Below are 144,179 nucleotides of genomic sequence, written 5' to 3' on the forward strand. Positions count from 1 at the left end.
GAGTGTTCATATTCCTTCTTGACAACAGAGCACCCAAGAGTGTGAACAAAGATTTTCCTGAAAAGAAGCAGCTGAACTACCTTTGTTCAAGTACTTCTTCAGCAGCGTCATGCGACTTTTACACAGATTACTGTGTTTTGGTTATTGGGGCACAGTGTAACAGCAACTTTAGAAAGAATGGAAGCTGCATCAGAAGTTCAGTGAGGAAAAGGAAAAGATGCAAACCTGAGTCCCCAGTGACAACAGTTTCTGTTTTCATGACACACTGCTCCAGCATGGGCTTTCTTACAGAGTCATGATCTTCTTCAAGCGCAGCCACCTGCTCCAGCATGGGGTCCTCCATGGCTGCAGGTCTTCACAGACAGCTCCACCATTAATGACAGCACATGGGTTGCAGGGGGGCAGCCTGCTGCCTCACCAGTGGCTGCAGGGGATTCTCAGCTCTGGCACACCTCCTCCTGCTCCATCTTCACTGACCTTGGTGTCTGCAGAGTTATTTCCCTCATATCTCTCTCCTCTCTCCACTGGAGCCGTGTTGGGTTGACAAGCCCAATGAACTCTGGTGGCCCCAGTAGGACAAGCTCTGCCCAGCGGGCACCCCAGCAACAGGGAGCTTTGGAGTGCTCCAAGACACTCCAAGCTGCAGCCACCACACCTCCCCCCTCTCCCTGCAACCAGGTGAGGAGTGGAAGGGCCCAGTGCAGACATTTGCCGTTGCCTCCTCCCTCTCTCAGCTGTCTCAGGTTTCTTTGTCCCTTCTTAAATATGTTATTCACAGAGGCACTGATCAGCTCAGCCCTGGCCAGAGGCAGGTCCAACGTGGAGCTGGGGAAGCTTCTAGCAGCTTCTCACAGGAGCCATCCCTGTAGCCACTGTAGGCATCTAAGACTTCTGAAGCCTGGCCTGATCTGGTCAGCTCACCTAGTTCTGTTGACTTGCTTTTTTGTTAATCAGAACTGTATATAAAGTCTTATGAATTGCAATTAAAATTACTTTCAAATCTATTCGGAAATAGAGAGGAACATACAGGGTAGGACATCGTGAACAATATGTGGGATGTATGTCAGCTCAGAGAAGATTTTGTCTCTTTTGGCAAGCAGGACTGAGCCTGCTACCTTCATGCTTTACAGTCACTTCTGCATTGAGTGTAACAGTGATGGTAACAACCTTTACTGACAGTTTCAGCCTTGTGAAGAGTGAAAAATGAGCAGTTCCCTGTTCTGAAATTTCATGAGCCTGCTCAGGATTCTCAACACCAGGATTATGCAACTAGGTTGTAGGAAGTAGAGAAAGAGTCAGAAAATGTGAAAGTCAAAGAGGGGATAAAATAGGAAAAAGTCCTTGACCATAGATCGGAATAAAAGCCATGCAGGTGGAATGGTATTATGACAAATGTATAAGAGCCTTACTGTGCCAGCATGCAGTTCAATACCTGGCTTCTAACAATGGTTGCTCGTTTACTGGTTAATTACCGCAGAACAAAAGAAAGATGGAGGAGAGAGTTCTTATACCTGTAACAGTTGATATTTAATTGTGGTACCTAAGTCAGCAGCCTTATCGTCAGCTCTGCAATGTATGAAGACAGAGAGGTTCTTTCACAGTTATTGCTCTTCAGAGCTCTGAATTAGCCTCCTGAAGCCTTTCTCTCTGCTTTCTCTTAGGCTCCCAACCCAAGCACCTCAGCTGGGTGCCCAAGAATACAGAGCATGAATGCCCATCATGCTGAAGAGTGCACTGTGCCATTTAGTCTTTGTTATCTAGTTTAATCTTAGGGAGTGTTTCAATCTCTCATCTTTGTCTCATCTCTTCTCCACAACTTATTGTGCAACCTCATCTGGAGAAAAATGACTGTAAATCAAGTATGTTATAAACACCTTGAAATAAGTGGAGTAAGCAGCATGGCAAGAAAGTTGACCAGCCAGCCTTCCTCGTGAGATGCTTTTTATTATGTTCAGCTGCAAGTGTCATTTCTCTAATGCTGCCCATTCATCTTGTGCTGGGTTACAAGTCAACTCTGTATGCACTCGTGCTCTCTTGGGGGAGGAGGGATCCAGCGGTGGCCAGCTCATGGCAAATAAACTGTGTTGTAAAACTGCAAGGGTTCCCCCATATTTTTTTCTCCTGACTTTTTGTTTTGTTACTATGGAGTAGATGACTGTAACTAGACATTCCTCAAATGCATCGCCTTGGTGTGCCAGACAGTTACGAATCGTTTATTTGAGATGCCAGAGCAATAGCAGAGGGATTCAGGGTGGGGAATAAAAGCTATGGTATAGTCTAAGCAGTGGGCAGTAGTAATGTAGTTGGGGGTAGATACAGGAAAATGGAGTTTACCTACTGGTAAACTGAGCAGTGTAAATTTGCCAGTACTCCACTAGTGTGGTAAGATTCACCGAGGAGGGAAAAGGGTATATTTGTGTGTTTTGTGAGGGGAGAGGGAACAAAGAAATGAGAAAAAATCAACTACATTGCTGTAGAAGATAATAGTGGAAATGTCTATGAAAGCAGTTGCTCAGTTTCTGACCCTGAGTCAAACTGAGGAGAAAGGTCCATGAATGCAGTGATGGCTGCAGTGATGGCAGTTCAGTATCTATTTCAATATGCAAGGAAGCGACTTTGCCCTCTTCAATCTTTTGACATGAAGAAAGAGTGCCTTGATTTTTAGCACTTAATGAACCTAAACCATGCTCAGCTCTAGAAAGGTCACTAAACCTTTCTGGTTAATATATTTCAGAAAGCCCAATCAAATCATCTAGCTGATCTCAAATCCTAAAGTAGACACTTCTACAGCTCTACAATATTTATATCTTCTAATCTTGACACTATAGCAAGTAGAGACTTTTTGCTCTTTACTATAGAAGAAGCTTTCCTTCTCCTTGTTTTTCTGTTGAGTCATGAAAAATTCCTTGCTAGAAAAGATCCAAATACAACTTATGATCCTCTTTCCATACTCTAGTTCAATTATGGTTTTCATTACCCCAAGAGTTAGCTTAAATGCTCCCTGTTGTACAACAAGCAAGTGAGTGAATAAATAAGCAATTTAACTACAAGGGAAAGAAAAGTTTCATTCCAGCATTTACCACAAAGTACTTTAAGCAACTGTTTCCAAGCTGTATAATAGCTACATCGAGTTAAGATTCTTCTCTCTGAGCATTTCAGGAAGAAATGTCTTTCACCTCTTCTGTCTCTACCAAGAGAGGAGATTCTGTCTCTATCAAGACAGAGGACTAAGGTTTATTTAATTGACCTGCTGAGACATCAGAGACTGCCACTGTCTACCTTGGAGGAAAAAAGGGAGAAGATGCAATGAGCATATGAAACACACTGTCAGACTGAAGTTAAACTGGATGCTTATTTTGTCCCATCCCTCTCAGAGAGGGAGACTTTAGAGAAATCTGAAATTCCACAGGTACGAATCTGGTACAAGGAGATGGATTTTCATGTACTGCACATGTAGCTGCAGAGGTCACTGCTACAAGAGAGGTTTGTGATCAAGGACTCACCAGCACTTAAAAAGGACAGAATGTATGTGCTCATAAGAAGCATATGTAAGTATAACGTAACAAGCATATGTTCGTAATGCAAGATTGCAAGGTGCAAGCGGAGATGGCATGCTGGTCTTCTAACTCACCTGTGGCTGGATTTCAGGTTAGGACAATCTCTAAGCAGTCTGACTTACACAGATTATTTTTTTTAGAGGAAAACAAAAAAAAAAAGGTTTTTTAGGGAGGATTAGAAACTCACTGCAGAAGTCCTATGCTCCTACAGTCCTATGCTCCTATAGTCCAACACTGTTTGGCTAGCACAAGGTATATTGAGATCACTGCTGACCATGAACATCTGACCATCAGTGCTGACCATGAACATCTTTGTTACACCACTAGATCTCCCAAAGATGCTGTTTTCTTGGAAAAGCGTATCCCTCTTTGCACCCTTTTGTGCTCTAGGGACCTTAGCTTAGTCCTACTCTGAGAATGAGGCAGGAAGGCTTGGAGGGGATAATATATTGGCTTTTGTAGCTGAAGGTACTTACACTGACATAATTGCAATCATTAATAGTGTTGAAAGGATGTGCTCAATCTGTAATTTGAGGTAACGTTTGGCAACTTCAGCAATATGAATCATGAATCATTCATTAACTGAGTAATGCTTTTAATTAGTTAGAATTAATTTTAAGATGTCCTCTGTTATTTTATTTGGCAATTTAAGGTCATCAGCATGATTTTTTTTAATGTTATAATTACATTGAGGCTTATATGCAATTCCCACCAAATACAAATATATTATTTGCTTTAGTTCAAACTCTTCTTATACTTAGAGAAAAGACTTTGGGAATAGTGGAGAGTCTTAAAGATGAAGCCTCTGGTATCTCCCCAGTTATATATGAAGTGCCATTCTTGTGCACTTTCACCAGGTCTGAAAGCCATGATGCTGAGACATCAGAGGTTGTAAAGAGAAGTTAGTGCTACATCTGCCTGCTTGATGTTTCAGATCCTCCTTGACTGTAAGTAGGCAAGCTGCATTGAAGCTAGCAGAGTCCTACCAGCTGAAAAAAAAAATGACAACACAGCTTTGCACAGGGCTCCATTCCCCAGTCAGTAGGTTTCCCAGCTGCCTACCACTCAGCCAGACACCACTACATTCAAATTAGTTACAGTTCGTTTTAATCGCTCCATCAAAAAATCTCAAAGATTATGCGACCCTACGACATGGTTTCATTATGTTGTGTCAGCCCAAAATGGAGGGGCTTAGGCAGAGGAGCTCGTCTTTTCAGAGATCTAAGTAGGGCATCTTTTTACGGACTGACTTAAGTTCAATTTTTCTTCCAGCATACCTGAATAAACAACTGAGAAAATTCCCTCTCTTATACATAGTTCCATAGCTTACATTTTAGTGGTACACGCTCCCTGTCTCTGTTTCTGGAGGTAAGCATCCCCACACTCCATCATCAGAGGAATGAAGACAAAACTCCAGCTTCCTAAGAGAACACTAAGACATCTTTAACTGCATAATAATTGATGTTTTTATGGAGTTCCAGATCATTTACTGATATTGAACACTTCAGTGGCTTAATCCTTCCTCACACAATGTGTAGACAAATAATAGCCTGATAGACTTCATCATTCATGAAAGGCAGACAGAGCAGGCAAGCCAGCATGAAAATATTTTAATTATACTTTGTCAGAAGTATATCTCAGGAGATAAAAGAAGTCTTCTTTCACCACTGTCATTTGGGGAATTTATCCAAGCCTAAATTTATTTACTATTAAAAATTACACTTAGTTCCAAAGACTGGACTTCCAGAAGCTAAGAAGAAAGAGAAACAAGATAGAAACAAGTAGAAGAAGGAACAGTGGCAGAACACCACAGACCTTGAGGAGTTATTTCTTGTTTGAGGCTAGGCTTGGAAAAAAAACAGCTTCCTAGAAGAGTATGCATTCTGGGAAAGAAGATGGGACAAATATCATGTTTCGTTAATGCTTTTCTTTATGCAGATTCAATATGGGACAATACTACGCAGTACCACTGGACACATATCAGCGGGATTAGCTCACTGAAGCAAAACTTGCCATTGGTAGATGTTCTCCAGACTAGTATATGTTCTCCAGGCATTTCTCCTTATTTTCTCCAAACTATATTTATAAAACATTAGTCTCTAAAAATGCAAATGGGTGGCACCTGGGATTGACAAGGAAAAGAGAAAATTGGCTTTCTGATCAAATAAAATGGTTATATCACAAATTGAATTTATTCCTGGAGCTGAATTCAAGCTTACTAAAGTAAGAGGGATTTTCTCCACTGTGTTTCAATGGTTTTGGGACTGGGGCCTTGTGAGACTTTAAGAATACTGCGTTCAGCTCTGGAGTCCCCAACACAAGAAGGACATGGAGCTGCTGGAGCAGGTCCAGAGGAGGGCCACGAAGATGATCCGAGGGCTGGAACACCTCTGCTATGAAGACAGGCTGAGAGAGTTGGGGCTGTTCAGCCTGGAGAAGAGAAGGCTCCGGAGTGATCTTATAGCAGCCTTCCAGAACTTAAAGGGAGCCTACAGGAAAGCTGGAGAGGGACTTTTTACAAGGGCATGTAGTGACAGGACAAGGGACAATGGCTTTAAACTGAAAGAGGGCAGATTTAGATTAGATATAAGGAAGAAATTTTTTACATTGAGGGTGGTGAGGTACTGGAACAGGTTGCCCAGAGCAGTTGTGGATGCCCCATCCCTGGAAGTGTTCAAGGCCAGGTTGGATGAGACTTTGGGCAACCTGGTATAGTGGAGGGTTTCCCTGCCCATGGCAGGGGGGTTGGAACTAGATGATCTTTAAGGTCCCTTCCAACCCTAACCATTCTATGATTCTATGATTCTTTGATAATACAGGGTATATTGAAAAATAAGGTTGGTGATCATTATGCTGCTCAACTTCTGTTTCAGTGGATGTTATTTTTATATTGTATAAACCAACACTTGATAAGGGTTGTTAAAATTATTTTGTCTTCAGTGAAAAGCCAGTATTGCTTTTATGTGTGACTACAGATTTGTTACTGGTGTCTTATCTTCTAGCAGTATGTCATGGTAGGAGATGTGCCAGAGAATCAGCAATAACAAACCGAGGTAAACCATATAAACAGCTCTATTTTCTTTATTGTCAATTCGTGTTATAGACTGCAGAGTCCTCATACTGCTAAGGTGGATTGTATTGAAGGAATAAAGATGAGAAATAAAGTATTTAGCTGGCTTTTAGCACATGCTGGAAACAATCAATTGTTTGTCTGCCACCTTGGTTGCCATTGAATGTCTCAGAGCAAGAATTAAAGAAGGGATTTCCAAAAAGTGGCTAGAATTTGCTTTATTCTGTTACCATTTAAAGTCAATAACAAAGCACTCTTGGCATTTATAATAGTGAGGTGATAGCAGGACAGGGGCTTGAAATTCTTCCCATCCTAAAAGCTCCACACATACCTTACTGATAACGGGATCGATCCCCAGGTTTCCAGCCATGTACCTCGTTCAGCAATAATGTGTCTTAGGTAATAAAGCAATTTCCAATACACAGGAATGGATATTCCATGTAATTCATACAAAGATAACATTTTTTAAAATCTTGCCAAGCTTTTCATGTCAGTAAAATTTCCCTGCAGTGAGAAGTTCTAATTTAATTAAATGTTGCATGAAACTGTATTTCTTTTCCCATGTTGTACATTTGCTGCCTATGAATGCATCCTGTATTATTGAAGTCAGGGTAAACAGACATCTTTAGTTGACCTTCTCTATGCAATTCATTTGTTTTTATAACTCTATCATGATGGACATAACTCTCTTCCTTTCAGAGTAGACTCTCCTAACCTCTTCAATTCCTTCTTATACTGATGCATTCCTTCAGTGCCTTTAGACCTTCTCATATCTGTCTTTTCTTTCTTAAAGACAAGACAACTGAAACCAAAGACAGGAGGGCTGAAGCCACTGTAGATGAGACACTTCACATTCCATTTTATTAACGTCCTCCCTCTTCAGTGTTTTGTTTCTGATTAGCTAGAGGTCCTTAGTTGTTATTTTCTTTCCCTAGAAATGTTACTTTGATTTCAAAGCCTATCAACGTGCATGAACAGTCTCAGATGTGTCCATATTTACAATCTTGCTATGTAATGTAATTCTTTAGGAGTACTGGAACACTACCTGTCCTATCTTGGCTAACCTAACCACTGCCATCAACTAGTTTTAACAACCCAACATTTCCCTTTAGTCTATTGACTTCTTTAGGTTATTAGCAATTGTAACTAATTAAGAGCAACTAATCCAAATAGTAGTCCATTTATCTGTCCAATCTTATACTGAGGTTTTACATTATATTATTTCTGTTGGCTTGCTATCTCTTTGAGAAAGTTTTTTCCTTGAGAGTGCATACTTTGAGGAGAGCTGAAGGATTGAGGCGAGGAGTCTTTGCTTACACAGAACGTAACCCAAGTCTTAATAGGACATGAGGGTATTCAGGTACTTCGAAGCCTTCATGCTATAAAAATACACATTGATCTGAATAGCTTTTCAGTCAGACAAATGTGGAAAATGAAATTGTCTTCCTGTAGGAAATAGTAATAATTTATTTTCAGCACACACTGAATAAATTTTGACATCTCAACTATTTTCACATAAAAGAAAGTGGAAAACAATCTCAATTTGGAAATATTGGACTGCAAAATGTTTACTCTCTTGATCAAAGAGAATATTATTAACCTCGAAAGGCTGATATATTTGATATTCAAAAATTTCTACAATTCTTCTGACAACTGGAAACATCAGTGATACCTTTTTTTTTAGATTTAAAAAAAGAAACCTTTTGTTTGAAATGTCCTACTTGAAATATTCTGTAACTGCTGATATAAGAAAATCACCCTGTATTTTGTTTGTCGTTTGTTGTTTTTTGTTTGTTTGTTTGTTTGTTTGCTTTGTGGGTTTTTTGTGTCTTTTTTTTTTCTTTGTGTATCTTTGATATTCCAGATTTTTAAGGAAAATATTTAGTCAAAAGTTTTTTATATTTCTCTCTTCTCTCCTGCTTTCTATTTATTTTCTAGCAGAAAAAAAATAAAGGAGCATCTTTGAGAGGACTCTCACTCAGTTTGCTGAAGATGTAGAGAACATCCATGCAAGCACTTCCATGCAAGCACTTTTCCTGCAGTGTGCCAGGGAAGCGGCGTTTTGAAGGGATGTGCATTTTAGAAAGACACCACATCTTTCTGCATGAACTCAGAAATTCGCTTGTTCTCATTTAATAATCTTGGGCCAGGGATTATTGCTGACACTCTGGTTAACACATTTTCTTAGCTCTGTCTAGTTTTCATTTTCACTTTCATACTTTTAATAAATTATGATAGTGCTATCTTTATTTACAGTTGTTGTTAATTTAATACTAGGGTAAATAAAGGAGGATAAAATCTTGTTTCAGTGTGAAAATAGAGCTTAACACCCTGGTAATAGAAACCAAAATCTTGCTTTTCATTGCAAGTAAACATCCGTGGAACCAGAATATCTTTTTTAACAACAACCACATAAAAAAAGAAAGTTGATGAAATTAAACATCCCAGTTACTTTGGCTTATTTGAATTACCTTGGCTTAGTTGGATGAGCATGTTCTGTGGCAAAATACATGCCACCTTTTAGATTTCAAGGAGGTTTCATCTCATCTCTGCCACCGTAGGCTAAGTGGCTCATGGCGTGCTAACCCTCATTGCAAACTTGGCTACCACGGAACGTGCAGTAAGGGTAAACCGAACTAGTTACTGGTGTGAATTAAAGTGCATTAAAAATCCTGCAGGTGTTCTCTTTCGAGTGTTAAGAGGCTGTATGTCACTGCAGTTTAATCTTTCTCTGAGGAGGGCTTGTCCTCAGTGAAGTGTTAGCATAAGGTATAACTCTGGAATTGCTCCTGGCTGACCTCCTGTAATACAGAGCAGCCTCTAGCTTGAATTAAGCAATGATTTAGACACCTTTGCTGCGTTTTGTGTCTATGCTGGTGGATGAACTGAAGTGCCTGGTATCTTGCTTGTCTGGGTGTAGAGACTTGTTAACAACTGGCTCACAGTCTGCCATACTGCAAGTGAGCTGAATTCCCTGGTTTGTCACAGGCCCAGGCTGAAGGTTGAGTAATGCTTATTTTCAAAGCAGCAAGGGGGAATTCAGCCACTCACTGCTAATCCCTGCATGGAGAGTGTCACTAGCCAGCCTCTACCTGCAGCTTTGATGCTTGTGGCATGCCCATGCTTGCCCAAGGGAGGCCAGCTCCAGAGAGATCCAGCTGCCTCTACAACTACACACATATGACTGGAAGCAATTGAGTTAGTGAGGCTTAACAAGTTACCTCTAATCAGTTGATGAGCTGTAACTCAATAAGACTCCGAGATTTTATTGCTTTTAATTGCATATCTCCATCTTTAGTAACCTGAGTTAACCCTGCACTAGTGATGCTCCCAGAGAAACTACAATAATATGTGAGCAGAGAGACATGAATGGCAAGGCGAGGGATTCATCACTCCCACTTTCAGTCATATGAATTAGCCGACTTGTGTCTGCAGTCTTCTCTAGAGCCGAAGGAAAGAGGAGCCTCTATGAGGTGACTTTCAGCACATAAGCTAGGTCCTTCCTCAGAGTCTCTCTCTGGAGGAGCTCACCTCTCTGCATTGATGGCAAAAGTCATTAGGAAGACTAGCAAGTTAATTTAGACACAAATGCTTCTTTGGGGTATTGTGCCTAAATGAAATAGAAAGTGGGGTTTTGGAAGACATTGCCATATTTGTCTTCTCTGCCAACAAACAACAGATGTTTCCCCCATAAATTGATGTCTGATGCCAGCAGAGGCTACACATGTATATATTCACAGATTTTGGTTTAATTACACTGACCTTTTGCACATGACAAATTTAATATTTTAATGAAGCTTTTTTACCTCCTTTTTTTTTTTTTCTCTGTAAATTTGGAGTGTAGAAAACTTTGAAGTGTTTCATGCTAGCAGGCAACTTCACATTCATCCTGGAAGTGGCAGGTTTATGCTGATTGTTAATATTGGGAATGAAGGGCACCAGGTGAGGGACAAAGATGCCCCAGTGTTGCCCTCCAGCAGAGCCACCTGAGACAGTGAAAAGAGATTTTTCATTTTTTGGTGATGAAATATGATGATGTCAGATCAGGGAAACCAGATCAAATGTGACTGAAGAATTCGGCCACAGAGTAAACTATAATTAGGATTTCGTTTTTTCTTTCTTCCAGCTGCAGGCTGCAGCTACTGTACTTTCAGACATTACCAAACCGCACAGTGAAATAACATCAAGAAACCATTTCATCTTTTAAATTAGCATTGGCCTTTCATTCACCTTTCCATTCTCTTGAGTTACCCAACTCCATATTAGAAGTGCTTGTCTGCCTTGTTTCTATCCCCCTTCATTGTTTGTGTAATTGGAAAGAGTCAGTACAATTGCGCTTTTGTGGTTTGGTTTTAGTTGTTCTTACTGCCGACTGTGTAGAATATTGCTGTATATTACAGTTTAGAAAATCACTTGTATACAAAGACCTTTCACAAATATCAATTCTGAAAGCTCTTCTGTAACTGCATGGGGTAGATGGGTTTTTGCAGACAAGTTAAGGGAACTGGTGAAGGTTATGGTAATCCAGGATGGGTTAGAGGAATTTTAACAATAGCAGTGTAAGCAGTTCTCTGCAAAGTTCTACCCATGCAACATGCCTCCGACTTTATGTTTCACAACTTCCTTAAAGCTTGATTCCTACTCATCATCTCTCATATCCTGTTTTTGCAAATATGTTTTTCAAACAAACTGGACTTGCCAGTGAAAACTGGGTGAAATATAAGGTTCCATTTTGATTTTCTCAGGACATTTTCCTGTTGCATTCAAAATTAAAGTAATAGCAGATAGAAATGGAGAGGTTTGCCATAACTTGCAAGTGAAAAATTCACATACTCTCACTGTTCAAATCCTGCTGCCTCACTTTTTGCTGTCTCTGTGTAAAAAACAAACATATCTCTGAAAGCTTTGCCATTTTAGGAAGTGTCAGTTTTATCAGACACTTAAGAGATCAGTAATGCTTCTCCCTCCCAAATCAGAGTTGAATTCATAACAATTTTTTATTATGATTCAAACTCAAGCTGAATTCTCCTCTATGGGAACTGGCTTGAGGAAAAACATTACAAGCTGGCCATCTGTTGGATTAGACAACTGCTTCATTCCTAAATCCCAACCTCCCCCATGGTCTCCTTCTCCCCCGCCTCACTGCAGATCCATGCAGTACATTTCAAAGGCTAAAAAAGCAACACTGAAACTTCATTACCCCAGAAACTCAAGAGTTTGCCCTGAGGAGACAGCTTCTCCTTCGAGGGCAAGTCCCTTTAGTTCTAATTCCCATGCATGCTTGTTTTCCTTCTTTTCTCCCATACCAGGACTAGTTGCCCGTGTTCATTGTTTCTCTCCACAGGTTATGCTTGCTCCAATTTTAAAACCTCAAGTGCTCTTCAGCAGATGTGAGAGCCTCAGGCTCACTTGCCCTCTGAGCCACAGAGAAATCCTGATTATACAGAACCAGATACTATGTGTCAACAGCCGGCATTATAGGATGGAGGTGTATTTTGAACAATGAGCTGCTAAATCTGTAAAGACTTCTAATTGAATTGCTAAAATCCCGCAAGGGAGGGCTGGTCAATGCAACATAGCTCCCTCCAAAGCTATTTTTCCACCCCTAGTGTTTCTTTTTAAAACTTGTTTTCATTTTCCTGGCAGCAATTCAATTCTCTAACTTTATTACTGCAGTTTCTTTTCAGTGGTTATTCGGATTAATCAGTTTGATTAAAATTCTCTGCTGTTAAGCTCTGGAGTTTTCAGCTGTTTAAATGGTAGGGGATATTGAGAGAAGGAGAAACTTCTGCAGCCCCTAAGGAAGTGCTCCCTGCCTCAACTTGCTGATGCAGAGAGCAATGCAGATCCCTTTTTGTCACTAGGACACTTTCCACACCTGAACTGTCTTTTGTCAGAGACTGTACTGGAAACAAACATCTGCTGCTCCCATGGTCTACAGCCTATGACTACAGTATCACAGCATTGGGTACAGTGGCTACTACCTTCTAGCACTACCTGCTGCTCTGCTATGTGTTGTGAGTACCTGTCAGTGCCACGAGTGCTCTCATGGGAATCACGGTGCTGATATAAAGATATTCAGACTCCGGAAGTGAACGCTACTCTCACTGTGGTCTTCCCTTATATCTGCAACATGCAGTGTATAGAGGCTTTCTATATTAATCTAGTTTTATATTGGTATGCTTACATGAAAATAAATTATATTACAGTGACATAATACTGAAATAAAGCAGTGGTGAGCCAGACTTCATACCTCATAACTCAATTCACTCACACTTGCCCTTCAAGTATGTCTGTGTGTACATATATATGCATCTATACACTTATATATTGTGTATGTTTGTGTATTTGACTCTGCACATAAATATTTATGTTTTTTGGTTTGAATACTTTATCAGGAAAACATACTCTGAAGTTAAATTTAAGACAGTCTCATTACCAAATACAAAAATCTGTAACTCTTCCGTGTGTCCACTTGTTTGAGCTGGGCCCACAATCCTCTCCGTGTCTTTTCCTCTGGCTTAGGATGAGAAGTATTTTGCTCGTATATGACAGTTTCAAGGAACTCTTAAAATAAGAACTTAGTTGGAGCAGTAGAGACTGTCAGTTATAATAAAATCTATAGACATAAACTCCAGAAAATATTTAACAGCACAGCTCAGGTAGGTGTCATTCAAATTATCCTGTGGAAGTCACTGTTTCTCTGCAAATGCATTGCAATGATGGGTTCTTGAACACCTGCTGCTAACGTTTTAACTGCTGAAATCGTTCTGCTTATTTTTCTTTGCTTCAATTAGTCAATGTTGACAACTCTCTCACGGTGGAAAGATGCACAGTTGCAGTGGGTACTATCATACAAGGGAATTCAGACTATTTTGTATCAAAATAAGACATGAATGAGTACACCCATCCATGCATGCAGGAGCTCTGCATGAGAGTGGGGTAGGATACACTGTTCTGATTGATACTCTTGGAAAAGAGCACTTAGTATCCAAATTCTGTGCTCCATTTACGTATATCACGACAGTGAAGATTTTTATATTGCACTTGCCATTAACACCCGCTGCACAGTCTTTCATGTCTGCTTAGATCTAAGATACCTTTTGTCTACTGAGCTTTGGCTTTTGAGATCTATGGTAGAAGAACCAACCGAAGAGGTTAATCTGTGGCTCCTCTCACAGTGCAGGCATAACATATTTAGGCCTATACTGAGGGATTATATGAGTTCAAGTCTTCAGACATTCACTGCTTCGGTGCCTTGGACAATTCTACTGGTGAATATAGCTGAACTCAAACTGTATGAACACACAGTGAGCCTAAATGAGTAGTTGGATTTTGCCCATGCTTGAAAGAAAAACTTGATGTGCAACCAGGATGAGAGGTTTCTGGATACAGAAATCCTAGGGCTGTAGCATAATATTATTCAAACTTGATAAAAAATGAGGAGATAGAAGTGTGTTTTGCTATTTGTTAAAACCCATATACCCCTGCCACAGAGGCTTTGGTCTCTGAAGTTCTTCTGAATCACCAATAACTGTCAAATACCAGCAGAAGCTGGGGTGCCAGCGCACACACTCCTAGCATAGTTACACTACCTGGAAAGGCTATTGGGAGAAGGGTGGCACTAGAGGTTCTACTATCCTTCATGGGGTTTCATTCAAAGAAGAGATGTAACAAGTAGCTTCAGCAACTCTGACGCTGCTCCACAGTTCTGCTGTCCTGCAACCTCAACATTGAGTAGATACCTTGATGCTCCATAAGTGTTTTGACAACGAAAGTTTGAAGCTTTGCACAGAAAATTAGAAGCACATAAATGCACATACTAGCTTAAACTTCAAAATCATGAGACGCATTAATGCATCACCAGTGAACGTGTCAGATAATTGGATTGCGGTCTCTTTACGTTTCAGTGACGATATCTGAATAAAAAAGAAAAAATATTGTACTGTTTTTAAAGACCAGGGTGAGCTTAGGATACTAGCGTTAAAAAAACATAGAATCACAGAATGGTTGAGGTTGGAAGAGACCTCTGGAGGTCCTCTTGTCTACCCTCCCACTCAAGCAGGGTAACGTAGAACAGGTGACCTGTTTGAACATTTAATCGACTTTTTTTTTTAAAGTTTTGGGTTGAATTTGAAGTAGGTGACCCTCTGAGTGCTTAACTGAATTTAGATAAGCACCCAAGAGTTCAGAATTCTGCCTGAAGAGAAATTGACTTTCTCTGAACCTTGGTAAACAAATCCTACTGAAAATCTCATGAAAATCACTTATTTTGTCACAATGAATCAAAATGCGATAGAAACTCATTTACTGAATAGCTCTCTGTTTTCTTTACAAGAATTTGAAATGTTTCTGGCCTCATTCCTTTAAATTCTGATCTCTTTTTTCCTTAATAATTCCGACAGTTCCTGTTTCTTCTACTCTTTGAACTAAATTGATGAGAACCTTCTTTATTTTGCTCTGTTGGTATTTTCCTGTATGGACAAACAACAAAAGGACAAATGCATACATGAACCAAATCTTTTAATAATTGAAAATAGATTTAGTTTGAGCTTTAGGTTAATATTAAGGTCATTTCTCATTTTAGATAAACCGTTTATTTCCGCTAATCAAACACCAATCTTATCTTCAGTCAAAACCTAATCTGAATGTGAGCTTTTCCCTCAACAAAAATAACTTTTCTGGGAGCTTATGGATTGAAAAGGAGCTGCAGTTCATTAATGTTCTCCTGTATTCGCAACCACAACTTTCTCCAAGTTTCAATTTCTTTCAAGTAACACAGTTCACGGCCAAACAATGATTCTAATAGAGAGATTAATCTGAGTCTCCAATGCGTATAGACAGTACACTTGCTCCGAAAGTAAAACAGGGTAGGGGAAAGGCGTAGGAGCTGACACTGTCTAGTAACTGCATGATTGTCTTGATAGTGTTATTGACTTTTCAGAATCTAATAGAAAGCAACAAGGTGAGGAGGTGCAGGGTGACTGCAGAAGATGATATTAAACACATCAAAGGCCTGGAGAGTGTAGTTTTCAACATGCTGCTTGTCTGAACTCATGGCAATACTTCTTAAATCTGTTTCAGAGCAGAACAGATTTCTTCCTTACTTTGGGATCAGCAGGAACAGGATGTGTTCCTTTAAAATTTTAAAAGCAAAGCCATCGGCTCAGATAAATCAGCATAACTCCATTGTGGCTTCAATTCAATTATACAGTGCCTGAACATCTTGCCCTTGAATATTTGAAGAAGGAAACTCTTCTCTCTCAATGAGTTTATCAACTAGATAAATAGGATGGAAGAAACAAAATATTACTGTATGTAATAAAACTCACTTATTGCAGGCGAGTAATTAAAGTATAAAGTCATAGCTACATTTCTTCTTTGCCAGGAAATCTCTGCAGCAGAGTTGGGGAAGACATCAGGGATATGGTTGCAGCACACTAATTTACATGGTCAGTCACAGACAAGTAGTATCTTAGATCAGCTCTTATGCCTGGTGTCCCCTAAAACGGCTTTCCCTCACTGGAAGGCTGGTATAAAAGACTTTTGTCTGTCCTTCCTTCTTGAAGTGGGGGAGGAAGGTGACAGAGGCAAACTCCCGTTGCAGTTAATTTGCACTGAGGAATTCCCTTTGGGTATAAGCGGCAAGGACACCAATCTTTTTCACAGGTAGTGTGAATGAAAATAAAAATAACAAAACTTTGCTCTGAACTTTTGTTCCAAAGGAAAGTCTAGGAAGTCAATGATAGAGTATGGTTTGGAACCTAGTTTTGAAGATGTTTCTAATTCTCCTGTTCATTAAATTGTCCTTCATCCTTATTTGATTTCTTGTATCTTTGTTCCTGGTTATGGCAGTACCTTATCATTCTCCAAATTATTTTTGCGCGAAATAAAAAATGCATGAAAACATTTTGTTAATCAAATACAGATACAAAGGAATCAGTTGTTACAAGAATAATTCTATGACATATTTAGAGATTTCTTAGCCACTACTATATTTGTGTCCTGATATTCTTCAGTGCCACTTCCCTTCAGTTTAGATCACAGGAACATAGATTTTAATCTCTGCTACATACTTTTCCTATTAATCTTTTGGTTTGTTTTTGTCTGCTTATATTTAAAAGACTTTATCTCTTCTCTTTGTAAACTCTTTTAAATTTCCTCTTGACTTCTCCTTTTCCCTCTATTTCCAGTCATTGACTTTGTTATCAAGGTGGCTTTATGCACTGATAAATGCATTCTTTATAGCTATCTGAAATACTTCACTAAAACCAAGTTATATTTTGACTATTCCACTTGCTTATGCACTTGATCCTGTTATAGTATTATGTGCTTAAACATAAGGAAATCCACCCTAAAGGGGATGACACTTTCTGAATTTCGGTTCACTTATATCTGCTTATCATACACAAGGTCTGTGTCTGGCATGTTATTTCTCACTTGTCAGAAGGAAACCATCCTGTTTGAGGGCAGCTTTGATGGTCTTAATATCGGTTTTTATTCTGTGCTGAAACAGAACTAGAACTCTTCAAACCTTCATACAGAAGTAAAACTGTGCCAAAATAGCTGTTATCAGACCAGGATGCCTTTGGTTCAGAAAGACTGCTAAGTGTATTAACTATTTTCCCTTTATAATCCTAGCTGCTGACATTATGGGGCTATTATGTGACTCTGTGGAGTCACAGATAAAACATATAGTGGACCACAAGGTAATACTCATTTTCAAGGGTGGACAAGTATGAGAACCCTAATGCTATTTCACCGTCCTACCAGAACCCCTCAGTGCAGTTTGCATAGGAAATTATGGTAACAATACCCCTGACAGCACTCCTTCTTGCCCAAGAAAATAGTTTCTCTTCTTGCTATAAACAGGAGACAGTCTTTGCCTATCAGCAGATTTCAAAAGATTTTGGATCTGCTTATTGCAAAAATGAGACAGCAATTAAGGGGTGACCTCAAGTAAGGTGGTGATAGTTTGAGAGGGTCACAGCTGCATGAACACCCATGCTGTATAAGAAACCCACTTTTTAAATGACCACACCATTTAAAAGAGCAAAGGAGAGGAAGGAGAGGAGGAGAATGGGAAGGAAAGCCTCTTTCCTAGAGAAAAATAAGACCAGTTGAGCTCAAGGGTAAAAGCTACCAGGGTCCTGTCAGTGACCCACAGTTGCCAAGAGCTGGATCTGAGCTTAAATGGAGTGAGGCAAGTATAGTTCTGTGTTCTGCCTCATGGTGACAGTTCCCATTACAGGAAGGGGAAAGAATGAGCTCATCCAAATGTACAGGTATCTCATGTTAAAATTTGTAGCATTCTCTGCAACCTGTTGACAGGGATTTGGAAATTGCAAAAGCAAAGCCCAGTGTGGCAGCCATGGAAGGCTAATGGGCTGCATAAACTGGAGAATCCCTCTGTTGCTTTCTGCCAGCTGTTGAGCAGTGTTGCTGCTAGACTTTCTGGAGGCTGTATGGGTACACCAGAGGAACCATAGAATGGGGTACAAACCATGGACCTCTCTGTTTAACCTTCTGCTTCGTATTTGCAGGAAAGGGACTAGCTCTACCAGTCTTCCCAGGTGGCCTAGATTGGAAGATGAATTCTTCCTGAAAAGAACATGACACCAGACTGCAGTGGTTGCCATGAGAGAGAAAGCCTGTGGTCACTGAGGTAACTCATGGCCTCATTTAACCACCTACATCACTGGAAATGTCTGTTAAGCTGCCATTCCTTGGGGAGAAATGAATAACAAAGAAGGAAAATGGACAAGCTCAACAGCACAAATTACATAATTGCAGAATATGTTGAAGAGCTATTTAACATGTGGGCTGAAATGAAGTGGGCTGAATGATTTACCTGAAATCTGCTCAGTGAAAATTTTACACTCAGAGACATGAGACAATGCCAAGGTTAATCATCTGCGTGTCTTGTCCATAGCAAACACTCCCTGCATAGACATCTATCTGCTCTTTAAAAATAAAGAAACTGTAGAGTGTAATCAGGGAGAAAGAATGAAAGATCACACTCTCTACATCATATATTTAATAGAAAAAGTAATATTTTAAATTACCATATGGTACTAATGAAACCATGAAGCTAATAGGGTGTAAGGAGAACAGCACATCATCTCCTACATGAAGTTTGCATTCTAAAGCACCCTAGGGCATATCTTTACATGTAAGAGACATTACAAAACCTAACTACAAGGTGTTTTATTATAAGTCAAAAGTGTTTCTGTACTATTGCACTGATCATTAAAGATGCAAAAGACTGAGCTACTCTTCCAGACTATTGGATTTCTTGAAGCCAATTTGACATCACTGTTTATGGCTGGTTTTATGTTTGTCAGGGAGAATATGATCAATACTGGCAAAAGTTACTTGAATTATAAAAATCAGTACGATGTTAGACACTGTATCTGGTCAAAAAGGGCAAATATATTATTTGGATTGTTGACAGCATTAGAGAAACAGAAGTTTCACGCAGGCCATTTCACAAAGCCATCCATGTTAATTCCACTGTTTACAGCAATTGTCAAATTCAGTTCTCCTTTATGAAGGCTTAAGCATTTGAAATTAAGTGTCTGTAACTAGTTAAGTTGTATTTTGCAGGTTGTCTTCAGAAAAATGAATTTTATTATTCACATTTCTACATAATTGACATTCATATTAGAAAAACTGTTATCTTGCAGTAAATGGCTGTCTACAAAATATTGTTTGGACATGAAGAACCAAGGAACACAAAGACCTTGAATATTGCTATAACAGAATTATCTTAAACATTCAGAAAGTATTTCAAAGTCATTTTCAGTTAGAAGTTATTGAGGGGTTTATTTTAATGGTTTAGGTGTATATAAGAATTTATAGAATTAAAGTGTAAATTCCCTTTTTAAAGAGGGAAAAATACATTTTTGTTTTAAAAGATATTTGAGAAAAAGTTTGTGTGGACCATATGAAGTTTGACCATATGAAGTAAAACTTTGGAGGAAATACCTCACTGAATTTGATGTAAATTTAAATCCCTTCTGTTTCTACTACTTTTTAAATCTTCACAAAAATGCAGAATTTAGGATTTTGATAAAGCAAATGATGATGCTAATTTATTGTGTTAGATCTGAGTATTTGAAGTCCCTTTCCAGACAATAGATGGGTAACAAAGAACTGAGAGAATGTCACGTTCCCTGTGGAAAACAGTGTTCCCTGTGGAGGTTGTTTTTCCAATAGAAATAATTCTCAGCTCTCATGTCTTAAACACACGTGCAGTGGTCGATCAGGGAGAAGCTGCATACTGAAAGCAAGGAAGCACTTGGGAATGATTTGTTCCCAAGCCTTTTACTATAGAGAATGATAAAGAATGGATGAATCTGAGGGCATTTAACAATCAAGGATCCTTGACTATATAATATACAAATTGAGTCACATCTGAACCCCATTTAATATATTTCTAGCAGTGGAGGGCTTGTCTCACACACTTTACTTTTGTGCAATCCTCTCAGTTATGAGTTTATCCCTAAAATCTTGGAGGGTGACAGGGTTGGCATATTTCAAAGCAGGTTTCTGCTTGCAATTTCTAGCATAATTTTGACTTTTTCATTCCAGTCAAATTATGCAGAGGGGCTTCATCCAGAGTGTGAAACCTTCCTGCCTGCATGCTTGAGGCTGAAGGCCACTTTTGTGCAAAGCCCTGTGCTCTAGGCTTCCAGTGAGACAACAGTATTAGTACAACAGGGGTCATTCTTTATATAAAGCTAAGGAAATGGCCTTATAAAGATAAGGTTTAATTACAAACAAATAGTCAATTCCTTTGTCCCTTTATGTGTCCTCAAAGTTGCCAAAGAAAATGTGACTGTAACACCAGCTCTAAGGAAGGCAAAGAATTTTCAACAAGCAGCAATGCCTGGAAGAGGCAGCTCTTAGCCCTGCTCTAAGAGAGCGTGTGGTACTGCATCATGACTGAGCTTAGTGTTTCTGGTCACAGACCTCTTTCTCAGGAAAGCTGTGTGATTAAAGATCTAATTACATCGTTTTCCCTATACTTAGTCTATATGCCCTGACCTAACATTAGAAGTCTAATTTGTTTAAGCAAATGAAAGATGTCTGTCCTGGCTCATTTATATTTGGCAACACTGCTGTAGAAATTTTTCAAAGAAAACATTGCTTCTCTCTTCTTCCCAGAGGCAGGTAGATGTGATGTGAGTGACAATCTGATTGCTGATTCTCTGCACCACCAATGCCAACGTTTCAAGGCTACATGATATCCAAAGGAAAATATCACTAGGAATGTTTGATTATGGAATTTGAATGGCCCTTTTCTGAGAAATTGAATCTCATGAAAAAAAGTTTAGGTTTCTATCTGAGAGATTGTGAGTGATATTAAATCAGCTCTTATAGTGGCTATTTTTCTCCTCTCCTCTTCTCCAACAACAAATATAAGGAAATTATGTTAAATTCTGTTATGATGGAATTCCATTCCCTCTAGTTGTGGCAGCCTGACTTGCTGCCAAATCTCCTGTTGGCAAAATTCCACTATGCAACTGGAGAAATCCATTGGTTATATGAGCAGTAATCCCCAGTCATTGGTTATATGGCTTATAATCCCCAGTCATAAACAGATGTAATTGCAATTTCTGAGGTGTGCCCAAGATGAGGAGGGGTTGTCAAAGTGAAGCACTAGACGTAATGCTGCTATTTTAGATATGAGTTTTAATATCTTTTGTCTATTCAGACCTAGTAGGAATGGATAAATAAGCAAATATTTGAAAGTCAGGAGGAAGAAAGGGACAATCCTTTTAACTTTATGAAATTGCACAGGACAAAGAGATCTTTCTGGAGAGAGCGGGAGGAAAATGTTGACTATTGTTCATAGAACTGGCAATTACTCTTAAGAATAGAAATGTGGCATGTCTGAGAAAGAAGTTCTTCCAGAAGGTCCACACATGTTGAAGTAAAGAATTTGGTGTTAATTTAAGATTACTTCTGCTCCACCACAAGCAGATGTCTTGTCTAACTGTATGACTTTCTTCAATATTAGAATTCAACAAAGAATGTGCTGGGGATCTGTAAGTCTGAGGAGACAACTGAAAGCAAAATATTTTCCAAGTTCTTTTTCCCCTATTCTTTTGTTCCGTAGTGTTGTCTGAAAGGAGAGTAATGGGAAAGCATTGTGTTTTAGCTATGCTTGCAAAAGTGGAACCAAGTTTTGTCAGGGTGAAATTTCTATGCAAAGATACTTTGAAAGCTCTGGCAACAGGACTACGATAGGCCCCTCCTAGTGTCACTAAACGACACGGCATCTTGCACCAGCCCAGTGGCTCCTAATAAGAAGGTGCCTGAAATGACTATAGTTTTTTCATCTTCAGCTGAAGATTAGGTGAATCATATAAGCTGCAGGAAAAGAGAAAATACTAAAGCATGCCTTTCTGTTTCAGGAGGCTGCAAGTTTAATAGAGCAGGAGGGTGTCTGCAATTCTCATTGAGTTGCAAAGGACACATGAGTTCTTACATTTCTCCATCACGTATGGAATAGGCTTATTTGGAAATGTTATTCATGCTAGCGTTTAGCTATTTTCCTGCAGTTATTTTATTTAAACAATCGTGTTAGTCTAAAAACGTGTCTTTTCTCCTTTTTTCTTTTTACTGCCATTAAGTTTAAAGGTTTGACTGGTGTAAATAGCTTTATCACCATTCATCTTACAGGTTAGCATCCAAATATAAGTTTCAAAATGAAACAGTATTATGAAAGAAAGAAAAACAGCACAGAAGAAGAATGAAAGTAAAACAATTCTATAGGCCATCGGACTCTGATTTGTGCCTTTTATTTGCATCAGTAGTATGGTGTAGTAAAAAGCATGTAGTTTTGGAAAGGAGTACTACCAAAACTCAGAGATTGACCAGTGAGGGTAAATAAGAATTTAGAATTCCAGCACTTCAAAAAATTCCTTAATTTGGAATACGAGGAAGTTGCAAATGAGAAGGAAGAAGTAGAGGAAAGTTGGATGTCTGTTTTGTATAGTTTCTGTTTCCCTGTTGTTTGAACACTTCACAACCTCACTGTAAGATGAATTAGTTCATCTTACCACACTCCTGAAAATAGAATTATGAAAAACTGACAGTGGAAATGAAAAAGCTAGAAAAGAGAGCACAGTGAACGATTCACTGTCTTTTTTGGCTTTATGTAGATAAATGTTGAATTACAGCATATGCCCTAAATAAACAATTGGATGAGGAGGAACTATTTGGAGCAAAATTGGGTTTATTTAACCTTGATATTTTCTATTGGGCTATGTTCTACTGAATTCAGTCTTCTGAGGAAGAATCAATTAAGAATTTGTATCCTCTGCTTTCTAGATTTTTTTCCTAATTCTTCACGACTTGATAACATTCAGATTCCACATTTGGTCTCATCCTTTCTGGGGGCATGGCTGAAAAACCTTTCATCTTGTGAAGGCAATGTGCAGGCACCACTGCCTCTAAGGAAAGCATATGAGGACTGGATGCCCTGGCCTTTCCCCCTCAGACCCACAGGGCTGGGACCCTCCTCACATGCCAGGTTTATACCCTATCCTATCATATCTTGGTTGCATGACATGCACAACATCCAGGCAGGAGACAAGAGAGTCCCCTTCTAGTCAGATGATATGGGGAGAGAGTGCAGCAAAGAGGAGGCTCCCAGAAATAATTTGGCTATCGTCTCACACCTCACTCCACACCCATCTCTGAAATCTCCTATGACTAAATTGTAGGCTGGGTTATCTGTTCCAGCGGTCATGACCTGCCTCAGCTGAAATTTCCTCTGTGCAGTGTTTGAGATACTGAGAAACATTTTCTGGAGCAATTTCCCTCAGATTCTTTTGCTTTAGCATTTTACCAAAAAATTGCTATCATGTTTTTGTCTAAAAAACTCCAAACATATTTACTACCCATCTCCTGTATACAGTGTTCTCTTCCACACACAGAATCACACACACAGAATGTTAGGGATTGGAAGGGAACTCAAAGGATCATCTAGTCCAATCCCCCTGCCGGAGCAGGACCACCTAGATCAGATCACACAAGAATGCATCCAGGAGGGTTTTGAACATCTCCAGAGAAGGAGACTCCACAACCTCTCTGGGCAGCCTGTTCCAGTGTTCTGTTACCTTTACTGGGAAGAAGTTCTTCCTCAAGTTAAAGCAGAACCTCCTATGTTCCAGCTTATATTCATTTCCCCTTGTCCTATCATTGGATGCCAGTGAGAAGAGCCTGGCTCCATCCTCATGACAGTCACCCTTTACATATTTACAAACATTAATGAGGTCCCCCCTCAGTCTCCTCTTCTCCAAGCTAAAGAGACCCAGCTCTCTCAGCCTTTCCTCATAAGGGAGTTGCTTCCATCTTCACCTTTCCTTTCCCATCGACAGCATCAGGTCAATGTTTTCAAAAGGGCTCTCTTTCATCTGTCTAGCCTGAGACTCACCAAGCGTACCAAGTGTATCACTGAATCAGCTGTATAACTCTTGCACTAACTTCATCAGTGTTACTCTCTCAAACTTGAAAGGATGTTTCTTGTCTAGACAAGCAAATCAATTAAAAACCTTTTTCCTTCAGAAATGTTTATGTGATTAAAACTCCTAAAAAAGGCTGTCCTTCAGGCTGTGCTCAAAGATAGGTTGTCTGGTTACTGATGGGTACATTCAGCATACCTAATGAACACACTTGTATTCTTTCTGGCAAAGAGATTCAAAAAAGAAAGACAGAAAAAGGGACAGTGTGGATCAGCTGAAAGGCTATTTGGAAATTTTGAACTCCAAGCATATGCAGCACCATGGCACTGATTCCTTGCATTAGTTGGAATAGAAAGTCCTTTGAGGAAAGTCCTTGACTTTGAGGATTGTCCCTGAACGAGGTAGGAATCCTGCTGGTCATGCAGCACTGCTAAAAATGCAAAATCTTATTACACCGACAGTACCTATGCTATGAGGCAGAGGACTTTGTTTCTCAGAGTCATCAGTCTAATAACTTCCACCAGCACTGAACAACCTTGAAGGAGAAGTGTCATTTGTTTAGTTGGTTCTTTTAAAAAAGATTGTCACCTTAAGAATGTTAGAAGATAATCAGTGTCTGCCTATTGTAATCATCTTTTACAGAAGAAATTACATGTCCCAATTGGACACCCTCTGGGGGCATGACATCTTTTATCAAAACACTTATTAGAGTGGACCAGTGGTTCTAGAGGCTACTTAATGAATACGAATCTGCTTGCAACGTAAAAGCATTCCTGTTGAAAGCCTCCTGCAGCCCCTGAAGGGTTTGAACACAGTAAGTGGAACTTTGTTCTGCAATTACATCTCTGGAAGTTTCTGTGTATATTCATTAACAGAACCTCACAACAATTCCCTGAGGTCACTGGTTGTACCTTGCTGGGTCTCCACCAGAGATACAGGCACTGAAGTTACTGGGGGTCTCTGGGGTTCTCAGGAACTTAGTTGCAATACGTAGCTCCCCAATCCTGGCTGAATACTGGCATCGGAGAGATCTTCCCTTATAGCATGCAGGATGTCTCTAAGCTGTAGGGAATGTCTTCTGTGAGAGGATTTGCACCATCTCTATCACAGGGTTGAAACCTTCACATGAAAAGGTGAAGGTAATAGGAAATGCATGATGATAGAGGACTGAAAAGAGGGAGAGAGGAAGGAAGACCAGGGTAAAGAGGAGAAAAAAGGAGAGGATGAAAGGTATGAAACAGGGAGAGAAAAAATGAAAGCCAGGAAAAAAGGAAAATTAGATGTTCTTAAACTTTTACAGACACAGCACAGGTTTTCCCTGGAGGATTTGTCCAGTGGCTTTAGTTGGTAAATTACCCCATGTTTAAAGCTTCAAAAGTTTCATTTGGTTTCTGGCCACACCATAGCTAGAAGCAGCCTAAGATTAATGAAGATCCTTGTTCTTTTCATGTGTAGGAAGAAAGGCTTGAGCCTGTTGATAGAGGAAAACTGATGTGTTTTTTTTCGTTTGTCTTTTTCTTTTCAGGCCAACAAAAATTAAGCACAAAAATTGCTGTTGCAGACACATCATTAAATAACAGAGCTCTGTCACCTATCTCTACTTTCATCAGATCACCATAAATTCTATCTTAGGAAAGGTATATGGTAGATCTTGATAGAGGATATTGATGGAAGAATTAAATACCATAAAAAACTTGCTTTCTCACTGTGCTTCAGGATACTCCTGCTCATCCTAATGCTTTTAAGCACAATTGAGTGTAGTACCATATTAATATCAGTCGGTAACTCTAAGAGGAGACTACATCCTGGCCCCAGAGCACTTAGCAGTATTGTGCTTTCTATCTGTAAGTGATATGAGCCAGTATATGACATGAGAACACCGCATTATACCCTGTTGCTGTGACTCTGTGTTACCCCACCACCACACTGAGATGCAGCCCCATGGTGTTATCATGTTGTTAAGCATAGTCCTGAAAATAAACTCTCTAAAGGTTACAATTATAAATAGACCTGGTACGCTGCCTTATCACCTCCGTAGCCTGAGCTGAGAGGTAGCATCTGGTGCTCTCAGTGAAATGAAATTGAGTGCATATTCCCAGCCTGCTAGACCACATCACAGCAGCACCACCAGAGACCGATCTTTTGCCAGCTGTATGAGAAGTTGGATGTTTCACAAGCTGGTGTCTGGGCTGGATCCTGTCTATACTAGAGAGCCTTACTGTTTTAACCAGCTCAGTGAGGATCTAAGAAGCATTCAGTCGCATTGCTCTTAGGGACTGGTCTTGTGATGGGCAGAACCACCCACTCTGTGTGGTGTCAGGTAACCTGAGCAGTAACGCAGCTCAAGGTCTTGCTGCCTGCATTGCCAGTGCCAGCAGTGCCAACAGTTCTGGAAATCCCACATTACTGCTGCTGAGGGAAAGAATAGAAGGCACGTAAAAGCAGGTACTGCTGCAGTTATGGCTCCTGACAGAAGCAGGAACTGCTTCCCACTTTCCCAGGGTTCTCACTCTCTGGCTCCCTCTCTTAGTTATGCCTTTTTTCTCTCCCTGGTCCTGGCCCCTATGCTAAAGGTAGCAAGATGTAGTATTAACCAAGAAGCTGTAACGCAACTCTGAATTATGTGCATTGATTCACTGAAAGATCACAGAGTGCTTAATGACTACCAGAACTTCTAGTTCAATATCTATAGGTACTAAAAGATAAATGAGTAATAGATAGATTTTTTTTTTATTTGCATTTATATCATGTGTCCTATCTGCATATTTTTCACATAACACTCTAGGAGACAGAATATCAGATACTTTTCCAAAATGAATGCGTATTATATTAAAGTATCTAATGTAGATTTCCATGAAATGTTTCTCTCCCTAGAAACCCCATCTGACTTAAATAGAAACACTACTGTTCATGAAGTAAGGAAAACAAAAGACTACAAATAAAGATAACAGTTCTGTGATATGTCTGATCTGGGAAGAGATATCCTCTGATGTGGCTACTGGGAGAGTTGTTTGATTTAATTTTATTTAACATATTCATTAATACATGAACATGAACATAAACAGCTTAGAAATGAAACAATGTGAATATATTATGAGACATAATAGAGCAGATGGGAAAATAATACAAATTGGCTTGAGCTCTGATTTGGGAAAACACTTAAGCAGTCACTTATTCAGGAAATTCTTAAAATTATATGTCAAATTTTAGGAATTTATCTCTAGAGCTGGTGGTGGTCAGGATATTGATGAGACGTTAGACAAGGACACCTCTTTTTGTTATGATGTCCTCATGAGTGCACTTTAACACAGGAATGAGGGGAGAGGAGGAATTATTTTTGCCTTAGCTGTGAAATCTGATGCCATAGTTTTGACTTAAAACTCAGGACTACCATTAAACGTCTTTTTAAACAGTTTCTTCAAGAGGATATTTTCATGAGTTAGATTGTCAGGAGGTTTGGAACCAGACCAGGAGAAAAGTTATATCATTTGTCAAGTTTGGGGAGAAATAGTCAGAATACAAATATGCAATGAAAATGGGAAAAAGAATGTATTAAGAGAAGCCTGGGCAATGGGGAACATCAATGAAATAGTATATTGCACTGCAATATAGATACCAAAGAACAGTGTGATTTAATACTTTCCTTAGAAAGGTCATTTGCCAAGTAAAAAGCAGCAGTGGCCCTCCCACATCACTGTGATGCAACTACAACATGGATTAGCATATTTCAGTGGGCAAGGTGGAGGCAAACTACAGAGGGCTCCACTAAGATGACAAAAACCTCTCTCTCCCCCAAAAATCTCTCCCCTTCAAAACCCTGGGCACTCTAATGAAAACTGATCACTCAAAAACCTTGCCAATGTTACTGAGTGGATAAGAACAATAAGCACCTAGCTTAAGGATTAGAATTTAAAATGATCCATCAGAATTTAAAACGATCCAATATACTGGAAAATAATATGAAATTAATAAAATAAAATTTACTAAAGACAAGAAAAAAGCGATACACAAAGGAGGTGAAAATTAGATGGACAAACACAAAATGGAGACTAAAGTGCTTGTGGAAGAGAAGATCTGGATGTTAGTAAGAGCCAATATGCAGCATTGCTATGAAAAGATAAATTCAATTCTGGCACATGTAAATCTGCAAGTTGAGGAAAATAATTATTCCAGTAACTTACAATAATGAGTACTCATCTGGAATACTACATTCTATTTAGCACATCGCTTTCAGAAATGCACAGATGTATTATCAGGGGTACAGGACAGTAGAATTAAACTCATCAGAGGTCAAGACATCATGCAATAGAGAGAAAGTTGGGAAAACTGTATTTTTTTTTATTCTAGAGAAGCTTAAATTTCAGAAGGCTGATTCAAAGGGTGAGAAACTGTTCTTTACACTCATAAGCAATAGCCCAAGGAATAATTACTTTGACCTGCAGCAAAAGAGATTTTGGTTCCTAATTAGGAAAAGGTTTTAATTATAAGGAGAGTTAAATACTGAATCAGTGTACCAAAAGAGTTTTATAACATTTTCATCCATGGAGGTCTTTAAGGTCACATTATACAAATATCTATCAAGGATAATCAAGATATCCTTGATACTGCTTTCAGGGAGGAAGAGTAAAAGCATCATGAGCCCACTTCTAGCCTCTGCTGGTACAATTTCTAAAAGGTCTAATCATGACACCATTAAAATGCTTGCAGCAAAATCCTGAATGAGAAGAGGCATACACCAGTGGGTGAATTAATAGCTCTTTTACATTTTTCTTCACTGTGATGCTCAACTTTACTTTATCAAGCTTGTTTGGAATTCCTAAGGACGACTAGCAAATTCATACACTATTTTAGTACAGTGAATGTCTATGACTGCAGAGAAAAACAATACTCTTCTAGATTTGAGTAGGCTAAATTATATAAAAAATAGTAACTCTTCCATATGAAGAAGGGGTTTCTATCATATACCAGGTGAACACATGGGAAAGAGCAAAGAGATCTTATTCACAATTTCAGTGTAGCTATGTAACACCATCTGCATGCACCTCTCTTCCTAGAAAATCCTGAAATGAGCTCAGGAAGGATAAATTAGAGCAACCAGTGGTAGGAGACCTACAGATGGTTGTGGTGGCTGTAAAAGTGAGGAGAACAGAACAAAAAAGTATTTCTGATGTGAGTATGATCGAGTGTTATCCTCATTGGCATAATTTGAGAAATTATTTGTTGCATCATTTTGATGTTCTAAAAGGTAACTTAAATGACTTGCAGTCGTTGGAAGAAGAATTTTCTGCACAGGGCTCCCTGTAGTTTCTGAGCTGCTGGAAATATTATGGGATAGTCCCCTGGCTACAGCAAACTGTCCTTCTATTGACTGTAATGGAGCTGTGTCATGTAGAAGTTGCTGAGACTGGCATTAGGACTGGCTAAAGATATAATGCCTTTTGACTTAATGTGATTTCTACTTACAGTCATTTATCTTTACATATAATCTAAAAATACAAGCATTTATGTATTTATGTTTTCTAAATCAAGTAACTTTGTGCTTTTACTGGGCTCCCTTAATACTTTTGCCAAGATCAAATAAAGAATCAAATGGGTCAAAGAGTAAAAGGAAATAATGTAAAACTTTCTGCATAGATCTTTGGAATCTGAAAGCAAATGCCAGTTCCGATACTTGTAAAACATCACAGGGCATGGCAACAAAGGTGAGTGACCTCAGAGTAATGCAAAACTCTCCAATATTTTAGTTTTTAAGATTTCAGTTCTTTGCTGACAGAACATCTAAAAACGTGTTCAGCTGGGCATTACATTCAAATATATGTCCATTTGGAAAGGCTATGAGGAGAATTAGGAGTTTAGAGCAATGATTCACAGCAGAAGAAAAACTGTAAACTCCAGAAATTGTCATTATACGTATATATACATTAAGATGATGCATGGAACTTAACTACACTATAAATTTAAATCTGTGTGGCTTTGTCACATGAAACTCAGTTATCGTGGGGTAAGCAGAAGAAGACATTTTGTAGGCTTTAGTAATTCCTTTATATTTTACATTTCAGCAATTTCATTTTGGGATAACCTAAAACCACATGGAGAAAAGGCAGTCTGAAATCTTAGCACTGAGGCAAGCTTTAGCTGATTCAAGAGAATGGATAGATAAAAATGGAACTACACAAACTACTGTCCCAATTAAATGACATTTTTTGAAATCTGTACATTTTAAAAGGGAGAAAATGACACTTCTTTTTTTTTTTTTCCTGCCATCAGAAATACAATGTTAGAAATCCAAACTTCGTTTCCAGAAATCTTGCTTGGATTAATTTATTTTCAAATTAATATGTGACAAAAAAAATACTCATATGGCATTCAGTAATTTGAAATTTGCTTTCTCTGCTGGGAAAGAAATCCCTTGACACATCAGAGAATTTAATACATAGGTAAATATAATTGTAGTTGATAAACAGTGCAAATGCAACTGCAGCACGTCTTGGTTTTATAAAATAACATGAGTGAGAAAAAGAAGTGAAAAACCCGCCCAACACTTCCTCCCTCTCCAGATCGGTTTTCACATTAAACATCTCAGAGGCATAGAGAACATTAAGTTAGAAAGGGAGACTAAGATCATTGACAGCAGTATCTCAGTGGGACATTGGTTATTTGTCTCGTTCTGAAAATAATTTATTTCTGGAGCTTTAACGTCCAAGGAATTAAGCTGTCTGAAGCTGAGCTGGAACAGACTATTGGTTCAGCATTTAGTACAAGAGAAATTTTCTTGGATACTTGGAATTCTCCTCTAGTGGTATCATTAATTAAATATTAATTAGAAATGGCAATTTTGGGCATACCTTTATTTGCTAGAAATAATAGAGAGAAGTAGCTTGGTCTGTGTCTTACAACTAAGACAGAGTATTAGCAAATATTGTGCTGGGGGTTAGGATATGTTCCAGGCTTAGGATCCCAGATCATAGACATTTTCTTTTTCAAGAAGAGAGGCTACTCAAATGCTTGCTACAGTGCAAATGCATATCAAGCTCTTCACAGACACACCTTACCCTGTTAATAAAACTCCTGCTAAATCAATGAATCCACTCCCAATAACCTCCACAGAATAATCTAAAGTCTCAACAAAAAAGGTGGCAAGGGAGAAGAACAAGCACTATCTCTTCTTTCAAGTACCAAGGGAAAGATGCACATCCTGCATGTCACCAGAATATCTCTGTGGCATGGGAGCACTTTGGGAACACTCACATCTATCTGAAGATGGAGTGTCTTCAGCTGACTATCCTCTTTTTCTGCCTAGAAGCCAATTCCTGCTCAGCATCTAAGCAGTTAGGCAGGACAAGCCTTCCTTAGGAACCATATTTGTCACCTAAAAGGGTGCTCCTTCATGGTAATATCCAGCAAAAAGTAACTCTTCACAGCTGCTTGGGAAGAGCACCATTATAATTCATGTTTCAGTCCTAACAAAACAGTATGTTATGTCCCTCAAGTAAGCAAATACATCTTTAAGGCAGAAGAGTTTGCTGGAGGTAGACCACTTATCTTCGCCACTCCTATCAAAATCCATTGTTTTCTGAATGGGACCTTCCGATGCCAGCAGGGATAGTCCGTTAGAAACAACAGTCTAACCAAGTTTCAGGGAAGCATGCCCTATTATTTGCTCACTCTACATAGCTCCAGTCAGTCATGCTATCATCTGCTTCCTGACCCGATCCAAGGCCTTTTGAGGGTGTACAGGACAAATGGGAGCATATGGATCACTGTTCAGAGCTCAAGTCTCTTATCTCACCCTTAGAATTACTCTGCAAAATATCACAATGGACATTCTGGTCTGTTGGCCACTGAACTGCCATTATTACCCACTGTCTGTTGGACTACAACCATCAATAGGTCTCTGTCACTAGGATATTCTGCCCATTGCTCCTTGCTCTTCATACTTCATCATAAGCCTTATATCAAGGGCTGTGGGAAGATACCCCTGTCCAGTTGAAACAAATGTTCATTGTGGTTTGGGTCTGTAAAGAGAAGACAACATGCAAAACAGACTTCAGAATTGATTTTCCTTCTCTTTCAGTGGGATTCTGTTTGCCCGATTTTAGCATTCTGAAAGTTATATGTATTATCAAAGCTACTTATTTAGGATGCCTCTACAGTAAAGGACAACACAGAGATGCCTCTAGATGGGAATTCAGCCTCTCTTCCTTAGCTCTACAGTAGGATGGAATTAATTGCCGCAGGGAATGTTTCTTTACCATAGAGAAACCCCAGCCAGACCTTGTAGACTAGAAGCTCAACTTGTAAGTAGACTTTGAAACCTGACTGAGAGGAATCTCACCTCCAGTACTAAACTGGAGTACCTCACTGGACTCAGTAGATTTCACTTGTGGAGCGTTCCACTACAAACAGGAGACACCATCACAACTGTGCTATGTCTTGGTTCTTACTAAATAATAAAGCTATTACTCATTTCTTTGACATTAGGAAGGGCTCTTAAAGCACATAGATTTCTTTGTCTATTTTTAGGTAAAATGTCAATCCTCTAGCCTCTGATTAGAAAGCTTTCAAGCTAAAGGTATTATTTCCATCTATCCGTTATATGTGCGAGACAGAACTCACAGTTGGTGGAAATGAGATGGAAGCGAGTTCTGGAAACAAAATGGAGCAATAATAGGATTTTTTTTACCCTCACTCCAAAGAGCAGTAGTAACCAGAAAAGCCACACTGTAAAAGTATCAAGGAGGGTTCTAGTCCATGTTTGATGGCTTAAGTAGATTTCTGTGCTGTATTTGCTCAGTGCACAAATAAAAGACAATCAGAGTGTCACCAGCCCTGCAAAACCAGCCTCATGTCTAAAACCTCCTATAATAAAAGTGCGGTGACTAACACATAGCTGACAATTTTGCTGATGGCGTATACATCGGAACAAAACACAGCTCATTCTTTCAGATTGTAATCGCTCTGCATTGCTAACAATAGAAAATCTTGGTTTGGTCAGTAAATGAAGCAGAAATCTTCAAGGACACATACGTAATGGGGATCAAGAGGTGACATTTTCACACTTCAGACTGAGACTACACTAACTATGTAGGCTTGTGTTCTGCTGTTCCTTCATGGCATTGGTAATGGTATTGCTCCACCACAGCCCATCAAAAGTACCTGCTGAGGAGTGCCTATAATGAAGATCTTTGATGCAGAGGAACAAGAAAGCTCCTCCTGTACATCTTCAAGAAGGCAGCAAGCACTGTAAGCGTGAGTGGCCTGATATTAGCTCAGGCTGGGAATTTCGTGCAGGATGTCTCCTGTCATCTAGCCATCAAAGAAGCAACCTGCATCATAGATGCTGTAATCAGTAGAAAGGAACATGCCTGATGGTTACAGTTTCTACTCTCTGAGTAGAAAACACAGCAATGAGATGGGTTCACCCTTCACGCAACTATAGAAAGAAAGGGAAAGCAATAATCCAACTTGTAAATAGGTTCTGTTCCTATTTAAAACTGACTTTCATCTTACTGAAGTCCTTCAAAAGACTGTTAATTTCCTTATCCAATAAAGTAATATTGAACAACAAACAGAATTTTAATCTTCTCAGTAGCTCCAGCTGGGTGAAGAAGCCATTACTGAGAACTCATCTTTATTTATAGTTCTGGTTGTTTGGTGTGTTTTTTTTCTGAAAATGAGAATAATGATCCAATAGAGGGGGAAAAATGTCTATAAATCATATGCGAAATCTAGTACTGCCAGATCCTGTAATTTTAACATGAGTCATATGTTTGTTCTTTTTGGGTTTTCTCCCTTCACATCCCAGTTCTGTGAATCAGTTAATGAGAGCATCTAATATTTGGAAGAAAGTAAGTTTCCAGTCCTCATTCTGCTCTATTAAAACATTCCAACATCTGGAAGGAATTGAGAACAACCAAAATGTTTTATTTTAAAAGATACTTGGTGAGGGACAATCTTCAGCAAGACTGATCTGGGGAGATTTCTGGGGCTGAGGTAAGGCTGAGTCCATATCTGATGTTTGTAGGAAGGAATCACAAAGGAGACACCTAATACTGGATGAAACCTTAACACTGTGTAAAGGTTTCTATGTTGCTGTCTAGTGTCCTATATATGAAGTGGCTTATGTTTCTAGTGAGGAAAGACAACAACCCCTACTGCGGTGATGGTGGCATAACTTGAAACATATACTCTATTAGCTTACATGCTAGAAGATGACACTTCCTTCACTTGTCTCTACTCTTTTTTTTTTTTTTCCATGTGTGTATGATGAAAAAAGGGAAGGGAAAAAGTGAATTCTAACCTGATTAAGGTGCACTATTCTGAATAGGATTAGAAACATCTCCCTTGCCATATTAAATTGAATTAGTCCAATGGATCAGTTTTGCAGTTTGTTGTACCCAGTTTTATACAGACCATTTTCAAACAGTTGCCACATTGTTTATCCAGCCATACCAGAAAGGAAAGGATAGATTTATAACCCTTATAAAATAAGCACGTTGAAAAGGGCAACTTGATTAGCCAGTTTGCAGTACGCCTTACACTTCGCAAACTAAACACACCAGCTGGAGCTACTTAGCCTGCTAACAAATATCCATATGTCATGAAATTTCATAAACAATGAAAAGGATCATTTTTTCCCCTTTGGTTGAAAATGTAATATATTTTTTAGATATGTTTGCATTTTTAAGAGACTGTTGCAATGAGACAGGAAGCAACTGGAATTAAAGCTACAGTTATAATGTGAATAAGCAGTTGTCATGATGTATTGTAATTCATTACCAATCACAGTCTAAAAATAAAAGCCACAAATAAGGAGAAAAAAGCCATAAACCCATAAAAGTTAGGGTAGAGTTTCTTAAAGGAGCCTGGGGGAGCAGGAATATAGTTTCTTCTTCAGAAGACAGGGAGAAAACAGAGACAATGATTACACCTTACTCTCTCCAGGCATGTCCAGACAGATGGGTACAGACAGATCTGAGCCCCTCTGCCTCAGCAAGGTCCCATTCTGCTCCAGGAGTTGTTTAAGGACAATGAAAGATACATTACTGGGTGAACATTATTTTCAAAAACATCAGGGATCTGCTTGAGCAGAATTCACTCACACAGTCAGAATTTAACATGCTACACTACAAAGCTCTTTTCAAAAAGGATGAACAGTCATATGTTCCCAATTAAAAAGGTTTTGCTTAATAACGATGGTCTGGTGACTCCTGGCCACTTTGGAATTCAAAAAGTTTCTTTTACAACGTTAGGTCACCTGTAAAAAAGTGACATCCCATGTGCTTTCTTGCTCTCCGTCTGCGGCTGGCAAGTGGCACTACTGCAGAGTGTTTTGGAGAGGGCCGTTACTCCTGTGTCAGCTCAGCAGTACGCTAATAGAGCACTTGGAAGTGAGTAATACATTGCCTCCACTCTCCCGGGTTGTCAGCTCCCCCCCTTCCCAATCATTACCAACGAGCTTTAAGGGATCAGGTAAAAGAATAAAACAAATGGTCACCCAGCTGTGGGTCCCATATCAATTCATAATGTATGGAATAGCCCTACAGAGACAGAGAGCAAGGGAGCTTGCACTTCCATGTAACTCACAGCCACGTCACAATCAATACTATATAATACAGATGCGTTGTTCATCTCTGAAAGTCATTTTATCCCCCAAAGAAATCTTTCTCTCTCTTTCTCTCTTTTCATTTTTTTTTTTCCCCCTAAAGAAAAGAGGAAAGCCTTATGGAAAGTAAAAAAGGTCAGTGAAAATTGCATCACTATTAAACTACTCATCAGTGGCAGTCCAGATATATTCAAATTACAGTTCAGTGCAGCATGCATAAAGATACACCCTGCTTTAGAGAGTTCTTGCTCACGTTCATTGTCTTAAATTCCTATTCAACTCTCAAATAAAAATCCTGTGTAGTGTACACAAAATATAAGTAAGTCCAGTAAGCAATGGTCTGAGCTTTACCACTGATGATTCCTGAGAGCAAAACTGCAGAAGACATGATCCTTTATAGGTATGTCTACACTTCCGGGTGAAAAAAGGGTTCAAAAGTGGATATAAGGATGCCCTTCCCCATGACGTCAAAGCTTTCCATCCACACTGGTATTCAGAGCTCAAATGTTCACACTATACATGGAAAAGCTGTACTTCACATATCTGCTGATGCTGTGGGAGTGTGGGGAGCTCTGCCTCACCACAGCCTGGTCTGTCTATACCACTTAAACAAGAGTTTGGGTTCATGCAGAGTCTAGGAATGGACTTGGGCTCTTCTCTCTCAGAAAAATCATAGAATAACCTAAATCCAGAGCTGTTAACACCCCTGCAGATAATCACTGTGGATGGAAGGTAGGTACAGGTTTGAGAACATGCTCATACCATAATTTTTTTTGATAGTGTAGGCATACCCTTTCAGAACATGCCTGATTTCTTTGCTTTAGATAGTTATCCACTTAGTACTTTAATTGTTTCACAGAGGACATCATTTGCCCATTCAGCCTTTCCCTTTGACAATGAATGGAAATTTACAGGATTCACAGAAAGGTGGAAGAAAATCCACTGCAGAAGCAAGTACACACAGTTGATAACAACCTGGAAATCTCCTTAGCTGTGTATCAGCACAGATTGTGCTTCAGTCCTCAGCAGAGAGATGATTTGCTCCTTCTTGTCAGTTGTGGAAAGTTTCTGGTTTTCTCTATGGGTAATTTCCTCCAAAGTGAGCACAAACAATGCAGTCAGAAATGCTCCAGAGTCAGATAGGGCGAATAACCTGATAGCTGAGAAGAGTTTATTGGCTTCCGCTGCTTGTGAACAGCTCAACAGCATGGAGTCCTCCAGGTTGGTGTATCTCTATAATCTTGACCCACCTGGAGATCCATGGTGTCGAACCATGAACTTATGAAGACAGCACTGCCTCCAGTGGGTGGGGGAGTTCCTCTTCATCCTCAGTGCGCCGAACAGTCCAGGAATTGCTAAATTCTTTTCTATTTCTTCTGTGACAGGAAAGTTCCTTTGTTTCTTTTACTACCCCTTTTCCACCATTGTACAATTTAATACACATGGACAAGAGATGTTGCATGCTTTTCAACTCAATATTTGATAAGTGGCAGTCACTCTACACCTTCCATACTCAGTAGCTTCTGTACCAATTAGAGTATCAAAGCAAAGCCCCCCAGCAGGAATTACAAAATCTCTGATTCCTTTCACATCTAACCATCTCTGAAAAAGTTTGCTGGGTCACTGCTCTGTTTTGCAGGGATGGTGAAAGGGGTGGGAAATTATTATGAAAGGTGTTCTTGGATGGCCAAGAAAGTTTTATGAAAGAAGGAGGTTTCTCAGTATTTCTCAAAGATAGTCAGATATTGGATTTCCTTTCTATGTTCTGAACAAGAGACTTTCCAACCCCAAATCACATGCTTATGTCCAAGGAAGATTAGATGCTATGGCAGAGTGATGATGATCTTCCAATATAATTTCCCATCGTTGCCAAATATGCAAGTACAATGTCATAAACTGTTCTTTGGTTCCACTGACTCTGTACTTCACTTTTGTGTCCCTAACGAGACCTCTCTTACAACCTGGCTATTATTTTCAAACTTTCTGGCTTGCCCATTTCTCTCCTACGGTTTGGTTTTGATGTATAATTAATAAACGGTCAGCGTGAAGGCTATAGGAGCTTTATGAAAAAGTATTAAGAAATCTTCTTCCTGTGAAGGTTTAGATAAATTAATTTCACTTAAAGAGCAAATTTCAGCTGACTGCTTGACATTAATTAGCTTAGCTTTACAAAACTCCTGCAAAGTATTATATGAATTTTACAACACACTATGCATTTTACAGATGGGTTTGCTGAGGTCCACGGAAAGACTAAATGCCACATCACTGTTTTATGCAAACAGCTGACCAATGTGCTGATTAAATTGTGAGGTGATACACTCTTGGCAAGAGTCTTTAGCTTGATCCACTGGGAAGTGATAGCAGGACATTTTGAACAAATAGGCATCTGTTTTGGAACTCATCTCCCCTGCTGATTTGCAGCCTAGGTTTCTTAATTTTTCAGTGCCTGTGCGAAGGCAATCTGTTTAAGCTGTGCTTGTCTTTTTTTTTCCTTTTTCTTTTTTCTTTTTTTTTTCTTTTTTCTTTTTTGTAATGAGTGAAAGATAATTCAAAAAAAAAGGGGATAAAAATCATCTTAAGGGATAATTGCTGGAGACTTCATGCCTCACAAATATCTTCTGAGGTTACGGTTACATGAGTCGAGAGGTAAACCTTGAGAGGTAGACTTAGGATAAATTGTACAGCTGTACACTAACAAGCCAACTACACATAGAAAAGCAGGCACTAGAAAGCCCTGATACCTGTAAGTAAACAAATAGGTAGCCATTCATTTTTCTGTGACCTGAATAATCTTTTATTTTTTTCTTTTTCTTTGGAGAGAAGAAGGCGGCAATCATTCACTGCTGATATATAATGACAATGCATGGAAACATTTCCTGGCTGATAAAGAAGGCATTAGAGACAAGAATTCTCATGCGTGCCCCATCAACCTGTTACACACAGCCAGCTCATTTTGTAAAAGCCTGGATAACTCAGAAAAAAAACTTAAAAGGAAACCTTGCACTCATTTAGGATCCTGTTCAATAGCATAGTAAAGTATCTCTTTAATCATCTCTTTTTCCGGATCTGTAGAAAAGGATGTTACATTATCATTACAAGAAAGAAGGATCTAACATTTAGTGTTGACATATATGATACATATTTCTAAAAATTATATCGAGATGCTAGTGACACCTCAGTTTTGAAAACTACACCGCACCAAGAAAGCACTACTTAAGGCTGTGAAGCTATTGGTGCATCTTGCAGTGCATCCCTGAAAAGATGCCTCACATGGATATCTTTAAAGTACTTGATTTAAATAAATTTTTGGTTTCTCTACTGGGTATGCTTGGTGTTTATTTTCTTCTGTAATATATTGCAATGAATATTTGCCCAGAGACAAAACACATGAGCTAAAGCTGAGGGTTTTTAGAGATGTGTATGTTCTTGCTGCTTTCTCTTCATTTGAAATTACAAGGCTGTTTGTGCCATTAACTTCAGTTGCAGCAGAGATGCTTATGATGTCACAGCAGGAACAGATAATGAATATAAACAGAAGAACAAAAGAACTCTTATTCCTTGCTTTCATGCACTTGCCAGTAGTTATTTCAAGCAAACACACGCACAGTAATTCAAGTTAGGATGATGACATATATTCAGTTTATATAGCGAATGCTACATTACTTCCTGAATCCCCATACGGAAAGGTATGGGATTCCTACTTACTAAGACATTATTCTTCAAGTAGCCCAAGTGGAATGTATGGACTGCTGCCGAGTAAAACCACAGAAACCTGTGAGTCAGACGGGAAGAACAGTTCTTCTCAGAATGAAAAAATGTGGCAGAATCTAACTGCAGGGAAAAAATAAATAAAAGACACAGTATCTGATAGATCAACTAAATTACAAGACTAGGTGTTTCTGAAAGTTTCCTGTAAGGCATCAGCAGCCCTTTGATCACTTTACTGTGTAGTAGCACTGCAAATATATTGTGCTCTGTTTCATTTCCAACAAGCATGAATCTGAACAAAGTTTTACTAAAGCAATTGACATGGAAAAATCTTTAAAGAATGGGGATAGGGAGCTGCCATAAAGCACAAGGGAAGGTGAAAGACAGATTAAGATTAAATTTGTAGTCTGACCTTCCAATGCTCTTTTCATTTTCGCTTACCTCTCCTGCCTCCTTCACTGCTCTCGTAGGACTGTAAACCTATACTTCAAATATGCTGCAGCGATGACTGACAGCAAATATCATAGTACTGAGGAGAGGTAATTGATGTTGCATTCAGTTACTCTCCCTTATGATATTATCACTCTAACGGTAAATTCCAGTGCACCACCAGAGAAAGTTTCTTAAGAACTTCTTGACTTTCAACAACAGAGCACACTGATAAATTTGCCAATAAAAAGCTTGAAATGTTCTTTCTTGGGAAAGGGATACAGAAAATATTTAGATTTTGTTCTGTTTGTGTCAAACATCCTGGACGGGGATCTGCTCTAAGATTTCTTTAACATGCTTAATTATACATAGTGAGTGCTAACTGGCTGATCACTGTCCATCTCCAATATTAAGACGAATATGCTGCTATGGAGAAGATCTTTTTTGCAGATCTCAAAAGATAACCTAGTCCCTGTGATTTTCTCTCTCTTCAGAAAGCAAAGAGGAGTTTTAAGAGAGTCTATTCTTTCCAAAACCCATTAATTCTGTTAGTGGGTTTTGGTTTGGAGTAGAGAGTTCACATTTACTGTTACAATGCTGCAAAATACTACCATCCACAAAATACTAGGCCTCAGCTATATGTTATTGCAAAGTCTTTCAGTGATTGATTTGAAGTTACGTGAAAGGCGTTCCTCAAAGTAGATTTTCTATTATTCCTCACTTATTCCTTCAAACATTTCTGATTTGGGGTCTTTCTCTCTTAATGTTACAAGGGCTGGATAAAGCTGCCTCCAGAGACCACTGGTATCACCAGCAGTTAATTACCAGGAATTGTGCTTGACTCTGAAGTCTGTTCTCTCAAATGATAATGAGCTGGATTAAAGGAGATAGAGAACTGCTACCCTAATACAACCTGGGTAATTAAATTCCGATGTTTAAAATTCTACCTGGCATTGCAATGGGATACCATACGCAATTTCCTATCCTTTGATAATATATAATTCTGCTAATTACTCTGAACTAGCTGGCATGTTTCAACCCAGAAGTGTACTGAATACAATGCAGCGGGGAGTTTTCATTATACTGAAGTTCAATCAATTGGTAATACATTTTATTACTCCCTTAAGGTGATAGATAACATGAAAATGTAAACCGTTTCCAGTAGCATCCAACTAAACATAATGGAGAGTTTAACATGATTTTTGGAAATGTTGAGCTCTAACAGCTCCAGCTGAAGGCTATGAAAGCAATATGCCCAAAATCTCAGAAAATCAGCCTCATAGGCTTCCCTAAAATGCTACTGAAGACTTTCCTGTAATTATTGCTAGTAACATGAGGAAATGCTGCACAGACAAGATGAAAGCTCTAGTCAGATAATAATTTTTATAATCATCAGAGAAGTGAAAGTTACTGGGTGGAAGTTATGCATATAAGATGAAAGTCCTGCCAAATCAAGGCTCTTCTTGCCTATGTAAAGTTATCAGTCAAAGGTTCATGCCAGAGAAATTAATTAGTATTTGTTTAAAATTTTTACTAGGATGGAATCTTGGCTGAGTGAACTCGAGTAAAAAATTTCCACTAATTCCTATAGAGAACTTGATCAAGACAGATATTTGTTTTACAAAGATACAGCCTTCTGACAAGATTAAAAAAGTCTCATCTCTTAGGAGCTCTGAGGGTGTGTCTCTGCTTGCTCATTTTAAATTTGAGTAAGATTTTTTCTAATACTACCTGTCCACAAAGACATAAGATGAAGTTTTATGGCAACCAGCAGCAAAAGATCTACTTTGACCTCTGTGGAAACAAGATTTCGCCCATGACAGCTTCTTGTGAACAGAGATTTCTACCTAATGGGCAAAGCCAGGCAAAATTTATTTGATGTGAACTGTGTACTGTGTACTATTGAACTAATGAATAGTTGCTGATGGATATTGTATCTAGAGGGCATTTCACTCTGCTGAGTCATATAGTTTTTGCAGTATGTCAAAAATGAAATGATTCTTCTAAGGGCCAGCATTTTTCTGAAGACAAATAAAGACCAACATGCAGCTAAAATCTTTTTAAGGGACAGCACAATCCATCATTTCAGACATGATTTTGACATTATCCAATATCTTATCAACTGACTATGCAAACTGCCTGTCCCCAAATACTGCCACATGCCCTCTTCCATCAAACAGTTATAACCCATACTCAAATGATGAATGGTTTACTTCCAATTGCTTTAATTGTCTTATAAAACCAAGCAGCTATCTGGTAACACTGTGGCAGAAACCAAGAGAAAATAGAGGTCTGAAATTTCATCCACGCTGGGATGTGCAGTTAAAGACATCATCATTTTGAAACAATTGCTCATCAGATGTATCCATAAAAAGAGAGAAGAGAATTTGGGTCCTGAAGAGTTTTATATAGTGCAGTATTCTAAAATATTACCAGCCTGACAGTTATCCATAGGAAAATCAGAGACTTCAGCTACTAGAGGAATTTGCTTGCACCTAAAAGACAATACTAACCCCAGCCCATGAGCAGCCCATTTCCTTTAGGGACTTAAATCAGATAACTCTCTGAAAAAAATTCCTATTAGCTGCATTATTACATATTGAAAACAAATAGCCTGCTGGGAGTCGGCTACAAAAACTTGCTTCTTTGATGAGTTTAGCTTCTGCTGTGAGAAACATGGGATGTTTAATCTTGATCAAGTGGGACAAGCAACACCCTGGTGTCCCTGGCATTTTCAAGAGAGATTATCTTTCACATTAAGATTTTTAACTCCTTGCCAGCTCACTCCTCAATGTGCTAGTCATTTGCTTAATGCCAGAGAAGGAGCCATCTACACACATAAAAATCTCAAGCACAGCACAAGCCATTTTGTGCACTAAAATGGCTGAACTTCAGATCTGAGATCACCACATGGTATTTTAACAAACTGTGCTCTATCCATTATGCTATCAAAAACTTTGACCTGGCGGAAGTAGTCCTTTTTCATAATACTGTTGTAGAAATAGTGTGTTTTAGGTAGGACATCAATTCTCACATGCAAAGGACAATTTTTCACAGGAACAGCGGTGTCAGAACAACCAGGGTTTTCACAGGGGTCCTGACCTATTAACAATTCAACACTATCTTTTATAGAAAGACATGATTTTGCCTGAAGAGCAAATGACTTTAACAGTGGGGTTTTGATTAATGGCTGTGGAGTTTTGTTTCTTATGCTGCTTTCAAGGTTTGTTTGTTTGCTTGTTTGTTTAACTGGGCAAACAGTCATGATGCCAGAAAGAAACTGGTGAGAGTAAGGTAAGAGAGCTCATCGCACTCTCTTGTGTCACAGCCTTGTGATTCTGCTGTAATACCAAGCTCAGGAAATTAGGTTAATTTTCAGGGAGGCATGCTGTTTTGCCAGTGTCTGAAAGCTCCTAATTTCTATAAGTCTGTTACACATCATTCCTGACAGGTGGTAAAGAGAAAGAACACTTATTAAAGCACTTTTTTCTTTAAAAAAAAGAACAAATTGAGGGGCACTTGTCCCATCCAGTAAAAAAAATATGCTATTTACTATAGAATGTATGAAATTAAAAATAAATATGTAGAGTAAATATGCAGACCTTTTTTCTCATTAATGATACTGACCAAACTAAATTGAAAATTAGACATTTATCTAAAGGGAAAGTTGGCCTCAAACCAGAGATATCTCCAGCAGGATATTCTCATTTAGAGATGGTCGTGTTTGGACACTTAATTGGGAATCCAACTCCGGTTTGGTATGTTTTTCTTTTGGTTTTCCTGGTTTGCGATAATTTTGTCTAGAAGCTCAAAGGAAAAGACAGGCAGCCAGAGAAATGTCATAGTTAGAGCATAAACTGATTAAAATGGAGAACACAAAATTACATTAAAGGGCTGTGATGTGTTGCAGGACAAAAGAGAAAAAAAATAACAGAACAAAGCCCTGGAAGATGAGCTGTTTAATACTTTTTGCTTTCAGAAAATGATAATTCTTCCTACTAGTTGAAACATTGTTCTAGAAGAACTGATTTTCCCAGTTAAATGAATGGAAACTTGATTTCCCCTCTGACTTCTGAAGCTCCTAAGAAATACAGTATTTTTGGAACATGCTGCTGTGCGTATCAGAGATAGTTGGGTAAAACAGCCTGGTAGAGTACAGGATATCACCAAGAAATTCAGAATGCAACTCAGCCCAGTGTGCACCAACATAAAAAACAGAGCAGATGTTCACTGCTTCTGCCACTGTCATGTTAATTCCTAGAAGAACTGCATTTCACAGTTAGTTAAGCAGCACCATGAAATATTTTGCATCTTGTCAGCAAGCAGGTAATGGACAGCAAGCAACCTCGCGGTAATAACCTGGAACAACAGACTCTTTAAAGGTATTTTGATTATCCTTGCTATTGTGGGGCTTTTTGCTATCCCAGGCTCTAAGTAATTTTCTGGACGGACTCATACTTTTTGCTTTAATAAACAGCAGGATAATGTGTCATACAGAAGCATCATTTACCAGCTGTCAGGTAATTTCCCAACATATCACAAAGCTGTTCTCAGTTGAGGACTCTGTAAATCTGTGTTGGTGTCTATATCACTCGTGGACTTCAGTTATCTTGTGAACTATTTTCCTTCTCCCATCAAAAAACAAACCACTTCTTAAACAGTTTCAGGGTAAGCTGAAAGACTTGTTCCCACTGTTCTTGGATAAAAGGATGCTAGCTGCAAGCAGCTGTGGATGACAAAAAGATTTTTATTCAAACATTAGCATTAACAAGGAAAAGTCTCCTTCTGAAGAACATTACTGAGTGAACAGCAAGCAGGGCTTTAAGATTAATCTTTTTACTTCTTCTAAGCCTTCCAGGACCTTCTTCAGTAAAACTTGAAGAAAATCCATACACATATGCAGAATAAAAATGAGAAGAGAAAAGGAGAAAGAAAGAATAAAGAACTAGGGTTTCTTTGTGCACTTTTTTGTTTTGTTTTAAAATCTGCGTGTGAATACACAGAAAAATTATCTTTTGCTGTAGAAAACATGAAGATTACAATCAATGAAAACACAAAGAATAGAACTGTGTTATCTTTTATTTCCAGAGCAGCCTGGGCTTTGAGAAGAATTTATCTCCCATCTCTACAGCTGAAAGATGCTTCTTTTCACCCCAGGGTACCATGACTGGGGAGAAATCATCCTCTGCCAGCTCTACTGCTGCATGTTCTGAGCAGTCAGGACATTGAGCTAAGTAGGCTGACATAGAGACACTCACAGAGGCAGCACTAGCTGGGTATGATACATGGCTATTCTGGAGAGCCTGGAAATACCCTGGGCTCAAAACCTCTGCTAAGGTAATATGTCACGAGTGGAGCAGACACGTGTATATTCCCACTTCTGTTCCAGGCAGTGGTGCTCTTCAGGGCTCATTATGAAGTGCTGAATGTAGAAGACCTTCAGAGTCTCTCTGTTCTGTAATTGCCAGTCTGTCTAATTAACTGTTCATTATATTATGGCAATTGGGGCCACTGGTGGTAGGTTCTCTGCAGGTGTAAGGGTGGTGGGAGCAGGCAGGAAAAGCTTGTTCATCTGGCATCTGATGCCCCTGAAATAATTGCTGTTACTGGTAGCTGACAGTATGATGGAGACAGATTGCTTTTACCCTCTTCTCGTATCTAAGTATTTCTAAAAGAAGTACAAAGGCGAGTGCTCTGACAGAAACTGCCACAGCAGCACGAATTCTGCTGTGCAAATTCCGGGGTGAGCCTGCTCCAACCACTGTGGAGGTTAATAATTTTAATGAGTTTGAGGCTGGACTCTCTGCCAGCATCTACCTGTGGGTATGATAGAAAGGCATTGTATAATGCACAAAGCTCGTGCACCTTTGCTGGAAACCAAGACATAAATAATCTTGGGATAGATCTGTTTCAGTCAATCTGTGTGACAGGAGCTGCAATACTGAAACCCTCAATGCTGGTAGAGAAAAGGAGAATCAGAAAATGAGAATGATGTTTGTATTGTACTTTCAAGAACATACATTAGAAGTAAAATAAAAACCAAGTCCCAGATTTGTGAACCAAATCCTAGCTACTTCACTTGGTTTTACGATTCCCTCTGTGACACTCATAGCTTGCAAAGGATCGGAGGACAGAATTGTGCCATCTCATTCACTCTGCAAAATCACTGCAGATGAACGTACATCTATAGGGAATAAGATATGAGGTAGGAAAGTGGAGAAGAGAAAGCAAAGGCAAGAAAAAGGTGGCAAAATCCCTATGTGTAAGAGCAAAACAATGCACCTGAAAAATGAGAAAGAATGATGGAAAAGAAACATAAAACAGAAATGTAACAGAAGAAAGAAATGAAAAAGAAAGAAAAAAAGAAAAAGGCAGCACAATCAAGTAAATTAGGTAACATATGCTATCTCCTTGTGAACCCCAGCCAAAAATATACAATAGTTTAAAGAGAAATGAGGTAGGGAGGAAGACAGCTGAAGAAGGAACAACTGAGAGCTAAACAGAGTTTAAGATGCAAATCAGAGTTTGACCCAAAGCACTGAGACGGTTCTGTCCCAATTTATTTATCTAAAAAAATGAGCATTGTTTGTTAACATCGTTCGTTTCCCACTCAGCTGGTTCGCCTGTGTTTCGTTGGAGGGATACAGCGGTTATGTCAAACTGTGTCTTCTTAACACATTCTTCTGTCTTTAAATTACTTTCTCTATGATTAGATATTGGGAAGCGTTTTGATGTTTTTATTATTTTCTGGTACATTTTTCATACCTATAAAAATAAGAGAGATGTCAGTTACTCATTTTAGCTCAGAACAGAGCAGTATAATTAATTGGTTTGGAATCATGTTTTAAAAATAGTGTAAGCTAGATAACTTTTGCAAAGGTATAATTTTATATATATATGTATGAGTGACCTTCTCCGGATCCTATAATGATTTTCTTTCAGCTGCAAACAGAAAATAGATTTTGAGACTGAGTTATTTCCTGAAGAAGCAGTGTTGATTGTTTCAGGCTTTCTCCCTTCCATCTTGCTCCCACCTGCTATTCCAGAGCCAGTGAAACAGAAGAAACCATAAAAGAGCAACATAATTGATAGGATTTTATCCTCCCCACTCCATGGGGACAGCTTTGGCTTTTGTGTAGTCAAAAAAAATGTTGTCTCAGCATTGTTCTCTCCAGGTCTGTGGTCTGTCCTGCCCATCTTTTGCACTGGCGTGTGCTCCTGCTGGTACTGGCGTAAGCCAGAAATTCCTTTTATTTTGTCTCATTTCTCCCTGACCATTGGTCAAAATCCCACTTTCTAGCACTGTCAGATCCCTCCACACTTCAAGTGCTCCTTGTACCTTCATGTCTGCACCAAGGCAGGTGTATCCTACAGTCTGGCAAACACCTATGGGCTCCTACTAGCTTTGGTGCAAGTGGTGGTTTGTCAGACCACTCTATTTTCTCCCATATTTACTAGAGTCTCTGGCCAAAATACATCACCCACAGAAATCCTGTTGCAGACTGTCAGTTGAGCATATAGTTTAAATTTAGTAGCATCTAAGCAGGTGTCTATACATGTTAGTGCTCATGTGGAAAGAGAAAACTTATTTAGAAGAAAATAAAACCCCCAAAACACTGCCCTCTCCTCCAAGTTTCCATCTGGTGAAGGAAACTGAACCAAGTGACAATCTGAAGAGAATTAATCTGCAGAACAATTGCCTGGTAGTCAAAGCCCAAAGCCCTGACACAGTTAGGCAATCAGAAACAACTGTGACAATACTTCATCCTACACACTACTTATGTTTCATGGAGATATTGATAGGAAGGCAATCATCCTGCAGGACTTTCAATAGGAAAAGATGGAACGAGGTTTACTTTCAAACTTGTACATACTGCTTTACCCAAACACATGAATAGTCCCACAGAAGGCACAAAAAAAAATATTTCTGTTCAGAGTTATATGTGCAAAAGTGTTTTCAGATTCAGAAAGTGTATTTGTAGCAAATCAATAAAGTCTAAGAAACTCTAATAGTAGCCTATTCAGAAAAGCAATTATAAAATTACCTATTATATAAGAGATTGCAAGCCATTCCAAACGTAAATGGATCCAGTCATATAAAATACGTACTCTATTTTACTCAAGAAACATACTGAGCTTTTGGGTCACAATCATCATTTAACAGGCTGTATCACAGTAGTAACAAATATGTTTTTATAAAATTACCATTATGCCCTAATGCATCTATGTCCTTATTCTCCTCTTCTTTGCCTCCACTAATTTGATCTGGCATTGTATTTGGTTTCTCCACATACACCTTGTACGCTGCTGAGCTGACACTGTCATCTCTTAAAACAACAGTAAGCAAGAAAGATCAGCAAGGTTTTAAAAATTTTGTTTAAAAATGAAAGACAGTAGAAGCAAACCAGTCCAATAAGATGCTCAAAACCTGAGCAGATGCATTGTTTTAAATTTCTGATGAAGCAATTAGTTTTGGTTTGGGTTTTTTTTCAATCCAGGCAGATATTTTCTACTAAAATTTTTATCTAATAGAAAATCAAATATTTTACTGAGAAGTCTTTCATAAGTGTATTAAAGTAATAACATTTAAGTCTGTATTTTTTGGCATTCATTGTTTTTTAATACAAATAAATTGCAGTTGTTGGCAGTTTGAGATGTTTATTTTTCATCTTCCTCTCCTCTTAGGTGTTTTCTAGCTCTTATATAAAGGAAATTACTATATCTGAAAAAAAAAAAAAAACCCTCTCTGCTCTAAAATGCTTTCTTTGATTAGAGAGAGCAATAATTCTGTAACACATACATTAATAGGGAAGTTTAGTGCATAAAGAAACACTATAATGACTGAAAATTAAAGAGGCAGACTGTTTAAAAAAAGACTGAGCCTGAAATGGGAAACTCTTTGCAACTGTGGTGTCATCTCAGAGTCTTAAAAATTAATTAGGGAGTATAAAGAGAAAGGGACATAAAAAAAAAGGGTAATACTGAGTCCTAAATCTAGACATTCAATAGAGGTAAGCATAGCTGAAATGTTATTTTTCAGTTCCATGTAGGGAGTGAAAACACATTTCAGGCAAGAGACAGGTGCACGAAACAAACTTGGTGGGGTTTTTTTTGACTCCCATTGCTGTCATGAACTTTGAACTCAGACTGGTCTGTTCAGGACAAATACCCAGTCAATGACATATTAACCTAAAGCAAGCCTCTTATTCTTCATTAAAGTACCGAAATAAGATCATTTTAGTCTCAAACAGCCTATTGTAAAACATGGAGTGAACATTTTGTCCTCCAAGACTAGCTATGTGCTAAAAACATTATGATTAATGGGACCAGGGGACAAAACTTCAGCGGCGAAGTGCGGTGACATGTACGTGTAACCTAACCTAACTACCAGCTTTTACAGTGAGTCAATACGAGTACTAGCAGATTTTCTCATGCTCGTACATGTACACTTACATTCTGCTTTTTCTAAAAATAGTTATTCCTGTGCCATGTCACTAGCAGCCTTCCTCCACAGAGTTGCAACACACAGGTGGGGAATCGGAGCTGGATCACTCCCTCGCTGTTCGGAGACAGTCGCTGTTCATGCGAAGAGAGCTCCTCATTCCCAGTTAAGGAGCCCAATTCTGCAGCTCTCGCTGAAACCAACCACCGTTACTCATGCAAATCTCCTACTTACATCCAAGGGACCGTTTGTGAGAGTGACAATTTCAAAACACTGTCGACAGGAGGAAAACACCCACTCTACCTCAGGCTAAGGGCACTGAGGCTGCTTTAAAGACTGCAGCTACTCAAAAAGTGTAACCTGAAGCACTTTACTATTTACAGAGCATAGGGAGAATATGCCTTCCCACTAATTCGTGAGCTATACTGCAAATGTTGCTCCCGTTACCACCAAATGCAACTTTTAAATAACATGCACAGGTATACTGTGCTGGCTGTGTAAGTAGCAGATCTAACATTTATGGCTGTTGCTAATATAAAGATCAGTTATTGTTTTACACGTAAGTTTCGAAATGAAAAAAATCTTTATCGTAGAGAGATTGTTTTTACTTTTTTTGCTGAGAGCAAAAAGCAGTGTGGAGATCTGCTCTTAATAAAGGTTCTTAGCAGAGAAAGAGATGGCATTCAGGCAGTGACCAGCTTTATTTCACCTCTCCTTGCTCCAGGTATTTTTTCACTGCTCTCTTGAAATCTGAAATTCCCAAGGATGTACTGTTGAAACCCTTCTGTTATCAAAAACTTGATATTATGGAATTGCTGGAAAGAAGCAGGGGTTTTTTTTAACTGCTAAGTAAATTAATGACACATATCTTTTAAAATTCAGTACTGGAGTATTTTGACCACTCATATGATTTGTTGTTGATGTCTGAACCTGGCACAGATTAAGGAAGCACCTTACATTGAGAGTGCACTCAGTGGCATGTTTTATCCTGCCTTTTGATGCAGCTGAGTCTATTCCCTCTCAGTCCCAGCTCATCACAGACCAGTAAGAGCTACTATGTAGCCCTCAACCTCTCTCCTGCTGCTTTACAATAAAGATACTACAAGTATAAATTTTTTTCTTGAAAAATGTGAAGACCAGTAAACATGAAATGTGAGTACAGCGAGGACATTTTTAAAGCAAGTGGATAAATGGCATTTACTTCAGATCAAGCTCTGCATCAGTCAGGAGCTGGAAAATAAAACCAGCTTGTGACAGACAATAACCTGTTCCGATGGTACAACGGCCCTCGTAATGAATCTGAAATCACTCTTCTGATCTCCCATGGTCTTGTTTCTTTCTTTTCTTTCTTGAGGAACTGGCACTTCCAATCTATTCTAATTTTCCTGATTCTAGGCTTTGATTTATACTGCTCTGGCTATTGTACATCCTGTCAGAGGAAGGAGGAGTTAAAGATTTGAGGTAGAGGGAGAGGCATCACTGACATGAGGGTGAGTAAGAACAGAGAATCATACCAGTGATTAAATGATTCTGATGGGTTATGTTTTAGCTTGTCTCACTCTGTAATTATACATAACATCTTTTCCTTCAGTCCTGGTTGACATGAACAAATATCCACTTTCCCCACCAAAAACAAACAAACAAACAAACAAACAAACAAATACATATCTTAGAAAAACTCCATGTAAAATGATGGTCCAATAATAAGAACATGGTGCTGAATTCGGAGTCGGACATACGGGTTCTGGTCCCCTTGACATTGACATGAATCTAGACAGAAGCCATTTATTCTTCCTTCTTCCTTTGTTTACTCTGATGCAGAGAAACAAGCTCTGCTTTGCTAAAAATGTGCATCAAATGAAGAAGAGACTCTTTAGAAGGGACATCTCAAAATATAATTTCTCTAACCGTGCTAGCTGAGACACTTCATTATCTATCTACAGGTCCCTGGTACCGGTGGGTACCTCGTACTCTTTTTGTTTGTTCTTTTGTGAGTCTGAGACGTTTTTGAAACATAAGAATCTCCATGTAGGCAAAGATCACTGCCCCTACTCAAGAGTACACTAATTATACATGCTGACGTATAGTAATTATTTATATTTCTTGCTTCAAGGGAAAATCACACATTTTGCTCATCAATCAGCAGTCCTTTCTTAAGTAGAAGGATACTTCTTTGAACTCTGACTCGATAACCAATGTAAAACCAGGCCCATAAGAACCGATAACACTAGTAATTTTTACAATAGAAAGCATAACAAGCAGTATACCTGGAGGTGATGCTCATTTCCATGTGAATGACCAATGCTTCTTAAAAATGCATTACACTGCCTAGTTCAGTAACTACTCGTAGTCTGCCACCTAACAGCATGAAAGTCACTGAGTACTATATCCCTTGCAAATAGTTTCTAATGTGCTGCCCTGTATTTTCGGCATGTGTGAACAGGTTGTATGCATGGGAGAAGATGTTAAGAAATGTGGGTGAGAGAGATCATGAAAGATTTTGCAGATTTTGCTCAGGCTGGATGGCTCTTCATTCTGTCAGTGTTTCATGCCAGACCTGGGGACCTTCACACAGTGTGTCACAGTTGATACGGCAAACATTTCGGGGGCGTTTCGTCAACAGAGATGTACTACTCAAAGTGAATAAAAAAGAGCAGCAGTATCTGGCCTACAGTGAGCAGAAGAGACAGCAGGTGGTAAAAAGACAGTGCTAAACCAGCAGAAATGCCGTAAGACTGGAAACCCTTTCCTTGCATTGTGGGTCCAAAGCATTCAAGAAAGGGGATGATGGAGCAGCCAGATGCTGAAGTGAAGGAAGATACAAGACAGAATTAACTTCCCAGGGAAGCCAGATCTGTCTTGGGATCACACATTTTCCCTTGGGACACACAGAGGCAACCAAGTTTGTACTTTTGGAGTGGACTGGACCCTGTGCCTCTACCAGGGTGGAGGAGATGCAGCACAGTTTCTATCCTGTGTGGCGGCAGTCCTGGTGTAAGCAATGAAAATATCCCTAAAGGTAGTTTGCAGTACTGCCCTTCATTGCCCCAAAGATATCCATAGCATGGGCCTGCTTGGGTCCTGCACTTGGCCTTAATACTTCTTTGAAAGCAACTACCTTTATCTTTAAAAAGACAAGTGGAAAATGCAAAATAATGCTCCCTATAGCCTTAAACTGTAACATATCAGCCTTATGTTCAGAGATCTCAAACCAAAATATTCTGCTGCAAGCCATAATCAAGAACAAGCTGAGGTATGGAGTCAGCCACCAGAGATTTGCAATAATTATCTGGTGCGGGAAAAGGGACAATAAATACAGCTCCTGCTGAACAGCCCACCCCTATGGTTTTGTCTTTTCTCCAAGATCTTTTTGGTTTGAAATCTATCCTCTCAGCTGTGACACCCTTGTGCCCTTAGAGCAAAAAGGAACCGTTGTTGGCCAGTTTGTCTGCCTGTCCCATCATCTAGAGGAACTTCAGCTTCTGCTTACAAATATCAAGTCATTAAATTAGAGGTGGGAAGCTATGTCACATGAGTTAAGTGAACAATCACATGTGAAAAATACTAATTTCTTGATGCTGAACATGAAAAACTTAGAAGAATCTCTTGGCCTTGACATGATCCTTGAAACTATTAATCAGACTGCTAAGCTCAGCCAGCACACTTGCAGATGGACAACTCAAAATATAGGGGGAAAATATCCAGAGGACAAATTAATGACAATTAGCAGATTGTTCGGCATAGGTCTTTTTTTTTCAGTGATCTGAAAGCAAAAGAGAACATCAGCTGTCTGATGGGACCAGTGTCCAGTCACTCAGGACTGAGGGAATGTCTATTCTCAGAAAAGCACATCTTCACACAACTGTCCTTGAGGCTATCGGAAAGCCAAAAATTATCTCATGTCTTTCAGGTTAATGGCAATCAATCATTTACAGCCATTTTCCTGCATAGAAGCCTACTAATTATGTCCCCATAATAACTGTTTGTGCTGGCGTTACGCTCCAGCACACCAGCCTGATCAGATGACTTGCTCACAAACAAATTTCTTCACCATTACCCTGGAGAATGGCACAAGCTTATAACGACGACATGAGTAAGGCTGGACGGGGAGGGCAGTAGGCTGGAATATAAAAAAATTGTGTGGTTTTGTCCCACATCTATTCTTTACCTATAGCTTTGACGAGTTTTTTGTGTCCTGGTCTCTCTTCCTTAGACTGAGAGGTCAAAGATAACAACGAGACAACCCCCACAAAGAGACAGATTGCAAAATGTTCAGCACAACGATGCTCTCCTGCAGTGAATGGGTGACACCAAACAAATCAGTAATTCTATGTGTGACTGGGGTTTTTGCGGTGATCATGTAACCCACTGACTCAAAGACTTAAACAGCAGATTATGAAATTTGATGAGTGTCTGAGCTGTTTCTTTCTGAAGAATGATGAGAAGTGCATGGTGGAGGGGAGAGGTGTATGGAAGAGAGAGTAGTAAGAAAGAAATAAACTGAATGGAAGAGTCCTCTGTTTTCAGTCTACGGGATATAGACTGAAGACAGAAGCTTTCCTTTCTCCTCTCCCCATCCTTTGCTCACTATCTGCCATCAACTCTGATTACTAGTGCTGCTTTCCATAAAATAATAGATTTTGTACTTGTTTTCAGAAAAATATTGCTCCCTTCAGTTAGATGTTTAATTACAGAATTCATAGATTATTTTATATAAAAAAAAGAAGCGAATGTGGAGCAACATCAGCAAAATCTATTCTTTGAAGGAACACCAAGAAAAGAATGATTTGATTTTCAGATTATTTTTCCAATTAAGTCCTTCATTCCTCACTGTGTAGTAGATAGCATAATCATCTATGTATAAATAACAGTGAGAGTAACTGCACGACATGATCTGCTCTGTTGTAGAGAATGTAGAGTTTTTCTGCAGATTGTTTTTTTTTTCTTTCCCCCTCGAGGGGCTGTAGGTAGTAATTTCAGCAAGCAGCAAAAGAAAAAATGCATTAAATATAGGTATTGTATCAAATGCCAGCTGTTCATGAGCTGAACTATCTACAAAGGGTCTGGTCCTGCACCCTTCAGCATGCAGGACTGCAGGACTGAAGCCGGAGCTGGGATGGCATGTACCTAATTTCCTACAGGAAAGCAAACAGCTATGTTGTTATTTTGTAAATTTGCTTGGAGAATGCTTATCTAAGCAAAGACCAACCCTCATTTTCCTTGCTGTGCAATTCACATCGGAATTCAAGGAACAGTGGGAGAGCAGACAACTTGTAGCCCCCTTCTCCCCGCTGGCACATACCCATCACTTTAAAACAAAGTGATGTTCTCACTTTCTAGCTAAGGAATTCACCCTCCCAAAAAAAGACCAACAGCCAAGTTAAGATCCTAGCAGCAGAAGCACTGAGAGGTAACTGGAAAGCCACCTTGACTCTTACCAGAGCAAATAAGTGCATCTGGGTTCTTTGTGAGATGCTGCCTCATTTTAGCACCTCTCCCGTCCTTTCATGCATCTCTCTTAAACACCCATCAAGCCCCAGCTTGCCAAGCCCTGGTATCAAAGGAAACGTGCTGCCAGCTGACAAGGACTGGATTAGACTCCTCCTGAGGTTGCACTTTAAGCACCCAGAGGGGTTCACTGTAGAGCAGCAAGAAGTCTGGCACTCAGGATACATAGTAATCCTCTCAGATCATGGCAAGGAAGCTCAGGCTGAGCAAGGTAACAGTCTAAAATCCCTGTGCCGGAGGATGCTAGGTGAGACCATGTGCTCTTTTAAGTGTCCATGATGCAGTGAAATCAGAATGGGATGTGCTCAGGCTGAACACCCACACACGCACACACCCCCATGGCTGATCATTGTGGCAGAGTAAAGTGGGTTAAATCAGGATAGAGGAGAGAGTTGGCATGACGACTGCAGAAGTCCTCTACATGGCCTATGCAATAACTAATCATTACACAGTAAAGGCTAATAATTACTTCTTAATGCTGCAGTGCAAGAACTTGCCGTATGGAAGAGTACAATAGATTGAAGAGACGGGGTGCTTTTCAGTGCAATAAAAATAAGTAAATTGGTGTGGTCAAATAAGTAAATGATTCCTCTTTATTTAGTTATGATCTCTTCTCTATGTGATAAGCTGCAAAAAAATTTCTTCCTTTCTAGCTCTCGTATTTTTAATTTTCTTCCTTGGTTTATGAAGCAATTAGGTGCAACAGATTAAACCTTGATACAGAGCTCGTCTTGTGAAATAAATAAATAAATTTTTAAAACCCAACCCCCTCCCCCTCCCGAAAAAAAACCAAACAACTAGGAGAGCTTTCCTGAGTTTTTCTCCTTGTTCGCATTGTGTTCCATTAACAACGTTGCCAGAGAATTAGGAAACGAGCTCAACCACAGTCTCCTCATGCCTTGAAAGAAAGGGCTAAAGACTTTTTTCTTTGTTCCATCTACCCAAGCTGGAATAAAAGTTAAATTGAGAGTTTTTCCCCTGCTAGGATGTGCAATCGAGAGTCTCTGCTCCTCCCAGTTGATTTAAATTGAACATAGTACCTAACGTGTATCAGAAAATGAGGAGGGTGCATTTCTCCTTCACTGTTGTGCTGTAGGTATTTCTTACACTATCGTCCTTAGCACAGAATCAATCCATCCTCAACTGGTCTTGTCTGCTGACCTGCAGTGGGGAAACTGGATGTTTCCACTGTTACTTAAACAGTGGGGGAAAAGAAGGGGTGGAGAAGGGAAGAGGTTGGTTCTCATTCAAACCACCAGCCCATTGAGAGAGGCAGTGACCAGCCTGTGCCCCAGATCACACAAACAAAAAATGATTCGGACAGCCTCCAGCAGGAGCGAGACTTCAGGAACTGCACCTTCTGTCCAAAGCAGCCAGATCCGATGCCTCTCCCTGAACAGCAACGCATTTGACTGCTAGGATGCCACCATGTCACCTTGTCACATCTTCCCATACTAGGAAAATATTCCTCCTGCTGGTTTGTGTGGCTGAGGACCTTCCCTCTGCAACTTTGCTTTATTTTTCCCTGGTTTATTTTTTCCCGTTTTTTCACAGTTAGAGACAAGACAGGCCATCAGCTATGGACTCCACTAATAAATCTTCATGTATGTGAACCTGTCTCACTTGTGCGAACCAGTCATAGTGGGAGAGAATTTCTATGACACTAATATATCATAGAATCATAGAATCATAGAATGGTTAGGGCTGGAAGGGACCTTCAAAGGTCATCTAGTCCAACCCCCCTGCAAGGAACAGGGATATCTCCAACTAGATCAGGTTGCTCAGGGCCTCGTCCAACCTGGCCTTGAACGTCTCCAGGGATGGAGCATCCACCACCTCTCTGGGCAACCTGTTCCAGTGTTCTACAACTCTCATGGTAAAAAATTTTTCCTAATATCCAATCTGAATCTACCTCCCTCTATTTTAAAACCATTACCCCTTGTACTATCACAACTGGCCCTCCTGAACAGCCTCTCCCCATCTTTCTTACAAAAACCATCATGGTTTACATTGTTTATTTGGTTTACGTATGTATCACCAAGTATGTTGAGGAAATCACCAAATGACTGAAAGGAGTTGAGAAAAGTAAAAAAGACACTGAGGTGCTGGAGTGTGTCCAAAGAAGGGTAATGAAGCTGGTGAAGGGCCTAGAGCACAAGTCTTATGAGGAGCAGCTGAGGGAACTGGGGTTGTTTAGCCTGGAGAAAAGGAGGCTGAGGGAAGACCTTCTCACTCTCTACAACTACCTGAAAGTAGGTTGTAGTGAGGTGGGTGTCAGTCTCTTCTCCCAAGTGATAGGACAAGATGAAATCGCCTCAGGTTGCACCAAGGGAAGTTTAAATTGAATATTAGGGAAAATATCTTCAACGAAAGAGTTGTCAAGCATTGGAAGTAGCTGCCCAGGGAAGTGGTTGAGTCACTATCCCTGGGGGTATTTAGAAGATGTGGAGATGTGGTGCTTAGGGACATGGTTTAGTGATGGACCTCGAAGTGTTAGGTTAATAGTTGGGCTTGATGTTCTAAGTCTCTTCCAACCTAAATGATTCTATGATTCTAAACTGTTAAACAGTTGGGAACAGTGTCTTCCCTAGCACACCCTGGCAAAGCAAGAATGTTTGTCCCCAAACTTAGCTTTTTTCCCTTGTCTCCTTTTCAGAATAACTTGGAGAATGCCATTGAAATATTTGGCAAGAGAAAAACTCTAAGTCACTGGAGCCAATCAGGTTGCTATATCACCTACCTGCAAAGTTCACCACTGGTTTCTAGACCCCACAAACACTGTCTCCAGGAAAAGAACGCGTTGCCAATTTGTGTGGTATGGGCATGGCTCTCCTTTGCCTTTGGTATTTTGCAGTCATTTATATGCAGAGCTGCAGCTTTTTACAGCCTTATGAGTAGTAGGAAAGAAATCAGGTTTTTGGTAGAATGGAACCAAGCCCACGTTTTCCTTGAGATTTATTTTGCTTTGCTTTTTAAAGATTTTGGCTTAGAGTTAAACACATTGTACCTATACTTGGATTTCTAAAGCCATAGTCAAGAACACACACTAACAGCTTGATTTTTAAGCAAGCAAAGCACCTAGAAATCATTTTTACAGTTACTCAGTAGAAAATGTGGGGGCCTCAGCTCTTAGGAGCTTCGAAATGCAATTTTAACACTGTTGTTGTGTGGGTTTCTTAATAAACAGAAAGCTTGGCTTCTGCTCATTTCAAAGCTTTTCAACTCACCTTTAAGTTCATGCCTTTAAAGTGGCATGTGGTTGCAGCAATCTTGCATAGGTGAAAGAACGATGCTGTGATTTGCACGGGACTATGGTTATAACAGGAGAAATCTGACCCAGTGAACTCACGCTCCGCCACTTACACACACAAAAGACATCAGCAAAGCAGAGGTCATCTTCAGGAAGTATCTCCTTCATCATAAGTTCAGCTTTAGCCTTCTATTCTGTAAAGCTCTTTTTTATTTTTTTTTTTTTCCCCTAGGACTCACTAGTTAAAAGGCAATTGTCTAAATCCTGATACAGCACACAAAATGATACAGAGCTTTGAGAAGGCTGTGATTTCGGAGCTTTCAAGTGAAAAGTAAGAAGAAGCTATCATCTTTTGGCATTTGGGAGAAGCGGGTCTGCTCTAATGAGGTAAGGTATTGTATACATGCAACTGCCAAGGGAGGCTTTCTCCTGTCACATTTACAGGGATGCAAAGGTCTCTCAATGCATCACATCCCTCCTCATCTTTGGCATGTATAGTTTGTTCCAGTTTACTTGTTTGAAGCAGAAGACGGAATGAGAAGAGAGACTAAAGGCAGAGCTGTGACCACATTTTCCCTCTCTCAACTCACTGTTCCCCTGCAATGGGAACACCTATAAAGGGAACACAAAAGCATTAAGCTGAACAAGAAGTGTGTCTGCAAGGAGGTTATCCCAGGCTGTTGGATGAAAGTTACAGATGGTGGGGTAGGAAATCACACTCTGTGGTATGGCATCACCTGGAAACCACATGTATATTAAAATTCTCCAACTGTTGTAATGAACAAATAAAACAAAAACTCTTTTAATTTATTCGGAGGTGATTTTTCGGGGGAGTCAACTTAAAGAACTTTCCATAGTGTCTTGTGGTTGCTTTGGCAAGCATATAGCCAAGAAGGACAACAAACTTCTGGTGAGCAGGAAAAGTAAAACAGGTTAAGCATTGTCCAAAGAAGATGGCTATCCTGATGACTCCAAGTGAGACTCTGAGTGCAAAAGCAGCTCTCTCTAAGCCAATTCACCCACTGCCCTCTCTCAAAAGTGGCCAGTAGCAAAGAGGAAGCAAAGGGAATGGGCACACAGTGGCACCACTACAGCATACATTTCTTAAGTAGAAGCAAATGATGGTATGGAAGGCTCCCTGACTCTATGACTTTATTTGAATCACAAAGCTTTTGGTAGTGTTTGTCTTGCAGTAATCTATCTATTGATCAATTTTACTCATTTATACCTTTGGAATCAGCAAAACATCATAGGGCAGTAAGTGTCACAGCTCATACACACAGTGATTTTTTTTTAAATTTATGCATGTTAATATCCACCTGAGAGCTCTAGGTCTGATGTTGTGAAAGAAATTAAATAGCCCCCTGTTCACCTTCTGCCTCTCTTCAAGGCTGCTTAGACCTACCTGTATTCCTCATGAGTTTTATCATTTCTGGGATGAGTCCTAGTCTATTGAACATTTCCTCTCTGGAAGACAGGTAATAATTCTCCCTATCATTGTCACTTTCTTGTGTACCTTTCCCAGTTCCTCTGTACTGTTGCAGGACTAGCATGGGCAGAATTGCTCTCAGGATTTAAAGAGATCTATCACAGACCTGCTCCAGATAGAGGCTGCTGAGAGGTATCTCATGTATAGCTGTCCATATCAGCAACCCCCAGGGGTGAATGGAAAGGCTCTTACTCTCTAAAGAAGAGAAAGATCAGGTTCATGTTATAAGCTAATTTGCATATGGAATAAAAAGCAACAGAATGTTTGAAAATTATTGTATCATTCATTTCTTTCTTTCTATGAATGCCCAAGTTTAGGTAAGGTTCCTCTGTGCAGACTGTTACAGAAATTCTGCCAAGCACTTTAAAATCTAAAGAGGAAAGGCAGACAAAACATGTGAGAATGTTAATGCTAGTTCATACAATTTCCGTGTTAGAAGCTGAGGTACAGGAGGTTGTTCGAGGTCACATCAGCAATCTGTGGTGAAACCAGGAATTCAGCCTTTGTCACTATTGTCCTAAAGAACTAACAAGAAAATTGCTCTTCATCTTTTTAGTTATGTGTCATTTCCGCACCTCACTTTGATTTTTTAAGCCACATGAAAGACAACACTGTGGAATATTAATTGTTGAATTTGTCATTCAAAAGAATGTCAATGCTTGAGTTATCTGAGGTTTTTGAAGCGAGGTATTTTGCACTCCCCTGTGCTTCAAAGTAAGAAATATACAATCTCACTCTTTGTTACAGAAAGAAGAGAAATGGTTACAAGCTTTCTAGAAATGAAACAGATTAAATGGTTTTCTTCATCTTCTTCCTTTTTCCTCCCTTGTTTCTTTCCAGTTGTACACTTTTGGAGTTCTTTCCCTTTTTCTGAATCACATTGTAAAATGAGTAACAGTAGGATATTCTTCTCAGGTAACTGCTTCTGATGTCAAAACCTTTCAGAAAAGATCCTTACATTTACTCCCAGTGGATAAGACTGTGAAAATGACTTACAAACATCAAACAGACATTTTTAATGAGAATTTAAGTGAGTCTTTCATATACTCTTCCTAGTGGCAGCTAAGTGTGCTGGCTATCAAAAATGTCAAAAGCAGAAGGGTAACTTGTATTATCTTCCTTCTTCCCTGCTTTTTCTTATATTTAAGAGTCTTCCATGTTTGGTTAAAGGAAGAAACTTTACAACAAAGATGCCCTGTTTATATGCTCACTGCTGGGGCTCAAGGTCAGACCTGAGAAGGCATGACATTGCCAGGTTAAATATAGCACTTTGTTTGGTGATAACCTCTCCTTTCGTGTCACTCATGTTCTGACAGCTTTCATCAGCTGAGAATGCACTGCGAGAAAAGTGAAATTAGTGTGGATGAAAGATGCCAGTAATGGATGAGGAGGTCAGTTTGCACTTAGCCTAAGCGTGGAAAAGCAACAGCAGAGAAGACATCTCCCTGGTTAGTCCCCTTCACCTAAAAGCCAGTCTTCCCCCAACATCCATGTTGAGCAATAGTTCTAAAGTTCAGCAAGGAGCAAATTATCCATATGCTTGTTCTGTGTCAAGCCCCTCCCCAAGGTTCCCACCACCAGCCCTCATCTGCCTTCATTTTCCACACATGTATTAATTTTCCATCATGCAATATTATGTATAAAATGGAATATACTGAATTTCTCACCATGGCAGAATTCTCCTGGGCAAATAGGAAAGTAAGAGTCAAGAGCAACCATTTTAAATACATCATCTGGTCTGGGTATCAAATGAAATACGAAACACTGCACTTAATCTACCATAGTAACGATAATGCAAATCCACAAAGACACTAGGTAATGCTGAAGGAGAAAAGAGTACCCTTTCTTTCCACACACGGACATTGCTCCCTCCATATGCCCTGCTCCCAGAGTCCACTAAATCTGTTTTACAACAGAAATGAGTGTTTGGGCGCAGGGGAGCAGGAGGACCAGCAAGTCCTTGTAATTTTTGCAAACAACTCCGGTGCAGCGCATGATCTGAGCAAGGTCATGGCATGGTAAACCTTGCTTTGGCAATTTTACCCCTACTGAACATTGGTTAAGTTGAAAGCACACAGAACTTAGAAAACCCCAGACCTAGATCTCATCATTAAACATTACCTTCAATTTATTCCTCTCTTCTTTCTTTTTTTTTTGTTTTTTCAAATAAGGCAAGATTATGAGATTTACTTTCTTCCATGTAAAACTGGCCATATTAGTCATTTCATGCTTTTACTCCTCACCAAGATCTGGAGCAGTTAAAAGCTTCAGTACCTTTTCATTGGAGAGATGCTGAACATTTTAGCTTACCCTCTGTTGAGAACAAAAACTTTCCTGATAATAGGTTCTGAGAGGCTCAACTTTCTAACACACTAGTGCAAAAAAAGGCCCTGTGGATGGAGTCTGTCTGCTCCTGTTTCCATGTGGCGGCACCACAGCTGAAGCTCAACACCTGACAAACTGCAGCAAGTGAATCCTCATGACACTGTCATGAGACCAGGAAGAGTTACTCTCCCCATCTCATGAAGCTAAGCCAAAGCCTACCCAAAGGTAACAAGAATTTGTCTCTGACATCAGCAGGATTGTGTCAGGCCATAGGAACTTGTCAAAAGTCAGACAGGAAGCTGGTGGCATGATCAGGAGCTTATCCGTGATCTCCTGTTTCAGTTTCACTGGATCTCAGGCCACTGTGCTAAGCATAAAAATATCCTTCTTTAATTAAATCCTGATGCTTTCATAAAGCATTAGCACACTTAGTCCAGGAAACGTCTGGGATATTCAATGGGTTATATGGAGAGAGATCAAAGAGGCAACTAAATCTAATAAAGTGGCAATCATGGATGACTTCACCCACCTGTACGTTGGTAGGTCAACTGGTACAAACGGATTAGTAAAACCCAATTTCTAAGTGATTTCTCGAATAACTTGAGAACATAACAGTATGTGTTCTTAACTTAGTCTTAAGTAGCTGAAAAAAATGATACAGTCAAGCCACTGAATAGTAATGAACTTATTACTACATTAAGAGTCTGAGGTTAAAACTGATAATAATTAGTAAACTGCTTAAAAAGTACTGGAGGTAGAAAGAGAATGGGGAGGAGGGAAGAGAAAAGCAAAGAACGGAAGAAAAAGATCATAAAATCCACAGATTCAAAACAAAAGATACATTAATAGACAGTTTCTGATTCAGTGAAGTCATGCAGAAAGCAAACTGAAAGGCAAGAAAGGGAAAAAAAATGGTATTGTGAAATGTTAAGGTCCAAGAGGTTGTTTGAGAAGAGCAATCAGCTTTCAGGAAATGACACTTCAGCTTTAGTGAAGCCCCTGGCTAAGGGAAGGAAATTATAATAAAACAAAAACAAAATGTCAGTTGTAGATGAAGAGGGCCAAGGATGCGTTAACTGACAAGAGCCTGATGAGAGGGCAGAGGAGGAAACTGCAGGACATTTCTGAAAGGTCTTGAATTCACCCAGTTTAGGAGGGAATCAATGGGATCTGCTGCATGTCCAGGGGGTGATGGGAATAACTAATGTGCGAAAGAACTTAGCAGAGCTTCTGAATGATTCATTTAAGTAAATCTTCCGCACAAATGATGCTGTGCTGATGTCCACACTAGATCTATTTTTTTTCAAGACAAGAAAGGACATGAGCTGTCAGAATGTGAAACATTGAAAGGGGAACCACTAGAACAAACTGATAAACTAAATAGCAGCATGTCACAAGGACCTCCTGGTTATATATGCAAGGGCTTGGAAAGCATTTGAAAATGAAGTGGCTGCACTGATAGCAAAAATACGCAAGCTGTCGCTGAAGTCAGATACACTACAGAAGGACTGAAGGGTAGCAGTTAGCATACCTATCTTTAGGACAGGCACTGGATTGATCTTGTGCTGGTTTTGGGTGCGATAGAGTTAATGCTCTTCATAGTAGCTAGTATGGGGCTGTGTTTTGGATTTGTGCTGAAAACAGTGTTGATAACACAGGGATGTTTTTGTTATCGCTGAGCAGTGCTTACACAGTGTCAAGGCCTTTTCTGCTTCTCACACCACCCCACCAGCGAGTAGGCTGGGGGAGCACAAGATGTTGGGAGGGGGCACAGCTGGGTCAGCTGATCCCAGTTGACCAAAGGGATATTCCATATCATATGATGCCATGCACAGTATATAAAGCTGGGGGGAGGGGGGAAGAAGAAGGAAGGCGGGGAACATTCAGACTTATGGTGTTTTGTCTTCCCAAGTAACTATTACGAGTGATGGAACCCTGCTTTCCTGGAGATGGATGAACATCTGCCTGACGATGGGAAATTGTGAATGAATTCCTTGGTTTGCTTTGCTTGTGTGCAAGGCTTTTGTTTTCCCTATTAAACTGTCTTTATCTCAACCCATGAGTTTTCTCAGTTTTACTCTTCAGATCCTCTCCCTCATCCCACAAGGAGAGGGTGAGCAAGCAGCTGTGTGGTGCATAGTTGCCGGTCAGGGTTAAACCATGACAGTATTATATACTGAAAAGTCTTATTTTACTTCCAGGTAAAATGTTTGAAAATAACAAAAACTAGAATTACATACAGGGAAAGGAAAAGAGAATAGAAAATTGCAGTTTCTTTCAAAGAAATGTTGTCTCTTCTATATACTCTTTGAAGCACCAAGCTAATAGACAAAGAAAAACAATCTGGTAAGTATGTATATATATAGGTATTTATATATCTTCTTAAATTCTTTGACAAATTTTCTTTGAAGAATTTAAGTCATCGTAGAATAAGTAGCCTACTATCACAAGTTGGAAACAGTTTAAGAGAGAGAAAGTAGGAACTACACACCAATGATCATTTTTCATTGTAAAAGATCAACAGTTGAGTTATCCAAGATTCTATATCATGTATAACTTCTTTACTGAAATTATTGCTGTTAGAAAAAGGGAATAAGGACTGAAGTATTTCAAAGTACGCTAATTAAGTTGGCTGAACCTCACATTCAGTTGGCAAATGAAAATAAGTGTTGTCTGATGCAGAACAACCACAGGTGGAGTGAAATACTTAGGAACGTTCCTGAATTCTAAGCCAGCTGTGACCACTCAAGGAAGGATGTCATCGTCACTGTGGGCAATCCAGTTTCAAATTCTGTTCAGTTACAGCAGTGGTCAAAAAACTCCCCAAACCCAAGAAACAAAACAAAATTTCCATAGTTCATAGAAGGAGTAAAAGGTGTTACAATTTTTTATTGTATAAGCAAATACTCCTCACATGGAAAACAACATCCACATTGGTCAATCCATCACCAAAAAAGGAGATAGAAGAATTAGTTTTTAAGACATGCAAAGTGACTTGGAACCCTGGGACTGTCTGAGGGAAGAAAAGAACAAGAGGGTTCATGGTTGAATAAATGAATGGCACCTGTACAGTGAACTAGGTGCTCCTGTTGGCCTTTCAAGTCATATAACAGAGAGGTAGCAAAAACATTGAAAGACAACTGATTTAAATAGATCAAGGGTTGCTTGAAGTATGGTTTTCAAAAAAAAAAAAATGTAATTAACCTGCTGAACTCACTGCTACATGCTATCACTAAGGTAGTAAACTTACTGGGAGGCAAAACCGGATTAGCTGCCTATCTGGCCAGTGAGTGTACCTGCAGTTTGTCTAGAATCACTGGAGGTTTCCATGTGGTGAGGAAGGTGAGTATCTGTTTTCATTTGGAAATGGTTTCTGAGCAGTAAGCAAACACAAGCTGGTGGGTATTAGCACATTTTACTTGAGGGCAGTGCTTTTATCTAGAGCAGCATTCCCTGCACCTGCCGCTGAAGCATGCAGTAAGGGGTGTTGATAGAGACACTGTACTGGACAAGACAAAATACCTGCCTGATCCGATGCTGCAATCATTATGTTCTAATGTTCTTTAACTGGATGACTGATGCCTTTTTGAATAGGAAAATAATGAGTAATGATAACAAATAACACAATCTCAATTAATTATTAATGTTAACGTTCATGAAACTTTTGAGATGTATGAATATTTTCATGAATAAATCATTGATCATTGGCTTTCACTAAATGACCTCAGAAATCATAGTGGAATGAGCTTGTTGCCATTAATCATGAAGAGTTTTGTGAATCATTTTCAATACATGACCACTCTGCTTTCTAATTGACTAAATATGATATAGATTATTATAAAATAGACATCAGTAATTCATTGCAAAGCCGAGAGAAAATTTCTTAGGAATCTATGAAAACACTACGGGCTGTAGCAGAAACTTGTTATTTCCCACAGAAAGACTTTCCTAATTTTTATTTCTCACATGTTGGAATGGATTATAAAAATGAAAAGTCTGATCTTCAGAGTTTGCAGATCATCCTATCTCCATCAAAATCAAGAGAGCTTTACATATTCAGGCTACCTGAGAATCCTGACCCAGAGAAATTACTAAGCAAGAGAATTCATTTAAATTACTAGGTTTATTTTATCTCCTTGGATTCCAACACTAATTTTCACAATGATTCAGAAGAAAGATCTATGAAGGTATTTTTTGTCTCGTTCCACCTCTTTCTCAATAAAAAAAAAAAAAAAGAACAAAACCCTAAAAAAACCCACACCTATCCGCAGTTTACTCAGAGCTCTTCTAAGAGCTTGAGGAAAACCCTGGGAAATGCTGGTTTGCAGAATTTCTCACCTATTTGTATTGTGGCCTCTCATAGAGATCTTTATTGTCATCACCGCCAGAGGTGCCCCATATTATTCCCAATGCCCATTATCATATTTCATTTCTCTTTCAGCAGAGGCTGACGAAACAGAGCTGTTCTGTGAACAGTTGTCAAAACACTGGCAGATTCTAATTACAACACTTACTATGTTTCTGCGAAAGTCAAATTCTGAGCCCAATTGCACTAGAATAAACCAGAAGTAATTAAAGTCTGGAGTCACCCCTGATTTGAAAGAATGTAATTAAGATCAGAATCTAGCCCATGGAGTCAAAAAAGATACTGGAAAGACAGGAATCAGCAAATCATCTAGTCAAAAAGAGAACACGCAGAAGGTTCTCAGCAAAGCAGCTGGCACTAAATGGTGATCTGTTTCATTTTATCCTTACCGTATTCTTAAAAATGAATACATGAAGCACATGGACTACTGAAATCCCGTTACATATCTTAGTCTTATTGGCAAGAATTCTTTAGGAAGTGCTTGACGGAAATGAGACAAAACTCACTTCACCCTGTCCCACCACCTTGGGACTTAAAATCATGTTATATGAGAGATGTATCTTTGGAACACCTGCTGATATGTGTCTCTCTCTCCAGGGAATAGATGATGATGGGTATAGGTAATAACACGGCTTTAGAGGTAAGACAGATGGTCCAAAATGACAGGCAGCTTCACAGCTTTTTAATATGACGGCTTTTTAATATGACTCCAGAGGTGGCCTCATGTTTTAATTCTGTCCACTTGTATCAGGGAGATGTAGGATGCAGTTGAATAAGTCACTAAGCAATCCCTACTCAGCTTAGTATGGAGGGCTAGGGAACGCAAACTACTAGGCATGGGCAGGTGGCGTTCAGCTGGTAGATAACCCTGCATCTTTTGGGCATCTCCAACTCAAGAAATGCCATGGACATCCTGGTAAAACTGAAAACTTACTTTGTTAAAATATAGGAACTGGAAAAGATGGGTTGTGTAGTGTGTAGGGAGTGTGCTAATTGTCTCATTTAGTTACAGCCGTTCTCAACAATTGGTCCTTTGTGCTGCCTTAGAGACAGGAATCCAGGCTCAGATTTAACAGGGCTTGAAATGCTACCGTACAATTCAAGCTTTTTAAGATTTAAGGCTAGAAGAATTTGTGAAAAAAAGTTATCCCTGTCATTCATATGAGCTGGATCTAAGCCCCTTTAGCTTTCCTTAGCCTGATTACTGTTGTCCACCTGTCCGCCCACCCAAAGAGCCCATAGAAGGTCAGGGTAGCATTTTCACAAGTGAATAATCCTCTTCTGTGCCTTAAAATCTCTGAGAATTAGCTCCAAGTTGCTGCAAGCTGTGAAGCTCAAAGCCAGAAAGAGCCAAAATTTGTGAACAAATGGCTAGATGCAAACTGGGCTTCCCAGCTTTAATTTCTTCATACATATTCCTCTCTAGTTTAACCCACAGCACAGGACCTGCAGTGTTAGCCTCTGGGTGACCGAACCAGGATCAGCTGAACCCCATCTGCCTTTTTTTTTGTTTTGTTTTTGTTTTGCAGTTTGGGATTTAAAAGAGGGAAAAACTAGTTAGGAATAGACACCAGCAGGAATGTCCTTATCTCATATCACTTCTTTCTCTCCCTCCCCTCTAATTTGCTATCAAGCCTCTCATCCCATGTGCTCAGGGATGCTCCCCCTCCTCTGCCTCTGGCACTAGAGGGCGCGGAGATTTGCGCTTCAGGCTGGAAATCCAACCCTCTGCAAATCCCTGCTTTCCCTTAAATTGAACACAACTTTCAAAGAGGTCTTCATTTCACAGAAAGGGAATCTGCTTCATTATTACTGGTTTGTCTGCTTTTCCCATGCTCCATCGCTATGGAAACGGGACCAGAAAGTAAGTCTTTTGCATGTAGGTCATGATATTAGTGGAGAGGAGAAAGTCTGGGTGAACCGGTGAGTGGGTGACAGGAGTGAAGCGGGGCAGAGTAACCCCCTGGGACTATATCAACGAGAGTGGGGGATTTCATAGCAGATGTCTTCAAAAGATTATTGAATTAAACACGCAATGGACTGAAAATCACAGTACTTAGAGCAACCAAGAGCCACAAAACACACATGGAGAGTCAGCCCAGAGGTGAAGAACAAAATGACGGTGGGGCACCGGACGGAACACGCAGGCGAAAAAATATGCTTTTATTCACAGACGCTATTTCTCACTGATGGTCTCAGTTTTGCCCTTTCTGTGTCTTGGTCTCCCTTCTGGGTGATGACACAGCTGCTGCCCCTTCCACCTCCTCAGGACACTCCCGACTGCGCGTGATCCCGATCTCCCCAAACTCTGCCGAGGTGTAGAGTTACAACCTTTTGGGTTCAAGATATGACTTAAAATTTTGACTTTGGACAGGAGAAGAGTGTGACCTCTCCTTTTATTATTTTGCCCTCCCTCCAAAGCAACTGGTGATCATCCTAAACCCAGCTGCCCCTCTACTGAGCACCTTTCCTGGGCGGACTGTGATGCAAAAATCATGGAGGGCTGTGGACAGGGGGAAAGAGGGCAACTTGGCAAGGCACATGCTTGCCAAGTCAGCGAGCCCACTGCACTTCTTACTCTCATGATGCAAAAGCAAAACAGGGCTCTTTTTGCAGTTTGGGGGTCCATAAAAGGGGAAGTTAGTCCAAAGTTATAATTGAGAAGAGATTAAAGGAGAGAGGGAGCGTACTCTGTGTAGTTTAACATGGTTTATAGACGAGTTACCAAGAGCTGCTGGTGTCATAAACCATACGATCAAGGCTGGCATGTATTTAAACAGGGGCTGCAATTGCAGGCAATGCAATACCATAAAAGCAGGCAGCGTGCATACTTTTGATCTCCTGTATTAACCTCGCTTATTGTCAGTCTTTTGATTTGGTTTGGTTTTCTCCCCCAAAACTGTGAGAGCAGGCTATCAGCAGAGGTTCGCCCTTCTCAATTTTTCCTCCCTTGCCTTTTTCCCTTTTGCAAAGAGAAGATCTTCCTTAAGGGATAGAGACAAGCCAATGTGTGCAAATGCACTAGTTGACACGCAAAAACGGGGAGAGATATTATTCTGGCCAGATTTGCAGTAAGAATTATCCCTGTCCTCAGTGTCCTCTTTCAGGCGAGAAAGAAAAAAAAAAAAAAAAAAAAAGCTACCTTTCCTTTCTCTATAGGAACTTTAACACATGGAAATAGTAGGAAAAACCAATCTTATGAGGAAGAGAGGAGGAGTCCCTTGTCCTCTCCCCAGCGAAGGGGTAAGGACTCACCCCTAGGCCCGTGGGAAGGAGTTACAAGTCGTGGCAGCCGCCTCTCGGAGCTGGCAGCGGGCCGTGCTGTGGGAGGCAAAGCCGCCCTCCGGGAGCACCTCGCCGGCTGGGGCAGGGCCCTCCGGCCCCGCTGCCTTGCGGGGAGACGAGCGGAGGGGAGAGGCCGGCCCTGCCGCTTCCAGCCTGCTTCCCCGGCGGGGCATCGCCCGGCATTTTGGGCAGCCGCGGGGAAGACGGCAAGCGCGGAGAGGGAGTAGACCAGGCGGAAGACGCCAAGTGAAGAGTGGCCGTAGCCGGAGAGATGGAGGTCTCGGCTTTTGCCCGAGAAGAAGCACTTTACCCCTCCGGAGCCTCCGAGATGGCTGGATTCTGGGGTGATGGGGGGACACCAGGACCTCAGTGCCCCAGAGCTGTTTCTGAGAGGCAGTTTTTCTCCCACAGCCTGATCTGAGCCGCCTCTCAAGGCATCAACTCACCCCTTCTGGCCACAAGCACCCGGAGGCAGCGGCATGAGTAAAGAAAAGGAGCCCGGAGACACGGCCGGGACCGGCTCAGCCCTGCCGGGGAAGCGGGGCGAGCCAGACCCGGCCCTGGAGCACCCTCCCCCGCCGCATCCGGCTCCCTGATGGCACTGGGAACAGGACCCCAGGGGTACCGAGCCAGGGATGCGGGGTCGGAAATGAGCCGGGGAAAGCCCCATACCTTCCCCGCCTCCCGAGGCGCTCGGCGCCCACGCTCCCCCTTCCCGAGGTAGGACCTGAAAACTGAGGCAGTAGAGACGATCACTGTCCCCGGGCAAGCGCAGGCTACCCAGAAGGGATGCTGGGGAGCGAGGGACCGCACTGACACAGCGGAAGCCTCCTCCCCTTCTGCCCCGCATCATTATATGGTCCCCGGCAAATCAGGGATACCCCTCGCCCCGTCTCTGCCCTCCCGCCCCCTAGCCAGGGAGCTCCGCGGGCAGGCTCCGCTCCCGGCTCCCGCTGACATTTTGCAGGAGTCCTCAACAAAACATGTCACAGTGGGATTTTGGAAGGACAGTCTGGGATATGTCCCTGTGTCGGAATGCAGCATTTACAGAAAAACAAAACAAAATCCACAAAGGTGCACAATGCTTGGAAAATGTTGATTTCTGTAAATCAGGCTACTAAATCTCTCCTTCCCCGTTGTACTATACTAGACTCGATTCTGGGCTTAATATCACAACTGTAACTCAAGAGAGAAAGGCTCTATGTTGGAGGCAATAGCTTTGCCTTCCCTCCTCTCGCTGCCTTTTCCCAGTGACCCGCACCGCTACGGACCCTTTCAGCAAAAGTTTCCCTGTGTTTTGTTCTGCTCTTTCTGCCAGGAAGCAAAACGTAAAGCTCATTTCTTGGACATTATTTTCTTGGTGGGAGCTTTCCTATGACAGCAGCGGATGAAATCCTAGGTGAGGCGAAGAAGGGGAGGAGAGTAGAGGACGAGAAAGAGGGGGAAAAAATAGAAGAAAAGAAAAAGGAAATTAAAAAAAAAAGAGAGGAAACGTCAGTAAAAACCCAAAGCTTTCCTACCTGTGATCCAATCACCAGAAGTTGCATCCCATCCCGCGGAGAGCGGCTCGCTGCGAGCGGCGGCTGCGGAGTCGCGCCGGCTGTGGCGGCAGGAGCGTGCGGGCTGCGCGCAGTCAGAGCCCGGGGGCAGCCGCTTTATCTTTCCCTTCCATATCTTCCAAGAGGAGGGAGGGGGGGGTCGGGGTGGGGGGAAAGACAGATTACTTGGTACTATGATAATGTGGGGGGGGTGGGGGGGAGGAATAACAGTTTGGAAGCTCTAAACAAGAGGTGGCATTGTCCGGGCTGATGGAGTTTTTGTCTCTCCCTCACTCGCTCCCTCCCTCCCACACTCACGGGCACACACATATACACGCACCCTCTCCGTGGCTCTGGCCCTTGAGAGTCTCTGCTTCAGTTCGGCCAAGTTGGGCTTTAAAAATAAAAATAAAAAAAAAAAAAAAGGAGAGCAATAGTGCTATCAAACCCGGCTTAACGGTTTAGATAAACATTGAGAAATTAAAAATAGCAGAAGCTGGGACCCCCAAGTGAGCTGGTAATAATTCGTACTTCCCCCAGTGCTTCTGAGGAAATGAGGGCAAGCTGCCACCTTCTTGGAGGTGGTGGCGAGGGAGGGAAGCGGGGTGCCTAGATGGTGAGCATCTTGGGTGAATGTCCTTGCTGGGGTTCTGCGGCTGTGGGCTCGCTTGCTGCCCGCCTGTGGTGGTGGGGGGGGTGTGCTGTGGTGTGTGGGTGTGTGAGAGCGCGAAGTGGGCTCGATTAGCTGCAATGGGCAGGCAATTTCTGCAGCGAACATTTACAATTTTCTTTCAATATGACAGGATTAGTTGCTGTTGAAGGCTCTCCTCCAATAAGATCAGCACTGCTCTCTGATTTGGTGGCTTTGCTGAATAGAAATTACTGCTTCTTGTTATCTCTCAACACACTCTCCCCTCTTCCTCATCAGACACTCCCCTCTTCCTCATCAGAAGTCTTTATCTACAATTTGCACATCAAAACTGATTATTTTTTTTTTTCTCAATTACCCCTTCCTCATCTTTCCCCACAACACTCTCCTCTTTTATTTCTGGCTACGTTTTTCGCAGTTCCCTGACAGCTTTAAGACTAGAGCAACGTACAGGAGGAGAAAGAGATCTTGCTTTTAGATAATTGCAGTCACCGGAGTCTCCGTGCACTGTGCAAAAATGCTACACTAAATTCAGTTTATTTTTTTCAACTGATTATTTTGCTGAAATATTAATGAAAAGCTGCTTCCCTGGCACAATGACAAACGAATCACAGGACATAGATACATTTTGCCAACAAGAGTTAGTTGTTGAGTGCAAAATATTCCCCTTTAATTAATAGTCACTAGGCTAAGAAGCGTTTACTTTGCTTAAGGGAACTTGCCAGTTTGATGGAAGTAACCTAGATATAAACATCTTCAGGTTTGCTTTGTCTTCTCATCTCTTCTGGTCCGGAATCGATTTGTGTTCTGGAGCAACGCTTTTTCCCTTGGTCTAGGGGTTATCGGGGTGGGAAGGGGGAGATGGGAGCCCGTCTCTTCTATCGTCCGAAGAATAATAGGGGAAGTGGTAGGCGAAGAGGAGAGAGGTGCACCTTATGAAAGCGACCCCAGCTTCTGGCTGCTGCCTGCCCTGTCTCCCCTGCCCCATCTCTCTTCGCAAAAGACCGAAGGAGCCACAGCCCAACCACTCCTCTCCACTTCAAACGCCCCTTCACTTTGCAGAAAGTATTTCTTGGCCTGGTCATGCCCGGGCAGAGGAGGTGCCTGCGCTACTTGCACACACTTAGCTATTGCTCCTGGAAGGATCTCAGGGCCGGATTTACCCCTAAGAGATGGATGTGCCTTCAGGGTAGTAGGACTCTGGAAATACTCTGCTTGGCCCTCGAGTGGGTATTTACTTTGTGTGACAGGGCTAATTTGGAGACAAAGAGCTCCGAATTTTGGAGATGCTCATGCTTCAGTGTTACACAAGTCTGTGTTTCTCTCTCTGAAAGCAATTTCATGGAGTTGAAAGGTTGTATCACTTGTAGGTCTTCGAGAGCATCGAGGCAATTGGGACCTGACGTCTGACCCTTGGTTTCTTAGTCCTCACAGAAAAATTTGCCTGGACTTCACAGCAGAGTTGGGAGACAGCTGTCTGGCCAACTCAGATGAGATCTGGCACCGGGAGGTTTGAAGCAAGTCATGAGCAGACCGTGGCCCCGTGGGGCTGCTCCGCGGCAGGCGCAGGTGCGCTGGGGCAGGGGCAGCCACCCCCTTGGCCCGGCCACCCTGTCCTTTGCTAGACGGCCCGGCCACCCCCCGTACCTCCCCTGGGCCGTCTCCGAGACCTTGACGCTTAACGCTTTTTAACACTCATTAATCACGGTCATCATCAGCCTCAAAAGGGACAATGCTCTGCCCCTGACAGCACACGGCAGTCTTTAGGACCGTCCGTCCCTCCATCGCAGGAGAGGGGCACAGGTCTCCGGGCAGGATCCGCTTCCACGGCTGGAGTGAAGGCAAGAGGTACCTCCAGACTTGGGCTGGGGCTCGGCGCGGCTCTACCCAGCTGCAGGGGGCCCCCCAGTGCCGCGCTGCTGCGGTCCCTCGGCTGCAGAGCTCGGGCTGCTGGATGGGCAGCCTCCGCCGTGCAAACCTCACTCAAGCAGGGGAGCATCTCCCCTCCTCTCCCACACCCCTCTCCACCCCAACCCCTCCCCGTGATCTCACACGGAAATAAAAGGCCGGTGCTGAAGACCCTGCCGTGTCATCCTCACCTCCACCTTGCCTTGTCTGCAGTCAGGGAGAGCGGAGATATGCCCCCTCACCGAAACGCCTGTGCGCAGCCCTGCCTTCCTGAGCCCGCCGAGCCGTGCTCGTAATCAGTCTCGGCAGATACATCTTGATGGCACCCGGTGACTCCGTGGTAAGCAGCGCCTTTTAAGTTTGACACAGCGTCTATTATTACCGGCTTCTCTCTTTAGAGTGCTACGTGCTAGACACACCTCTGGAGTGAAAAAAAAAAAAAAAAAAAAAAAAAAGAAATGCTGCTCCTGAGCTTAAAACATTTAAAATATGTTTCCCCCCACTCCACCCCGCCCCCAGCTCGTGCAAGAGGAGGGAGAGTGGGGGAGCCGAGTCATTTACAGTGTGCTAAACAGCTGTAGAGATAAATCCATCGTTAAAACCGCAGAACAAAGCACTCAGCCCTTCGCTCGTAGAAAAAAAAAGAAAAAAAAAAAAAAAGAGCAAGAGGAAGCGAGCATCAGCTAACGATGGTCTTTCCCCTCCCGCCGAGGGACCGAGAGACGCTCCCGGGGACGGGAGGCAAAGATACCAACTTTCAGCGAGGGGATTTCCAAAAGAAATCGAATCCGTATGCAGTGATGCCGAGTGACCTCTAGACTCTGCCGCGGGCCGTGTCCTTGCCTTTAGCTCCACGTTTCCCGAACTGCCCCTTCCTCCAGGCGTTGAACTGCCTCGTTGGGATGCTCTCCGGGAGGACGAGCACCCTGCCCCGAGGGTTTTATAGCTTGTGTGGGCAAGAGGTGGAGAAGGGAGAGGGATGTCCCCGAGGACCATTTCCAAGGTGATCTTTTCTGTTATACTCGGGGAGGGGGCGGAATTCCCTCTTCGATTCAGCCCTCAAACTGCACTCTGAGGCCACGGAGATTATCTGTAGAGACTCAAGGTCTCTTCAAGAGCGAGGGAGGTTACCCGAGAGGCAGGACCAAAGTGACCAGGACCGGTCGTACCTGCACTCCTAGTCCCCTCCTCAGCACCCCCCTATGCCTTCTTCACTCGCTTGTTAGAGGGTTGGGATTGGAGTGGGGTATGAGAAAAGGGCAGACCCCAGGCGAAACTGGTGTCTACCATCTCACTCCCAGAGACACTCACGCATTTGGAGCCAGGGCAGGTGAGACCTTTGCTCCTGCTAGCCCCTTCCTATACCCAGATGGATAAAGATGGCTGAAGAAAGCAGCCCCGTTCCCCTCACTTGTTTCCAACTTGCCACTTTTCCTAGGAGGAGGGAAGGACGGAGGATGCACCCTTAGACGTGCAGGAGCGTGGTGGAGCAGGTCTCAATTGCTTGGATACCTCACAACCCCTTTGCCGTGGCTTTCTTGGGGGACTCTTAGAACAAGCGCAGGAGACAGCCAGCTCTGCAAACCAAAGTGCTTGATTTCCCTTCGGAGGTCTGGTCCTCTCCCTGGTCCTCGCTGGAGGCAGACACATCGCTTCCCAGCGGAAGGAAGTAGCTCCAAGAGCCACGTTTATTGGGGGCACCTCTTCCCTTTGAGTTTTTGCCTCCAGTTTTAGGCCAACAGGACTGGGAAGAGCAGGAAGAAGCCCTAATCTCTCCGTGGAAGAAGGGACACCTGCAAAAGGGCACTTGACCCAAGCAGTGCAGGGCTGTTAAACACAGTGCAAAGTGAAAGAAGGAGGCAGCTGCAGTCACTCAGCTGAGCTGGACACCTCACTCCCAGCAGGGACCAGCACAGGTCCTGGGCCTACTGCTCTCCGTCCCTGCCCATAGCACCCTAGTCGCAGGCTGTGCTCATCACCACCCGTCATGCTGCTCTGCTGCTATTTAGGCCTCTCTGGGGCTTCCACGCTCGTTTACCTCCAGCATTGCAACAGACAGCTGGTTTTAATGGTTTTGCGCATGAGGGAGGCAGGTATTTGACAGATGACAGGAAAATGCTGGCAAGAATGGGACGGCGGAAAAGCAAATCACCCTGGCAGTGCAGACTGCAGAGAGCAAGAAGAAAGGAAGGAACAAATCTGAACCAAGGCAACAGTGAGCCAGACTCCATGCAAATAAATGGCTATTAGGCATTTACCAGCGGAAATTAAATGAGTTAAATAAACTGATGGTCAAACCTTTAACAGGAAAGGACGTGTAACCACTTAGCTGTGTCCAGAGCAGTGTGACCATAAGAGCATTGTAAAGCACAGTTGGATGTGGCAGGAGAAGGCACTGAAACATTGACACACGCAGCTTGGATATCACTGGTGTTGGGGAGTTGAGTGTCTTGATTTCTCCTTCCCAGTTGAAACCTCTGAGCCTACCAGCGCTGCTAGCAAGGAGATGTGTTGCTTTCACCCACCAGCAGCATTAAGCACTGCCTTACTAACAGAAAATCACCAAGCTTTTCTTTCACTTTCCCCCTGCACAGCAATGGTATTTTTGTGGTCCCTTTGAGGCTCAAAGCCTGACACACTAAGAATTATTCAAAACAGATCACACTGACAAGATGGAAATTCCCAACAGGTTTAGGTGGGGCTCAGAGTCTAATTTTCAAAGCCAAACTGATCTCCTCTTGTGCGGAGCAGCTAGGTGGCGAACTGGAAAATCAAATCTACTGTTTTATTAAGGATAAACACAGTATCTGGAAGAGCATCTCGCTAGGCACAGCAAAGCTGAGGGGACATTTTTTAATATAAACATGCAAGTAGTTTGCCTATCACTAAAGCCCTATAAATTACAGATCTGCACATTTATTTTATTTATTTTTTTGTAAGAAATTATTGCTTTTTGCAAAAGTTGCAATAGCCCAGCGGAGTAAGTATACAGGTGGGCAGATCTGAAAACAGTTTCAGAACAAACTGCAAAATATATTTGCTGAGAATCAATGCTACCTTTGTCCAGACTTGGAAAAATAGCTACTGAAAATGATGATATAGCATATGTTCAAGGCTGTCAGACATCCTTCTAAGTACAGATAGAAAAGTGACTTTCAGGAAAAAGAAATCAAGAAAGAAGTAAATGACCTCAATTTATGTGGTATGGAAGTTAAAAAAAACATTAAAAAGGGAGCAAGCAATTGTACGATCGTGTCTGTAACAGGATATGTTTTATAGCTGCGGCATGAACTCTTAAAAGGCCAAGAGTTAAATAAAATCTTCTCTAAACTGTGTGCCTGTGTGTGGAGTGGGTTATCTACCACGTAAAAGTTTTGCTTGAGGTTGACCATAGAAACACAGACTCTCCTTGACCTGAAACTCAGGGATTTATTGCCTGAAGTGTCTCTGATCAGGAGAAAATAGGAAAATACTGCGACGGGCAGGACCGAGGAAGCCGCCAGAGGAGCGCGCCGCCGCCGCCTGCAGCACCCTGGAGAGCGGCCGGGCGTGTGTCCGTGTGTGTGGACACACAGCTTTGCACATACGGCCATCTCTCGCACGTGTGTTTGCAGCTGTTTAGGCAAATGCAAATCAGTAATCAGCGGCACATCTGGTGTGACGTTCTTTGAGGTCACATCTGTTGTTTTTAATGCTGTGTTCCTTGGAAGATGATTCCCTGCAGCAAGCTGGAGAGGGCTGCTTCTGTGCATTGCATGAACCCATTGGCTGGAGTCAGTGGCTAGAAATGAGAAAGATTTCATCATGTCCTGTCAAAGTATCAGAGAAGCTGAAGAACACAGTAACCTGAAGCTCAGGACTATGAATAGCTCCTTCCAGTACAGGATTTAGGTAAACAGTTGTGTTACTGCAAAAACGTCAGTGGAACTTTTCCAGTGAGTGAGGCTCTCTGCAGAAATTTATTCACTTCAGTCACGTGATACACAGGGATGGTGTGTGGATATCAGAAGGCAGGTGTCAGGCAGGCCATGCACTTTTTTGTATTTAATTATCTGGGGAAAGACCAAGAGGTATTTTAAATGCAAATTTTACTCAGGGCAGCTAGACCCTTGTCATCTTTATGTGCAAGGCTTCAGTGACTCAAGAGGAGTGACAAGGGCTGTTGGTTTGGTGAAGAAGTTTAAAGAGTGCCACAGTTCTGTAGGAAATATTTCCTCCAAAATATTACTTGTAAAGTAATAAACAGACTCAAGAATTCGTCTTCACTGGGCATGAACTCAAGGGCTCTGATTGCTCTTTAAACACTTCAAGCCCGGGAACCAAGCTCTCCTGCAGTGGAACTCTGTAGACACTTCCCCTTTGTTCTTCTGATTCTGCCACAGGGCTTGTACAAAGTCTCTCTAGTACTTATACTTCTCATCCATACACACATACGGAGTGAATGGTCGTTTGAAGCCTATCCAAAGCCCATAAATCCAGAAACAGAATTGTTAAAATAGGAGTTCCTGAACACTTTTTTAGCAAGCTACTTCTGCAGGCAGCTCAGATCCATTCTAATGGTAAATTCAAGAAGGAAAATAAATGCAGTTTCTTTAGGGGAGAGGGAATTGGTACTCATACTTTCTGGATTCCCAGTGAGCATTTTTCTATGGGATGCTTCTTTCCTCTGACTTTCTCCTCCAGAAGTGTTGTATTTTGTGCCTGTTGCCACTCATTGGAGCAGTGATGCTCGCAGGAAAAGAACGTTGCCTGTTTAAACGACAAGTTTTAACTTCACGCTGCTCACATATACACACAACTGGGATGAGAATTCAAACGATAATAATGACAACAACAACAACAATAACAATAAGTTTGCTTAAAACCAGAGATTAACGATAACCTTCCATTAACTATGCTGGATAGCAGCTTCTCTTTAGTGCCTAGTGAACTGCTGATTTGATTCGAAGTAGTTCCATTTGTCATGGAAATGGGGCAGACATCACTCATCATGGTCAGGAACAATACCACACTGTTTCATCCTTTTCTTTTCACCCACTGGTGACACAAGTGACACACTCACCGAGACTTTGCACCACACAGTGTCAGTAGTTCTGAGACATCAGAGACAGAGGCGCTTCTGCAATCAGGCACAATATTCTCCAATTAACTCTTCTGTGGAGCAGGGCTTACTGGCTTAGAGGAAACTATGTTGTGACTGCTCTGTTTTCAGTAACTCAGCTGGTACCTCCCAAGTCATTGTAGTGCACTGTGTGGTGTGCCAGCTCTCTAAGGGTCAGCTTGGCAGTTTCTGCATTGCACTCCACTGTCCTCTGTAGATATGGCCTTAGAAACACATCTTTTATTGGTTTCTGTTGCTCTTTAAACTCAGTACCGTGTTTTTTTCTCTACATTTTTCACTTCCTCTCCTTCACAGCTGGAATTTCTTTTGAAGTTTTTTGTCTGTCTCAGACTCACAGTGTGAGGAAAGTAAAGAATTCCCAATCTATAAACTTGCAAATTTAGTAGCCTTTCTCCAACAATGGCCAGAATCAGCTATTTCTACAGAAAAAGCAAAACAATATCTCCCCCAGACATAAGATAGTCTGTCTCCTCCAAGAAATCTCCTAATCACAGGGAATTACAGCTGCATAAATTCTCCCACATGGTTTTTGTTGTTTCTTCTACTATTTGTCTTAGCATTTGCTACTATAACTTAGGGTATTGCTGTTATGTCTAGAAATGCCCTGTTCTTTTTTGAATCTTATAAAATTTTCAGGCTCAGGGTCATTCTTGACTTTGAGAATTATGGTGTAATTATGTGCTCTCAGTTCAATTAAGTTTATGAAAAACGTGTTTTATGAGTTTTGAAGTTGATAACTTTTACCTCAACTGATGGTCTCCACCAAATTTTTTTTTTGTCTGATGTAGCAAGATCAATGATTTTACACCTTGGAACAGCAAATTGGAATTATTCACTGGATCTTTACTTTTTCCGTATTCTTTCTTATGTCTCCACTCTCTAAGGGTAAAGATTCCATATTTTTTTCTTCACCCTCTGTTCAGGAAGGATCTTTTTTTTTTTCATGCTTTATTACAATTCTTTCTCTACTGTACCCTTCTTGAGACAAGGTCATTTTATAGCAGGTATTATTCCAGATGAAACCACACCACTTAGATAGATGGCCTGTATAGTATTTTAATATGATTACCTAATGTTATTTCATAAATCACTGCAAAACTCACTGCTTGAGATACTTCTGCCTTATTTACTTAGCTGAACACTGAGCACATCTTTGCTAATCTATCTGGAATTATACTCATGTCATTCATATGTTTAACAGAAAAACTTCAGCAAATTGTGTCAGCATGTTTTCGTGGGTTTTTTTGTTTGTTTGTTTTTTTCTTCTCCAGCACCTACTGCTTTGTATTTATCAAGACTGATCTCCATTCACTGTGCTATTGTTCAGCCACCAAACTTGTTAATATATTCACCTTTCTTCACTTTTTCTATTGTTTCCAGTCCAGTATAAAACTTCTCAATTCACTGCACTCTTCTGAACTGCTGCTGGACTCCGTTTGTCAGAACTAATTTGTAAACACTTTTATTACTAATGGTTGAATGCTGAATTATAACTCTTATTTTCTTTACTCTAGTGTACTATAACCCTCTTATCTTCTTATTCTTTGAAAGAAAAAAAATAAAATCCACCAAATGGAGTTGCTCAGATTTCCTCTTCTTCTTATTTCTAGTAGCTGAAATGAAGTTGTACTGACTTTTACCATCTGTATACGTACAGCTTTTCAAACTTCAAGATAAGATTAGTAACACTGTCACATATTCCATAATTCACTTCTTTACTCTTAAGTATTTTTTCCTATGCAGTTTTGAACTGTAGTCAATAATATATTTTCATAAAAGTTAAAAATCCTGACATGTTTTTTTTTCCTTCCTCATCCGCATCATCATTATAGAAAAAATCTAAGTACTTTCTTAAGCATCCTGGAGAATTTACTTGTGTCCTTTGTTGAAAACTGCACATTATTCCATCTAGAAAGGGTGGTATACACCTATGATATATGACAATAAGAAGGCATTCTTTGCTTCTTTCTGTTATTTTAGATCATTTCCTGACAATAGGATATGTTTAATATAGATAATATTAATAAAAACAACAATAAAATTTTCTGATGCAGTTTGATTCAGCAGACATAGAATGTATGGATCCTCTGGCAGTATTTACCTCTTATACATCCTAAAATTACCTGTTTTTACATTCCTGTGCTGTAGCCCATTGACTGAATTGCTTTGCATGGAAAGGAACAGACTCTTGAGGAGACATGACAATAGTTTTGTAGCTCAAGCTGGTATTAAATCAAGTATAAGCAGCCTTTCTAATAAGCTTTTAAATTAGAAAGTGAAAGGTCTCAGATGAAGTTCTATATTGCCGCAGTGATTATTTAGAGCAATGAATCATACATGGTCAAGCTCAGTCAGCAAACTGAATGAGCTCTGGGGCACTTCAGAAACGTGTCTTGCAGGCATACTTGTAATATTGTTTGGTAATCCAGCAAGACTACAGATCACAATGTGTTGTAATCTTACACAGAAATGGAGACCTGGGTCTGTTGTTATTCAATTCCTGTATGAACTTTTAGAATAAGAAATAGCTAAAATATTCTTCTTTTCATATGTTCTTTCACTTTCCAAATTATCAGTATGGACTTCTGCTAGGTCAAAATAGTGTTTTTTCATTAAAAAATCTTTTCTACCACCAATACCAAGTTACTATAATTTATACTCTTCCTCACTGACCACACACATTTCAGCAACCGTGTGGCCTTTGTTAAGAGGAATTCCTTCTTGCATCACTTGTAGAGCTACAGATGATGCAGTGGAACTTTGTATGTGTCCTCTTGAAAGAAGAAAGTATATTTTTCCCTCTAAAGTAGATAGGCAGGCTATTTTTGACATTAACAACAAACATGTTGAAGTAAATGTAGTTCCATTTAATTATGAGCTACTTGGAACATTCACGTCACAGTTCTTTAGAACCTTTAGAAAAAGTCACTCCTTGGTGCAAACTTAATAAAATACTGAGACTGCTAATATTCTGCTCTTGATTTGTCTCTTCAAGGAACAACCATATCTGACTCCCTGAACTACCTAGTTTAGTGTGTTATTCCAGTTGATTGTATGTATTTAATTTTGCATGATTACTTTTGAAATATTATAGCTACCATTAAAGGCGAATTTGTGCAGAGTAACTGACCCAAGTAAAAAGGCTACTTTCCTAAACCATGAGGGAGAGGTTTTTCCATTCCTGTTACCACAGGAAAGACAAACCTAAGGTCTGTGTTTGACGATAACTTTTGTAACACTTGGGGATGTTTTATGATAATTCCCAATAGCGTAATCAGAATATCAGTTCATGAAACCACTGAAGTGAGTGGTCAATGTTCAACACAAAAGTGTTGGTTTAAAGGTTAACAGATCTTTGGTTGCTTTCCTGAATAGGGATGTTATATTCTGAACAGGACCTCAGGGACTAAAGAACAAACTCAAGAGTCAGAGGTTATTGCTTTAATGAATTACTTAAGCACCAGTTTTCAAAACAGTTCCATCAAGTATAGGTATACAGCACTTGTGCTCCAAACACAAGGCTGCTCTGGCTGAGCTGCTGAAAGTTTAATATGTGTGTGGCTGTTGTGCAGAGGAGCTATCACCGAGATTCAAGGTTTTGGTATTTTGAGCTAGTTGTTAACAAACCAAAGCACTTAACAAAAATATAGGCTATAATTTGTTTGGCTTCCTTTTCTAAACTGCAAAATCACTACAGTGATTATCTCTCTCAAAGGAGTGTTATAAGACATTATTAATTAAAGTTTTTCAAGCCACTTGAGGAAAGATACATGTGGAAAAGGTGCTATAGCACAAATTATTAAGAGAGCAGCAACCAGGCACGTATCTATTTCATTTAATGGGTGGGTTACTTATTCCTCCTACTTATGTCTCTGATTCAACAAAGTTAAACTTTATATGTCTAAATACTCATGAAATAGGGTTAGATTCAAACACATGATTAATACTATATCTCTACACCATGGTTTCATTGAATCAAGGCCCATCCACTGTACCAGTAACTGGAAACATGAACAATGTTATTTGAATTGTTCTTTAAAAACAAAGAAAAATACATCAGGAATGCATCATACTTTTTTATCTGTGAACTATGGTGGATTTTTTTTTGTTTTGTTTTGTTTTCCTCACTCTTTTTTTTCTTCTTCTCTCTCCCCCCACCCCGAGTCTTTCTTGTATTAATGTACTGGTGAACATTAGCACATTTTACCAAATTCATGTTATTCTCTAATAATCTTTTCTGACAGAGTTCCACTTCTGCTCTATGTTGAGCATGATTTTATGAAAAGAAAATGACTAGGTAAGTGTTCATTATATCAACCCCAGTTTTTTGTACAAGCTGTTATCTGAACTGAACCTAAACAAAACCTGGTGGAGAATAAAGACCAAAATCTCTTCACTTCCTGGCAATAATAATAAACAGGGAAACATATACAGAAAAGAGAGAACAGAAATTCTCTTTTCATCATCCAAGCCGTAGAATCATAGAATGGTTAGAGTTGGAAGGGACCTCAAAGATCATCTAGTTCCAACCCCCCTGCCATGGGCAGGGAAACCCTCCACTACACCAGGTTGCCCAAAGCCTCATCCAGCCTGGCCTTGAACACTTCCAGGGATGGGGGAGCCACAGCTTTTCTGGGTAACCTATTCCAGTGCCTCACCACCCTCAATGTAAAAAATTTCTTCCTTATATCTAATCTAATCTCTAATCAATAGTGATCAGAAAGATTTATGTCCCTGAAACAATTTGTCTTGAAAACATACACAAATAAATATGTGCTTCAATAAAATAGAAAAAATATATTCTGCACACAATGTGTCTATTGGATCTAAAGGGTAAATTCTGGCCATTAAAAGCAGGAAGAGTAAAAATAAGGGGTGCTGAAGAGATGTAATAATTCTTATAATTACCTATCCTCAGATAGATATATATAAAAAAAAAAGATGTCTTGTTACTTCATACTTCAACAGGTAAGAAAGTATGGCTCTCTGAGCCAACAGCTTCTTGTTACGAAGTCAGAGCTGGCACTCTGATTTCTTAACAAGTTAAAATGATATATTGAGAAGCAGATCCCAGATGTGATTTGTGTAATGAGCATATGATCTGCTTAGCCACAACACCTCTATGGAACATAAATATTTGTCTTCACTAAATCATACAAATACTGGCCACTGCATCATCCCCTGCATGGTGTAATCAAAGTCATTGCGACAAAATGAAAATATATTATCTTTTTTCATGACTCCTAGGATATAGGTTATTAATACTCCACCAAAAAAAAAAAAAAAAAAGAGAGATCAGGAACAGTTGCTATTTTGATATAATTTGTTTCCAGGAGAAAGAAAATACCCATTAACTTAAGCTAAATGTGAAGTGTGTTTGCTCTCTTTATTTTTGCAGTGATCAGCTAAGTGGCATCTTTTGATTCTTTAAGCTACATTGATTCTGAGGTCACAGAACAGATTCAACTCCTGTTATACTGTATGATGAACATGGATGTAGAATGTTTTGTATCTATCTGACCTATTTTTTTTTTTTGTGGCTTGAATGCTTATTCCCTTTTTCGTCTGTTACAAGATTTATTCTACCTTTTCCCTCAAAGCAGGGAATTTGAAAGATCTCTTTGATAAGTAGCATTTTTATCTGTGTATCCCTTATTTGAGCACTCGTCATTCAGGATCCAACGCCCTCCTTGACTATTGAAGTCAGCTGAAGGAAGTCTCTGATGGCACCATTAGAGTCTAGAGCTCCTCATGCCTTTCTGGATCTACGAAGCACTGGACTCCTTTTGCTTCTGGGATAAAGATTCTTAAGAATAAGCAAGTTCAAGCATGGTTTCAAAGAACTGTACTAACCTGAACTTATTTATTCTGCTGGAGTTCAGTAATGGGCCACCAGGATAGACATCTCCACTGTACAGGGCAGGGAAACCCGGTAAGTGATATTTGCTCCCTATTTTAAGCCTTTAGGCCACACAACCTCTCGAAATAGCAAAGTACAGAATTATATTTGCTCTGGGGACCATGGTCAACACATAAATTATTGCCAGCGCTAACGACTCTATCATTTCCCTGCCCTTGCTAGTGCAGGTGCACTGCCTTTTATTAAAGTTCACCATTGCTAGGCAGGCCATGCAACCTTTAGGCAGAAGCTGTGAGGCAATTCAACATTAAAACATCCAACTATTGGCATATTGAGCAAGGATCTGCTTCCTACAGATGTTGCTCACAGAACAAGGTAATTCTGGGATTAACAGCACAGCACAGGGCAGAGACCACTTGCAGCGATAAAGCACTCTGTGCTTCCCTGTAGGCATCTAGGGGGCAGAGGCAGAATTCACCACTGCTTGCCAACAGAGACAACCTATTTGTGAACATGCTCCAACCTACCCAGTCTGTTCTTCCTGTTGCATAATTACTATTTACCTCACTAAGCTACATCTTCTTTAAGAGGCATTATCATTGCAATGGCTCCCTCTCATCTACAGTGAAAGACAGGAAAAAAAAGCCACCCCTTGTTTTTACTAGGATCAGCCCAGCTCTGAGAGAACAGCAGCAGAGCTATTATGTTCTCTGCCAGATCTATTTATGTACTGGCATATGGAATGTTTTCCCTGCATTGATATTTTTCTCCTTAAGTATTATGGTTTGCTTTTTAGGTTATTAATAACAATAACAACAACAGTAATAATAATAATAATAATAATAATAATAATAATAATAATAATAATAATAATAATAATAATAATAATAATAATAATAATGTTGTCATGTCAAAGTCTGCATTTTCAGTAAAAAAACACCCTTATGGATGAGGAAAAGCACACCTTCCACCCTGAAAGGAATTTATGTTTGTTCTTATATCTTAGGGGGCAGGGAAATCTACTGATTAAGTGGGTAAATGGTACTGATTCAAGCACACAGGTGTTTTGAAAAAAGAGTGAAACCATACCTAGAATCAACAGTCTACTCTGTCGCAGCACATTCTAACTTTATTAGAATTTCACTGCTTTAAAAAGGATGCAGAATAAGCTATATATTTTTTTTCCTGAAATAAAACACAACCCCTTTGACAGGATCATTGAGATGTCCATTTCTAATGTGAGAAATTACTGGATCTTACTCCCTCCAGTTACATCCTTTTTCCCCCAGTTCCCTTGTTACTCATCCTTCCATGTACTGTCAAGTGCCCAATGTCTAGACTGTAAGATCCTAGAGCAGAAGCTTTCAAACTTCTGGGTTTTACATATCCTAAAAAAATTCCTAACGGAGTTGCAAGTATAAGACTAGTGAGAAGAGATTTGTTTTTCTTAGTTGTACTTTCTCCTTTCCCTAGAAATAGCCAAAGTATCTCTAGAGGGCTGTGGAAAAGCAACTGGAAAACAGGCATAAAAGATGAGTTTTCTGTACCTTGAGACTAGAGTCAAGCAAAATTTCAGGTGTTATCTGAGCAGTAGAACTTTTGGGTTTGAGAAGGCTCTGCTGGCAACATGTGTGTAAGGCTGTGGTAGCAAGACATACCTTGTGAAAGAGAGTTGATGCAGTCTGATGTGTAAGAAAAAGAAAGAGAAATAATATTTTTATACTGAGAAGTATAACAAGGCTTTTTTAAGCTGGCAGGAGCAGATCTCAATGTCTCAAGGCAAACAATGTACAATAATATAATAAGCAAAATTCTTCTTTATTGGAAGAGTGAGGTGTGCCTTTTGGGACTCAGTTCTTGAAGTAAAAATACACTGTCCATTATGACTCTTCCTTCAGAAAAATGCAATGGTAGTGGCATATGGGTGCGCAGGATGTTTTAACTGGTTGCAAGATCAGCAGTTGTTGATTAATGTAACATGTAATATATTTTTTTAATTTAATTATTTCAGATTTACATTTATCAATAGAATATCAGTGACAACAGCAGCTAAGAAATAATTCAGTGATTATCTTCAGAGTTGATTATATTCAGAGTTGGGGCTGTTCAGCCTGGAGAAGAGAAGGCTTCAGGGTGATCTTATAGCAGATTTCCAGTACCTAAAGGGGGCTTACAGGAAAGTTGGAGAGGGACTTTTTACAAGGGCCTGTAGTGATAGGACAAGGGGCAATGGATTTAAACTGAAAGAGGGCAGATTTAGGTTAGATATAAGGAAGAAATTTTTTACATTGAGGGTGGTGAGGTACCGGACCAGGTTGCCCAGAGAAGTTGTGGCCACCCCATCCCTGGAAGTGTTCAAGGCCAAGTTGGATGAGGCTTTGGGCAACCTGGTATAGTGGAGGATTTCTCTGCCCATGGCAGGGGGGTTGGAACTAGATGATCTTTGAGGTCCCTTCCAACCCTAACCATTCTATGATTCTATGATTATATCACCCTCAGAAGATGGCTCTTTGCTGTAGTCAAACAGATTTATGAAAGAGACAGTGTTTATTGTTCCTATTTCAGCATATGTCTCAATATAAAAAAGCATCACTTGAATTTGTTTTTCAGAAAGAGTTCACACTTCAAGATTAAATATGACTATAGCTCAATAAAAATTGAAATTTACAGACTCAATTACTGTTTATATTTGAAATCAAATTTGAATAAATAATTCCAGGCTTATTTAATAATGGCTTCAGAGGGCTAAATGGATGCATTGATGGATCCTTGGATAAAGTCATTGTGGGATCCCTCTCTATATCTGTGCACACGTATGTGTAACTTCAGTTGTCCGCATGAGGAAGGATAGCTTCTTTTTTCTTCTAATAGTAAATATATTTTATGGCCTAAACCTTCTGTATTTTTCCCAGTTCTGAATTTCTCCTGACTTTTCAGTAGACATTTCTGAGGTTGGATCCTGCCTGAGGTTCCCTTGTGAATTTCACAAGAAATAAAAAACGCCCATAGGAAAGCAGTGCAGACATTATGAACTTTAAGGTGGAAAGAAATAGTGAAGTAGTAGTGACTGGAGTGTTGCAGCTGTAGTGGGACACCTGCACTCTAACTTTTATGAACCAGTTACTCTTCTTGTTTGCAAATGCTTTTAGGTATGCTAGATTTTTCTAGATTAATTTTGCTAAAAACCTACTCTTTACGCTTCAGATATTATAACAGCTCAAGTCAGTGAAAGAAAGAGGTTAAATATATTCTTAATGACAATGCTTCTTCGTCTGCCAGCAAGGTCCTCCCTGTTGATCTTAGTCAGCTCAGAAAGCCCTAAGGAAGCCCATGCTTATCTAGTAGAACGATCCCTCTCATTGAAACAGCTATGGATTTGGATTGCTTTAGATTACCTGTTGCTCATCTCTCATGGACTGCACAGAAGTAAAAGAAGAAAAAAGAAAAAAAAGAAAAAATCTATAGAGCACTCATTCCACAGTGTCCAGCCTAAAATAGTGCTATATTGTATTTAATAAGCACTAGGACTTTTCCTACTTCTGGCTAAAACCCAAAGGATATAGCCTCACAAAGTGAGTGAAAAGTCTGAGCATTGGGTTACTGAAGAGGAAAGTGGTTTCCATATCTGAGGTATCATCTTTGCTTTCATTTCTCTCCCCATGGTAAAGCTCAAAGCACATCATTAAGCAGAGCTCCACAACCTATAGCCTTCTCTGTGTTAGCAGGTGTTTTTAAAATGCTGAAGCATAAACAGTGATTTATTACGTCCAGAAGTCAGCCTGCATAAAAGAAAATATTTCAACCAGCTGCAAGTTCCCCTGGAGGAGTGCAGCTCCCAGCAGCATATCCTCAACAGACAAACTGCCACTGGTAGGGAAAATGGGTACAAACCCTCCCAGGGAAGAATGCTACTCCTCAGACCCCCAGAGGTCATGGAGCAGGTATGATAATCTCAGTTTGGAAACTGATGGCTCCAGCTAGGATATACCTAAAATCTGTGCTGCAAAATCTTTCTTTGGCAGTACTTGAGAAAACATTATCAACAGCTGCCATTTGAGTGATTGACCCTCACCGTACATCTCACACCATATAGAATCATCGAATCATCTGGTTGGAAGAGACCCTCAAGATCATTGAGTCCAACCATTCACCCTGCACTGTCAGGGTCCCTAAACCATCTTGCTCAACACCAAACCTACATGGTTTTTAAACACCTCCAGGGATGGGGACTCCACCACCTCCCTGGGCAGCCTGTTCCAATACTTCACAACCCTCTCTGTAAAGAAATTTTTCCTGATATCTAACCTAAATTTCCCCTGCGCAACTTGAGACCATTCCCTCTCATCCTGTCATTCGTAACGTGGGAGAATAGACTGACCCCCATCTCCCTACAACTTCCTTTCAGGTAATTAATTGTAGAGAGCGATAAGGTCCCCCCGAGCCTCCTCCAGACTAAACAGTCCCAGCTCCCTCAGCCGCTGCTCATAGGGCAAGTTCTCTAAACCCTTCACTAGTTTTGTTGCCCTTCTCTGAACCTGCTTCAGCACCTCAATGTCCTTCTTGAAGTGAGGGGCCCAAAACTGGACACAGTACTCAAGGTGTGGCCTCACCAGTGCTGAGTATAGGGGGACAATCACTTCCCTGCTCCTGCTAGCCACGCTGTTTCTGATATATGCCAGGATTCCGTTGGCTTTCTTGGCTGCTTGGGCACACTGCTGGCTCATGTTCAATTGGCTGTTGACCAGCACCCCCAGGTCCTTCTCTGCTGTGCAGCTTTCCAGCCACACTTCCCCAAGCCTGTAACACTGCAGGGGGTTGTTGTGGCCCAAGCACGGGACCCAGCACTTGATCTTGTTGAATTTCACACAGTTAGCCTTGGCCCATCAATCCAGTCTGTCCAGGTCCCTCTGTAGAGCCTCCCAACCCTCAGGCAGATCAACACTACCTCCCAGTCCAGCAAATTTTGCCTTTGCATGCCCAGACCAGAGGCATTCAGGAGGTTCTAAGACTCAGAAATTGCAATCACGACCATGTTTAGAAAACTTTTGTGGCCTCTTCCCTAGGAGGAATGTGATTTAATTTCAAGGAGCTAGAGGGATCTTAACTAATCTCTGCTTTACTTAATTAGATGTGCTATCAGAAACTTCTATGCCACCTCCTGAGGAAGCAATGGGAGGGAATTTGAAAAGAGACTGTTGGCTTAAAGGAGTAAAGATGTTATATACACCTCCTGTGACTGCCTAATTACTCATGACATGAACACACACGGCTGTGACTAGGATGCACCAGAACAAACTGTTCTATAAATGTACAGCTGTTTCCTGTGAACTCCAGAAAATATATCAACACCTGCACAAAACAGAGTGTCAGTGGCCTCTAGGCAACTCTGTTGAGTAAACTTACACAAGGACTGTAAAAGACAATAAAATCTTTCACTTAAAAAGAAGTTTTAATTCCTTCTAAGATGTTGGATACTCATCTCCCAAGGGATTAATTTGTTTGAGGCAGATACTGAATGTTCCCAAGGCCTTAGTGAGAATTCTCCACCAAATGAGGGTAAAGCTTCTGAAGCTTGTACCAAAATGGGAATCAATTTAAGAAGCTTGTAGCTTTGTGTCTGAGGAAACATACTTGGTCATTTTATTCTAGCTTTCAAAACAGAATCAGAAATTAAAAGAAGATCAAGCAATTTTGTTATCAAGCAATGAACATAAATCTATGCAGCTTGATTTCTCTGCCAGTTACACTGGTTTTGCACTAGGGCAGCTCCATGCATTTTGAGGTAATTATTGTCAGTTAGTGCTGATATAAACGAAGGGAGAATCAGAGCCTTTGATCTGAGAAGGGACGATCGTAATAAGCGCTGGATACTTGCCATACAAAATATTTTATGTAAGTTCAAACAAATTCCTAAGACACATTTGGTTTCATTTTAGATTGTTCTTAATCATATCCGATGTTACTTCAATTTGCAAGAACACTTCTGCCGAATCCAAACGTGTTATGCAAATTCATGAAAATCATAGCTAACACGCAGGTTTGTACAATGAGACTTTATATCTACCCTTCCGAAAATTCTTTCAGTTTACATCTTCATAAAAGTTCAATTCTTTCAAATACATGGGACAAACAGCACGATATATTTAAAGTGACCACAAACCATAAGTAAAGAAGAACAAATGTTGTTAAGATTTAATAAAAATGAAAATTGAGGTACTGCTTATAATGTCTTCAAATTATATCAAGTAGCGATAGCTCTGTATGTTGGCCGGAGAACATAAGACAAACTCTTTCTTGCACTTGCTACCACATCATTACTTCGTATATGGAGAGGGAAACAGGATCAGCAACGCAGAAAGTCATTTGCAAGAGAGGTGCTTCCTGCCCACGTTCAAAACCTATCCAGAAATTAAACTGAAAGGAGGGGGTATTCCGATCAGAGAAAGAGAGCGAACAAAAGGAGTTGAATTGCTAAAAGATCATTAAAAATAATATTGAGGCAGAAAAATTACCATACAGCAATAATATGACAAACCTGTAAGACCTTTTTGTGTTTTTGTGGTCAGAGGGGCAAATCTCAACTCTGTTAATGTGAATTGCAAAAGTGCCATTGATTTCTATAAAGTCAGGTTATCATCCATAGTCATGGAAAAGACCCTTGATTTTTTTAATTTTGCAGCAAAACATTACTTTCAGATCTGTTTCCAAACACTGGGAATAAGTAGATTTTTTTTTCAAACCATGATGAGTTCATTTGCATTCCTATACCTTTGTTTTGCATAGATATAGTTTGGATCATAACAAAAAAAACCCTCTTTATTTATAATCCCATAGAGTGTTCATACCAGGAGCATTGCTCACCAGCCTGGGCTGCAGCTCCAAGGATGCCATTGCATTTTCCACAGCCAGGAGGAAATGGCCCACCTTTTGTAGGCAAGGTCTCAATCTTAGTTAATTAGTTAATTACTCAATTCATGCCAGCTGGGTAATAATAATAGGATGCCATAATTCCCCCTTTTTTTTTTACAGCTTTTTGTTTTCAAAGGTTTTTTCAAGAAGGCTTTACAGTGAGCAGAGACCCAGTCCATTCATTCCAACTCCAGCACACTTCCCTCCCATGAATATCACATCAGGGCTTGCAGCTTTACCTTCTTTACCAAAGGACCCTCACTCCAGCTCTAGCTCTTGCTCTCAGTTCAGGCAAGGGAGTCACAGTCCTCAGGGTCTCTCGGATGTATCACATTGGGGTCACCAGTTGTTGCTCACCAGCCTGGGCTGCAGCTCCAAGCATGCCATTGCATCTTCCACAACCAGGAGGAAATGGCCCACCTTTTGTAGGAAGGGTCTAAACCTTAGTTAATTTGTTAATTACTCAATTCATGTCAGCTGGGTAATAATAATAGGATGCCATACAGGAGGACTTAAAATTTATACAATCTTTTCAGCAAGTATCACCATGTTTAGTCTTCTTTGTTCAGAATACTGTTGCAAACTTTTTCATGGAATTTGACTCATGTTCAGAGCAATAAAGCCATCAAGAAAACTGGTTGAATACATTATATATACATATAATGTGTATATATATGTATGTCTCCTATTTTAGATTTCTAAATAAACTTTACATAGAAATTATTCTTCTAAACCCAGGAATACTATGAAAAAAGCTGGTCAAAAGTATTCATTCTGTGGATGTTACCCCTCGGTCTGTCTGGGAAGCAAACGGCAAGTGCCTGTTAGTCACAGTTCTCATCAAGTAGTTTCTAGCAGTAAATTTCAGCATATGGCAGCTCCCCACATAATTGGCTTTATTTACATATCATTTGTTGCTCACAGGAGTAAATAGTTCGGTCACATGACAAGGTTTGTGCTCCCCGATTGAATTAGTGAACATTTTACAATTGACAAATAATGTGCAATAAATAAGAAATAGGAGAGTGAACACTTTGGTTTGCATGGAAAGATCCTAGTTTTCATGTTTAGATGGATATTTAACAGATAGGTCTCAAGCTTCCAAGTGAAATGCATGAAAGACGAGAGAAGTAAACATGACTGAACTGAGAATCTCTAATAAATAGATTGAATAATTTGGATGCTGTTTACACAGCCTGCAACCAGTTCCAATACAGAGCTGCGTAGATAACAAAACAGAATTAAGAGCCCTAGAAAGACCCTCACTTCTTGTTCCTGTTGAAATATACCTGGGGTCACCGTCTTTTTCACAGATGTCAGAGCTTTCCCTGGGAAAGTGGGGTTGTTGCCACTGTTGGTGAGGAACAGAAACACATAGTTACTTTAATGAAGCACAGTATGAAAGGCAAGCCTTTGCAAATGGCTTTTGAGAGGCCAGGAGAACGCTGTGGAAAAGCATAATGTTGACTAATGCCCATATTGCTGAAGTAATGGGAGAGTCCCTGTGGGTGCTGGGCTGGAGAAGTCTCCTGTGAGAAGGAGTATCTCAGTGTCACTAGAATCGTGTGCTGTTGCGTAGTGGATGAAGGGCATCGAGACCATGGGATTATTGTATTTTGACGATTTTAAATCTCAGTTAAGAGATAAGAAGGAATAATATTTCAAGTAGGAATCTGAGTCAAAATCCCAGATCTACACATCTGTCAGCCTGAGGTAAATTTGTTTCTAGAGTCAAATGTTGCCACCTGGGCTCAGTGCCAGCGATCTAGTGTAGCGACGCATTAGTAGCATGTCCAGGGTAAATGAAAGCTCTCTAGAGGTATGAGCACGTTGATTGAAAGCCTGGTAGTGCCAATGGAAAGACTCCCTCTCAAGAGTTTTAAATCAGGCTGTTAAAACTGGATTCCTGGCGTATTATTAAAACTCCATTATACGTCTTGGGCCCCTTCAGAACTGTAGCCATCTGTCTGCTTGATGAAGCAGAGATTTCTAATGGAAATATCTAATCTGATACCGACCCTGCCAATTTCTGTCCAGTTTAAGTTCCAGTAGCCAATTACAGTCCAATATGGTACAAACTGAGACATGTTTTTGCAGATATCTCATACACATCAGTGATGTTGTAACGCCTTTTACTCACACTTTGCATTCCTTTATTTAAAAAGACATGTTAAAAGTTGCCTCTGTTATTAAAGAGGTTGAAGTAAGTATCCAGAGCATCAGGAAGGCAGGAAATATTTGCAGAAAGAGTGTCAACTTTGCTATTGCTATTTGGTATGCAGAAGACACATCCATAACACCATCATCTTCTAACAAGTAAATAACTCAACAGAAAAAGTGTTTAAGAGAAAAGTGTTAACAATTAATTGCATGCTTCAGAGACCTCAGGTTCCAGATATAGGCACAATAACATTGAAAGCTGAATTCATAGAAGCAAATAATTAAATATGAAAATTATTATTTTTAAAAATTAAAAATGAAAGTTCCAACATCAGCAAAACATGTGGAAAACAGTAGTTGCCTCAGCTTTGCAATCAACACATCTTTACTGGAAGGGCTGCTAATAAATTAACACAGAATACTTTGAAGGACCCATTTGGTGTCGGAGTGATGCCAGGTCATTTGATGAAGTTTGTAGATCAAAGGAATCATCTGTAAATGTGCAACAGAATGTTAAAGTATGTAAAAATTATAGAAAGGTAGGAGATGAAGATGAGAGAAGGAAGGAAGAAGGATATAAGTCTAACAATGCTTTCTGACTTGTTGGCATATTTAGTCTGATTGAAAGGATTACACTTATGTAAGCCTAAGGAATATCCCTGAGCCCATGTTTCCAGGGAAAGCAAAGTATGAAGGAACAGAGAGATTTTTCAATCAAATGCTGTATTTACATCATGTAATGGCTACTGCTTTTTCTCCAGATTTGCTTCCTTAAAAAACAGTCACTTTGCACATCTATTCTTCAGTAAATGCTGACTATATTAACAGCAGCTTGTTACCAAACACAGAATTTGGCCATTTTCTGAGTAAGTTTGGTATTTCTTGGAAAGTGCGAGAAATGTGGAAGGGTAGGTTTCGATGCTTTCTCGGTTCTGATAAATGTCCCAATATAGAAGGGAAAAAAAACCTCGTACATTTCAAAGGTGTAGAAGTATCTCATAAAAACTTGAATGTTGGGAAGAGATTAAATTACTTATAATTTCAAAATTCTAAGTTAACCACTATTTAAAAAAAAAAGGATCTAAGATGAAAAACATTTCTAAAAACACATCTCATAAATGCTTTGCTTTTTTTTTTTTTATATAGCCCTTGCTTGTTTTCAGATTACCATCGTTCCTTCAAGGTGGAGATAGAGGGTAATTTGAAAAAAACTTTTTACGGGATATAAGTTTCCTCTGTGATCAAAAACAAACCTCCGTTGTATCTACCAATATACTTAATCTGAAGTTTAATCCAAAGTATTAACTAAAAAAAATTAAGTGTGAAATATTACAGTATTTTTAATCAAAGAATTATATTAAGGTTCAGTCCCTGGTACTTATATAAAAACACATATGTTGCTTTCTAGAACATTTTCAAGGCTACTGATAAAGGCTGACATATCAGTAACTATTTTCAATAAAATACCTTGAAAGCCCACTGCTGAAATATGAGATATCCATTAGCAATGATAATAAGCCAGTCATTGACTTGTATGAGTTCATAACGATTTATTACCCTTTAATAAATTTGTTAATAGTATATTAACACTGTAACAGAATGGGACTTTAATGGGAAAATGCAACCAGTGAAATATTCAGACTACAAATTAAATGAAAGCACAAAATAAGGCAAATCCTCAGACAGTATGAATTAGTCAGAGTCCATTTAAGTCAGGAAAGGTGGACCACTTAATGCCAGCTGATTATGTAGTTCCACCAACTTACGTCCATTGTCCTCTTATTAACAGTGAAACAGCTAGTGATCTTAATGCACTCAACTGTGCAAAGCCTTTGCATAGTGAAAAACACATTATTCTTCTGGTATCACAAGTGGAATTTGGAGGTGTGAAGAGGTTAAGTGATTTGCAAAGGTCGTAGAACAGATAAGTGGCAGAGCCAGGAATAGATCTGGTATGTCATGACTCCTGTGCAGTAACCACGGAACCATCTGGCTTGTCAGAATAAATTCACATTTAATTATATGATGTTCTAAGGGCAAACAAAAATGTCAGCATAGGTTAAATGTCATCTAATAATTTGTCCTCGCAGCAGTTCATCTGTAACAAGCCATTGTGTAGCCTTATTTCTTATTTGTTGCATCACAACTTCTGTTACATGATTGTTAAAGAAATCTATCATCTTTGTCCTCAAATGTAAATTCAGAAGATGTGATGCTGATTAGGCTCTGCTTTGTCTGGAGGTATAAACAAGAATCTTTTCTTGATTTATTCCAAACAACATTGAATGCAAATATGACATCATTTGCCCTTACTGCTCTTCCATTCATTATTTCATTCATTAAATATATTAACCAACTGGGAAACAAAACCCACCTGATCTTATTGAAGGGAATTCTCCTAAACTGAAATTTAGTTGAGTCCCTCCTGTAGCAGCAATCCAGCACTGACTAGACAGAGGAGAACTGCTACCTGTAGCAAACCAGGCAGCTCAGTCAGATCTGGATCCAGTACTGGCCAAGATACTGGGATGTCTCTCACTTATCTTGGCTGAGTTTGTAGTTGACCTACAAATCCTAAGCTGCTTAAAACCAGACTTCGTTTCCCCTCCGTTTCCCTACCTTCTGCCTCCTTTCATGATGCTCTCTAGCAGCCACCCGGTACGGATAATGATGCTGTTTTCTCGACCCCTTGGCTAAGGGCACAATTTTCTCAACCTTCCTTATGTTAAGACAATAAATCTCAGAGCACGTTTTGCTTAGATATTCCCTTTGGCTGCAATTTGGCCTTTTTACCCTTTACTCCTGCTCTCTCTTTTCTATAAATGTTACCTTAATGAGAGATTATTTATTTATTTATAAGTTTCCCTGAGCATCTCAGAACATCTAATTTACCTGCAGAACATAAAAGTGTGCATAAAATATTCCGCAATATTAACAGCATACTTAAAAATAGTACATAAAAATAAGGGAGCAGAACTTCAGACATTGTAACTCTCTCACAGTGACGCAAAGTTACAACGACTTGCCCTGGCTGAAGACCTGACTTACAACTTAGGATAACAACTGGCCTCTAGACTAAGGTGACCTTACTTACTTTTCATTGGGAAGCTTTGAGGAAAGTTGTTACATCATTTCTTGGCGAAAGGAGAGAACTGCAGACTCTTTTGTCGAGACTAGCAATCGTTACCTATGCCAATCACATCCTGCTCCAGCAATAATTACCAGAGAGTATGAGAATGTACCTGTAATCATAAAGTAAATTAAACATATAAATAAGTTTCGTGCAGGTAATTGCACACAAAATGAAAAAAAAAAAAGAAAGTGCATGAAAGAGAAACAGAAAGGCAGAATGAAAATGGAGATTTAAAATGAGAAATTGATGAAAGACTTTGAAGATCTTCTACCCTAATTGATGACTTATATTCATACTTAGGCAATTCATGAAGAAAGAATTGGAAGGGAAATGAAAAGAATAAATTAAAGATATATTTTTAAATTATTCTGCCTGACTGCCTTTTGTGTTGCTTTGTAATTATCCAGTTGTGTTGTTCTGTTGACCAGAAGGACAATATTCATTCCCAAGTTTCATTCCCACCTGGCACCTTCTTCCTTTCTACAAGACCCTGTGCCAACTATTAAGGGCCTGACACTGCTGTGGGCAACACTGTGACTGCAAAGTTTTCAGCCAATATTCTGGACATGAAATCTGCCAGGTGATTATTGTGCTCTGGAGACACCAACATCTCCAGCATGCACCCCAAACCTGACTTTCAAGAAAGAGGAAGAGACTTGTACTCCTTACCTTTCCTTAGGGCTTATTTGTGCAATCCAACCTGCTAGCTCACTCACATTAGGTCTCTGATGCTGGTGTATCTGCAAGTTAGCAAATCTTACTGTCAGAGCCTCCTGCTGCTTTCTTCTTTCTCTGTGCCCAGGAGTGTGACTATGCACTTCGATTCTCTAAGGCCATAAAACCCTGAGCGTTACATTAAATTATTTTTCCTATTTGCTTTTGGTGACCTTTGTTTCAAAGTTTCATCTTTTCTTGGAGGTGGCCTGAACAGGACTGCTTTCAGACCCTACCAAACACACATATTTAACTATGCGAAGTCATTACCGTTCAAATAATAGGAGGTGCATACTCTGGACTTGGATGAAACACATTTCTAGGGCATGTGATGGGCTCTTGAATTCCAAAGGGTAGAAGAGCAATAGGGGAGTAAGAACCAACTAATTTTCCTTGACTAGAATCATAGAATCATAAAATCATAGAACAGTTTGGATGGAAGGAACCTTTAAATATCATCTAGTCTCCCCCACTCTGCAATGATCAGGGACATATTCAACTAGATCAGATTGCTTGGAGTCCTGTCCAACCTGACCTTGAATGTTTTGAGGGATGGGACATCTACTACGTCTCTGGGCAACATGCTCCAGTGTTTCACCACCCTCATTGCAAAAAAATTCTCCTTTATGACCAATCTAAATCTACCTTCTTTTAGTTTAAAATCATTACACCTTGTCCTGTTGCAACAGGTCTTACTAAAAGGTCTGTCCTCATCTTTCTTATAAACCCTCAAGTATTGAAAGGTTGCATAAAGGTCTGCTTGGAGCCTTCCCTTTTCCAGGCTGAACAATCCCAACTCTCTCAGCCTGTCTTCATAAGAGAAGTGCTCCAACCTTCTGACCATTTTTGTGGCCCTCCTCCAGACCTGCTTCAACAGGTCCATGTCTTTCATGTGCTGAGGACCCCAGAGCTGGATGCAGTACTGCAGGTAGGGGCTCATGAGAGCAGAATAGAGGGGCAGAATCACCCCCCTTGACCTCCTGGCCACGCTTCTTTTGATGCAGCCCAGGATACGTTTGGCTTTCTGGCCTGCAAGTGCACTTTGCACATCTCCAGATTTTCATCTACCAGTGTCCCCAAGTTCCTCTCCTCAAGGCTGCTCTCAATCCCTTCATCTCCCAGCCCATATTGGTATCAGGGATTGCCTCAACCCAGGTGCAGCACCTATCACTTGGCCTGTTGGACCTCATGAGGTTCACATGGGTCCACTTCTCAAGCTTGTCCAGGTCCCTCTAGATGGTACCCTGTCCCTCAGGTGTGTCAATCACACCCCTCAGCTTGGCGTTGTCTGCAAACTTGCTGAGACCACACTCAATTTCACTATGTCATTGATGAAGATATTAAACAGTATTGGCCCCAATACAGACCCCTGAGGAACACCACTTGTCACTGATCTCCATCTGGACATTGAGCTGTTGACCACTACAATCTGGATGTGACCATCCAAACAATTCCTTATCCACCAAACAGTTCACCTATCAAAGCCGTATCTCTCCAATTTAGAGAGAAGGATGTTGTGGGGGACCCTGCCAAAGGCCTTACAGAAGTCCAGATGCATGACATCCACAGGTCTTCTGTTGTCCACACATGTAGTCACTCCATCATAGGAATCCACTACGTTGGTCAGGAAAGACTTGCCCTTGGTGAAGCCACACTGGCTGTCTTGAATCACCTCCTTGTCCTCCATGTGCCTTAGCATAGCTTCTAGGAGGGTCTGTTCCATGATCTTCCAAGGCACAGAGGTGATGCTGATAGGTCAGTAGTTCACAGGGTCCTCCTTTCTATTCTTTTTAAAAATGGGTGCAATGTTTCCCTTTTTCCAGTTACCAGGGACTTCACCTGACTGACATGACATTTCAGATACCATGGACAGTGGCTTGGCAACTACATCAGCCTCAGGAATCTGAGATGCATTTTGTCGGACTCCATAGACTTATGCACGTTCAGGTTCCTCAGGTGGTCATGAACCCAATCTTTCATAGCGGGAGGGACTTTGCTCCTTCAGTCCCTGTCTGGAGCTCCATCCACTTAAGAGGTATGGGAAGAGAGGTTGCTAGTGAAGACTGAGAAAAAAAAGTTGCTGAGTACCTCAGCCTTCTCCTTGTCCTTTGTTACTAGTTTGCCAGTCTTGTTCATCAAGGAGGCGGGTACACTTTCTTTGACCTTCCTTTTCTGGCTGACATACCTGTAGAAGTCCTTCTTATTATTCTTTGCATCCCTTGCCCAGTTCAGCTCCAGCTGTGCCTTGGCCTTCCTTACCCCGTCCCTACAAAACCAGACAGCATCCCTATACTCTTCCTAGGATACCTGTCCCTGCTTCCTAGAAATGGAGTCATTGAAATTTGTATTCTTCATGGTCAAGTCAAAATTAGAAAGCATATGAGTGTGTGAGTATATGTATAATTGTCTATATTTTGAGAAGCGATTTCTCCTAGAGAGATACTAAATGGAAAAAAAAAGAGAAAAAGAAAAGAAGAAAAGAAAAGAAAAAGAAAAGAAGAAAAGAAAGAAAAGAAAAGAAAAGAAAAGAAAAGAAAAGAAAGAAAAGAAAAGAAAAGAAAAGAAAAGAAAAGAAAAGAAAAGAAAAGAAAAGAAAAGAAAAGAAAAGAAAAGAAAAGAAAAGAGAAAAGAAAAAAGAAAAGAAAAGAAAAAAGAAAAGAAAAGAAAAGAAAAGAAAAGAAAAGAAAAGAAAAGAAAAGAAAAGAAAAGAAAAGAAAAGAAAAGAAAAGAAAGAAAAGAAAAGAAAAGAAAAGAAAAGAAAGAAAAGAAAAGAAAAGAAAAGAAAAGAAAAGAAAAGAAAAGAAAAGAAAAGGCTATAAAACAAGCTCAGCTTCACAGTCTATCAATAATGCAATGCAACTTTATTTTTCACAACTCCTTTCATGTGAACTGTATCCTAAAATGCTTTAAAATTTCAGTAATACAAGACCATGGATATTATATTGTATAAATTAGAGACAAACAGTGGCAGAAAGATGTTGCCTGTAGAATATATTAAACAGAGATAAAGGCCAATAACAGAGAGAAGAGAGTGAAAGAAATTAAGAGGTGCAGGCAGGGGAATGGAGAGATGTTTGCAGATGAGATCTAAAAAGAGATGGAGAGTTGATGAGGCAGAGAGATACTGGAAAGCTGTTCCAGATGGCAAGAGATTATGTGGAGGGACAGAGAGGAAGCTGGTGTAAAACGAGTGGAGGGAGGAGGCAAGGGAGAGAAACGCAAGGTCTGGAAGTGCATGAACAAGGCAGGCATTTTGCAGCCAATGCCTGAGATGAATGGGAGGCTCAGGGATTTCTTTGGAAACAGAAGGGATATGAACTGGTCTTTCTGGTATGACAAGTACAAGACAGTGGACAGCATTTTGCTTGCTGCCAAGAAGCAGTAAAGCCCCAGAGAGGCTCTATAATTAATCAAAGACACTTGGGATTTACAGGGGAAAAAAAAAAAAGCAATCTTCTATCTTCAGACATAACTTATTTACTAAGTCCAGGTGCAGTTTGCATATTGTCCAAATGACAATAAATTCCCCTCATATCTTTAAGGCCACTTATCTGGTGTGGCTCTTCAAATTCCCTTGCTATGTCCACTGTGTCTCTGACCTACCCCTCATAGTGGTTTCCCTATGATAGCGTGCTGTCTAGCAGACAGTAAACAGATAGTATGGACATTTTGTGTTTTAGAAATGTCTCCCTTTTAGCATCTGTACTTTTCAGGGCAATACAGGTTAAACATAAAAATCTAGCTATGCACATGGGACTTGCACTCACAAATATGACTGATATACTCAGGCTGATTTATTCAGTGCTTGGTTCTGACCACGTAAAACCAGAGGATGTTAAAGTTGTGCAGGTCCATTTTCGAACCCACTGTAGTGATTTTATAATAAAAGGACTGAGGGTCAAGACAAGAACAGAGGGAGCACCCACCAACCATGGTCCCAGGCAAAACAGACTAGACTTTCTTAAAACAAAACAATTTATTAACAGTTGCTTAAAAAGGACAAAGGGAAACAAAACCGGTTACTTGAGAGGATAAAGAGAAAAACAAGGCCAGATCTTAAAAACACCTCCCCACCCCCTTTTCCTTTTGTTCCCGGCTCTACCTTCCCCCCAGCGGCGCAGGGAGGCAGAAAATGGAGGAGTTCAGCTCAGTTCATCCATGTTGTTACTGCTGCTCCTTTCTTAAAGGAAGAGGAATCTTTACACCATTTTCCCTTGCTCCAGTGGATCCCCTACTCACGAGGAAAATCCACAAACTTCTCCAGCGTGAGTCCTACCCGCAGGATGCAATCCTTCCCTATCGGATTGCTCCAGTGCGGGCTTTACCACAGTCTTGTATTCTTAGGGAGTTGTGGTCACTCGCTTTGGCGTGGGTCGTCCCACGGACTCTAGATGCCTCACTACCTCGTCGTGCATCCCATGCTCCACGACCTCTCTCAGGCTCAGGCATCTCTTCCCTGACGTGGGCTTCTCCACGGGCTGTGAGTGGGTCTCTGCTCCACCGAGCCCATCTTGGCTGAAGGGGGGCCGCCTGCCATCTTGCCACCAGTTGCAAGGGAAACTCAGCTCCGGCACACCTCCTCCCACTCCATCTTCACTGACCTGTTGTCTGTGTGGCCGTTTCTCTCAGATCTCAGTCCTCTCTGGATGAACTCGGCCCAGCGGGCACCCCGGGAGCAGGGCGCTCCCCAAGTTCCCCAGGCGGCTCCGTCACCGTCATCTTGAGTGCGTGGTGCTGGCCTGGCGCAGGCAGCCGCCCGGCCGGGGCCCAGGGAGTGGGGGCAGTGCCCTCCTCCCTTCCCCTCGCTCCTGGGCAAAAGCACCTTTTCCTGTTCCTTTGTCCCAACTTAAATAGGGCAATTCGCAGAGGTGCCGATGATTGGCTCAACCCCGAGGGGGATGGGAGTCCGATCTGGTGGCACAGGGAGCAAATCCCCTTTCCTACCACCAGAACCCCTTCCCCCACATCGAACTAACACCCACGAACCCCAACCTCACTACTAATGATACCCAAAACTAGATTTTAGTCTTCTAACACTGACTGCTGCACATTTGATTTGACCTTGTTTCTATCCTGAAGAGGTTATATCTGAACACTAAAGAGTATTTTAGTCCTGTGATGAAAGAGTTATCATATGGTGTATCGTGGAGCCTGAGGTCTCATGAGATTTTATTTTTCCAGAAGTAGTGAAGGGCAAATATTCCTGCGCTACTTCCTCCATTCCAATTTTATTCTCATATTTATCATGAGGTCATTTCTGTGCAAGAGAATAACAAGAACAGTTTAAGTTAATTTATTTACCCAAGCAAATAGTTATAGAAATGGAATGACTTTACCAGCCGCTGGTCTAGGGGCCAGTCTGGTGCTCAATAAGCCTATAAAAGTCACTACTATGAAGCCAACAGGTTTTAAATTAAGCCTCTGATTTTAATCAGAAGATAAAAATTCTACTAAGACTTAGGAAACTGTTAATAATGCACTGCCTCAAACTTCTCAAATTTTCAGACAGTAAAACAAAACAAAACTAACCAATCAACATATTTGTTTTTCTCCAGAGGTTTCAGAGATCACTCATCTGTTCTTCTCAGACCAATGTAAATGTAAGACAAGGAATGATGCCAAAATATGCTGCAAGTGGATGCAAGTGAACAAAAGGAGTCGAATTCCAACTGATCTGCAGAACTCTTCCATGACATTAGGTACACATAATCCACACCAAAATGTTTCTTTGTGTTGTCAGAGAATTTAGCTTTAATGAGACTTTAGCTATAATGCTAAAATAGTAATTGCTGGGCTATGTATTTGCCAAGTGATTTTGCTAAAAAGTGTAGTCATACTCTGGTAAAATTAATTTCCAAAGCAACAGCCAAAGTGTGGTATTCTCTTGAAGATCTATCTCCCTATTTTGCTCCCCCTTCTGCTTATGCTGCAATTGTCCATTTTATGGACAATGAGTTTTGCTTCCCAACAGTGTGTAATAGGTACAGGTGATGTGTTACTGATTAACTTGTAATGTAATGAAGACAGTAGTGATATCACAGTTGATTTTTATCTAACAAAGAGAAGAAAGAATATCAGTGTAATAGCTTAGGTCATTTTCCAGTATTTTTGCAGGATTCATGCACGTGTAGGGAAATGTTTGGGGTATTATACAGGTGCAAATGCATCCACTAGACAGATGACTGGGGATGTTTGCCTTGTGAAACTACAACTACATTTGAATTGCTTTTCCTTTAAATGACCTGAATGCGCATGTCAGGATATACATCTTTTTCAATGACACTGCTCATATGAAATAACTAGACACAAAAATAACAACTATCTCTAATTCCCATACCTGCAGTCAGCAATCTAGCAAGAGCTATGAGTTTTGCAGTGTTTCTTAAATACTGTTTGGTTTGGATTCTGGCAGCCAATGGGAAAAAAATGGAAGAAGACATTTAGCTACAAGCTCTGAGGTCTTAGACCAACATCCATAATCAAGATGTGGCAGTCTTCTGATAACTAGTTCCAACATAATTGGTAACAACAGCCGAATTTACATTTTGTCTCTGAATGAAATAAATCACCATTTTGTGAAAAGAAAGCTAGTATGGTTCTGATGGTTAACTTGACTTGGCACGCATAAACTAGCTAACTTTTGTGCCTGGTACATCACTAAAAAGTTTTCAAGTATTGTCCTGCGTAGAGAACAGAATACTCTGAACCTTTGGACATCTGGTTTCCACTGATTAGTGGAATTAAGGCTAATAATGTGCCAACCAAGGCCATACTCAGAGGACATACAGAATTTCTTTGTTCTGATTTTTCTAGCCTGATCACAATAAATTTAGGAAGAATACAAACCTTCCTTCCTTGTGAATGTTACCCTACAATGACAGTCTAGCAAATGTCAATGAATGGCTTAAAGTTCACTTAGACTTTTAAAGTAGGTCATAAACAAGACTTAAGTAATGCATATGCCATTTCTTAGGGATTACTAATTTTCTAGAAGTACAAATAAAATATTCTGAGGTCAGTCTTCTCAGAACTATTTCTGAAAAAGAGACGGAGCATGACAGTGGTGAAAATGCAAGGAACCACTGCTCAGCAGAACAGCTTGGTACACTGGAGAAGGATTCGAAGGACATACAGAATGTTGATCAAATCACAATATTGCTCTCAGTGTTCCCATTGAATGTCGATATCCCATAGGGATAATGAAACTGCTCTGATATTGAAAGCTCTTTGGACAGCACTGTCCAAAAACTCAATATAAAAAGGTGAATGTTATCACAAATAGTGAAAGACATATTTAGGGAAAAAAAAGTTGCAGACTTTGAATATAAAATCATAAGTTACTTGGCAGATATTTGCAGCATTTTCAGTCAAGCTCTTCAATCACATCTATGCAGGGAATTGGTTTATTTGCAAGAATGTTGTCAGAAATGAGAGTGCTACAAATATTAAAGGTGTTGCCCAATATTTCTGGGCCAAAGTAACTGTATGTTGCTGACAAAAAGAGAAGGTTCTATTCCAGCCTCTGCATTGTACTGCTTCTCACCCCCATTGCTTACCTCATGGGAGCTTAGCACTCATTGAACCACTCTATGAGCTACCTCAACTCATTAGCTGAAGAAAAAGACCCCTGCAAACTAACATAGAAGCAAAACCCTTGATCCTGAAGAGTTTTCTGCAGGATTAGTGCGTTGAACCAGATCAGAAATGGTCTAACAAAGATGCAAAAACAGAGCTATAACCATGTATTCAAAAGTAGGTGGAGGAAGGAAGAAACAATTGCTTTCCATTTTTATGGAGGTTGAATTTTAGTTCAGTTCTTTATCACGTGACTTGACTCTTATTCACAATGCCACACTGACAAAAACTAGCCTTGGTAGTCATGTAGCTGCAACTTTGAAAATCCTTCACAGACACAAGCAGAAAGATTGCTACTAGCAGACCCAAAAATCTTTTTGGATAAAATCTACAATGAAGTTCTTATGACCATCTATCAGCTTTATGACTGATTTTTTCTTCTTATGTCAATCCTGTCTGGGTCATTCAAAACAGATCACACGTACCTGAAAATAAAAATCAGGGAGCAAGACTAACTTGCAGGAAGACATAAGAAGTACGTCTATGTCATCTATAGTCTCCACAGGAGTGGGCTGACTCAGCTGTGACACATTTTTGACTCAAGAATAAAGTAGTTGCATTAGTTATGGTGGGGAATATTACAAACATCAAACTTAATGTTTGTTAAATTTGTAAGTTAATCCAAGCCAGTCCATGTTACCACTCCTACTTGAACAGGATCCAGCTGTGAGGAACCTGGCTGACTGAATCATCTTCAGCAACAGGAGCTCTAACAATCCTTCAGGGAGGTGAGACTGTGGAAGAAGCACCTTGAGGGGACAGAAAGAATTCCAGCTCCAGTCCTGAGTTCATGTCCATTAAAAGCAAATATTCAACCTTAAAAATGCAAATGAAGATAGGAAGAGACCAAACAAAAGCAGTAGCATCAACAGCTTCCCATAACCCTTTATAGCTCCCTGGAGTGATAACATCCTATTTACTTCCACTTCTTGAAGCTCTGTTATTGTATTCTGCCACAGAAAAAAAAAAAAAAAAAGCCTCTTTAATTATGCCTCCATGCTTTTTGCCAGCCAGGCCCTGTGTCCTGGATTGAAATCAATGTTAATGGCTTTTGAGACTCCAGTATAGATATATATTTTTAATTGATGTCTCCTCTTCCTTCTGCTGACCCCATTCTCATTTTCATTATATTCAAAAACACATTGATGATCCACTCAGATCTGATCAATTATTTTAGCTCCTTTCTGCAATAACTAAATTTAATAGTGCTTTGCTGGCACAATTTAATTACTGGCACAAGCATCTGAAATTTGTGAACAACAGCTGAGCTGCAGTGACAGAAAGCAGGTGGTCTGGTGGCTGTTAGGATCCAAGTGGCAAGCGAACTAAGACAGTACAGGATACTGGGTGGACTCATTACTACAATTTTACTGTTTGAACCTCTTCCTTATCCATCAGCTGTAATCTTTATTCCATCTGACAGGGCAATGGCCATTACAGACCTCTGTGTGACTATTTATAGTTATGGAGAAAGCACATACTTAAGAAATTGCCAGGCTAGGAAAGAGAGAATGGAGCAAAAGCAGAAGTGTTTACGGTGACAAGAAAATGATTTGGGATGCTGGATGTAAAGGGTACTGAGGAAAGATATGAAAGGATTTCCTTGTAAGCAAATGGTGAAACACGCACTCCAAGGGTCATTGCAACTGAATTTCAATTCCACTGTGTTTTGTAATTGCGTTTCCTGATGCCAGGGAAGATGGAGCCTAGTCTGCTATGTTTCCTTTCATTGGGGTGCCTTTTCTATACTACCTCTGCCTTTTACAGTATCCTAATAAGGCAACTTTATGTCTTCTTTTTCTTCGCCACGTTTGGTTGAAAACAACAATTTTTTAACCTATGATCCTCACTGTTGCAGGAGAGAGGCAGGAAATTCTGCAGCTCAAAGAGAATAGTAGGCAGTTGATGTTGGCAGAGTGAAGGAAGCAAAGTTCATCAGATGTCATGCTACAGCAGTTCCTATGGTTTTGCTTCTTAGCAGAGGCAGATTTATCAGGCTGGTATCTCCTGTGTTAGTACCACCTCATGTGGTGAACACCATTTCATGCAAAGTGATGGGAAACACTCTGTCTCTATGACCTTGCTTCTATGAGCCCTGTGCTGGCATGTAACTGTGCTCACAGCTAGTTCAGCACCCGCAAGTTATTGGGTCTTTTAGCGTGCCAGGCAGGAGGGCAAGTTGTTTGAGGCAAGGTGACTGAGCTGATCTGTTGCCCCAGTACCACCAGGCATAAGACCTTCTGAACATTCATAGAATCATAGAATCATAGAATGGTTAGGGCTGGAAAGGACCTTCAAAGGTCATCTAGTCCAACCCCCCTGCAAGGAACAGGGATATCTCCAACTAGATCAGGTTGCTCAGGGCCTCGTCCAGCCTGGCCTTGAATGTCTCCAGGGATGGAGCATCCACCACCTCTCTGGGCAACCTGTTCCAGTGTTCTACAACTCTCATGGTAAAAAATTTTTTCCTAATATCCAATCTGAATCTACCTCCCTCTATTTTAAAACCATTACCCCTTGTCCTATCACAACAGGCCCTCCTGAACAGCCTCTCCCCATCTTTCTTGTAGGCCCCCTTGAGGTACTGGAAGACCGCTATAAGGTCACCCCGGAGCCTCCTCTTCTCCAGGCTGAACAGCCCCAACTCTTTCAGCCTGTCCTCATAGGAAAGGTGCTCCAACCCTCTTATCATCTTCGTGGCCCTCCTCTGGACCCTCTCCAACTGGTCCATGTCCTTCTTATGTTGGAGACTCCAGAACTGGACACAGTACTCCAGGTGAGGTCTCACGAGGGCAGAGTAGAGGGGGAGAATCACCTCTCTCGACCTGCTGGCCACGCTCCTCTTGATGCAGCCCAGGACGCGGTTGGCCTTCTGGGCCGCAAGAGCGCATTGCCGGCTCATATTGAGCTTCTCGTCCACCAGTACTCCCAAGTCCTTCTCCTCAGGTCTGCTCTCGATCCATTCACCACCCAGTCTGTATTTGTGCCTGGGATTGCCGCGACCCAGATGTAGGACCTTGCATTTGGCCTGGTTGAACCTCATGAGGTTGACACAGGCCCACCTCTCTAGCCTGTCGAGGTCCCTCTGGATGGCATCCCTCCCTTCCAGCGTGTCGACGACACCACACAGCTTGGTGTCATCGGTGAACTTGCTGAGGGTGCACTCCATGCCACTGTCCACGTCACCGACAAAGATTTTGAAGAGGGCCGGGCCCAACACGGACCCCTGAGGGACGCCACTCGTGACCGGTCTCCACTTGGACATCGAGCCATTGACCACTATTCTCTGAGTGCGGCCATTGAGCCAATTCCTTATCCACCGAGTGGTCCATCCATCAAACCCATGCCTCTCTAGTTTAGAGAGAAGAATGTTGTGCGGGACAGTGTCAAAAGCTTTGCACAAGTCCAGGTAGATGATACCCATTGGTCGACCCTTGTCCACCGATGCTGTCACCCCATCATAAAAGGCCACCAAGTCAGTCAGGCACGATCTGCCTTTGGTGAAGCCATGTTGGCTGTCACCCACCACCTCCTTGCTCTCCATGTGCCTTAGCATGGTTCCCAGGAGAATCTGCTCCATGACCTTGCCAGGCACAGAGGTGAGGCTGACCGGCCTGTAGTTGCCCGGGTCCTCCTTGTTCCCCTTTTTAAATATGGGGGTTGTGTTCCCTCTCTTCCAGTCATCGGGGACCTCGCCAGACCGCCACGACTTCTCGAATACAATGGCCAGTGGCTTGTCAACTTCATCCGCCAGTTCCTTCAGGACCCGCGGATGGATCTCATCAGGTCCCATGGACTTGTGCACCTTCAAGTTCCTCAGATGTTCCCGAACCTGCTCTTCAAGTACAGTGGGCGGTGGTTCATCCTCACAGTCCCTGCTAGTTCTTTCCACAGCTTGGGCGGTAAGACAAGAGGCTTTATCAGTGAAGACTGAGGCAAAAAAGTCGTTGTGTAACTCAGCCTTCTTTATGTCCCGGGTAACCAGAGCACCAGTATCCTTCCAGAGGGGGCCTACATTCTCCTTGGACTTCCTTTTGTCCCCTACATACCTATAGAAGCTCTTCTTATTGATTTTTATATCCCTTGCCAAATTCAATTCCTTCAGGGCTTTAGCCTTCCTCACCTGATCCCTGGTCACTCGTACAGCTTCTCTGTATTCCTCCCAGGCTATCTGTCTCCGCTTCCACCCTCTATAGGCTATCCTCTTCATTTTCAGTTGGTACAGGAGCTCCTTGCTCATCCACGCGGGCTTCCTGGTCTTTTTGCCCGACTTGTTCTTCATTGGGATGCACCTCTGCTGAGCTTGGAGGAGGTGCTCCTTGAATGTGGACCAACTTTCCTGGGCCCCTCGTCCCTCCAGGGCCGCCTCCCACGGCACTTTGCCCATCAGGTCCTTGAAGAGGCCGAAGTCCGCCTTCTTGAAGTCTAGTGAACAGTGCTTGCTGTATAGTTTCCTTGCTGCCCCGTGGATCTTGAACTCCACCATGTCGTGGTCACTGCAGCCAAGGCTGTCCTTAAGTTTCACATCGCCCGCCAGTCCCTCCCTGTTGGTGAGCACAAGGTCAAGCATGGCACCCCTCCTTGTCGGCTCCTCTATCACCTGCAGGAGGAAGTTGTCGTCCACAACTTCCTCCTGCTGTTTCATAGTTCTCCAGCTGTTTTTCCCTGAATCATGTCCCCCAAGACCAGAAATATCCAAACACAAATCTTGTAGGAGTCTTATGAAACAGCTTACTTGCCATCAATGCCAGGCAGAGAAGCAGGAGGACTCAGTCCCTCACAGTCTTTCCTAGGAAGTTTGCTGCTTGTTATAGTAGGCATGTAGTTCACTGGAGGAGAAAACAAGCTCAGTAAAAGAATTCCTCTTATTGTGCAATATGCTTTAGAGAAATCTTCACCCTTATCGTTGGATACATAGCTATGGTCTAGCATGATTTTTTACTGGGTGTTGTCTAAACAAAACCCATATGTTCTGTGCTCCAAGCAGTTTTGCTGCCTGCAGCAAGAGACAGCAGGTGAATTCAGACAGACAAGGAAATATAAGGAAAACCTGCAACAACTCTGTCTTAGTGGGATAAACAGTACCCTCAATATACCAGAGGTCAGCCTGATTTTTACTGTTGTTCACTTGAGAGCTAATGAACAATTGTAGGAGAGCTTTGAAGATGTTTCTGGGTAGTCCTGTCAAAACACAGGGAATTGTATAGGAGGAGATTTTTGTCTGAAGAATTCATAAAGATGTCCTCCGGCTTCTAGCTAAGCTTCCACTCCTTTTATTGTTCATTATTTAAGATCGTTGTCCTGAATCTGGATTATTCTGACTGAAAAAGTCCACACTTCACAAACGTATTGGAAGTGGTTCATGCATTGCAGCTGGGAGGGCAAAAACCTGATAAATCTTGCTTTTTGTTTCTCATTCTGGAAGCTAGATATCACTAACTCTTTGCTGAGGCAAATCCTAAGTTAAGGGCACAACATAGACATACAATGATGGCTCCTATATGGAATGGAATAGCCATCAGAAAAAAAAAATAACCCTTGATATTCTTATAATAAAATTCAGAGACCTGAGTGAAAGTCTAGACACAAACTGTGCATCTGAAAAAGCTGATAAGATGTTTCCAGTTGTTTGTGTACCTTTCAGCATTGCCAATGGAGAGGAAATGCCCTTGCTAGAGGAGATCTTATACATCAAATTCATGTTTCAAACCAGTGAAGATGAAGAGGTAATCAAGGGTGCTAGTGGTCACAGCGAGGTGTGATAAATCTGGACAGAAGTGGTGGTTGTGGGCAATAAATCCAACAACCTGCTGGGCTTGGCACAGAGCCACCTGGGACAAGCTGATTGCCAGTAGTTTTGAAGGTTAGTGTAAAATGAAGCATCCTCTAAGTTAATAAAACTCACATAATGAACACAATCTTTTATTAGAGCATGAGGACTATGACCAATGCAAAATTAGTCTGCCTGAGGGCATGATCACGTATGTTCAGATGGAGATCTTGAGAGAGGCAAACGGAATGAATGCGCACCTGCAGGCTGTGATTTTCGCTGGCTTCTCTGAGTCCTTGTTCAGCAGCTATGTTCTCAAAAGACTATTTAATCCTGACACTGTGGTGTCTCACCATAAGATTATGCAGTTCTACTGTGTTGGATGTGGGTGGAATCTGGCCATATAAGGCCAGGATCAAATAGTGGGACAGATTTGGGAGGGTGTATCCTAAGGATAGCTTGGATGTCAGTGGTATAAAATAAATCATTGTTGTCTAGGCTGAAGACAATAATGCTTACAATCATCAGTGTGGGCTTCCAATTCTGAGGTGAAGTTGGGAAATCATTGAAGTCATATTTGTTTTCCAGGATAGAGAACTCCTTCCTGATCACCAGTGACTACTGGACACTATACAACCTGTGCAAGGGCAGGAGAAAGTTCTGTCAAAACCCTGGTCTGCCAGCGCACCAGGCACTCTTGATGGCCCTTCAATAACTCCTCAATGAAGTGCAGTGGTTGGCATGTCCTGAGTGGCTAAACAGTCATGGAAGGCTGTTACAGGGTCATTGTAGGAGAGACATTGTTTATCCTTGCTTCCTGAAGAACTTACTGATGCTGGTCAGAGGAGGAGGAAGAGAAGGAGGACTTATTAGAGGAAAGTCAGCCCTGAAGCCTTGTACTAAAGAACTCTTTGTAGGATAGCAGGGCTGTAATGCTGAACAGTAATCTCTGCTGTGATGGGACTAGAGGTCTGACGGAGCTATAGGCTGATCTCAGTTCTGCTGATACTGTAACTAACTACTGCAGTGCCTGTGATGAGAAGAGGCCAGCATCCATATAAGTGTGTGAGGTGTATCACTTTCCTCCTCTCCAAAGACAGCTTTCTCTCTATAATGAGGCTCATGGTGTTGCACAAGCACAGTCCTCTTGATGATGTTCTTAAGTACTCCATATCCAGAGCAGTAACGGCTTCCTGACCCCAAAATGGCCTTTCTTTCATTTTTGTTTGTTATTAATCTGCATCCTGCACTAGTGTTTATGTGGAGACAGCTGGGAAAGAGCTTCCTCATTCAGATGCCTCTTTTGGAAAGATTTGATGTTTTTATTCCATCCATATGATGTTGTGGATCAGTCTTCTTCCCAGATTCAGAGTCCACAATGTAACCACTTGCTAGAGAATGTGTTAAACATCATGATAGTATAAATAAGAAAAGGGTACATTCTACGTATGTTGGGAAATTTGAGACCAGGACATTTTACCGGAAGGTGCAGAAATGCTGGTGCATGGTAAGAAAGTACTGTACTGTGGGCCATGCTTCATGGCCTTGTGGGGTGTGCACTGACCATCTGGGACATTGTTCTTCATTAAAAACTTTCCTGTATTGAGTATGAAGGCAATGTAACAGGTCCTGTGTGGGGCAGATACTGCTATAGATCTGCCCATGGTATTTTATTGTGACTGTATTCACAATGTCCTGGAGGGCTCTAACAAGAGTGTTTGCGTGATCAGACCAGTTGGACTTCATGACACATCTGGGAAGACCTGAGTTACAGCAGTATTGACACAATGATCAAGACTTGGCTTTTTGTCCATCTAACGTGTCTTTGGCACATGCTGCATGATTTAGGTGTTCCCACAATGCTCGAGGAAGAGGAATGCAATTGAAGAGGACTTCTTCTGGACAAACAGCACCACAATATCAGAAAGTAATCAACCTGTCTCTGCTGTCACTGAATATCCATTCATTAGAGTCCCATATCTCCTGGAAATTCCCTCTGAAGGCTACAGTGCCCTGCAGATTCAGAGATGACAAGGGGCAATGGATTTAAACTGAAAGAGGGTAGGTTTAGATTAGATATAAGGAAGAAATTTTTCACTCAGAGGGTGATGAGGCACTGGAACAGGTTGTCCAGAGAAGTTGTAGATGCCCCATCTCTGGAAGTGTTCAAGGGCAGGTTGGATGAGGCTTTTGGGCAACCTGGTGTAGTGGAGGGTTTCCCTGCCCATGGCAGGGGGGTTGGAACCAGATGATCTTTGAGGTCCCTTCCAACTCTAACCATTCTATGATTCTATGATTCTATGCTGGAAGATTTTCAAAAACATAGCTCTGTCTATCCCCAAATCCTTTCTTTTTCCAGCATGACTTAAAGAGGGTGATCAGGATGTCTTCTTACATCTTGATATTCTCAAAAATTCTCTTTGTTGTTCTTGATCTGCCAGGTCTCAGTCATCATATATTTCTGTCTTTCTGGACAACATATTGCATCTTTAAACTGTAAAATACCCTCAGAAGGCAAATAGGATTCTTGAGGTATTATTGAAGCACTAGAGATGTAAAGAGTTTCTCTGTGACAAAGGTTTTTGAGCCTCTGGAAATCATTATCATAGTGATAGATCTGTCAATTCACAAGGTGAATTATAGGTAAATAAAGATTACATACACATCTCTGGCAGCTTTATTCTCCCTCACTTAGCTACAGTAGTGTAACCCATCAGGCTAATGGAATTACAGTAATATAAATAGAGTTGAATGTGATCTGGGATTTCCAGAGTAGGAATTCCAGACAGCTAACCTATCATCAAAGGACAAGAATCTTCTAGATGAAAACTTATTTTTAAGAGTCAGTTTCTACTCTTAAACACTGCATATTTTTAAACAGGGCCTTGTTGGCATTCTGACAGCATAGATCTGGCAGTATAGTGAGTGACTGTAATGGTCAGATAAAAAAGATCAAACGACTTTAAATTTTCAACTGTGTTTTTGAATCAGAGCAAGAGATACATTGATCCACAGGCTTCTGAGGATACTAGAAGTGAAATCAATGTATATGAGTAAAAGGTATTAATGATGGCATTTTTAATGTTTCCCAGCTACAATAGCTACAAAAAAAAAAAGTGGGAAAAGATACCCGTTGGCAGACCAATGAACATGCTATTGGGATTTAATCACTTCAGTATCCATGCCAGTCATGGACTCTGTGTTCACATCTCCACTAAGTGTCTTTCTGCTCTTCATGAATTTATTTTTTCTTACCAGCTCCCGATGAGTGTTAGCTGGAGACCTTTTTATCCTTTCTCTTGGGGAAGCACACTGGCAGCAAGGGAAACTCCAGAAGTTCAGATTAGAGTGCTGATTGGTCTCACTGTCCTTCTTCAGTCCTGCCCTACATTGAGCTCTTCACTGGTGGTGGACAATGAGGAATATCATCAGAGCTGAACAGCCTTAGAGGCGACAGGATAAAGCAGCTCACCTTGAAACTATTGTTTAGGATCTCTGCAGGTAGACAGATGTTGCTGTGATGTTTATATGGACAGGGGGCAGGCTTTTTTCAAAGGAGGATTATGAAAGTTATTCCTGTGCCTCTGCCATGGAAAGTTATTCCATGTAGAATAATGACATGAGAACAGCATATGGGGCTTTAAGTGTGGCTCTGTGGCACTGAATCTTAGTTTGTTTCTGAAGAAAACTAAATACAGCTTGCTGCAAGAAGGAAATTTCCAATATTTAGTTATCAACATAGTTGGTGATAAGTGACTTGTTTGTTTTCTTCCACCAGTACTTAGGAAGCTGAGCATCAGATGAAGTAAACCTCTTTGGGAAACAGTATTTTGACAATTCATAATAGAAGACTGCTAAGTTAGTCCTTTGTTTGATTTTTCATTTTTCTTATTTACAGGACAGGTTTCATGGTTTAGTATCCCCAGTTGGAACTAGGAGGGCTGCTTCAGGAGCCTCATTAGCATTCACTTTAGCAGCATAAAATAGAATCTTGCAGCTGCCTTCTCTCTGCAGTGTTTACCAAGGCAGATGCAGGAGTTGTTATCAGAATGTTAATAAAACAGAGAGCTTCCACATCCAGCAATCTGAGAGGCAACTTTCAAAGCCTATGATGTCTCTTTCAAGTCTCAATGTTCCCAAATTAACATCATTGTACCTACTGTACCTGCGCATTTTGTTTTGTTTGATGTGGCATTTATTTCAGCCAATCACCCTCTGTCTATCACTACTTAGCCTTCTATTTTTCAATTTGCTTAGACAGATTACCTCTTTCTTAGAAGATGGAGAGATCTGACTCCATACCTAAGACATTTTACTATGTGGAAAGCCTAAGTAATACACTAGGTAGTGCCAGTTCTGAAATAGAAATCAGGGGTGAGACTAATTGAGTATTTTTAATGATTCTTTCTTTTCCTTGCGGGAAAAAGCTTTTTTTACTGAAACAGAACATTTTCTTGGTCAAGGAATTATCTATTCTGGAAGAACTTTCCTTATAAAGATTTTGCAGATCTAAAGCATAGAGCAGATCAGTTCGAGTTCAGGTCCAAGCTCTGGCTCAGCAAGCTGTGGAGCACAGTGTCTCCCAGTCTTTGTTATCTCAGGAGTATGCTCTGGCTGCTGGTGTACAGAGACAAGAGTTCTGGCAGAAGAGTACTGGACTGTGGGAGAGACCCTGAAAACGATGGTACCAGAGGGGAGGATGTTCATTGTGCTCATCAAAAAGTTGGAGAGATGTGACTTCCAGTCTTCTCTATTGTGAAATAAGGCTCTTGTGGGGTGTCTTTCTCTCAGTCTGTTTAGTTGTTTGTTTTCTTTTCCTCCAAAGAAACAACAAAGATCCAAGTAGCCTTCATATTCTTGGTTTTATCCCAGGAAAGAAGAAGAAAGAATTTTAAAATGTTTGTGGGTGAAAACCGATTTACTCAGTTCTATATGGTATCAGTTGGACTCAGATGACCTGAGATGAAAGAGCTGATTGAAGGACATTTTCCTTCTCCTTCAATTTATCAGCTGCCTTGTTAAAGTAGAAACTGTTTCAAGGGCTGCAAACCTATAAAGTTTAAGTCCATAGGGGTAGGAATTCCCTTTTTTTCTTATTTATGTACACAGAGCATAGTAAAGTGGGACTCTAATCCATGACTGAAGCCTACAGGCACTACCACAACAGTCAGAAAAAATGTTTAAATGAGGAATAGGAGATGTTTGAGTCAGAGAGATTATCTTAAAAGTAGAATGCAGGAAAAAATATTCGGTGGAGCTATTACATAAAGGCAAGTGTGAAGATAAGGAACAATGCTTTCAGTAGTCTTCCTTACAAGATTTATTAACCAAAAACCTGCCTTCAACATTTCACAAAGTAAAGCTACAAAACACATTCAGCAGAATGAGGAGAAATATGTACCTAAAGCTTATTCTCTTGGGAGCAGAATCATACCACACGGCCCTGCCGCTGCCCCATGCTGAAGGCCAAGTTTCAAAAGCTGGCAACTCAGGCAAACTACAGCCACTTCTTCATGTGATGAGCCCACAGTGAGTGATGTACAAGGGTGTTAGGTGCTCTCAGCAACTCTCCGGCTATGAGTGCATCTTTTAGAGATCATCATGCTTAGTCTTAATGCCTGGTAGTGGATTCTGAAGCAACACTTCTAGAATTTAGTTTCAATGCATTTTCTACATTTGGCTTTTGCTTGTTTCCAATGATTTTTTCTTGTATTATCCATGTTCACTCTCAGGTCAGTTAAGATGTCTGGGACAGATTTTTCAGAGATAGTTTCTTCAAAAAGTATGGAAAGGTTACAGTTCAGCAATAAAAGTTGTTCTATTTGGAGGCACCACAGCCAAAGTACTTGACCTAGTACATTTTTGAAGGAGCTTCACTGAAGTCATTGGAAACAGAGTACAGGTGGAAAAGGGGAAAAGAATTAGTTACCTAGGGAAAATATTAGGCACACCTAGATGTAAACCCTCTTTCCTGGTACACTCATTTCTTGTTTACTGGACAGTCTTCCAAGATTACAGTAGGTACCAAGTAACATGAAGTGACATTTCACCTGTATTATACTGTATGTGAACTGTGGATTTTGAAAAGTATTTCAGCATTTTTACCATGCTAAAACAGATTCTGGCTTAGCATCACAATTGGCATTCACTTCAGATAAAATACTTTAAAAAAATTGTAAATTTTTAGGTTCGCATTTCAGAGATTAATCTCCTTTGGGAAGAACTTCTTAGCAGTTAGATATTCACAATTTTTAGGAAGTGATTATCTGTCTCAAAAAAAGTCTTCATAAGAAACAGAGCCACTTGTTTCCTATACTCTCTTCTGAATGTATGCATTTGGGCCATGCCTTCTGCAAACAGTTAGGGAAACCTGCAGGACCAAGCCAGCTATTACTGACCTTGCAGACAAAGTGGCAGTGAGAAGACAAAGATATGACTTCCATTATAGTGTCCAAAACATGAGGGGCTGCAAAAAATCTTTTTACTGAGGTAGTTAGGAACAAACTTCACGCTTATGTCCAAATAAATATATGTGTGTGTGTATATATACATATATATATACACACAAAACAAGGGAAAACCTATGTAGTCCACAGAGAAGAAACATACATTAATTTCATATCAGATTACTGGTATACTCTAGTAGCTAAATATGTGCAAGAGACCAAACCATCCCAAGTATTCCAAGTTCCTATACGAGCAGCTTAGATCCATCCTCTAACATGCATCTGAAAGATCTGCCTCTTTAATCTTTTGGCTACACTTGTATAGCTTATCATGCCAATTAAATCTTTTTGAATTTAACTGCACTGAGGAATGAATCATTGGTTGCAAGCCAGCTCCTAGTGTGCAGGTGTCCACTTCAAATAAAACATCGCTATAATATTTTGGCATCATACCGTGTTTTGCTTGTGCGAGTATAATCTGCCAACAGAAGACAGCTTATTCCTTAAGGGTTTTTTTTCAGTCACAGGGAGATTAAGGCAAAAATAAACAATATCAACCTGCCTCAAGCCCTCAAGGTATTATTTGTTTCAACTTGATCTAACTGAAATCCCACTGAAATCAATGGGGACTTTCTATTGCCTTCAATGTGGTTTGCTGTGTCCATTCATAGACAGAGCCACTTCACAATCTAAAAATGTGTGCTTTTCAGAGAGCTGATCAATTGAACATCCAGATATGCAGAATGAGGAGGACACCTGAAATAGCTACAGAAGGCGAGTTCTGATAAAGTCATACATGGAAACAGTACCTTTACAGAAGCAAAATTCCCCATATACTCCAAGATGTGGTCTGACCTTCCCACCTGGATGAATGTAACATTAGACATAGATGAAAAGCTTACAGAGTGGCTGCCAAGAATATTTCATGGGACTTTATAGATAAACAACACATTTACTATTCAGTGTGATTGGCCATTATTTCTTCCAGTGACAAATTCAGTTTATGGCATGAAAGAAAGTCTTTTTTTATAAGGAAGTATAAAACTGTCTTTGGATGCTCTCTGCTTCAGAAGGAAAATCAGCTGCTCTAAAAGAGCAACTCAGTTTATAATCTCTAATCTGTTCTGTAATTCAAAGTAATTCTAAAATTAACACTAAATTAAGGTAACATGAAAGAACAGACTGATGTTCTAATTCACGTTTCATCTACAAAAAAATAACTAAAAGCTCAAAATGGTTGTAACGCTTTAAAGGGCTCTAATGAGGTGCCTCAATGGGTTGCATGAATTTACATAAAACAAATTGAAAATAAAAGAATTTCAAGAGTTTGTAGTTGGTTGTTGTTGGAGTTTCTGAAGCAGAGATGGGAAATTTTTTTAAATTAATGTCATCTGGAATATGTTATGTGGAGACTTCTGAGGACCAACAGTACCTATAGCAAAATGTATTTGGATATAAACAACTGTTTAGGCAGTAGGAGTTGCAATGATTAGCACCAAATTTCGTCCACTACCAAGTAAGCTACAGGTGGCCCTGTTTAAACCAAATCCTCTTCCACTCACTCCTCATTCACTGTGAAACATTCCAGTTGCCTTCAGAGCATACTTAGTAGTTACTATGAGCACAGATTTTGAATTGGGCTATTTGTGAAGGAAAGTATCAATTCCACCATCTTGAGACATAACACAGCTTTAGTGACCCAATGAGAAGACCATACTATTCTATGGAAATAGCCTCACTAGGAACGTGCTGACAACCACGTACGTCCTGCCATCAGTGCCTTCAGTTCTGAAAAGCCCAGGCATTTTTTCTTCAAGATAACATTGTAAACTCTGATTCTCTGCATTCATGATGAAAAATAACAAGTAGCAACCCGTTGTGTTTGCTAAGTCATTTTCCCAGGCCTAATAAATATTGTTTTTTGTAGGTTACTTATATTTGCCACAGCCAGTGTTATAGGTATCTGACTTGATTTCAAATGGTCAGTGAGAGGAAGCCAACTATTGGGCTAGAGCCAAGAAACAAACTTTATCAAAAGTACCCAGGGGAGACAGTGAAGAGAAGCAGGACTGGAGGCTAGCTGTACTGTATAATATGACTCTCTTATTATTACTGACGAGTCCCTGTTTATTGATAATAAGGCTTTTTTTTAAAAAAAAGTAAATTTTTGCTTTTAAAAGTGTTATTTTTTTCTAATTTTTTTGCACAGCTACAGGTAGGCTACTGTTCAGCTACCTGCTACCAATACATAATCCAAAACTGTGTTTTCTTTACTGCTTGAGAAGTCATCTGACAGCTCATAAAACAGAACTTGGCTTTTGGGGGTAGGCTAGGAAATAACTCAGGAAATCAGAAAATCAAACCAAAGAAAAGAAGCCTATAATGACCAAAAGATGAGAATTCTTGAGCTGGACTTGAAATAAACAGGCTTAGGGCAGCCTATCCAAAGACATCAGTTTGCATGTAGTATGAAGCAGCACTTACCTGGAGGGGCTGGCAGGAATCACAATACAGTTTGCTCAAGTTTGAGCTTAGGGTTTTCAGCAATGGAAACAAGAAGCAACTTGACTGCAGGTTCAGAAGTGATGGAAATGTAGTCTCTCAATGGGGTTTGAGACATGACTGCAGAACACAGACACTTGTTTTTATAAACAGCAAGGAAAAAATGATCCAGGAAAACATCAAAAGATCCAAGACTGGGTCAAGGAGGAATTTGTGTGTTCCAGACAGAGAAGGTAAGCACCTCTCATTTTACAAAAGGAGTACAGGACACAGAGAAACCACCTGACTTACTTAACATAACGAGTGAATGGAAGCCATTTCCCATTAGCTTGTGCTGCATTTACAAGCCCACAGATAGGGATTCATGCCAGTTCATGCATCTTTTCCCATCCGGGCTGAGAACTCCAGAAGACATTCACAATCTGAGCATGAGGCAAGCTATAGGCAAAGCCTGAAAAGGGAAATTACTTATCACCCCAGGGGCAATGCAGTGCAGAGAAAGGAAGTGTGCAACATACAGGGTGGAAGAGGAACAGGCGAAACGTTGCTTTCCTCATTAAGACAAGTTGGTAAGATTATAAAAATATACAAATTTTTCCCACAGATTCATCTTTTGCACTCAAATAGCAAAAAAAATAATCATTCAGCAATAGTTAAATAATATCACTGTTTTGCTGAATTAAGCAAGTAACGACAAATTTTGGAGTCTCTTTTCAGTGTATTGTGAGGCATTGTTTGAGGATAAGTAAGTGAAAGATTGTGGCTTGCTGAGATACAACAGCCACAGAAGACACATAAGTACCTACCATAGATGCTGTTCTATTAATTGGTGTCTTAACTGCCAATGTTAATTTTCAGGACTTTACAAGGAAAATGCTTGCACTGGCTAAATGGTACATTATGTGATGAGAAAGTCACAAATGCATTTGTGGCCCAGAGAGGCGATGAGAAAGGGTTTGCTGTTCCTGTTCACTCGCAGACCAGATAAGAGAGTGACTTGGGTCCCCTTTCTGCAATAAATCTCACTGCCTCAATCTCCCTGGAAAGCCAACTGGCAGGAAGGTGCTTCCCAGGGCAAGGCAGGTAAAGAGAGGGGAGGCTACTCTGGGAAGGTTTCCAGAAGGAAGGATGAGGGAATACAAACAGGAAAACAAAAAAGAAAAAAAAAAAAGACAAATATTTTCTAGCTTCTTTCTAATGAGAGAAGCAGGGTAATACACTGAATTCCCTGAAAATGATGAGTGTGTGGGTACTCCTAACTCTATTATTTTAATGGCTTGGAGCCTAAGCAGACTGCACTAATGTATTGATACTTCAGAGAAACAAAGAAAGAGCTTTAAATTTCATTTACTTAATGACTCATAGATTAATTGAGTTCCAGACAGACCTGGACAGTGGTCAGCAACCCTTCATTACCTCACCTTGCCAGTTGCATCTTTTTCTCAAGTCCTTTGGAGATGGCAGTGCACAGCTGACATCGCATTTTACCTTCTCTGGGAACTGCAGGGATGTGTGAGAATTCACACCATGGTAGGAGACGCAGAAAGGAATGATCAAAAGAGAGAAAATGGTAGTTTATATAAAGACGATGTGCCATACTGATCCATAGATTATTTAAAATTACTGGATTCTGTTTAAAGGGCACTTTACTGTAAGCTAAACCACTTCCTTTATCATGTTTTTCTTTTTTTTTTCCTGCTACTCACAAAACCAGGTCACTTCAGTCCTAAGTTAAGGGATAATGAAACCAGTAGTTGCTAAGTCCTCACAAAACTCCTTTATCACTGACGCATTCCTGTTCTGGTATGTCAGAGCAGCTATAAAATTTTTAGGCAAAACCTGCAAATGATTTTCTATTTTTCCTTACCTTACCAGATGTTTTCTGTCAGCTGTAGTCATGTTTTCTGTCAACTGTCCAGCCTATGATCTTGGAGAAGGTTAATGCGACAATCATTTAGGACATGCTTTAATTTTAGTTACTAACGTCAGCTGTAGCAATACCAGATTTCTTCCCCTTACCTATCAATCTCCATGGAAATTGTGAGTGCAGAGTCATTAATTACTATGCATTAATTTCCACCTTGACTCCATTATGTATTGTTAGCCTGAAACAAAATCTGGTATTAAAATGTCCATAATTGCATTGGAATATAAAACCATAAATAGCGTATTCACTGTGTAAATTTATTTACTATGATCTATATGATTCCACCTGTAAAATTAACACATCTGTTTTAATTACCCCGCGCAATAGCATAGGCTGAGGAGTTTGTCAGTGTATTAAAATACAGTCAGATAAATTGCTGTGGCAGAAGAGAATTTTTGTTTTAAATTGGGGAAGAAAGCTAGTCAGAGATTAGCCAACTCTGGAGTCCCCAGCACAAGAAGGACATGGAGCTGCTGGAGCGGGTCCAGAGGAGGGCCACGAAGATGATCCGAGGGCTGGAGCACCTCTGCTATGAAGACAGGCTGAGAGAGTTGGGGCTGTTCAGCCTGGAGAAGAGAAGGCTCTGGGGTGATCTTATTGCAGCCTTACAGTACTTAAAGAGGGCCTACAGGAAAGCTGGAGAAGGACTTTTTACAAGGGCATGTAGTGACAGGACAAGGGGCAATGGCTTTAAATCGAAAGAGGGGAGATTTAGATTAGATATAAGGAAGAAACTTTTCACTCTGAGGGTGATGAGGCACTGGAACAGGTTGCCCAGAGAAGTTGTAGATGCCCCATCCCTGGAAGTGTTCAAGGGCAGCTTGGATGAGGCTTTGGACAACCTGGTGTAGTGGAGGGTTTCCCTGCCCATGGCAGGGGGTTGGAACTAGATGATCTTTGAGGTCTCTTCCAACCCAAACCATTCTATGATTCTATGATTCTATGATTCTATGATTCTATGATTGTTTCTTCTTCAGAGGTTATTAAAGGTGTCATCGTACAGACAGTGAGGTCATAAATGCACACTATAGGGACATAAGAGGAAATCCCAGCTCTGGGCATTCCCACCTGTCCCTGCCTCCATGTCACAGTTGTACCGACACAATTGTTTGTGTGCTTGTGTGCAAATCATATCATGGAATGGATTTGTATTTAAAATAACACCCTTGAAAAAATATATCTATATCCATATATATCTATATCCATATATATATATATCCCATGACGACTACTGTTTGATAAAAACATTGTTGCCAGGTCCACCTTGTACAAACAGACCATGCCAGATCAAGTCTTGTCTTTCTTCCCACAGCTGACATAAGTGCAGAAAGCCCGTTTCCACTCACTATCAGTGTTCAGGTAATTTGGCAGACACGTAACTGTGTGCTCTGATCCAGACCAAATTCATACCACAGCATGATCTGATGTTATGACTGGAAACATGACTTAGGCTTGGAACCTCCTTTTCCTCCTGTGAATGGAGGAAAACTTGTGTGGAGTTGTTGGGTTGGAGGGTTGTCAGAGGAGGTAGAGGGGTTTCACTTCTGAACACCCTACTGATCACAAGAATAAGACTGCATTCTGTCAGTGACAGATTACTTTCGACTGGGGGGATCATTTAGGTTCGTTAAGCCCTCTCTATCTTGCCCAGGTACTTCAGACTGGGTGGTATATAGTGATTCATCACATGGGAAGGTAACGGCTGATGGGAGGTTGTATAGAACTTTTTAGTGTTAACAACCTTTCCTTTAAGCAAGTGTTTCACACTGATGAATCCTAAACTGAGAAAAATGTGTTAAATTTAACCCAAAGAGCTGAGTTTCTGGGTATATTTGCCAAGGTTATCACAACTGTTATCCAACAAACTGCGGTAAAAAACTTCCACACTCAGAAATTCCAGTGGAGATGTTTACATTTACATTAGAGACAGATGGGAAAAGAGAGACAGATTTCAAACCACAAACATACTCTCTGCTTATCTGTAATAATTCTCCTTGGCATAGCAAAGGTACATTTGCCAAAGACAGGTGCTACACTAAAATGCGCAACTGTTATTTTTATTTCCATGTTCAACCACTAACTGCTCTGATGCCAGGTTCGAGCGTACGAATGCAAAATTCAGAGATTTTAATTATGTCCCCATGTTTGAAAAGCAGGCTTTTCATTAGGTCACATATTCTGGAAATGAACCATGAACACGTACCAGAGACGGGGTCTGGGAAGATGCCAAAAACACATATTGCCCTGTGAAGATTCACTGGAGATATGCAAGAGCATGCACATCCAGTGGAGATACGCTCTGGAGAGCTGCTGCTCTTGCATTCTCCTCAGGACTGGCATGGGCCAACTCAAAAGACACATTCTTATTATCAAAATCTTTTTATATAATAAGTAGCAAGCAGAAGCAACGGAATTTATTTAATGTTGTCTGCCTGATATATGGGTTTCAGGACTTGTGTGGCAACAGTTCACATCTGTAGGGACAGTAGCACTTTCAGGTCACTTTAAATAGTACTTTTATCCCATTCCTTTTAATGGCCTCAAAACACCCATGTCATTGTCAGCCACTGGAGTAAGAGATGCCTCAGGCTCTGCTGAAACTCAGGTCCATCATCTTCATGTCTCACTTGAGCTTTCTTTCCTCTCACACTGTGCAATTTTCTTCTTCAATGAAGCTTTAGTAATCCTGTATGTCTCACACATGGAGGGACTAGTTGGCAGATGCTAGTGGAAAAAAAAATCTTCTTATAAATCTATGAAGGAAGCTCAAGACTTTCCTAATTGAAGAAGGAGAACAGAAGTTTTCTGAAATACTTGAAGATATAGCATGATGAAACTTCTAAGCCCTGAAGAATTGTTTTCCTCATAGAGTTTCTTTGCAAAGGAACATGAAGAAAAATTCACATTGCCAACTCAATCCCTAACTAAAAGGTTTTCAAAATCTTCCTGTTTTTGAAAAAGCCTTTCTAAGCCTCAGAGGAACTAAAGGAAGCTCTTGAAAAGCAAGGGCTTGCAACTTTTTTTTTGAGATTTTATGAAGAGAGTGGAGAGATGGACTGCAATGCTTGAACCTTTTTTCTAAGTCCCTGGCTGATCAGAGAAGAACCACTTTGACCGGCCTCATCCCTCTGCAACTTCTTTTTTTTTTGGTAATCAAGTGAAAATTATTTGGTTCAGAAATACTGACACCGCACCCAGGATTTATTTCTTATTATATTTTTAAATGCCTGATGAAGCCTGTTACCAAAGGCCAATTATCCAGTTTGCCAGTGTAACGTACTTGTCAATGTTTTCAAAATTTACAACAGTTAGGACTGTTGATATTAGTTTGATACCACCCTCTTTCACATTTGCTAGGTAAGAGGGTGAAATAACCTACCAGATAAACTCAACAATAAGAGAAATTCAGGAAGATAAATCCTGCAGTCTCTCTGGCTTATTTAGAGATGTGACTAAGTAAAGGTGAGAACAACTAAGGACTTCAAGTTTTAGCCTAGCACATTTTGTTTTCTGCTGCATCATTTTCCATTTGGACTCAGCAAGAGCACAATTGCCTATTGATTAGTAGATATCCACTATAGAGGATTCAATAGGTGCTTTTGCATATCCTGAGTCCTAAATGCAGAAAACTGAGCTAAGAGAAGAGAAAAGAAACTAACGCTGCCTTTCCCTGCAGAGCCTTCCACAACTTTCGCCAAATAAATGACTTTTTGCACATTGAACTGCTTTGAATTTCATGGGAAAAAAAAGTATATGAAATATTATATCAAATTATTAGCACAAGAGGTATGATTGTGAGTTGTTTGTCCTACAGCACCTTATGTGACACCAGCTGGTATCAGGCATCTTCGGGCTAAGCAATATTTGCAAAAAGAGAAAATTCTGGCCTTGAAATGCTTTCAGCTAAAATAGACAAGACAAGAAAAAAGATGAATAAAATAAGTCTTCTTATCACCATCTAAAGACAAGGGACTGAAGTGAGGGGCTGGAGAACAACCTGCTTGAGATTACAGCGAAAATAAATGGAAAAACTGAAAATTAACCAAAGTTTTAGTCCTGCATCTCAAAGGAATTTTGTTCCACATTCATTGCAAAATAAATATCAAGAAATACAGAGAAGAAAGGACAAAGCTGTTTGAGACAGTCTCGTAAAGGTCTAGAATTGCATTAAATGAATACATTTAAATGAATAAAGTTTATAGTGATTGCATCTAGTGTACCTTACCACTGTTCAGTTCACAAATATTCTGTTATATTTGTGAGTTGCATAACAATGCAAGCATTTTTCAAAAACTTGCTGCGAATTACTGTTGATCGACAGTTTTGTGAAAAAGATTGCAAGGGTATGAAATCTGAGAAATGAATCCACTAATTTTGTTCAAACCTGCATTTTAGTTGTAGTTTTTACTTCCTTTTACTGTGACATGAGCCATACTTTATCCTTGAATGCTGTCATTTGTGTGTAAAACTGTGTAAGTGCCTGCTGTTTAAAATATCAACCATGATCCAAATCCTTTGTAGTTTCTTACAGAAACACAAAGCTATATGTGCTTAAATAATGCCTTGCCTAAGCAAGTAAGACATGTCTTCAGCAGGTCATTTCTCTTTTAATGTAATCACTCTTTGTTTTTTTTTCTTATTTTTAATTTGTTTCAGGTATTTTGTCATACAAGAAAGCAATTTTTTGCATTTTACTTTCGTACAGTAACAAAACTGGACGTTTCCAGTCTAGACACCTGCTAGACTACGTGAAATACAAACAGAGGATATCTAAATGGGTAAAATAAAACTCTGGCCACATTCACTAGCTCTTTCCCTAAGCTACATAGATCCTTCACTTATAAATAACAAAGGCATTAAGTTTCATGGTGGTGAAGGTCTAAGATACCATGGAGATCCTTGGAAACTATTAACAAATATTTGTCTCAGGGAAACAGAGTGGAACGTATACTCTATGCAATAGACAAAATGAGAGAGAGGGCATGAGATGAGAGAAATGGGCACAAGATGGGAAACGAGCAGTGGAAAAAAGGAGAAAGGTAGATTAGCGAGAAGTGAGGAAAGCAAAGCAAGAGCTTATCCCTGGCAAGCAACAGAATAGATAGGGTAAGCAAATGGAGAAATCTGTATTTTTATTAGTTCAGACTCCAGATTTTTATGACATGCTCATGCATTCACTTTTGGGTCTCCTAAATGATGATTAAAAACCTGATATTTAAAAACACATGTAGAAACTCTCAGTTTACATTATGTGGACCCACTCCTTGACTATTTTGAAACCTGACTTACCACTTTTTGATATTAGAGATAGACTATGTCATTGTTACTGCTGAGCTCATCTCTACAGATCGGCTGTCTAGCATCCCATCTGTCTTTGTTGTTCTCAGGGCTGTTCATCAGCAGAGTAGATCCTTGAGGGTAGGCTTTGAAAGCATGTTGAAGTTTTTAGCAAGATAGGTGCTGCTGGCTCAATATGAACTCTCCACATTTTATTTTGCATCGCTACTATTTATACATCTGATAGGCCTTTGAAGCAGCCACTGTTGTACTTCATTTGATGGCAGTGCTTAATAATTCTTGACCAGCAAGATTATACAGGCAGAGCTGGAAACACATAAAAAAATTGCTTTTTCAGCATAGTAAGAGGTAGGTAATAGCGCTCTGTGTTTGCTGACTCATACAAAGATATTAGCTTTGATAATGAGATCGGGGAAAAAATTCTCAGAAATCTATGAGAAGACTAGTGGTATGGGTTGGCAAGATGATAACCATAAACCAATCAGTTTCGATTAATGAAGAATCTCATTCAATTATACTAATTTCTTTCCACAGTATTGGACTCCTGGAACTTCAACGTATGGATATTTGTCTCTCTTGTGGGCAATAAGATGTTTATAAAGCAGAAAGCATGTTATTGTCAATCTCTTAATGGAGATATATGCTTTATTTTAATACTTCACAATGTCTGCAGGCCTCATTAGTGTCTCAGAATAAAAAAAAAATAAAATGTTAGGCATTTTATACCTTGTCTTTATCTACTGTTGATAGAAATGAAGGCACTGCGAGAGCTGTTACCATGACTCTAACATGAAACTGAAGTCGTTGCACAGGGAAAAGGTACGTATTATAGTTCAAGTCTTCAGACAGTAAATTGTTTTACAGGTGAAAGGTCTTGATAATTTAATTTTATTTTGGCAAATTACAGGTGAATCTTTTCCTTCCATGATTTTGTTTTCAGGGTTTTAAATATAATGAATCCATCCCTTACATGGAGTGTGACCTTTCTAATGAAAGATTTTACAGACTTGAAAATAGTTTCAATCTACACAGTTTTCATGAAAATCAACGTTCTCATTGATTTCCTACTTTTCTAAGTAATTCATAGTACACGACCTTCTATTGCTTTTCTAGTTTCATCTCCAAAATGTAGACAAGAGACTGTAACCTCAGTAGAAAACAAGAGATTAATCAACATGACATAACTTTGGTTGTTCCTCAAAGACCCAAAAACGTAATCAGTTTGAGTCTCTCAGTGTTTGCTGGGCAAAACTGATGGAAGTCTCAAGTGTTTGATGGTGCTCTCATCTTGTAAACCTCCCTGCCCCAGGCAACCCACAGTGGAAACCCTATGCACACTGAGATAAGAAACAAGGTAAAGTAGCAGAAAGACAATGGCTACTGTGGGTTACACACTGTAAAGGCACAGGGAATTTGTTAATTTGTAGAACATTGTCTGGGAATTACATTCCCTCTACAGGGCTGCTAAATTCCAGCCTTACTTCTTCCTTGCAAGGTGTGACAAGAATGCAAAGAGAGCAAATATTCCATTTAGTGATACCAGAGGTCATAACAAACTTTAGGGAGACTGAAATGATAATGGTGACCTGACTCCACAGGGAGGAGGCAGGAAGAGAAGAACAGAGTGTACATTATGCAGAAGAAATTCTCTCATGAAATATCGAGGGAGCAGGGAACAGAAGGAGATAAAGTACATTTCTGAACTCAGAATTGTCTGTGTGTTGGAGCTTTTAGTCAGACTGCCTTGTTCTCCATACTGCAAGACTCAATATTCATTCTCAGAAAAAAATGTGGTAGTGAACACTCTGGTCATGCATGCAGTAGAAAATGTAAAATTTAGTACACAATTCATACTAAAAAAATTGAGAAAGAGGAGACATAGATCAGTAAGTGGTATTTCCATCTTTATTACTGTTCTGAGGATAGTTTCTGTGCCTGTTAGATAACAAGGATCTTCAAATTAGGGAGTGCTTTGTCTTCTTTGATGGATTATTAGCTTCAGTTTATGGCTAAAATCACATAGGATGCCTAAATAATATCTGGTACTACCTATCTATTTTTCCAGATAGCTTCTAGAGAGCAAAAAAAAACCCTTTCAATGCATCAGCTTTTGACAAGAAAGGGTAAATGTGAACCACCTAGATCACTGCATAACTGTAACTTACAAATATCTGTATTACAGAAAAATAATTGTTTTCTGATCTCCAAACATGACGAGGACCCTTACATTTTGCACTTGAGCAGCCCTACCAACACTGATGTCCAGAGACCTGCCCCATATAGTCTATCAAATCTGGTAGTTCGTACACATAATATAGAAAAATAAGTCAGTTTTCTTCTGTGAAAGCACAGTAAAGAAATTAAGACAGCGTGTTATCTTTGTGACTTTGAGAGTATATATTATAATGTCATCCTTTGTAGTTATCTTGACTTCTTCACACTCATATTCAATATGGAGTTTTTAAAAATAAGCAGAACTTTTGGATTTTGATATTTTCTTTCAGGTTCTATTTGTTAAATAAAATACTGACAAAATGAGAATCAGAATCTAAAGTCTCAAGTCCTGTCCTCAGTTTGCTGTTTATGCTTTACCTATGCACGTCTTATTATACAGAGGGATGGTAACACTGAATATGTTAAGGATGGTAAGAATAAGATCTTACCCTGGCACATATGAGTTCATTTTGATGCTCAAATTCTTACCTAGTCTTAGATTACTCACATTTAGATGCCTGTCTCCTTTTCTTAATAATCCAGCATATGAAAAGATGCAACTTCAGAGGCAGTTATGCTCTTAAGTCATTTGTCTTTAATGATGTATTAATACTGAAATGCTTATTTAATAAAATACCATGAGCTGCAGGACTCTTGTTTGGTTTTCCTTGCCTAACTAACTATTGTGAATTAACATTTGCATGCCTCTAAAATGTTATCAGGATAGAGGTGAGCTTTTACTAATGGAGTGAACTGAGACATCATTCAAGATACAGGTGGAAATACAGAGAAAAGAACAGAAAGAGAAACTGAGGGGATAATGAGATAGAAAAGCAAAGACAATCAGTTTGATGAGTGAGTAGAACAGAGATTCATGCAGAAGCCATGCTCAGAGAACTGAAAGTGAAGCTGAAACAAACAAAACTGATCCTAAAATCGGAAGGAAACAGTAAGGGAATGTAGGCTGACTATGATAGAGCTTAGGAGGGGTTTCCGAAAGATTAGTAACTGCCACTTTGATGATAGACTGAAAGGTATTTTGAAAGAGAGGGGTCTCCATAAAGTCCAGTCTCAAAACACCATCCCATTGAACAGAAGGACACAACTGCCTTTCACAGAGTACTGGTGATGATCTCCATTACCTTCCTGTACCCTCAACAGAGATTCAAAGAAAAAGCCCTTCTAACATTCTTAAGAGGAGACTACCTCCACAGACCCAACCCTATTCCCATAAAGCTTCTGAAAGAACTTCCTTTCCCTTTTATACTTGGCACCTGCACCCTTCTGGGTTACGGAGCTTAGGTGGTTCCAGACTTTTTTTCTACCGAACTTCTACATTGCTTTTGGAGTCAAGCTAGCTGTAAACTGACACAAACATGAAGTGGTTTATGGGATTTGCTGTAACTCTTGTCTACTGTGGGGATTAGAAGGACAATGTAGAAGTAACTGAGATGAAAGATGCATAAGAGATTATTTCAGTGGGAGCTGAAGAGGGATGCGCTTTCAGGTATGTTGCAGTGAAAACACTAAGCTGAATTTAATGATAGACTTGATTTATCAACTTTAGCTAAAGCAAGAATCAGAAAACAAAGAGATTTTCAGTCAAGGTGGTGAGATATGAGTGTTGGTACTGACAGTGAAGCTTTAATGAAAATATGCTCAGTGAATGCCCCTTGTGCCTTCTCTGGAACTGAACCCTTCTCAGATAGTTGATGAGTTCTTACAGGCTTTGCTTTAGGTTCCTCTTCTCCTCACAAAATTCGTCTGTGCAGAATGATGGAAACCTCTTCAAGATTCCTTCAAATAGAAGTATCTTGAAAGCAATGATTATATTATCTCTCAAGTGCTTTCTTTTCCTCTTACTGTCATTCTATTAAATGGAGAGGCCACGTGATATCTCTGTACTCGTCCTCTCTGTGTAGCATGTAAACATCCTGTTAGAGTCAATCAGTACTTCTCATCTGCAAATTAAAAGCACACTGAAAGTTTCTCAGCTAAAACACTATTATTCATCTCAAAGTAATTATTTCTTCAAAATCTATATTCCTCAGGAAAAAAGGGGAATGTAATATGGAATGTAGGAACAATCTGGCAGGGGGTTGTTGGTTGTTCTGGTTTTTTAAGTATTGTGAATGAGTGATGTTAAATGGTCACAGACAACATTGTGTTCAGGACTCTAGAGCAGAAAATTTCTGCTGTTACCAAATAGATTTGCAGTATGGTTGCAATAAGTGATTCCTATATAAGGATGTAACTCCATTGCACCAAAAACTCAATAGCGAAAGAAAATTCTTGACTCCACTGCACATATCACCCAAGCAGACAAGCAGACAGTGAGGTAATAATCCTTTTTAAAAGCAGAGGAACAAAGTCAGGGAGAGACTCAAGCTGCAGCTTTTAAAGGGAGCCAACAGGATGCAGATGCCCCACTCCCAGATGATTTCTGATGCCTTGGATGCAGAATCTGTCCTTTCCACATCTTGACCCATTACTGAAACTTGAGGCTATCATGCCTCTTCTGTTGCCCCAGTGATCAAAGTGTACTGCGAAATTATGTGAGCATGCTCACAGACATCTACCTGTATTAACCTTTGATTTCAACACCAACAGAAATCAATTATAAAACTATTTGGTTATTACTAGAATGTGTATGAGAGAAGAAAATATATATTGAGATAGAGTCCCTAGTTTTCTGCTTTCAGGGTGGACTGCTCTGTCAGGATGATGGACATTAGGAGATCTAATGTGTGCTGTTCTTTTATAATATTGTTCGTGTGAAATCGAACTCACAGAGAGGTTACATAAGCCTCTGTCTTCTGATCTTGATGAGAGGACACATCCATTTGTCAGCTATTGAATTTTTTCACCTTTCAAGTAGATTTCTTAATGTGTCAAGTACTATTGTGATTTCGATGTGAATGTTAACGTCTTACTGAAGTATATCATGAAGTTCACAGATAGCTGTGGAGGCATTTGCAGATAACATCTTTGTTGACTGACCTGGACAACAAAGATGGAAAACTCTTAATGCATCTATTACTCATTTATACTAATTGTAATGTTTTGGAGAATCTTTGGATCTAAACCCACTTTGTATAATAAATTTGGCTACTCCTTTGAAAAATGCTAGTTATGCTAAGGCTAGTGTAAATGACAGTGGATGGATATTTAGCTAATTGTGAGATTCTCATCCAATTTAAAAAAGTGTTTGGCATTTTGAAAATGCTAGGGTCTGTATCATCACTGTATGAATCCTTAAAATTGGACACACTTATGTGTTAAAACCCAGACATAATTTCTACTTCAACCAAGCAAACTGAAGTTGTGCTGAAAAAACGCATAGGACTTTGGAGACTATATTTCTAGGGGTCAGATTTCAGTTTTTCTGAGGGGTAATCATTCAAATCTTCATGTCTTGCTTCCAGTGGCTGAAGCTGCTCCATTGGATTTCTCATCTTGTGTTTGTCTGAGCAGTCCATCCAGACATTGACTGAAATAGAGCATGTTCCAGAACCAAACTTGTGCTGAAAGAGTGAGAAACTCTGGTTAAAATCTTGGTAAAATACAATGTCCATATCCACAGCATTACTATAAAAAGGCGTGGGCGTAAGAGGGACTGGTTCTGTACCAGAATTTCTTTTCCTATGAGAATAGATAAAAGAAAGAAGAGATACATTTTAAACTTTGAAAAACACTCTGATGGATGGTGTTAGTTCCTTTGCATTTAGTATCTTTTTACTTGTCCCCTAGATTTGAAACCATATTTTTCCTTCAAGATGGCTATGTTGTAATTAGTAGAGATTACATGTGTTGCTCACCAGCCTAGGCTGTGGCTCCAAGGATGTCATTGCATCTTCCACAGCCAGGAGGAAATGGCCCACCTTTTGTAGGCAGGGTCTAAACCTTAGTTAATTAGTTTCAATTCAAGCCAGCTGGGTAATAATAATTGGATGCCATACACGTGTTTTTTTTTTTTTCACTCAAATTCTGGATGAACTTAGCAACTCACTCCATCTCTTCATTTTTCAGATTTTACTGAAATCTGATCTGCAGAACGATCCTGACTTCCCACATAAAGTGCTTTGAGATCTACGCAAGAAAAGCTCTCTGCAAGACCTGGTTGTCATGATTGCAGAACTCCAAGTAGAATTGCTTTCAGAGGCTGTGTGCTATAATTAAGTGAGAGGGCCCAAGGGCACTCCTTTATGGGTACTAATCCAACTTCTAAATAGAAAAGTTGACAAAGCCAAATACTTTGTGTCCAAGAAAAAAAAAACAGATCGTTGCCCTCTCCAAGACCGGAACATTATTATTAGTTCTGCAATGCAATTGTCTTTGACACTGTGGTTTGCATGCATTGTGTAAAAGAGACAATAGAAGTGCATTGAGGCAAAAGCTAGCAAGCTGTACTGTCCTGTAAGAACCATGAAATAATACTAGCTATTTGCAGACTAGTGACTTATGTGAGACTGAAGAGTAGAGAAAAATGAACAGAGAGAAGAACAGCTAGTAAGGTAAACAGCTCAGCCTACCAAATGTTAATACAAATTAAAAAGTTACAGAGAACACTCTGAATTACAAAGTTACTTTTACAAGGATGCTTACTAATATTTTTCCTGAGAGTAAAATAGTGCTCCCATACTGTTTACAGGGTTTCTGGGATCAGGTGAATGAAATAAGTGTCCTCATTGACTTTTATTTTTTACTCAACATTAGCACAACATGGTATGCTAAGAGCAGGTTGTCCAGCAGTGGTGTTTTGCACACTTATTTTTTCTTTTAAGATTACTTGTGGATACTGGACTGCTGCCTTTGACCATGGTGCAATAATCAATAGTTTAAAGAAAAGATAGAAGATAACGTTTTTTTTTTTTTTAAAAAAAAAGCTTATTGAACTGACATGGAACACAGACATATTTCTAGGTGAGAAATGAAGGAGAACATATTGCTGATAGGACTGAAGAAGTAGGTGATCAGACTTTATTTTTAGTGTGGGGAGGGGGAAGAGGAATTCCTCCACTTCCAGTCTGGAAGAATTTTTTCCCTTTAGTATTTCTCCTGAAGAAGAAACTATGCTCTGTAATAAGACTCCCCTACAAAAGATGACAATTATGAGAGAAATCTCTTTGAGGGACGACATGGAAATTATTTGAAAACAATGCAAGAGGAGTTCCTCAAGAAAGATTATTCTTCCTTTGTGTTCAACCACAGTCATCCTCCAAGATCCACACAATTCTATCCTCTTTGAACAAAGCCAGTGTTGGCTTCGGGGATGCTTGTCTCTTAAAAAGCTGTTAATATCAAGCTATGCCAACATGTATAATTGATTATTCCATCCATTTCCCAGGGAAAAGAACCTGTCAATCAAAAACATCTCTCAAGGACCTCAGCTGATTTAAGTCAATACAGCACGGTTGGCACTGCTACAGATACACTGACTTACATTTGCTGAGGTTCTCCCACAATACCCTTTTCACTGCAAACAACAGACCACTGTAGTAAAGAGTTTAGGAAGTGCTGGGGGTAACGGCATAGTGCCTTTTTAAAAGATGTTTCATTTCAGTTGGAAAACACCATATCAGAGAGGCAGAAAATCAGATCAACAAGGAATGATCTAGGCCAGCTTCAGAGTATGCCTGTCTTCCCGCGTCCTGGCCCCCTTCCCAACTGTGAGTGCTTCATGGAGGCCAGGGTCTACACTGAAGATTGAAAGCATACGGCACCATTTCCCTATGGGATTTCTGCAAAATACCTTTCTCTAAGACTGAATTAAAATGGTGCTACACTGAGTGAAAATAACATTTAGGAACACTTTAAGGGCTGCTCCTTATCCAACCTTGCTGGTCAGAAAGATGCCATGGGAAGAAAAAGAAGTTTGCTTAAAGCAATAAATGAGAAAGAAGTGGAGTGTATTAGCAACAATAGAATATGTACAAGTACTAGTGTTGAATGGGATAAGACATTTTAGAAAAGCCTGCTCTGAGAAGTACATATATAATGAACAGATAACAGGGACTTACAGCCACAGAATTTCATCTCAATATGGAAAAGGCCATGAGACACTACACTCTTGGAGGGCATGAATAGTGTAAAGCTTGTGAGAAGGTTGCCCCAGGGAGGTAGGAGCCTCATTCCTGGACTGTTAGTTCTCAGATCAATATTTGCTTTTGCTATGTAACTGGATAGTGTGCAGCTGAATTTCTGGTCTTGCTTGGGACCTTCAGATATCACTGTAACAAAATGTCGTTATGCTGAGTCAAACTGTGCTGCATAAATAATGTACAGGCATGTCTGGGACTTCCAGCAGAACTCAATATTATTCAGAGAAAACAATGACACCAGATGCAAGTTCAGCCGAGGCTACAGTGAGGATGGTCAGTGTATAAAGATCACTAAGAAAAGGGGACCTTGCTGAACTTACTCAATGAAATCCATCAGCATCCCAGTTTGAAAGAGGAAAGGTAGTCTATAAGGAAAAGTAGACTCCAGCAATGAAGAAGAGCAGGTAACTGGAAACAGCTATGAAGCACAATGCTATCAGCTTTGTTTTCTTTGCCGAATACCAAATGTCAAAATTTAGGGAAACTTAATCCACCACTTCAGTTGCAAATAGAGATAGAAATGATAACAGGTTAAAAATGTGACAAATCTAAAGATCTATTTTGTTTTTCAAATGTTTTTCCCATTTGATAGCTTTGATTCCGGTCTTGGTATACAATTGAATAGTGCTATTTGTCATCAGCCATTCACATTTATGTCGTCATATGGTTACATGAAGCAGGCAAACAGTAAGCAGAGCACCCAAAATTGTACACTGGGACTAAGAACCCCAGAGGTCCACAAGTCAGAGTGAAAAGGAAATGATAAAGCTACTAATCTTCTTAAACAGATGAAGAATCCTTAGATGACAGTACAGTGCTGACTTGAATTCAGCTAATACGCTTAGTTCAGTGGCTCATCAGTTCTTGTCGATGAACTGGGAACTGCTGAACTAGTGGGGCTGAGCCACTGGGACAACCAACAAGCAAGGCAGAATTGCTGTGTTTTGTTGTCTTTTTTCCACTCAGCACTGCATCATTGGAAGAAGTGAGTGTGTACAAACAAGTGAAGCTAGGCAGAAAACAGATGTTTTCCAAATAATCAGCTCACAAATAATGAGGCTGTTTCCGTGCATGTTGTTAGCTCTCCCCCTCTCGCTATTGTCAGAGAAATACAATGGGAGAGAGACAATGAACAACAGACAAATGTATAACTATTCTGTTTATGCAAAGTGGGAAATATTTCACTCCACAGTATGGAAATCTTTAAACCTATGGGGCTATTTCTACGAATTCAGAAAAAAAAATTCACCACCCAAAGGGACAGGATGTGTCAAAGGAATATAATACCAATCAATAGTTTTTTTGTTTATGTGAAGAACTGTAAGTAAGCAGAAGATAGAGATGTTGAGCAAATGTGTGCATCCAAACTGTTCTCCTCCTTCTCCACAGGCAGAGTTTCAGAACAGATTCTCACTAACCTGTCCAGAACAAGGTGCATCAGCAATGCTACAAGCTGAGGTAACACAAAAATAAGGAACATCTGTTGGAAATCCTGACAACTTCTCTTGTTTACTTAAAGGTAATGACAACGTTAATTCCAAAAGAGGTCTTTTTTCTTTTTCCCTTTTTTAAAAGTAATTTAATTTTTGTGAGATGTTGCCTAATTAGCCACAAGATACACAAAGATAAATGGAATTTTTAAATCTATAGTATCGCATGTTAAATACAGTGGGAGGCTAAAAATGACAAAAAAAACCTTTCACTGGTGTAATTCCCTGTTGAAGCCTGAGATGTTTTTCTAGTGCAGCTCATCTTAGTACAGTAGACTACTTGGATATATAATGCTTCTTCAGACTGAATGCAAGAAAAACCAGTTGCTAGTACAAAGCAAGTATACAGATTCCAAACCCAGACTGAATTTTCTTCTCATGGTAATCAAAGTAGTAGAAAAGTTGCCACCAATGACTCATTTTCGTTTACATTCATCTGGTCATCAGGAAGATGACAATAGCAATGCCTGCACTCATAAATTACATGCTCATGAGAAGGGAGAAGAATTATTTCTGTACATGACAGGACTAGGACAAGCATGAAGGTTGAGCTCTTAGCAGACTCTTGGTGATTTGATCACTACTGGTGAATTGGCAGATAATTTAACAGGAAGCAGGAAAAATGTACTAAGGTTGTGTCCCAGCAAATTTCCTTCATAGTCAATTCACAGTCATGTATCAATACCAGTTTAAATATCTGGGTTTCAAAACAACCACCCCAAAAGCTTACAGTGCATTCTACTGGTGTAAAATGATGATCACACTAAATACATTCTGTGTATGTTTTCTCTCTCTCATTAAAATAAACTAAATTTTACAACTAGAATCTACAGGTTAGTTTTGAAGGTGGGGGTGGTAGTTGTTGTGACAAAGTAAGCTCTTTGCTGTAGTAGATCTGCAGAGGAGTAGCCTAGGAAGTGGTCTTAAGAATACTCTGTCTTTTAATCCTGGGATGTGCCATGATTTCATATCTCCACCTGTTGTCCATGAGCTGTTTCACTTTGGAGATGATAATTTTGCTGAAGCCAGATACACTTCTACTTTCTCACTTTTATATTCTTTAATCAATGCATAGTTTGCCACTAATTATCAGAAGATTTTCAAGCATATGTGAAACTCTTTGGAAGAACAATGTTTTTTTCCAAGATCGAAGATAGTGAGGACTGAGGGCATATCTGATGTTGACTGAACTTAGTGGTTCACTTCTTGGGAGTGTGATACATTGCCATAAATTGCTGAAGAGTTGTCATTGCTCAAGAGCTAACGCTCAAATGTCATTAAGTAGTAATGTCATTGAGTCAGCAAGGTTTTAGGATTATTACTGAAGGCTGATAATCAAAATACTTGATGCTCTCCATTTGTAGAACACGAAAAAGGAAAAATTAAATTCTAATCCATTTTGCTGGAGTATTTTGTCTTTGTGTTATATTGCAGATGTCTTAGTGGAAAGAGGCTCCAGCTGGGAACAGACTAACTGCATTCAGTTTCTTCCAGTTTTAGAAGGACTGGTAGGATGCATTCTGGCACCCAAACTGATAAATTAGGGATTATAATTTTGTTGTATTTATACATTGTCTAAATGTGTGAAAGATTCTCAGCCTTATCTGAATGATCAGATAGATTCAGCTAAAAGTATGGAAGAGAGAACAAACTTTTCCTTTAGAGGAGAGACCTAGCCACATTTTTCCTTGCTTTTGCATCTGGAAATTGCATTTATTTGATGATTTCTGTGGGGCAATGTAGCATTGACACTGGAATATTAAGCTGACAAGGTATTCATACTGGGACTAGCTTGGATTGACAAGGAGTTATCCTATTGGAATGGAAGGTGTTGGTGATACAGACTATCTTAATTTTGAAATTTGAAATTTTGTTACCAGTGATGTCATTTTTCTCTCTAAAAAAATGTGATCACATCTGATACTCAGGAAACATTTCATCTAGGGCTCCCTTTCTGCACTGGTGGAGACTTTCAGAAGGACAGTCTTCAGTTTTGCAGGCTTCCATTTTGGAAAAGAAGAAGATAGAAGACAAATAGATACTGGCCCACTTTCAAGTTTAAAAGAAAGTTATTGTGTTAACCATTGTGCCAGGCCGATGATTTGTTCTGGACTTTTAAATCTTGGGAAAGAACAATATCACCATTAGGTATTTTCTTTTGGGTATATTGAAGCAGGAGGAGTACAGGACAGTACACCTTTTCGTGAAAATTTACTGTCTTCAGAATGTAAATTCATTACAAGAGTGGATGCCTCTTGCTTTTCCTCAAAAATAAAGCGGAAGAAACATGAATAAAATGAGAATCTAGCTATCCAGCTACGTGTGACAGTGAAATGCTTCATGATCCCTCCAGAATTTCAATTTATTAACCATCAGAATTAAAAAAAAGTTTTTATTTTGTGTCACAGAGATAACATTTTAAAACCTACAGTTTGATAGTCAAATGTAAGACAGTTTTATGAGTGTAGCAATTCTGCAAGGCTTTTTGAACTACCTCCACAAGCAGGTCCTTTGTCTTCACAGTGACTCCTCATGCATGTTTATTTATGAAAGATAAAGTCCTTTCTTCCCTAAGATTTGGTTAGCTGACATCACATGTTGTTCGACAGTAGGACTTGGGTATGGTTCCAGCTTTCTCACCTTTGCTGCTGACCTACAGTTAAAGGCACCACCCAAGCAGCAAGCTTCAGACCCCAAACTCTGCTGAAGCACAGACAAGAGGCCTTGGAACAAGAACAGCTCATCAGTAAAACTTTGCCTTTTGAGTTATATGTCACGAGTATTTATGAGGCTGAAATGCAGTAATTTATGCTCATAAGAAGACCAAGCACGAACATGAAATACTACTTGAATGAGTCAATAACGAGGCTGTGGATCTCAGCCACGGGACAGAGAGCCACGCTCCTCCAATGCACCTGCCACTCACCATGCACACATCATGCCCATGACTGTTTTCAGGAACAAAACCAATATTCATTCTCTTATGCTGGATGAACATGGCTGGCTCTGCCTTGTCTCTGGCACCATGCTAATGCTCTAATTTCATTGTGGAAAGGGCACTGTGTTTTCCAAAGAAGGAATATGTTTTATACATAAAGCTGTGATCTGATTCTTTGCCATCCAAACGAATCCATGTGAATGGGCTCAAATTAGGACTGCATGAAACACTATACTGAAACAATATTTTTAATGTTATAGCACAGCTTTGTCAAGTTTGAACACATTTCTGTTCAAAAAATAGGATGTTTTTAGTTGAGTTTTTCACCAGAAGAAGATAATGAAAACATTTTGTTTCCAGATCCTGATGGGATTGTATCATAAATAAATCACAGTGCAAGAAGGAGCAAGAGGGCAGAAAATAGGCGTAAGAGTCTTGGAACAAACTGTGCTAAACTGAAACCAGCTTTTCAGTTGGACTTATGTTAGTCTGCAAGTAAATGAAACATCTTCAATGTTTGAATGTCATATTTCACATTGTTTTTTCTTTTTTACTTTGCTGTGATTTGGAGGAAAAAAAAATCAATGCCAATATGCTGGAATTTTCTACAGTATTAATAAGTGTACAGGTTCCCAGGGGCAAAATTAATAACATTATGTGTTTTCTCCTCAGACTGCTTCAAAATGTATTTTCTCCCTCAGATCTCATTTCCCCAGGCACTTACATCTAAAGGATCTGTAGAGGACAAAGAAATAACATCCTAAAGGAAGCACCCTTTTACTTTCTTCATGTCCTAGCAGAGAATCTACATAATATTTGTCGCTTTTGCAAAGGAAGACAGCTAAGGAAGACAGCTTGATCCTACAGTGTCACATCATTCTCTTGGCTATCAGAAATGTTGCTGGATTTTCTTCCTTTCTCCAGGAGTCTTGTTTGTGAGTTTCCATTAGTTCTACTGGATTTATGAGGAGCATCAGAGGTACTCAGTGGCCAGAAAGGTTAATCACAGCAATGTCTCTGTAGCTCTCTGTAGCATGAGATCCTCCTAAGCACTGATTCACCTCAGAGTTCTGTTTGCCTTAGATGTAGAGATAATGAAGGGTGAACAGGTCAGTCAATCTTACCATGTCCACCCTGAATGAGAAAAGACAGGGCTCAGGTGTCACAAACACAAAAGAGACTATTGATGCTGCTAGACAAACAGCACCACTGGCTTTGTCGGTTTCTCCAATGTGCTAGAGAAGGAGCAGAGTTTATGCTCAGAGTTACCAGCCGTTCTCTAAGTCCTGAACCGAATGCAGAGGAGTGGATTTCTGGCTGCACTGCAGACCTCTAGCCCTTTCTTAGTCTTTCAGATAGATTGCCAGCCTCTGTACCATCAATGCTAGTTGTTCTGATGACCATATGTTATATGAACATCTGTGTCCTGGCTAATGTTCAAAATCTAAGAACCAGGAGCCAATGCCTTTGGTGATTAGCTAAGAGTTGGCTCTGAGTAGAAAACAGAAACTATAAGCAAAATTCCTTTTATCTCATTCTTGATGTTCTGAAAAAGTTCAGTACTTAGTCAGCACCTATCAATCTTTAGGTAAATGACCATCCTCTTCACTGCTCTGTGAGCCTTGCAATCATGCAGAAGTACACAATTTACTTCCATATATGTTCTTAGAGATTGTGTACTGAATAAACTAGGAAATAATCATCATGTTCTTTGTGAACAATATAAAACATTATCAGAGTGTATATGACCTTATAGAGCCAGTAGACATGATTATTTTAAGCTTAACCACACTTCTTTCACTTATTATTTTTCATTAATAATTCGAACAGAAAGAGTGGGAGTGTACTTCCATGAAATTTGCTGAAAGCATCATATTGGAAGCTATCGATATTGGTAAGTTTTGGCATATTGCAAAAAGTAATGGTTAACCTTGTTAATAGAAATGGAGTGAAACATTAACACGGCAACATGCAAGGCCATATAGAGAAGGACTTATACGAAGAATTTCTGCTAGAAGCTGGGTCTTGCCTGTTGGAACATGAGAAGAGAAATAAAACCTGGGCACTTTGGTCGATGAAGGCCTGACTCTAAGCCTCCAATGTGATGTAGTGCTGAAGGGAGTAAATGCAGTCTGTAAGTATTGAAGGTGGGGAATACTTACCAAAGAGGTTTGCCATTGGGAACACAGTGAGGCTATGTAGTATAAGTTTGGTCACCTAGCCAGAAAGCTTCAGTATGAACTCGAACAAAAGGTTCGTGGAATGAGCAGAAGAAAGGAGAGTTTATTCTATCAGAAGAAACTTGGAGAGCTAGGATTTTAAGATTACGAGACTGGAAGGTAATAGAAGATATAACTGTTAATTTTAAATGTAGTGTGTTCTAAAAAAAGGAAGAAAAGGGAGTGTCATTTGAGCTAAAGAATTATGTTAGCAGAAAATCAAATAAGGATAAATCATCCATGACTACATCCAGATTACTTTTAAAGGGTCGTTGTCATGGGTTTGATGTAAAGGGGTTCTGGTGGCAGGAGAGGGAATTTGCTCCCTGTGACTTCCCTGGTTTCAGAACCGGGTCAGACCTGGTTCTGGCCACCAGATCGGACTTCAATCCTCTTCGGGGTTGAGCCAATTGGCGTCTCTGCAAATTGCCCTACTTAAGTTGGGAGAAAGGAACCAGAAGAAGTGTGCTTCTCCCAAGAGTGAGGAGAGAAGGGAGGAGGGGCTGCTCTCACGGGGCCGGCGCCACCCGCTGAGGACGGCGGCAGCGGAGCCGGCTGGGGAACTCGGGGAGCACCCCGCTCCCGCAGTGCCTGCTGGGCCGAGTTCACCCAGAGAGGACTGAGATCTGAGAGAAACGGCCACACCGACACCGGGTCAGTGAAGATGGAGTGGGAGGAGGTGCCAGAGCTGAGTTTCCCCTGCAACCGGTGGTGAGACGGCAAGCGGCCCCCCTGCAGCAAGAACGGACTCAGTGGAACAGAGACCCACTCGCGGCCCGTGGAGAAGCCCACGTTGGAGAAGAGATGCCTGAGCCTGAGGACGGTTGTGGAGAATGGGACACAAAACAAGGTAGAGAGGCATCTAGAGTCCATGTGACAACACAAGCCGGAGCAAGTGGCAACAACTCCCTAAGAATCCGAGACTGTGGTAAAGCCTGCACTAGAGCAATCCGATGGGGAAGGATTGCATCCTGCGGGTAGGACTCACTCTGGAGAAGTCTGTGGATTTTCCTTGTGAGTAGGGGATCCACTGGAGCAAGGGAAAAGAGTGTAAGGACTCCTCCTCCTTTAAGAAAATGAGCGGAAGTAACAACATGGGATGAACTGGCCTGCACTCCCCCATTTTCTGTCCCCCTGCACTGCTGGGGGAGGAGGTAGAGCTGGGAAGAAAAGAAAAGTGGGGGAGGTGTTTTTTTTAAGATCTGGCTTTGTTTCTTTTATCCTCTCGAGTAACTCTTGATGTTTTCTCTTTATCCTTTCAAGTAGCTGTTAATAAATGTTTTTGTTTTATTCCCAAGCTGAGTCTGTTTTGCCCGGGACCATGGTTGATGGGTGCTCCCTCTGTTCTTGTCTCAACCCTCAGTCTTTTTATTACATTTTTTTCTCCTCTCCACTTCACTGAGGGGAGAAGTGAGAGAGCGGCTGTGTGGAGTTTAGTTGCCGGACTGGCCTAAGCCGTGACAGTTTTTAAGCAAAAGAGAAGTCAGCTTCACGAACAATGTTCCTAGAGGAGCAGGGCAGGCAAACAGTTTATTCCTTCAGTGGAGACAATAACTGTGGCTCCAGCTGCCTGGGACGGGAGAGACTGGACTAGACTAAATCCAAAATAATCTATCTTTGATGCTTTTTGTGAAGTGCAATACATAAAAAAGCATTTTACTGGGACGGGATGGGGTGCATGTGTCTGTCTGACCGTAGTGGGTGGCAGCTCACTGATGGCAACCTGTTTACTGGTGATATTCTCTGCTTGTCTGGTGCTCAACCTGACTTCACAGCAAATGACTGAGGTTTCACTTTAGCTTCCTGCTCTTCCACAGCAAACGCTAAACTATGTCCTGAACGTTTGATCAGCCACTGCAGGAAGTTTCTACCAGTATAAACTTAATCCAAATAAGTGTGTGCATACAAATGAATTTCTCTCATATGCAGGAAACAAAGTTTATACTGACTGTTTACTTTGATGTCAGCTGTGGAAGAAGCTGCAGTATCTGGTAGAGCATAACATTAGAATGTCAGAGAGTGTACCTGGTCTGGCATCATAGTCACAAGTACAAAGTTAATGAACAAATTTCAGCTACTGGTGTTAATTTACAGCAGTAGAATACTATGTGCCATTATTATCTTTCATTCAACAC

This window comes from Tauraco erythrolophus, chromosome 4, assembly GCF_009769465.1.
Source record: "Tauraco erythrolophus isolate bTauEry1 chromosome 4, bTauEry1.pri, whole genome shotgun sequence".
NCBI classification, from domain to species: domain Eukaryota; kingdom Metazoa; phylum Chordata; class Aves; order Musophagiformes; family Musophagidae; genus Tauraco; species Tauraco erythrolophus.